At 33.3% G+C, this 138,223-nt stretch overlaps 9 protein-coding genes across 36 annotated transcripts; 3 read left to right on the top strand and 6 right to left on the bottom strand.

The window, feature by feature from the left end:
• Positions 1-4,631: 4,631 nt before the first annotated feature.
• Positions 4,632-6,718, bottom strand: LOC137822035 (aldehyde oxidase GLOX). The gene has a single exon (XM_068626920.2). It carries the CDS (start codon positions 6,433-6,435, stop codon positions 4,789-4,791), a length of 1,647 nt encoding a protein of 548 aa, XP_068483021.2. The 5' UTR covers positions 6,436-6,718; the 3' UTR covers positions 4,632-4,788.
• A 21,816-nt stretch (positions 6,719-28,534) lies between these two features.
• On the bottom strand, positions 28,535-33,967 carry LOC137820634 (uncharacterized). Its single transcript, XM_068624807.2, has one exon. The coding sequence runs from the start codon at positions 33,965-33,967 to the stop codon at positions 28,535-28,537; it is 5,433 nt and encodes a 1,810-aa protein (XP_068480908.2).
• A 6,688-nt stretch (positions 33,968-40,655) lies between these two features.
• On the bottom strand, positions 40,656-57,045 carry EMB2757 (Transducin/WD40 repeat-like superfamily protein). Of its 18 annotated transcripts, none has more exons than XR_016515496.1 (17): positions 56,927-57,045; positions 56,645-56,722; positions 55,577-55,642; positions 54,761-54,877; positions 54,559-54,691; positions 54,201-54,263; positions 54,031-54,102; positions 53,883-53,939; positions 53,541-53,743; positions 52,694-52,752; positions 52,501-52,588; positions 52,239-52,319; positions 50,823-50,905; positions 50,657-50,748; positions 42,622-42,728; positions 41,153-41,216; positions 40,656-41,064 (listed from the first exon to the last, which is right to left on the bottom strand). XR_016515496.1 is itself a non-coding variant. In XM_090295136.1 (17 exons), the coding sequence occupies exons 5-17, from the start codon at positions 54,660-54,662 to the stop codon at positions 40,966-40,968; spliced, it is 1,158 nt and encodes a 385-aa protein (XP_090151262.1). In that variant the 5' UTR covers positions 54,663-54,720; positions 55,577-55,642; positions 56,379-56,525; positions 56,645-56,722; positions 56,927-57,045; the 3' UTR covers positions 40,656-40,965. The 18 variants fall into 18 exon arrangements, 10 of the variants coding, with proteins under 10 accessions (XP_090151262.1, XP_068481193.1, XP_068481192.1 ...); XM_090295136.1 differs by lacking the exon at positions 54,761-54,877 and adding an exon at positions 56,379-56,525 and having other exon boundaries at positions 52,239-52,305; positions 54,559-54,720; XM_068625092.2 differs by having other exon boundaries at positions 52,239-52,305; positions 54,761-54,883.
• A 10,007-nt stretch (positions 57,046-67,052) lies between these two features.
• On the top strand, positions 67,053-72,343 carry LOC137821636 (putative 1-acylglycerol-3-phosphate O-acyltransferase). Of its 2 annotated transcripts, XM_068626319.2 has the most exons (10): positions 67,053-67,181; positions 67,343-67,503; positions 67,651-67,887; positions 68,204-68,250; positions 68,387-68,505; positions 68,593-68,753; positions 69,511-69,620; positions 69,697-69,796; positions 71,591-71,714; positions 72,055-72,343. In XM_068626319.2, the coding sequence occupies exons 2-10, from the start codon at positions 67,367-67,369 to the stop codon at positions 72,178-72,180; spliced, it is 1,161 nt and encodes a 386-aa protein (XP_068482420.1). In that variant the 5' UTR covers positions 67,053-67,181; positions 67,343-67,366; the 3' UTR covers positions 72,181-72,343. The 2 variants fall into 2 exon arrangements, with proteins under 2 accessions (XP_068482420.1, XP_068482419.1); XM_068626318.2 differs by lacking the exon at positions 67,053-67,181 and having other exon boundaries at positions 67,206-67,503.
• A 1,758-nt stretch (positions 72,344-74,101) lies between these two features.
• On the bottom strand, positions 74,102-77,809 carry LOC137822355 (uncharacterized). The gene has a single exon (XM_068627239.2). It carries the CDS (start codon positions 77,582-77,584, stop codon positions 74,198-74,200), a length of 3,387 nt encoding a protein of 1,128 aa, XP_068483340.1. The 5' UTR covers positions 77,585-77,809; the 3' UTR covers positions 74,102-74,197.
• Positions 77,810-88,233: 10,424 nt separating this feature from the next.
• On the bottom strand, positions 88,234-95,439 carry LOC137820960 (kinesin-like protein KIN-7F). Its single transcript, XM_068625317.2, has 12 exons — positions 95,074-95,439; positions 94,798-94,887; positions 94,580-94,680; positions 94,367-94,480; positions 94,196-94,277; positions 94,032-94,099; positions 93,878-93,943; positions 93,657-93,781; positions 91,054-91,372; positions 89,795-90,646; positions 89,407-89,702; positions 88,234-88,953 (listed from the first exon to the last, which is right to left on the bottom strand). Exons 1-12 carry the CDS (start codon positions 95,312-95,314, stop codon positions 88,674-88,676), a joined length of 2,634 nt encoding a protein of 877 aa, XP_068481418.1. The 5' UTR covers positions 95,315-95,439; the 3' UTR covers positions 88,234-88,673.
• Positions 95,440-99,311: 3,872 nt separating this feature from the next.
• Positions 99,312-106,723, top strand: LOC137821573 (transmembrane and coiled-coil domain-containing protein STS1). Of its 10 annotated transcripts, none has more exons than XM_090295494.1 (16): positions 99,312-99,434; positions 99,518-99,779; positions 100,207-100,291; positions 100,427-100,887; positions 101,076-101,244; positions 101,325-101,477; positions 101,636-101,730; positions 101,945-102,036; positions 102,518-102,588; positions 102,684-102,819; positions 104,329-104,388; positions 104,478-104,563; positions 104,657-104,733; positions 104,819-104,889; positions 106,243-106,300; positions 106,396-106,723. In XM_090295494.1, the coding sequence occupies exons 4-16, from the start codon at positions 100,885-100,887 to the stop codon at positions 106,516-106,518; spliced, it is 1,194 nt and encodes a 397-aa protein (XP_090151620.1). In that variant the 5' UTR covers positions 99,312-99,434; positions 99,518-99,779; positions 100,207-100,291; positions 100,427-100,884; the 3' UTR covers positions 106,519-106,723. The 10 variants fall into 10 exon arrangements, 7 of the variants coding, with proteins under 7 accessions (XP_090151620.1, XP_068482331.1, XP_090151621.1 ...); XR_011082842.2 differs by having other exon boundaries at positions 99,314-99,434; positions 100,427-100,843; positions 104,495-104,563; XM_068626230.2 differs by having other exon boundaries at positions 99,314-99,434; positions 99,556-99,779; positions 100,427-100,843.
• Positions 106,724-110,190: 3,467 nt separating this feature from the next.
• LOC137820635 (uncharacterized) lies at positions 110,191-111,102 on the top strand. The gene has a single exon (XM_068624809.2). The coding sequence runs from the start codon at positions 110,285-110,287 to the stop codon at positions 110,873-110,875; it is 591 nt and encodes a 196-aa protein (XP_068480910.1). The 5' UTR covers positions 110,191-110,284; the 3' UTR covers positions 110,876-111,102.
• A 9,527-nt stretch (positions 111,103-120,629) lies between these two features.
• LOC137821994 (B-box zinc finger protein 21) lies at positions 120,630-122,164 on the bottom strand. Its single transcript, XM_068626833.2, has 3 exons — positions 121,755-122,164; positions 121,266-121,661; positions 120,630-121,087 (listed from the first exon to the last, which is right to left on the bottom strand). Exons 1-3 carry the CDS (start codon positions 121,938-121,940, stop codon positions 120,845-120,847), a joined length of 825 nt encoding a protein of 274 aa, XP_068482934.2. The 5' UTR covers positions 121,941-122,164; the 3' UTR covers positions 120,630-120,844.
• Positions 122,165-138,223: the final 16,059 nt, after the last annotated feature.

Below are 138,223 nucleotides of genomic sequence, written 5' to 3'. Positions count from 1 at the left end.
CAACAATACTTAACATATTTGAGTGCTAGGAATAGACTTGAAATGTTAATTGCTATTAAACGTCTGAGCTTCGTTCTAAGTTGTTCTTATAAGTATGCGAGGGATCGATAGTTAGGGAACATTCTTAAGGATTTTATATGCGAGGAATCGATATAAATGATTTTTATACGGGCATCAATTTCAATTAAAGAACTTAATATTAACATGCTAATCAAAATACATGAGAGTGAGAGAGATGAAACTTAATCCCAATTTTTCCAATTGAAGCAACTAATTCTTTGTTTGTTTTCTTATTGATCAGTGCCAACATAATCACTTCAAACTCTTTTTTATTGTTCTGTTGTTATATTTAGCGAATATTGTACTCGATAATTCACTGTTCTTTGTGGGATCGATATCCGTCCTTAGGGACAATTATTACTTCTGACAAACGCGGTGCACTTGCCGTAAAAAGTCATCAGTTCACTCTTACACTAAGACCTACATCCAGTCCCCAGAAACCATTGGGTATTCCACTATGCAATCAAAACTAGATTACAAACACCACACACCAAAGTAGTGACCTTGAACCCCTCAAGAAACACACTACCTTTGGCAAACCACACCAAGAGTGTTGATCTTGAACCCCTCAAGAACACACAACACTCCTTGGCAACACAACTACAGAAATACGGTAATTAAGGAAGAAGGGAATAGAATACACCTAGGTATTACAAAGCTTAAAGTTCAGAATTACAATCCAATCCTATTTCACACACTTAAGAATGATCCAAAGCTTTTTCAAATCTTGGAAAAACTGTTTTGATAAACTCTTTCTCTTACTCCAAGATTAGGAGCGTAAAACCACCGTTATATAGACCCACCAAGTGATCAAAAGCATTTAATAAAGGAGCCAAGTTAGTTAGGATCATTTAAAACATTAAAACCACTTAACAGAATTCTGTTAAGGTTTTCAGGAAAACAATCGATTATTTTGTCGAAACAATCGGTTGAATTGCCTTGACAACAAAGTCAAGCTTTTCAAAAACTGTTAAGGTAAAACAACCTGTTGAAATTTTAACAACATTTTAGAAAACTCATCTTTTCAAAAGGTTAAAGATTCAAATGAACTTGGATAAACTTAAGGAGTGAATTAACAAGTTTCAAACAATTAGACAACACACACACACCCAATAACAAGGTCTTCAAACTTTCCTCTTGGATTTGGAGACATCAAAGGATCTTCTTCAACAGATCCGATACTTGTTAGTAAATGCCAACACCTAATACAAGATACTATTGGGTTAGTCGTCCATAAACCGCCTCAAGGCAATAGTCTCCACCCCTCACTTAGCCATGAAATTTTCATCCGCAATTGGAGACATTGTCACAGTCCACGTGGATCAAAAGGTCGTGCACGAATGCTATGTCGGAAGCCTAAAAGTCGAACCTACCAGACGGTATACAAAACTTCACCGCAGTGCCTATCTCTAGAACGGGGGAGGCCAGGCGCCCGAGAACCTACAAGAAGAGAGACGATGGATCACATGGTGGCGCTGGTAGATCTGAATCCTCGACTTGACGATGCACATATGGAAGAGGGCGAAGATCTCCAACCTCTTCCCCTCGGTGATGACAAACGTAAAACATATATTGGGTCATCCTTGAAACCAGATGATCGACGGTCAATTAGCAAAATGTTGATGAATAATGCTGATCTCTTTGCCTGGATGACTGCCGACATCCCAGGGTGAGTCCCAATGTCATCATACACCGCCTTTTCATTTACAAAGAGGCTAGACCAATCACTCAAAAGAAAAGAAAGCTCGGCGAAGAAAGGCATGAGGCCGCTCGAAAAGAAGTCGAAAAATTGTTAAAGGTCGGGTTCATCCAGAAAGCACACTACACATAGAAATAGTCACAACCGTCTGGCTCCACAAAATTTTTAAAATTATTTTCTTTAAATTTTTTGTACGACGTGGTGAAGGCTGCGAACCGAACATTCCCTGGTCGACTTGATAAGGACAACCAACTCACAGAAATATTGGGATGAGTGTTATAATAAAATAGAAAAGATTGGGGTGTAGGGATAAGTTGGAAAAGGTCGCAAAGGACTCAGAACACCGAAAGGATCGTCCACGAGTTAGGTTGTAATTGAATAAGAGCTATATTAAGGATCCGAAGGACCCCCATGGTAAAATCGTCAAAGGGTAAGGTTATATGCAGGTTGGAGAAGAAAGTGTTATTTACAAAGAAAAAAAATCTTGTGGTGCATTTTCCCGATCGTGATACACCCGGTCGGTATGACCACAAATATCTGCCATTATCGCATTGGTCGGATAGTCGGGTTGATGAAAGAAGTGGTAGTTAAAAACTGATCTAAAAAATTAGAATCCCTAAACTTGGTTGGAATTTTCAAGACAGACGGATTGACCCAATCATAGCTTGGACCGTCCGTAGACTGACTCGCATCATCCCCTTTTTCTCACCATTAGACACATTACGTGTAACAGAGGACTCAACATGAATTATACTATCATAAGAGTTGGAGGAAGACGAATACATTACTAACCTTGGTCGGATACAAGATAGAGAAGACAAAATAGCTAGGTCGGCCAGGTACCAAGTTAGGTTGGCACTCGGAAAACTCAATGAAACTTTTCAACTTGCAACCCCTAACAGTCCAAGAAGCTCCTATTTATAGCGATCTTCACGCGAGTCTGCACCGTCAAATTCCACATCATCCAATGGTTCACGCTACTCGGCATACGAAATGACATGAGATCGCCACCGTCGATCTCATATGATGAAACAATGCATACCAGGATGACAATTTTTTCTCAAAAGCAAGTGTCACTTCTCTGCTTGGCATTAAATGCTTTCAAACGGTCACATCTCACCTCGGGATTCCTGCCAATTGTTTGACTCTTCAGAAAACATTCTCTTCGAGTCTGGGGCAAGTGTACGGTCAGTACCAGACGATCCTGACATCGACCATATGAAACAAGTAATGACATAAAGAGCATCATAAGTAACAGGTGTTAGCAACAGTTACCATTAGCATTGAATAAATAATGAGCATCATTAATAGCCATCATGAGCATTAAATAAATAACGAACATCATTAATAGTGATCATTAACATTGAATAAGCAGGGATGCAATATCTCCAAGGTGTAACGGATGGAGATTGGGAACAAACTCATATAAAGGGGGTTGGAAAAATGAGAGAGGTACGTTTTTCAGATCCCACCATAACACACATCCCTAAACTAAGCATTGACTTGAGCGTCAGAGTGCAATCGCAGGTACCCCGGTCGACCAATTACCAGCGTTGGGAGAAGGAGACTTGTGGACATTGGAGCATCGCCTGCACACCAACCATTCTATGCCAAGCTACAGTCTGGGCCCTTTATTGTCCATACAGTATACTCTCTCTCTTCCTGTTGTTGTCTTAAAATAAGAAATTAAGAAAAGAATGAAAAAGTTAGTTTGCAACATTAATATTAATTTAAAAAATTAAACAATAATTTAATTTTTAAGTAATTCATATGAAATGGTAAAATACTCTATTATACTAATAAAATGAAATATATTAAATAAGTGTAGAACCAGAAAATATTTGTGTAAAAAAAATAATTATAATAAAAAATCTTATTTATATATAAGTATAGATTATATTAAACATTATATCCAAATTAAACTGATTTCCGGTATAAACTTTTTTAGCGTAATGTTTCAAAATTAAATTTGCGTGATTTTTTATTTGTATTGTGAATGAAATAAAGAAGAAGAAATAAATAAAAAGATAGGAAGGGGAAGATGTGAAATAGATAAGAAAATGTATTATTTTAATGGATAAAAGAAAAGAAACTTCAAGTTTCTTTCCACCTTCTTAAAAGAAGGGATGCCATATTAAACTTTAGTAAATATAAATTTAATCCTTTACTCATTATTTTCTAAAATAAATTTTTTTATTAAAAAAAGTACTTCGTTAAAGAGATTTTTGTTCTCGTGAGCCATTAAAAATAAATTCTATCATTTTGTTCACTCTCAGATAAAAAAACATTGACATTTCTAATTTATCATTCTCCTTTTCATTTTCTTTCTCCATATTTTCCTGTAAACAACTTTAAAATATATAGCACATCATTTTCACAAGAGACTGAAAGTTTTGAATAGCTTTCCAAGAGAAATGAAGGATAGTTTACATTAGAAATGTGTAAAAATTGAAAAGAAAAAAGAGTACTCATACTTTGATTAACATAAAGATAAACTGATTTAATAATCTAAGAATCTGACTGAATAAATAATCTATGAATCTGACTGAAGAAGGTAATAGAAAGACAACATAAATAATTTCGTTTGAAGTATCGTTAGGAGATGAGCTTTTTATAATATTTATTTTACTGTTTAATATTAACGAAGTTGATAAAATACTTTTTAATGTAAAAGGATTAAGACACTCTAAAATGTCTTAATTATTTAATTTATTCATTGAAAAAAAAACAGCATATAGTTCAATATATTATTATTTTAATTATATTTCTTTTATATTTTAAATCTAAATTATTAATACATTATTATATGGATGTAAAGTGAGAATATTTGTTCTTGTATGACGTCAAACTATCACTTTTTTAAAGAAAAATCTATAAACAATATAAATAATTTTATTTGAATTTTATTTGCTCATATCTTACAGCTAGTAAATGCCCACCAACAAATCTGCTCTTTCCCTGCCATTCACAGAAACAAATAACTCAAATAAAAGAAGAAAACACAAATACTAAGAATGAAGGACGAAAATTCACACCATTCGAACCCAAATGCCATGGCTTGGAATTTCTCGATGGACCACAAATAGCAGATAGAAACCCGGTGGTGCAAGAACACTGGAACCCGGCGCCGTAACTTCAACCTCGTACGTCGATTCCCCAACCTTGCTCAAATTTTGCGGCTCCAGAACCAACAGCCTCTGATTCATGGAGAACGAGTGCGTGGCAAAAGGCGGCGCCAACATCGTAACCGACACTGAGTCGTTATTCAAACTCGCGATCACCTCAAATCCAACCTTCAATGTCTCACCGTACTTCACTTTTGTTTGGGATGAAGGGGACACTATTGTGGGACGCACGTTAGAGAATCCGGGCTCAAGATAAGCAGGAGAAAACGCTTCCAACCGTAATTCCGTTGGGAACATTACGTTGGTGAAATTGTAATACGTGTGAGGATTGCTCCCAGCCACAAGAACGCGACCGTCGCGAAGCAAAACGGCACTGGAGTGGTACATTCGCGGAATACTGGACGGGTTTTGGAGCTCAAATCTCGATCCGATCCGATTACTCGGTTTATAGAGAAACGGATTCAATACCGGGTTGCGCCCCAATTCCCAGCCCGCAGTCCCTACTGAAGCTCCATTGACGATTAAAACGTCGCCGTTTGGGAGTAACACCATGTCACTCATGACTCTCCCACCGGGCATGGTTTCCATCACCCAACTCGGCTTCGGGTCGGTTATTTTAATCCTAGCGCACGTTTTTAAAGCGCCGGTAAACCGACCTGAGAGGGAATCCGTAAAAGCCCCTCTCGGGGCTCCGCCGCAAATTAAAACCTCAGCTTCCACTTTCGATTCTCGAAGATTCTTCAACGGAAGCAAAACCGCGGAACCGGTACTGGGATAGCACCGTGGATCTCCACCGGGTATTTGAGGGTAGGTTGTGACGACACTGTTCTTATTGTAATCGAATAAGATAGCGCGGTTGTTTGCGAAGATGAAAAGGTTGCCATCGACGTTTAAGAAAACAAAGGGGTAGAGATTATTTTCCGCGGAGGCGTCGTTTGTTTGAACGAGAAAAGGTAAACTGTAAGTGTTCTTAGCCGTGGATTGTGTCTTGGGGTAAAACTCGTAGTTGAATTGCCTTCTTCCGCCGATTATTATTTGTCGTCCATCTGGCAGGATGTGATTGGTGGCGTACCATCTTCGTGCTGAGAGTCCGTTGTCAACTTCGCGCCAGTCGCACGTCCGGCACGGAGTGAGGGCTCTGACTGCGCGGTCTCCGTCGTTGAATCCACCGGTTTGGACTAATGTTCCGTCGGGAGAAACCGACCCGGAGGAGCACCAGACGTTGGTTTTGACGAAGAGGGAGCGGAATTTGTTGACTGCGACGTCGTATTCGATGGAGTGTGCGGTGCAGTCAGTTTTGACGACCATCTCATTTGGGTTGTTGCGGCATCTTCCGTTGGGGAGGCTTAGGTTGGAGAATCCAAAGTCAGTGCGGTCTAGTATGACGACGCGGTCGTTGTGGAGGAGCTGCATGTGCATGCCGACAATGCCGATGCTTTCTTGAAGGAGGTGCCACTGTCCATTGCCGGCTTCCGCCGGCGAAGGCGGTGCTAGGAGGAGGATGTGAAAAATGAGGAGAGGAATAATATGGAGGGAAAGTGAAGGGGTCATTGGTGTGGGTTTGGTGGCTTGGAGAATAGTGAAGAGTGATAAAGTGGTGGGGGGGAGGGAGATGAGGTGCAGTGCAGTATGGTGTGGCTGCTATGGGCTTTAAATACCTCTGCTACCAAGACTTGAAGATGAATGATAGAGAATCTGGGAAATACTTCTCCCACACGCAAGGCAACGCGTGGGATACTGTTATCTTCTTTCTCCTTTCTAGATAAGTTTTTTTTCACCTCAAAATCAGTTACATTTTTACGGCTAGAACTTGTTTTCTTTCTTTGTTTTGGTACAGGATTCTTCTTTTTTACTTTTGAAGAAGAGGTTAGTGAAAAGACCGGTAGCTGCAGCTTGCAGTGGCTTATTTGGTTGGGCTTTTATTTCCACTTTTGAAACTTGTTTTTGGACAAGTTGTGGAAGGAAAGTGAAACTCAAGAAGCCAAGATTTGAGTTGTCGAATCATTGCCAAACATATCTGTAGTCTGAAATGAATTCCAAGAAGTTTTGTCCATTAGTTAAAATGGGAAACTAATACTTTTTGCGCCCTTAAAAACTTTACAATCCCTAGCGGAAATTAGGTGATACGTCTCGGTATTAGATTTTTTATTTTATTATTTATATATAATTAGGTTTAATATTAAAAATTAAATAAAAAAGTTATATGTATCAATTATATATTTAATAAGATTTATGTGATTAATAATGTTAGATATCAACAAATATAAATATATCATTGCATCATCTGCAATAGTTATCTCTTTCTTTCGTATAAAAGAGTCAATGAGAATAAATAAACACTTTTGTTTCTATCTTCATCTTTATACCTTCTTTACTTCTATGGATAACTTCCAACTTTTAATAAGATTGAGAACGAAAAGAAACATGCAAATAAATTTAATAAAACATTTATTTCCTTTTTAGTTTTAAGGGCTTAAAAAATTGTTTTTTTAGACAAAAAAATTAGTAGTGAATGGTTAATGTTTATAAAACAATAATTTTAGTGCTCTTGATAAGAAAAAAAAGAACATTTGAGTCTTTAATAAAAAGAAAAAGGATTTAGGAGAAAAATAATGAAGAAATAAACAACACACGCCATGTGGATAACGCATAAAACAAAATGTGGGTAGGTTTACAGTTGTAGTGTCTTATGAATTTTTTTTGAGAAAGTTACTCATTTGAGAGTGGAGGAAACAAAGTGAGTGAGGGGAAGTAGAGAAAAGAGTCACTAGTGTAGAAAAGGGATTTTACAACGTTTTTAGGAGACATTTTACACCGGTCTTACCATCAGTGTAGATGTGGGTGTTGGACGAAGAGGCGCTTGATGACGACAACTGTAAACTAAACAAAAACTGTATACAAAGTCTTATATACAAAAACGCACTGCATGTAAAGAAGATGAAAAAATTGAGACAAAATAAAAAAAAATAGATAAAAAAAAATGATGACGAGATTAGGTTTATACAAAAAAGGAAAAAAAAGTGAGAATGCGTGGTTTGTCTTCAAGAGTAAAGGATGTGAGAGAAGAGAGTGAGGTTTCAGATACATTAATATTATAAATGTAATTGATCAGTTTAAGAACAATTGAGAGAGAAAAAAGTGAGAAATTTTTATAGAGAGCAAAGTGAGAAGTTTTTTTGTTATAGGAAGAGAAGTGAAAAATTGGTAGGAAACTTACATTTGATTTTTAGATTATAAAATTGAAAAAAAAGAGTGAATACCAAAAAAAGAAAATGATAGGAATGTTCAAGATAACAATAAATAATAAAAAATATCTTATTATATATTTTTAAAATAATAAAATTAAATATTGATATAAAGTTAAAATAAAAAATAAATAAATGTAACGGTTACTAGGAGAATTCTATTTATATATAGATATAAATAATAATGAATATTAAAATTTTGAATTAAAAAATAATGTAAATACTATTTTAATGTATAATCTAAAATGAATTTTGAGATAAAATGTATTTTTATTCTTGCATAAAATGCATGAACCAGACATGCCGTTTCAGAAACAACAATCTAAATATACACGGGCAGTTCCTTTAATACACATCATAATGTCGATAAGCCTTTTTTTTTTTAACTCAAAACAATTATAATTTTTTAAATAAAAAGTTAAAAAATATTCTATTTATGATTATATACATACAAAAGAGCAAAATTAACATGATTTTTTTTTCACATTTAATATTAGAATGTCATGATCAGTTATATTTTTATTAAAGGAATTTGCAAGAAGGACTTATTTCAATATTATATTTAAGGCGCTTTTACTATTAGATGATGTTTTTTAAAATACAGTGACATTTTTTAAATTAATTTTTTCTAAGAGAGCAGTTATTTGGTAAAACCATTTTCTTACAATAAAATGTTGTGTAAGAAGTCGGTTTTACCAAATAGCCACCCTTTTAGACTCTTTTTATTATCTTAGCTCAGAGCATGCTAATTACGCTTTCATACTTCCTTTATCTTTGGCATTTCGTTTTCTCTTATGCTATGTTCTTCTTCTTCGTTTTCCTCGAGTCATTGTCTTCTTCATGCCATTGGGTAAGTTGCTTTCGAGCTCTTTACTTCTTCTTCACCATTGCTTTTAGTTTTTCTTATTTGTATCCTTTCTGCCATTGTTGTGAAGGTCACTATTTCTATTGTTTCATTACCTTTAACGTTAGTCTTTGGATTTTCGTTGTGCCCCATTTGCTTTATCGCCACTGCCGCTGCTGCCGTTGTCGTCGCTCTTCACCACCACCATTGCCTTCACGCACAAGGTTGGTGGATTTTAGTTATTTTTAATATTTCTTTTAATGTTACTAATTTGTTTATTTTTTATTTATTATAATTTGTATTTTTATAAATTTAAATTTAAATTATTTTTGTTTTTAGGTTAGAATAGAATTATTAAATTATTAGATGGTAGATAGATTTATATTATTTAATATTTATAATTAATTTAATGATTTTTAATTTGTATATTTAGTATTTATTATAATTTTTTATTTATTATTAATTTATATTATGTTAGTTTTTAGGTTAGAATAAAATTATCGTGTTGGAATTCAGTACGAGGGTGTTCGACCCTCGACAATTGATACGTAACGTGTTGGTATTGATGATGACCCTCGACAATTGATACATTTTGGTATTGAGTTCGAGGGTGTTCGACCCTCAGCAAACGTGAGATTTCACACTCATTAGTATACACCTGAATGACTATTATAAAATATAATGGATCAAAATTGGATTAATTATGTTCGCATAAGTGATGAGTACGAAAGAGGAGTAGAAGAATTTATACAATTTGCACAACATAACGCGAATAATAGTGGTCATGATGGAGCAAAAATTAGGTGTCCATGCGTTAACTGTTAGAACGGAAAGAGACTGGATGTTAAGAAAATCAGGAAACACCTCTCATGTGATGGGTTTCTACGATCTTATACAACTTGGACATGACATGGTGAAACATTAAATTTACCACATGTTTTTGTAACTAAAGAATATGTGGGGTCTACAATGGATGATGCAGTACATGGTCAAGTACATGATGATCGATTGGAGGACATGATTCGTGATGTGGGAGCTGAGTCTTTTGCAGAAGCGCATGGATATGGAAGTAAGTCAAGCGATGCAAAGACTCCATTGTATCCTGGATCAACTAACTTCACACGATTGTCAACGATGTTAAAATTGATGAATTTGAAGTCAATAAATGGATGAACTGATAAAAGCTTCACGGAATTGCTTGAGTTTTTGAAGGATATGCTTCCAAAGGGACATACTCTACCTAATCGTAATTATGAGGCCAAAAAGATTCTTTGTCCAATGGGTATGGAGTATAAAAAGATACATGCAAGTCCTAATGATTGTATATTATACAGAAAAGATTTTGATTTGTTGAAAAGTTGTCCGAGGTGTAGGTTATCACGTTATAAGTTAAACAAAAAGATGATAATATTATTGAAGAGATAGAAAAGCATGGACCACAAATGAAGGTTATGTGGTATCTTTCCATCATTCCAAGGATGAAGTGTTTGTTTGCAAACCCAAATGATGCTAAGAATCTTAGATGACATGCAGATGAGAGGAAATGTGATGGCATGTATCGACATCCAGCTAATTCTATTCAATGGAAGACATTTGATGACGAGTTTCCAGAGTTTGGTAAAGAATCAAGAAATATCCAACTTGGTTTAGCTACAGACGGAATGAATTTGTTTGGTAATATGAGTATGAATCATAGTTCATGGCCTATTTTACTAGTTATTTACAACTTACCTTTTGGATTGTGCATGAAGCGAAAATACATGATGTTGTCTATGATGATATTTGGTCCAAAACATCCAAGAAATGACATAGATGTTTATCTAAGTCCCCTAATTGAAGATTTGAAGTGAATGTGGGATCAAGGTGTTGAAGTATTTAACGGATTTGCTGATGAAACTTTCAAGATGCATGCCATGTTATTTTCTACCATCAATGACTTTCCGGCATATGGTAACTTATCAGGGTATAGTGTTAAGGGTCATAAAGCATGTCCAATATGCAAAGAAGACACCGCTTCTTAACAATTGAAACATGGAAGAAAGACAATATATCTTTGGCATCAGAGGTTTCTTAGAAGTCATCATCCTTACCGGAGGTTGAAAAAACTTTTAATGGACATCAAGAGACTAATAGTCCACCAACTCTATTAACTGGTGTTGAGGTTTATGAAAAGGTAAATAACATAGACCACACCTTCGGTAAGTCAAAAAAGAAGTCATCTATGACAATCATATGGAAGAAAAAATCAATCTTCTTTGATCTTTCATATTGGTTGAGGTTAGAAGTCAGACATTGTATAGATGTAATGAATGTTGAGAAGAATGTGTGTGATAGCTTAATTGGTACACTTCTTAACATTAACGGGAAGATGAATGATGGTCTAAATTCTCGTTTAGCTTTGATTGAGATGAACATACGAGGCGAGTTGACACCGATAGAAATGTGTAAGGGTACATATTTGCCCTCAGCCTGTTACATCATGTCAAAAGATGAAAAAAAATAAGTTTTTGTCAATGTCTAAAGCGTGTGAAAGTGCCACAAGGACATTCCTTAAATGTGAAGAGCCTAGTGTCAATGCAAGATTTGAAGTTAATTGGGTTGAAGTCTCATGATTGTCACATCTTGGTGCAACAGTTGCTACCGGTAGCTATTCGTGGGATCTTACCAAAAAATGTTAGACATATCATAACCCGTTTGTGCTCATTCTTCTCTTCCATTTGTTGTAAAGTCTTCAATCCATTAAAATTATATGAAATTGTTGTTATCTTGTGTGAATTGGAGATGTTTTTTCCTCCATCTTTTTTTGACATCATGGTTCATCTAATTGTGCATCTGGTAAGCGAGGTAAGACTGTGTGGACCAGTCTACAAGTAAATGTTTACGTGGTGTACATGTGGTAAGCAAATCTCGTTCATAAGTCTTCCAAGCACATTTGTATATATTGAATAACACAGATGAAATTATATCTTACATAGATGCTCATAAAGTCATTGTGAAGGCAGATAACCTAATTCAACTAGATAAATGGGTCTTGATGGAACATAATATAAATTTCATGCCTTGGTTTAAAGATGAGGTGTTAAAGGATTCAAAGGCATCAAAGACCTTGACATGGTTGGTTACTGAATTGAAGTTTGATGTCATTTCTTGTACAAGTTACAAAGTAAACAATTGTATATTTTACACAAAGTCTATGGATGAAAAGAGTACAGTTCAAAATTTTTGTGTTCATGAAGCCGAGTCAATGCAGTTTTTCACTTCGAAAGATACAAATCTTGTACTTGGATCAATGACATACTATGGGTTTATAGAAGAGATATGTGAGGTTGACTATACTAAGTTTTCTATTCCAGTTTTCAAGTGTAAATGGGTTGACAATAAAAATGGGATTAAAATTGATGAATCAGGATTCACACTAGTGGACTTTCGAAATATAGGGTATCGAGATGAGCCATTTATAATGGTTCAACAAGCATCTTAGGTTTTCTACGTCAAAGATCCTACGTCAGAACATTGGTATGTCGTTTTAAATGGGAAAAAACAAGGGGAGACCATAAATGATATTGAAAATTGTGACTCCCGTTCATTCACACCAATGATAATGAATAAAGATGACAATGTAGTTGATGATGTACAGGCAACCTGTAAAGAACACAATGAAGGAATTTACATATGAACATTCAACCCACTATGGTAATAAATATAGAAATATTTTTTATAATACGAATTTAGAATTTTATGTATTTGTTATATATGATTTTCTTTCGATGCAATTTAACTAATGTTTGTTACTTTTTTTTTAACACATATATGGCTGACGATCAGATCCCAATTCAGACGAGCCAACAAAGGACCTACTAGATTGAACATCTCTCCTTGAGACGTGCTGCTGGTGAGAAGATGCCGGTTGACATTGACATAACACTGGAGTGGCTTCTGGTCCTAATGCTAAGACTTTTAGCAACTATCTTGGTGTTGTTTCTCGTGAGAGGCTCTCCATTTTGATTAATTCATTGGATGTGTCAAAGGCTCTCCATTTGTTTCTCGTGGGAGGATGTTCTGGTAAGCTTTACATTATTATCGTTACCATATAATGTTTTTTAATATTCATTGGTCAATTTTAATTTGATGATATTATTTTGCAAACAAATTTTGAAATCCCTAATGTTGACCGCTTCGATCAAAAGATCATATCCATATCGGAATTAAATTCCGTTAGTTTAAGTCAACACTGACGAAGAAATATATTTTTGGCAAGTATAAAGGCAAAAATTCTTGTTTAAAGTACAAACATATTGATAAAGAGACATGGCATCTTTTTGTTCAAAGTCGTAAATGTAAAGCTGTGGATGGTAAGTGAAGTTACTGAACTATTTTTATTTATATAACATTAATAACTTAATATTATTTAATTTATTTTGTTTATTTTATTTATGACAGGATCGTCAGAAGAAAACTCAAGACATAACATTAAAGAATGTTACCCCGCACGTACTATCTCGTTCGGGATTTCGAAAGCTTGAGCAATTACTGATGATGAAAAATGAGCAATCCAAACAGGGGACTGGGTTTGAGATTGATACAGGGGTCACTTTTCCTCCATCACTTCCTCCCCCGCCTCAGAGACCAAAGTATAATTGACGAGTAAGATACGTCAAGAATTAATGGAAGAGATGATAAAGGAGACTGAACGGGTGTGACTAGAGTTAAAACAAGAGTTTCTATCGCAACAAGTTTGTGTTGAGCTGCCTGAGACGAGGGTTAGTTTCGCTCCCAAGAGCACAAAGGGGAGTTGTGCAGCTCCTACAACACCAGCGGAAGATATCATTGGTCAAACAAGCCAATGTGAGCTATTGGTTGAGGGCGACATGCTTCCTCAGGTGGTGGTCATTGAAAAAGTCTATCAAGAGGCCACCACCTTACATAACATTTCTCTCTCCCCTGATGTGCCGTAGGTAATGGTGGAAAGAGTACAAATAGTTAATGCTCGTGTGCCACTACCTTTAGATGAGGTAACAACTGTGGTCGATGCATTTCAGACATTCGTAGCCTGACCCAGATACCTCATTCGAATTATACCAGAACCTTCAATAATAATTTCATTTCATTATATTAATTTATATTTCTATATTACATCTAATTTAATACAAATTTTCTTTATTTTTTAGAAACCTAGTCGGAAACCAAGTCCAAAAAAGAAGCACGAGGTTCCGATTAATGATCCTATAGCTTCCTTAGTTGCAACTGCTAGAGAGATTGGTCATAACCCTATGGACATTCCATGGGATGATACATTTTTTGAAATAAACATTGACATTCCATTGTACATATACATGTCAGATTTGTTATAATTTACAGTTGGGGATCAGGTGCTCAATATAAATATCATTCAATTTTTTATGATGTAAGTATCTTTACCTATATTTCAATTTACTTTATGTTAAATTATTATTGATTATGCTTTAACTAATAACTTGTAGGTATTTGCATGGAGTTTCTATCAATGATGGGAATGAAGATGTCTATAGATTCTTAGATCCCTCATATACTAATCACACTGGAACAAAGAAATGTGAAAACCTAATCATACATCACTAACACCCTGAAAAAAAAGGGAAAACAAATTTATTTATGTCGTTATATTAATGAGTAATTTTAATTATAAGTCGTCAATTATTACTATTTCATGTTTTAAATATTTATTAACTTTTTTCTTGGATGACATAGGGGCCAATGGTAGCTACTTGTTTTATCCAAGTTGATAAACTACTATGTGGTTTTGTTCCCTACACAAGAAGCCATCCACACTTCTGAAGTTTATGATTGATAAGTAAGTACACTATAAACTTAACTTCGTATGTTACTAATTAAGCATCTACTAACGCGGTTTTTTGTACTAATCAGTTCATGATGTTTATATAACATCCTAAAAGGTCGATCCAATTCAAATTATTAAAATCTGAAGTGGATGACACTAAAAGTTTGTAATTTTGTATCTTTCTCTTTTCATTGTTTATCAATATTAACTTTTACTCTCTATTGAATTATAGTGTAATAGACAATTAGGAAGCTTTGAGTGTGGCTATTACGTTATGCAATGGATGGTTACCATTGTAAGACTAGACCTTAAAAGTGATTGGAAGCAGATAACATGATGGTAAATTATTTTTATAATTCTTTAACATACATGTATCTTAACACTAATTTATGTGAACTTTATTTTGTAATGCAGTTCTTTATGGATGACCAAGCAATGCCTTCGACCACCATAGAATATGTGAGACATCCTCGGGCCACATATTTCCTGAATTTTGATAACTTTAGGATAACTAATCAATAGTGTAGGAATTAGATAGATTGATAAGAATATAGGTAAAGATATATGTTATTAGTGTTTGTAATACATTTTTATTAATATATATAATTTGATTAACTGAATTAATGTATTTGTCTGACTTAGTTATAATTGAATAAGTCAATTTAGATAGTATTAAATAGAATGTACTAAAAAAATTATCATCTACAAGGACGACTATTTACCATAGCAGTTTTCTTAGACGTTGTGCAAAGGTTTATAAGGGCAGTTATAATAAATAACCGCCTTGCTTTAGAATGGTTTATAAGGGTGATTATGGTAAAAGTTTAGAATGCATACATCTTATAAGGACGACTTTTATATAACCATTCTTTTTGTCTGAATTTAAGAAGACGACTAAATAGTTGTCTTATTTACTTTGAAACATAAGACTACACGTTGATTAAAGATAATTAAAAAATCGTTGTTTTACAATTAAAATAGTCACTATTTTTAAGCTCATCGGAACATGGTATATGTTTAAAAAATTGAGCTAATTAAAACATAAATTACTTGTGAAAACGCGAGCTTTGAAATTTAAGGAAGTAAATTTTTAAAGAAACTGCATAATTGTCGTACTTCCACAGTCACACAAAAATTATTGTGGTGAGGAAGGAATTTGTAGATTTGGACTGCATGTCTCTCCCTTAACAAAAACAAACACATCCACACTTTTGATGTGTAATTTCAGGATAAGAATAAAATATGGATTTTAGAACATATTTTTTTGTTATATAAAAATTTAAGATTTTTGTGAGAAAAAATCACTTTAAATTATCAACAACAACAACAAAAACCTTAATTAAAATATAGATATTATAAAAGGGTGATTTAAAAATAATAATAGCTTAATAACTCACCTTATTACTATAATAATAGATTTTATTTAATAAAGAGAGTTGTTAAGCTATTATTTTTATAAGAAAATATTAAAATTTATTTTTCTCTCATAAAATTTTTTATTAAAATCACGTGATACATAAAAATCTATAAAAAAAGGGAATATTAAAATGAAGATAACCTTAACATAAATTTATTGATGCAAGTAAAATTAAAAATTTAGTTGAATAGTCATTGAATGGATAACTTTGACTTTTATTTTTACATTAAAGTCATTAATATGATAATGACTTCTATTTCTTCGAAGATAGTTACTCTAATTATTTATTATTATTTTTTGTATTTTTATTAATTATATTAGTATAAGCTAGTTATAAATATACAAAATAAAATTATTTATGCTATTAAGTATAATTTTATAATTTATATTTTATTTATAATAGTATTATATTTAAAAATATTATTTAATTATTTTTAATATATACTCACTATTGTTTAGATGATAATTTTATTTATTTATTTTTTACTTAAGTTGATTATATAAGTGTGGTAATTATCTATATAAGCAATGAGCCTCATATATATATACATTTTAAAATACTATATACACTTTATCATTATTTTGAAAAATAAAATATAATTTAAAGCATATACTATAAGTGATTTCAATTTTGATTTTACAAAAGCAAAACTCGATATAATGAAATAACCAATCTAAATCCAAATAACAGAAATTATCCAAAATTTATATTCTAAAAAATAATTGAGTACATTTTAAAAACAATTAAATATCTAAAAATTATTAAAAAAGTAATACTATTTTATTTTAGAAAGTATAAACAGTAAATTTTTAACGAATAATATAAATGTTTTTATTTATTTATGACTAGTTTATACGAATATAAATAATAAAAAATACAATTAAAAGAAAATTGTTATTAAAATATCCACTTATTGAACACTCATTGTTGAAGTGATAACTTTTTTTTTTTTATAAAATGTTTTGATGTTAGATATGCTACTTGACTTCTCAGTTATGCTGAAATCTTAAATAACAACAATTATTTGTCATTACATGAAAAAAGTATTATTAAAAAAATACAAAAATATGGAAGATTATACTAAAATTCATATGCTAACAAAAATGATACTGTACCGGACGACCGAATGGTTTACGTTAAATGACTTAATGACTTAACTAAATAAAGAACGTGGTTACACGTGGAGCGAACAGTTATAACCTCCGTTGAATAAGTCAAGCACGTTCTCTGGAACACTCCCTGGATTTCAGGAAACCACTAGGCACGACCCAGAGACCACTAAGCATGTCTCTAGCCATCAGTTGTTTGGCCCACATGGCCAAGGCCCAAGTCAACCTACTAAAGGGACTTCTGAAAGGGGGAGCACCATCGCTGACTCGAGCGTCGGAGTGCAATTGCAGGTACCCTCGCCGACCAGCCGGAGCACGCGAAGAGGAAGAGAAACTTGAAGAATAGGACAGCTAAGGACAAGGTAATTATTGTGTATCGACGTGGGTCAACATTGCTCAGCCCCCAATATCCATACAGGTACAATATGTGAATCACACTTGGAGAAAATGATGAAACAACAGGTCGCCCGATACATACTCATTGATCAGGATCTCTATCGGAGAGGATACTCTCGTCCTCTCCTAAAGTGTATTAGCCCAGAACAAGTCACTTATGTGATGAGCGAGCTGCACGAAGGGATATGCGGAACCCATTCCGGAGCACGAACCATGTCCGCCAAAATATTGCGAGCCGGATACTACTGGCCGACCGTGCAAGGGGACTGCACCGAATATGTCCAAAAGTGTGTAAAGTGTTAGGAGTTCGGCACCCTGTCACACCAAAAACCAGAAAATCTACACTACATTATATCTCACTGGCCCTTCGTGAAGTGGGGAATGGATATTATCGGACCCTTTGCACCTGGTAAAGGGCAATGCAAGTTCGTGTTGGTCTGCGTCGATTACTTTACCAAGTGGATTGAGGCCGAACCATTGATGGCTATTACTGCCCGCAACGTCCAGAATTTTGTTTGGAAAAACATTGTTTGCAGGTTCGGCCTACCTCAGGTTATTATCACCGATAACGGTCGACAATTCACCGACCGAGGGCTAGCTGAATTCTACGATAAACTCCACATCAAGCATGTCACGAGTTCGGAGCACCCACAAACCAACGGAAAAGGCCAAAGCCGCCAACAAAGTCATCCTCAATGAGTTGAAGAAAAGACTTGGGTCCAGCCAAAGGAAATTGGACCGAAGAACCGTTAGAAGTTTTCTGGGCCTACCGCTGTACTCCCCAATCGACGACTCAGGAGACACCTTACAGTTTGATGTACGACACCGAGGCCATGATTCCGGTCGAAATAAGTGAACCTTCGTTATGCCGGCAAACGTTAGACTTGGACTTGAACAAAGAAAATCTAATGGTCGGCCTCGACCTCATCAATGAATTAAGGGACAAATGCAGGATAAGAGAATAAGCATGCAAGATATAGGCGCCAAGGAGATATAACTCGAAGGTAAAGCCACAAAGTTATCAAAAAGGAGATTTGATTTGGCGCATGCGTAACGACACTCGGAAGGACGGCGAAAAATTTTCAAGCAACTGGGAAGGACCGTTCCGCATTGCCGACCCAACTACTGGCGGAGCATATTACTTAGAGTATTTATTAGGAAAATCTATACCGAGAACGTGGAATGCCACACATCTCAAATTCTATTACAGCTGATAAATAAATTCAGTGTACTCTTTCCTCGCTCGGTCGTTTTATCCCTAAGGAGGGTTTTCGACCAAGAAGGTTTTAACGAGGCACTTTAAAAAACTCAGTCTCATGAAATCATTACCAGCTTGGCCAGAAATTAATAATTCCATTATTAATTAATTAACCGCGCGGTCGGTCCAAATTATAACTCAAACGTTATCAGAACTACCAGTTTGGTCAGAAATTAATAATTTTCATTATTAGTTTAATTAACCGCGCGGTCGGTCCGAATTATAACTTCAACGTTATCTGAATCATAACTTAAACGTTATTTACCAAGTTTTGGTCAGAAATTAATATATCAATTATTAATTAACTGGTCATTCGGTCGGAATTATAACTTCAACGTTATCCGAATCATAACTTAAACGTTATTTACCAAGTTTTGGTTAAGAATTAATATATCAATTATTAATTAACTGATCAATCGGGCATAACTATAACTTATATTAAAACGTTGTTTATCATTTTTTATCAGTCATAAAACGTTGTTTATCATTTTTTATAAGAAATTACTGATATTAATTATTAGTTCAGTTAAACCGTTCATTCGGTCAGAGTCATCGCTTATTGATCGAGTTGCAACACGATTATTGGTATAAGTCAATCACACAATTCGATCAGTCGGCAAGAGTACTTAACAGAAATGCATAATCACATTAACAGCGGAAAAGAAAAGATAATTGTTCAAGGCAGTTAAAATATAAAGCAATAAATTGTTTTAGGCCCACACCCCGGGTCCAGCTTAAGGTAATTTAAGATGATATCGATGGTTTCGTCCGGCTGTGCAGATTCATCCGATTGTATAGTATCGTCCGCTTGTGGTGTCTCCGCAGTTGGATTCTCCATGATTTGGTCAGTGTCTTTGGCCTCCTCACCTCCAAGCGGCATCAATTGGCCACCTATCACGTCCATATTGGAGTCATACCGCTCGTCATCCACCGGCACATCGTGATAGAAGGCCACCTGTCGGACACCCTGGTTGAACGACTCCTCATTAATACTTAGCATGAAGCCCTGGAGTTGTTCAACTTGGGAGCTAAGTGATTCCTTATCGGCAATCAGCTCTTCCTTTGCCTTCACCATATCGTCTCGTTCGGTCATCACTTTGTTTAGCGTGGCCTTGAGAGCCTCTTGCTCCTCCTTGGCCAACTTTGACTCCTTCTGAGCATCTTTAACGGCCTTCAGAGCCTCCTTCAAAGAGACGGCCGAGTCACTCAATTGCTTCTTCAACTTTGGAATGGACACTGTCTTGGTTCTCTTCAGCTCATCACCAATTGCTCTGCTCACGAAGGCCGCCCGACACTGCACCTCCACCATTTCTTCTATCAAATCCAAACAGGGAACAGTCGATAGGACACCCTCATCCTCAGGGCGTAGATCGAATTGCATAGTAGGGGCCACCCTTACGGATAGCCCCAACATGCTCACCGGACTCCCAGACGACGTCCGGGTCTCAGAACGAGGTGCCTTAGCGGGGCGCCCTCTCTTCTTACCTTGGACTAGAGCGGCAACGGGCTCGATCGGCATGATTTCCCGCTCGGTCGGCTGAGGCGCGATCCCAGCAACAACGGATATCTTTCAGCCCTTGGCCTACCTCTTAAGGCTATGCATGAATTTCCTTATATTAGGATCCATTTTCAGAACAATATCTGCAAAACAAAACGATTTATAATTAAGAAACGTCAAGTTGTTAACGAAACGACCGAAGGGGAAAGGTGCTCACCATTCAGATTTGTCCATTACTTGGACGACCCATAAAGAGCCACCAGTTCCCAGGTAGGAAGCCTACACGGTAGCTGGTTTACGATCAACAAAATCTCCTTATCGAAAGGAGATAAAGAATCCCAAAACCGATTCTCAAGAGAGGTTGGCTTTTTAGTCCAATGGAACGAAAATTTGGTAGTCCCATCGGCATTATAAAACAAATCTCGGTCGTCCAGTTCAACAAAAACCTTGAAGTAATACTCCTTAAAGTTCTTATAAGAAGTGGTGAATGCTGCAAAATGCACATTCCCCGGACGGCTGGACAGAGACAACCACCCTACGGGAGTACTAGGATGAGTGTTATAGTAATACAAAAAAGACTCAGGCGTGGGCGTAAGGCCAAAAATCTGACAAATGATTCAGAAGGCTTGCAAAATTGCCCACGAATTTGGATGTAACTGGGTCGGCGCAACATTTAGAATACAGAGGACTCTCATGGTGAAATCATCAAAGGGAAAAGTTATATGCAAATGAGAAAAGAAAGTACTATATACAAAGAAAAAATCATGAGGGGCGTTCTCCCGACCGTGGCACACACGGTCGGTCACACCACATATATCAACAGCCAGTGCCTCGGTCGGGCAGTCTGGTGCTAGAAAATCTTTATGTGCAAAAAAGAAATTCATCTAAGTCATCAGAAGTCTTAATTTTGCTAGGAATTTGGAGGATAGACGGATCAACCCAATCTACGATATTAGAGGACTCTACAGAGGAAGGCATAACTAACCTCAACGACGGAACTAACACTGGCAACAAACTCAGCACTCGGCACTCAGAGCAAACGGCACAAGATTCAGAGAGCAGAAGAAGTTGGAAAACCTTCAAACAATCAAATGAGGCGTTATTTATAGGCTGGGAAGTGAGAGAAGAAAACCCCAGCGTTCGTCCAACACCATTAGATCAAACTCAATCCAACGGTTAAGCGCATCCGGCATACGAAACGACACAAAATCCTCAACGTTGAACCCATCAAGATGGGATAGCGCCTCCAAACGGCAGCTCTGCCATGCGTCACATCTCTGCCACGCATTTAATGATGCCAGCTACCAAGCACTACCTCGAAAATCCCACGCGTCTTATACGACTCTTCGGTCATCCACATCCTCGAGCCTGGGGGGCAAGTATATCGGTCGACACCGGACGACTGAAGGGTTTACGTTAAATGACTTAATGACTTAATTAAATAAAGAACGTGGTTACACGTGGAGCGAGCAGTTATAACCTCCGTTGAATAAGTCAAGCACGTTCTCTGGAACATTCCCTGGATTTCATGAAACCACCAAGCACGATCCAAAGACCAGTAAGCATGTCTCTAGCCATCAGTTGCTTGGCCCACATGGCCAAGGCCCAAGTTAACCTACTAAAGGGACTTCTGAAAGGGGGAAAAGGTACGTTTTGGATGATATCAGAGAATTCTCATTGAGCACCATTGCTGACTTGAGCGTCGGAGTGCAATCGCAGGTACCCCACCGACCGGCCGGAGCATGCGAAGAGGAAGAGAAACTTGAAGAATAGGACAGCTAAGAATAAGGTAATTATTATGTATCGACGTGGGTCAACATTGCTCAACTCCCAATTTCCATACATGTAAAGATACGGTACAGATACATAGGTGTTAACAAAAGTTGGTAACCTGTTAATAAAATTGAAGTGATAACTTTATTATAAAAGATAATGCTAAAATCAACAATTGAATGATGATCTATTTAGACCGAAATTGTCAAATAATGACGATTTAAATATATAGTTTTTCTCAAATCAATAAATTCATGATGAAATTACACCATTTTAACCCAAAAAGCCCAATCAATGATGGGACGATGATTACATCAGAGGCAATATTTTTCTTTTCTTTGTGTTGAAAGGTAGAAGAAAACTATGGTCCAGAACAGTTCTGGTATTAATTTTGTACCCTTCGTTTATTTAGTATACAAACAAGAAACATTTATTAGGGTACAGTTTTTTCTTTCCTTTTTTCATCAATCATTTTGTAAATCATATAAACAAAAATCATAGGTTTATACTCTCTTCCTCTCTCCCTGTTTTCACTTCCATGCATTGCTTCATCCTCTCATTTCTTTCTGTCACAACTCTTCTTGTTTTTACCACATTTAGATTCTCTAGTTACTGGTGTAAAACTAAATTAATATATTTAAACTTTTTCCTATACATCAAAATTAAAAGTTAAAATAAAATTAGTTAGAGATTTCACTTTCATTGAAAATTTGTTAAATTATAATATCTAAATATAATACAAATCACATGTTATAAATCAATGATGACATGATATTAAATTAAACATAAACTTACTTGATATTAAATTAAACATAAACTTACTCGTTAAAATATGATCAGAATAATATAATTTTATTTTATCTCACATCACTAAGAGACATGACAACATTATATTAGACAAAAAATTATTAATATCTCTAAGATTTAAAAAAGAGAGTTTAATTACATAGCTACGAATAAAAATATTGTATGTTTTAAAAGTAGAAAAATACATGATCAAATATCTAAACTAATATCATTAATGTACTTAATTTTCTTTCAGCACGCTTAATTTATAATTTAAATATATTTTTTATCGTTATTTTTTTCATCCCATTATGTTAGAGACTAAAGGATAAAAAAAAATTAAATCCTTCCAGGTGGGAACATTATAATTAAATAAAGTTTTTTTATTAATAAAAATAAATTTAATAAATATGTTCTAACCTTATTATAAAAAAATATACAATATACCACAATCCAAAAATAATAGTTTTTAAATAAAATAAAGTAAAATTTGAGACTAATTCTTCCTATAATATTATTTACACTTTTATTTCTTACCTAGCACTCTTTTTATTTTTATTTCTCTATCTAGCACCTTTTATTTTTATTTCTCTATCTAGCATTATTTTAAAAATAAATTAAAAATTAAAAAATTAAAAAAATTAATCTTAATAATTAAAAAAATAATCAGTGAGAACACACTGTAAGCAATTGAAAATTATTTTTGAGAACATCTCATCAACTTTTTTATTTGGTTTGAAAAGTAAACCAAAGTACAAAGCAAAGTCATAGATCCCTTCTGTCCAATGGTGAGACAACCATGGCATGTTAGGCAAGAAGGAGAAGATTCTAAAGCCTCCTTTGTTTAATTTATCTTTTAAAAGTGATTATAAAAATGCATACAAAAGTGATTATCTTTAAGATTTTACAAAAAAAAAAAGAGTTAAAAGTCTATTTTGCTTGGTTAAAATGAGAAAAATACTATTTTATTTTAAAAATTAGTTAATATTTCAAAATTTTGTCACGACTCACTTTTTTTTATAAATAACCAATATATATATATATATGTGTGTGTGTCAGTATTTTTTTTTAAAAAAACTTAAATAAATATACTGAAAATTTTAAAGGAATTCTAACCATTTATTATGTTTTTATTTAATACATATGGTTAAAATAAAAGATAACTAATACACTATTTCACGTATTTATGTTTTTCATTAAAGTTTGATTTTTATTGGAACAACTAAATTATAAACATAATAAACAATCAGAATTTATTAAACAGAATCTCCATTTTATTTTAGACTGACTAAAATCTAAATGAATATTTTAATAAATAAGGTTTATTTATAATTAAAGATTTGATAAGACTGTTATAGGAGGTATTAAAGGGTAAACAGAGTTGGGAGATGAAGGAATTATGAAGCATGAAAAGTGGAATAAGTCCCACGCGCCCAATGGTGCACGTAGGGAAGAACCACATATTATGTTTTTTACACGTGCAGGACAGACAGAAACTTAATCGTTTTCTTTCTCTCTCACTAAGTCACTAATGACAGAGACAATGGACGTTGTTCAAATCATACACACTTTTTTCTTTTGTTTTTTTGTCTTTCCTTTTCTACTTCAAATGTTATGTTTCGTCGGTGACTGGTCTTCGCTTTGTTTTCTTCTGAAAAAATAAAACTCAGAATATTAGACATGGACGATCGAAATTAATGTTTGCAGGTGTGAGAATAAATGGTTTGGTAGAAGATTTTACTTTTTCTTTCCTTCTTCATCTGCATGTACCACTAAATCATTTATTCCTCCTTTTCACATTGCAAATCAATATCTCTTATTTCTTCTTCGATTAAACCTTTATCATATACTTACACTCAACTAATTATAAAAAAAAACAAGATTTAACGTGGTTCAGTTGTCAATGCAATTTACATGGACAACTAATTAAGTTTTCATTCGGTTTGTTATAATTTTATTATAAATATAAAAATCTTTTAAATAAATATTATAAAGGGACACAATAAATAAACAAACTTACTAAAATATGGTGTCTATACGACCCAATTGATTTGGTTTCACACTCAACAATTATTCCAATTGGCTCTTTCTTCTCTCCACCCCTTCTAAACACAGCAAAACGATCGGTTAAACACATCAAAACGATCATTTATATTGTGTTTCGAAATTCTGTTACCTTTCAAATGATTAACTATGTTACAAATCTCTCGATACAATTATTATTTGCAAGTTAAACAATAGCATCATCTTAAATTTTTTATTGTAAGCAATTCAAGATATGTATTATTAGTAATACATTTTCAAGTTCTTGTGAAATTTACTCAAACATTTACGAGAAACATGTGTTCGTCTAGAACTCAGGAAGATTGAGCTTCTCTTTGAGTTTTAAGTATGGGGTTTTAGCTCGTATTTATCTAAATATGAAACATACTTTATATTAAAAACATTTTATAAGTATTTAGATGAAATATCAAAGTTGTGATATGATTTGAAATATATTGGCTAAAAGAATTCACTCAAATGTAAACTATTCATACTCTACTAAGTATAATAATTTGAGTAATCGCTCTAATCAATTCAGTTTCATGATATTCAAAGGTACAAAAGATACCAACTCAATCAAATAGTGACAAACAAAAGAAAAAATGTTTTTCAGCGTCCCAAAGTAGTAGAACAAGAAGCTAGAATGCACTGTGCTGAAGCACAGAAGGGAGAGCTAAATATCTAGAAAACCCCTGACAAACATGAATGAAAGGAAGGGTGTGATGAAAAAAACCACACGCGGAAGCAACACACAATCACGAATCAACTACAAAAAATAAATAACACAAGATTTAACGTAATTCGGTTGCCAATCTGCAACTTACATCCACAGGAAACTAATTAAGTTTTCATTCTGTTTGTTACAATTTTATTACAAACACACAAATCTCTTAAATAGAGATTATAGAAGAGACACAATAATTAAATCCACTTACTAAAACATGGTATCTAGTCAGTCCAGTCCAATTGGTCTTAGTTTCACATTCAACCGGGTGCATACACATCAAGATATGGTCATTAGAGTTTTGGGTTGGAAGACTAAGGATCCTACAAAGAATCACAAACTGGATTCTTTCCAATCTCATGAGCAGACGAGGGGCAAAGCAGAAAAACAAGAAAAAGAAATATGGAGTCGGGCTATAAGTGTACACATAGGTGAGAATAATCTTATATGTAGGTGTTGGTGTGGGATGCACACATGCACATCAAAGAACCAAATGTAGATGCAGATAAATCTAAGAATTTGTTAGGCAACTTATCCTACCATGACTGTACCTGTATGGATATTGGGGACTGAGTAATGTTGATCCACGTCGATACAAGGTGTCTTCTTCCCTCTGGGTTGTCCTATTCTTCAAGTCTTGTTTCTCTTCGCGTGCTTCGGTCGGTCGGCGGGGGTACCTGCGATTGCACTCCGACGCTCAAGTCAGCAATGGTGCTCAAGTGAGAATTCTCTGATAGTATGGAAAACGTACCTTTTCCCCCTTTTCAGAAGTCCCTTTAGTAGATTGACCTGGGCCTTGGCCATGTGGGCCAATCAGTTGATGGTTAGAGACATGCTTAGTGGTCTTTGGGTCGTGCCTGGTGGTTTCCTGAAAACCAGGGGAGTGGTCTAGAGAACGTGTTTTTACTTCGTCAATGGTTGTTATAACTGCTCTTTTCTACACGTGTAACCACGTTCTGGATTAAATTAGATTTATTCGACATAAACCATTCGGTGGTCCAGGCTCGAGGTCATGGAAGGACGAAGAGTCGTATAAGACGCAGGGGTTTTTGTAATAATTTTACCATGAGAATGCTGCGGTCGTCCGGTGCCGACCGGTACACTTGCCCCCCAGGCTCGAGGTCATGGAAGGACGAAGAGTCGTATAAGGCTCAGGGGGTTATTGAAACAATGCGTGATAGCTGGCATCATTAATATGTGGCAGAGATGTGATGCATGGATGGTCGTGAAGTAACTACCATGTAGGCTCCCTACGCGGGAACTGATAGCCCTTTACGGGTCGTCCAAGCAGTGGGTGGATCTAAATGGTGACCACCTTCTTCTTGCGGTCGTTCGGCTGATAGCATATTTGTATCTTACCTTCGTGTTTGTGGTGCAGAAATTGTTGAGTGCTCAAGTTGAACAGCTGCGAGGGTTCATGTTGCGCATCAACGAAGAGTCATTCAGGCAGGGAGTTCGGCAGGTCGCCTTTTTCCATGGGGTGCCGGACGACGATGAGCGATACGACTCGAACATGGATGTTGTGGGCGGCCGTCTGATGCCTCTGGGGGACGAGGAGGCCGAAGAGATGCCACGTGCAGATGATACCGTACCGCCGGAGGAGTCGATGCAACCGGATGACACCCTTGATATTGTTTAATATTTTCATTACCTGGGCCCGGGGTGTGGGCTAAAGACAATTTTATTGCTTTGTGGCGTGTTTTGAACTATTTTACTTTTTGCTATCGAATTTATTTTCATGTTGCTACTACCACGCAATTTAATACCGGACGACGGTGCTTTGATGAAGAATTTGATGTCGCGCGTAACTTGGACATTTATATATAATTTAATTGAATTTCTGACTAAGGTAATTTAATTGAATTTCTGACCGAGTGAACGGTTAGTTAATTTAATTGAATTTCTGACCAAGATTGGTGAATAACGTTTAAGTTACAATTCGGATAACTTTCGTTATATCTTCCGGCCGAATGAACGGTGAATTAATTGAATTTCTGACCAAGATTGGTGAATAACGTTTAAGTTATGATTCGGATAACTTTCGTTATGTATTCCGACCGAATGAACGGTGAATTAATTGAATTTCTGACCAAGATTGGTGAATAACGTTTAAGTTATGATTCGGATAACTTTCGTTATGTATTCCGACCGAATGAACGGTGAATTAATTGAATTTCTGACCAAGATTGGTGAATAACGTTTAAGTTATGATTCGGATAACTTTCGTTATGTATTCCGACCGAATGAACGGTGAATTAATTGAATTTCTGACCAAGATTGGTGAATAACGTTTAAGTTATGATTCGGATAACTTTCGTTATGTATTCCGACCGAATGAACGGTGAATTAATTGAATTTCTGACCAAGATTGGTGAATAACGTTTAAGTTATGATTCGGATAACTTTCGTTATGTATTCCGACCGAATGAACGGTGAATTAATTGAATTTCTGACCAAGATTGGTGAATAACGTTTAAGTTATGATTCGGATAACTTTCGTTATGTATTCCGACCGAATGAACGGTGAATTAATTGAATTTCTGACCAAGATTGGTGAATAACGTTTAAGTTATGATTCGGATAACTTTCGTTATGTATTCCGACCGAATGAACGGTGAATTAATTGAATTTCTGACCAAGATTGGTGATTTAAAGTGCCTCGTTAAAACCTTCTCGGTAGAAAACCCTGCTTAGGGATAAAACTACCGAGCGAGGAAAGAGTGCACTAAGTTTATTCATCAACTGTAATAGAATTTGAGATGCGTGGCATTCCACGTTCTCGGTACAGATTTTCCTGACAAATATTCTAAGTAATAAGCTCCTCCTGTTGCTGTGTCGGAGATGCGGAACGGACCTTCCCAATTGCTTGAAAACTTTCCTCCATCCTTCCGGGCGTCGCTGCGCATGCGCCAAACTAGATCTCCTTTCTGATAGCTTCGTGGCTTCACTTTGGAGTTGTACCTTCGTGCTGCTCGTATCTTGCATGCTTCTTCCCTTATCTTGCATTTGCCCCTTAATTCATTGATGAGGTCGAGGCCGACTAGTAGACTTTCCTTGTTTAAGTCTAGGTCTAACGTCTGTCGGCGTAGTGAAGGCTCGCCGATTTCGACCGGAATCATGGCTTCTGTGCCGTACGTCAGGCTATAAGGTGTTTCTTGAGTTGTTGACTGGGGAGTACAACGATAAGCCCACAGAACCTCTAACAATTCTTCAGTCCAATTTCCCTTGGACGGGCCAAGTCTCTTCTTTAACTCATTGAGAATAACTTTGTTGGCGGCTTCCGCCTGACCGTTGGTTTGAGGGTGTTCGACCGAACTCGTTATATGTTTGATGTGAAGTTTCTCATAGAATTCAACTAGCCCACGGTCGGTGAACTGTCGACCGTTGTCTGTGATAATGATCTGAGGTAGGCCGAACCTGCAGACAATGTTTTTCCACACAAAGCTTTGTACGTTCCGGGCGGTGATGGCTGTTAGTGGTTCAGCCTCAATCCATTTGGTAAAGTAATCTATACCCACCAGTAGGAACTTGCATTGCCCTTTTCCGGGTGTGAAAGGTCCGATAATATCCATTCCCCATTTCACGAACGGCCAAGGGGATAGGATGTAGTGCAAGTGTTCTGGTTTTTGGTGCAATAAGGTGCCGAACTCTTGACATTTCACGCACTTTTGAACGTATTCAGTGCAGTCTCCCTGTAAGGTCGGCCAGTAGTATCCTGCTCTTAGAATTTTGGCGGACATAGTCCGCGCTCCTGAATGGGTTCCGCATATCCCTTCGTGTAACTCGGTCATTACATAAGTGACTTGTTCTGGACCAAGGCATTTTAGGAGGGGACGGGAATACCCTCTCCTGTAAAGATCTTCGCCAATCAGTATGTATCGGGCGGCTTGTAACTTCATCGTTTTCTCCAAATGTGGATCGCATACACCATCGGTAAGATATTGTTTTATGGGAGTCATCCAGTTAGGTTGGGTGTCAGTCGCCATGCATTCTTCGGTACCAACACTTGGTTTAGCCAGGGTCACGTGTATGGCCGACCGGTGGACGCCTTTCTTTTTTAGGGTAGCCAATCTCGATAGAGCGTCCGCCCTAGTATTATTTTCCCTCCGTACGTGTTGGAAGGAGATTTCTTTGAACCTGTTTAGAAGATTTTTTACGAAATGAAAATACTGTTGGAGTAATGTTTCTCTTACCTCATACTCCCCTGTAAGTTGTCCGACGACTAGACGGGAGTCGCTTTTACAAGTTATATTTGTTATCTCCAATTCAATCGCCAGATGCAAACCTGCGATTATAGCTTCGTATTCGGCTTGATTATTGGAAGTTTTAAATTCAAATTTCATGGCTTGTTCGACAACAATCTCCCCTGGTCCTTCAAGTACAACTCCTGCTCCGGACGAACGACTGTTAGATGACCCATCTACGTATAGTGTCCATCGGGGAGTCCGTTCGGTCGGATAGGGAGTGAGTTCTGCTGTGAAGTCGGCGAGGGCTTGGGACTTGATGGCTCCCCTGGGTTGGTATTCGATGTGGAATTCTGACAGTTCGACTGCCCAACCTATCATTCGTCCGGCGAGGTCAGGTTTGGTGAGAATCTTCATAATGGGATAGTTAGTCCTAACAATGACCTTGTGATTTTGGAAATACATCCGCATCCGTCGTGCGGTAATGACCAAAGCGAAGGCAACTTTTTCGACCATTTGGTACCGGGTTTCTGCGTCATGTAAGACTCGACTTACAAAATATACTGGTCGTTCTTCCGCTTCAATTTCTTGTACCAGAGCGGAACTCACCGCTTCATTGGAGACGGCGAGGTAGACCACAATGGGTTCCCGTGCGTTCGGTTTCTGGATGACCGGTGGAGATGCCAGAAATGCTTTTAACTGTTGGAAATTTTGTTCACATTCATCTGTCCATTCAAATTTACTTGTCTTCTTCAGAAGTTTTATGATGGGTCTCGTTCGTTCGGCAAGCTTGGGTACGAATCGAGACAACGAAGTGAGACGGCCGACTAGTCTCTGGATCTCTTTGAGTCCGTTGGGACTTCGCATTTCGGTGATTGCCTTGCATTTTTCTGGATTAGCCTCTATACCCCGATGTGTGAGCATGAAGCCTAAGAACTTCCCCCCTTCTACGCCGAACGCGCACTTCTCCGGGTTTAAACGCATGCGGTATTGACGCAAGGCTTGAAAAACCTCTTTTAAGTCAGAAACATGTTGTTCGCAAGAGTCTGATTTGACGACGATGTCGTCAACGTATACTTCTACATTCCGACCGATCATGTCGTGGAATACGTGATCCATGAGTCGCTGGTATGTGGCTCCTGCATTCTTGAGGCCGAACGGCATGACTTCATAGAAGAAATTATCAGAATCTGTTCTAAACGCGGTTTTTTCTCGATCACGGTGGTACATTTGTATTTGATTGTAACCTGAATAAGCATCAAGGAAACTTAAGATTTGATGACCGGCTGCACCGTCGACCAGCCGGTCGATAGTAGGTAGAGGATACGAGTCCTTTGGGCACGCCTTGTTAAGGTCTGTGTAGTCTACGCACATTCTCCATTTTCCATTCGTCTTTTTTACCATCACTACATTGGCTAGCCATGTCGTATAGTGGGCCTTTTGAATAAAACCAGCTTGGATTAGCTTGTCGGTTTCTTCTCGTGCGGCTTTGCGCCGTTCTTCACCTAGTTTCCTTTTCTTTTGAGCGATCGGCCTGGCCTCTGTATAAATAGACAATCGATGGGTAATCACATCTGATTTTACCCCTGGCATGTCTGCGGCCGTCCAGGCGAAAAGATCAGCGTTCTTTGTTAATGTTTTACCGATCGTCTCTCGGTCGTCTGGTTTGAGGGATGTTCCCATGTATGTTTTCCGGTCTTTGTCCCGAAGGAATATGGGTTGAAGATCTTCTCCTGCTTCCATTCGGGGATCATCCAGTCGAGGATCTAGATCGACTAAAGCGACCAAGTGTCTTCTAGATTCTCTTCCTCTGGAGCGTCTTTCTGTTGACCGACCTCTTCGCTCTGTGGTCCGTTCGGCTGACGTGGTATAAAGCCTTCGGGTCGGCTCCACCTTCAGGCTAGCTACATAACACTCTCGTGCTGTCTTCTGGTCTACATGCACGGTTGCTATATCTCCATTGACCGAGGGGAACTTCATAGCTAAATGAGGAGTTGAGACAATGGCTTTCAATCTGTTGATAGATGGTCGACCGAGCAAAATATTGTACGATGTATTGGCATTAACGAGTAGATATCGTATGTTGATGGTCTTGCTGAGGTAATCATCCCCGAACGTGGTGTATAGATCGATAAATCCTTTCGTATCCACTCTTTCCCCTGAGAAACCAACTATCTGCTCGTTGTAGGGTTGTATCTCTGCTTCTGGAATCTTCATCTTCTTAAACGTTTCCCAATATAGGATGTCGACCGAGCTACCCTGATCTACCAAAACTTTTGCAATTGCAAATTTATCTATCTCCACAGTTATTACCATGGGGTCATCTTGAGATGGATCGATTGCTGTGAAGTCTTCGTCAGTGAAAGTGATTGGTGGTATATGCGGTCGGCGTTGTGTGGGAGTCGAATGAACGGATTGAATTGCTCTCAAATGTTTTTTCCTGGCTGAATTAGAGCATCCTCCACCCGCAAAGCCACCTGCAATGTAATTAATTTCTTGAGGGGGCTGACCGAGCGACACCGGTCCAGCGATTGTATTGATGACTGTGCGAACTTTTTGTTTAGTTCGACTTCTACGTTCAGGGCTTTCGCTTTTAGGCCTCGTTCGTCTGATCGGACTTTCGCTTCTTTTTCTTCTGCTTGAACGATAGTGGTTGTCACGGGTTCGGTCGTCTCTTCGTCCCGAACGTTCGCGGGGATCATGATCACGCTGGGGTGACCTGGGTGCCGTGATGGTGGTTTTCACGAACTTGCGCAGATGGCCGGCCTGGACGAGCTCTTCAATTTTATCTTTCAGTGCTTGCCATCCTTCGGTCGTGTGGCCATAGTTACGATGGTATTGGCAACGTTTACTGGTGTCGGCATTGGGAGGGTTTTGTGATGGCCTCAACGTCGGAATCAATTCAATCTGCAGTGCTTCGTCGAGAACCTTACCCCTTGGTACAATCAAGGGAGTGTAGTTATGGAAACGGGGTCCCCTATTGGGGCGATGTCGTTCTCGGTCGGTCGGTATTGTGGGGGGACGAATTTCTTTGCTCTTGTCCGTGTTCTCAGCATAAGTTTTTCGATGATAGTCAATATGTTCTTCTATCTGCATGAACTTTGTTGCTCTTGTTCTTAATTCATCCATATTGCACGGAGGTCGTTTGATAAGGCTTTCAGTGAACCTTCCTGGTAGTATGGCCGAGACCAAATGGTGCATGGCTATTTCTGGATTAAGATTACGAATGTTCATACACACTTTGCTAAATCTGTTCATGAATGTTCTCAATGATTCTCCCCTTTCTTGTTTGACATGTAGAAGAGACATGGAGGATGTCCGATGAGGTCTACTTGTGGCGTATTGCGTGGTGAACTTCAATTCCAAAGCGTCGAAGCTTGCAATGGAATTGGGTGGAAGGTCCGAAAACCATCCAAGGGGGCCTTCCCTGAGAGAGGTGGGGAAGATTTTACACCATACCGTTCGGTCGGTCGTGTAAAGGGTCATTTGAGTTCTAAATATATTCAGATGTTCGTCTGGGTCTGTGGAACCGTCGTAAAGGTTTATCGTTAGGCCCCTCCACTTGTCAGGGAGAGGAGTGGCTATGATGTCATCAGTGAACGGATGGCCTTTTGGGTTTGCTACCTCATTTGGGGTTACTGGCTTCACACTCTGACGGGTGTGTTGAACGAGTGACGTGTGAGGTGTAGCCTGGGCTATTGTTCTTGTTCCTGATTGGAACGGTGATGGAGAAGGTGCACGTGAATGCCCTTCGCGTTCAGATTGCTCAAGTCTATCCAACAATCTCTTGTTCTGTTCTTTCAATTGTGCTATCTCCTCTGCGTGTTGTTGACGCTCTTCTTCTCGTCTTTTCCTTTCTTCATCCTGGCGAAGTTGATCGATGACTCCTTTTTGAAGTAACTCCTGCATCTGAATCTGGAGGGTTTGTAGTATGGTCCTATGCTCTTCAGAGATATCATTGTTGTTGTTGTTTGCCGTTGAGCCCATCTTCAAGCGTTGGGATCTTTGGGTCTGGAAATAATGATTACTCGGCCCCACGGTGGGCGCCAATTGTACCTGTATGGATATTGGGGACTGAGTAATGTTGATCCACGTCGATACAAGGTGTCTTCTTCCCTCTGGGTTGTCCTATTCTTCAAGTCTTGTTTCTCTTCGCGTGCTTCGGTCGGTCGGCGGGGGTACCTGCGATTGCACTCCGACGCTCAAGTCAGCAATGGTGCTCAAGTGAGAATTCTCTGATAGTATGGAAAACGTACCTTTTCCCCCTTTTCAGAAGTCCCTTTAGTAGATTGACCTGGGCCTTGGCCATGTGGGCCAATCAGTTGATGGTTAGAGACATGCTTAGTGGTCTTTGGGTCGTGCCTGGTGGTTTCCTGAAAACCAGGGGAGTGGTCTAGAGAACGTGTTTTTACTTCGTCAATGGTTGTTATAACTGCTCTTTTCTACACGTGTAACCACGTTCTGGATTAAATTAGATTTATTCGACATAAACCATTCGGTGGTCCAGGCTCGAGGTCATGGAAGGACGAAGAGTCGTATAAGACGCAGGGGTTTTTGTAATAATTTTACCATGAGAATGCTGCGGTCGTCCGGTGCCGACCGGTACAATGACAATTTTAGAATTTTCACAAAGACAACGTAAGGAATAGCTATCACTCATCTCATAGGGTGCTGATGTCCAACAATTGTATCATAATGGTATTGGAAGGTACTATTAAGAATGGAACATATAACAATATAAATGGGGATCTTAGTTTGGGTGAATTGTTATGTCATTTCAACTAAAAAAATTTGAAGTGCAAAATGGAGGTTATTAAGTATGTGGGAAAATTTATATTAATGGTACAATTGGTTTTTGTTATTAGGGATATGGGTAATTTCTTTTTTTATTACGTATATTGGTAAATTGTGGGTATAGAAAACGATTTTATTTAATGAATTATTTTGAATCAGTATGACTTCATGTATACGAAAAAGAAATAGTTAAAGAAAAGAATGATTTGATTATTATTATTATAAATTTTTTGAGTTTGATAAGTTTAGAAATTAATTAATTGAAGTCGTGGATCTACTAAACAATTTCAAGTTTCGAAAAAAATTTGGATTTTGAAAAAAATCTGTTTCTCCTACATCACTAAAGTTGATTTGAAAATTCAACTTATGTAGGAGTCGTGCAGGTGATGAATAAGTATGATGTTTGTAATGTATTTGGTTTATTTTTTAATTGAATCGTGGTGCATTTGATTATTTGAGTTATGATACAATAATAGTTTCATAATTGATAGTTTCCTAGTTTAAGGACGAGCCCTTGCTCTAATGATTGAAATTTAGCAAAAAAAGTTAATTGGTTTAATGGATTTCACAAAATCACTTCCACATGAAAATAATTATAAAAAAATAAAAAATAAAAAATCAACAAAAAAATGACAATTTTTTTAATTAGTAAAAAGAATGAAAATATTGTTTATTAATATATTTTGCATTTTTTTTAATTTATTACTGTTATAAATTTTTGAAATGTAGGTAATCGTATGAAATTTATTTATTGTGAGTAAGAAAAAAATATTACGTTAAATCATGTAATAAAATAGAGATAAAAATTAAATAGTTTTTTTTATTGACAATAAAAAAAAATAGGAACAATTTTAGGGGTGATCCAACCCTTATACATAAATACATGACAATAAACTCCTATTAGATCACCTACCTACCAACTTAGCAAACCCAACCTTAACGAATCAACCTCATACAAGTCATAGGATTTAATACCCAACTAGAATACAGGAAATATGCAGAACGAGACTTTGCATGAATCCAAGACCATACCTTAACTTGCACCGAAGCGAACACTTCAGACACATCTGCCACTCTGCTATTAAAGATGACCGAGTTCCTAAGATTCCAGATTTCGCCAACCCAAATTGTACCCCAAACGTCGTCAATCGAAACAGAAGCCTGACTCCTCCTTAATTGTGCAAAGTTTGACTTAGAGTCCTTGTGAAATACAAACGACACACCAAGTCACTCAAAGCATAGACACCAAATACGCCAAGCAAACTTGCAAACAAAGAATAAGTGACACGACGACTCCTCCTCCTTCATAAAAATTAAATAGTAAGTTAAGTCTTGTAAGTAGAAATAAAATCTATAACTACTAAATAGTCAAACTTATTTATTATATTATTATTTATGATATAATTATTGTCATTATTATTACCACTATTATTTAAAAAAAATTATATAAAGTATTGTTTTTTCATTGTTATAATTGAGAAGATATTATATTTTTATTATTTTAAACAATACTTATTTTAATATAATTTTTAAGACAAAAAATTGTGACTTAAATATCAATAATTTATAATTGTTATAAGTCACAATTATTGGTGGTGGGTGTATATGTCACACTTACGTACCTATTGAGATGTTTGATGTTGTCTAAGATAAAAAAAAATGTTACAATTTTAAGAATGTAGATTAAAATAGTCTATATTAAAAATAACTTTAATTAAATATAATTTAAGAAACGTACAATTAAATGTCATATTTTAAATATTTTTTAGCACATTTTTTAATGTGTTTTTTTTTTAAATCACATCACAGAAGTGTATAATAATATTAAAATCATATATATTATAAAAAGACGCTAACATAAAAAAAAAAACTAAAACATAAAAATTATAATGATGCAATTTATGATGTTTATGAAAGGAAGTTTTTCACTAATAGATGTACGAAGAGAGATGTTGACACTTTAACGTAAATGTTGTACGAAAGAGAATCAAAACTTCAATTCATTTGTAAATTCTCTCCTTTTGTAGTTAAACTTAGAACAAAGAATATTTATTTGTATATTATCTCTAAGTTTTTTTTTAAACCAACCATCAATGATTAATTAATAAATATTAGAAAAATGAATGATTTAAAATAAATTAAAGATGTAGGGTTCCTTTTATCATAACCAAAGTACAAAATTTCCCTAATTTTTGAAAGGAAAAAGCATGTATCTGTGCTTCGAATTTTTATGCTTTGATTGTTCAGGAGATAACTTATATCGCAAATGTGGAGTAATATAAAAAAGAAAAAAAAAAACGAAAGATGTAAAAGTACTTTATAAATCCATAATAAGATGGCAAAATATTCTTTTATGCTTCGTAAGTTACTCTGGAAGGATATCACATTTTATAATCTTGGAATCTTTAATTTTAATTTTATTTAAAGAAAAAGTATTTATTTTTATTCATATGATTCATCTTTTCCTCAAACATTTTGAAGAATAAAATAGTGTAAAATTAGTTGGGCATTATAAGCACAGAAAAGAAAAAAAACCTATGTTACAATACAGAAACGAAGATACGTATAATCTTTAAAATATAGGACATAGGAACACAGATTTATATATATTATATAATTATGAATTATATAAATTGACAATAAATATTTATGTGCACAACTATGTTCCAGGTTATTTTTTGGAGTAGAAAAATATTTTTCATGACTGGTTCAAAAGAATTTATTTCTTATTTTTATAATCATAATAAAAATTTATAGAATAAATTTGAGTTTTTAAAAAATTAATTTATTTTTCTTTTTTAAAATTATGTTAGAACCGTACTAGAATTTTCAGAAATCCAACAATTACTTTTTGAATTGGAAATACGTGTCCTACAAGTGTCATGCGAGTGTTGATGTTCGATACAAGTATCCGACACCGATACACCATTTAAGAGAAGTTTCTAAGCTTCATAAAAAAAACAATAGGAAGATCTGAGTTTGAAATTTGGGCGTGCACATAAACAGAAAAGATAGAAAAGACTTGAGCACATAAATTAGAAGACGATAAAATGTGGGATCAAGCAATTGGTGTGCAGTCTTACTCTTAATCTTAATGATTTGAGTGATAAAAGTCTCAATCCTTAATCCTTGGGTGCCTTAGCCACAAAAATCATACTGTAAAGAGTGACAGTTCCCACAACTTTCTTCCCCATTTGGTGAAGGCATCTCAGTTTTGGAATTTATGTGAAAACACTGACCTCACAAATGTCTCTCTTAACTCAACAAAGTAAGTAGTTGCTGGAGCATTCCTTTCTTTACAACTTTCTTCCACATGTTTATGGAATCTGTCCCACTCATTTAGTTAATTAGTATAGTGTAAAATATAGGTTGAAAGTATTCTATGCGCTCTCCCTCATTCTCTTTGTATTTGGTCTTGTTTTGAACTATATTTTTAAATTAATTACAATCTTCCATATATCGTTAATATTTATAATTAACGTCATCCCCGGTTTATGAGAAATAAATGAGATCCTTTCCATTAACTCCAGAAATCAGCATAAAGACAATTTCATCATATAATCGGACTCAACTCATGACCTCACAACTTATAAGCTAATTTAATTAAGCAAGATAATACATAATTTTTTTTTATAAATTATTTCAATTAACTTGTGAAAATAGATTAACTTATGAGTGTCTATTTTTGTATGTGTTTATTCTCACTAATTTATTTAAAATTCTCTTTTATCAAAAAAGTTAAAGAATTATACTTATACTTTTACGTTAGTTTATAAATTCTTAACTAATCAATAACTTAGTTCTACTAACTAGCACAAAACACATAATTGATTTGGTGACATTAATTTCTGTAAAACGAGTTTGAACATAAAATTAAATATGCACTCTCTTTGAGAACAGACAACATTGTGGGTAACAAAATCAATGATGGTTTAATTATAGTGTTACCTATTGCACCCAAATTCATTGGCCAATTTGAAGGTGTGTAGGGATCTACAGAATGTTGACTTACAGAGTGAAAAAAAAAAACAGAAAGCTTATTTCTTGAAGTCAATATAGTTTCCATTTTAACATGTGTTATACATGTTTAACACCTAATCTGTCACGTCAATGCAAAAAAATGGCATTTAGGCAATTTTCATATCCTTTTTAGATTATGAAAAATATAGGTTGATAACTCTTGTAGTTGTATACAATCTTGATGTGATAGATTTAGAAATAAGTTTATATAATAAAGGATAAATTTGTAATTAAATAATATAAAAAAGTATTAAAATAATAATATTGTGAATTGTAATGTAATTGTATACAAATTTAAAGTTGTCCATATATATCATTGTCCTTAGATTATTTGGTTCTACCCAGCTGATTCCACTAGCATGTTTACCTATTTCAGGTGAAATGCTGCAGGAACAGTTTCAACTAAATCTCAGAATAATTAATGTGGTGACTGCAATTACGGCCTCTAATTTTTTAAACCTTTTCCTTCAATGTAAAATCCTTCTAGACTCCACTTTGCTACAAATATATAAAAATTACCATTTTAAAATAATATTATAATAACGTGTTACGAATTAGAAAAAAGCAAATTCTTAAAAACACTTTAAAGTTGTATATTTAAATGTGAGCATGATAATAATAATTTTCATTTGTCAAAATTAAAAACATGATAATTGTCCAATTATTTTTCTCTATTTTTAACATATTATTAGTTCCTCATAAAGTATATCCTTTACCACTTAATCTTGATAAAATTGAGTGACCCAGTTGATTCTCTAAAACATTTTTTGACTTTAGAAACTAAAGTATTTGTTACGTTCTTTTTGCTTGGTTAAATGTGGATGATACCAACAATGAGGAGTTTTATTCCCTGGTGTCAAATATTGGGATTTGATTTAGGTGCAGTCACAATACACACTCCTTCACGTAATTAATAATTCCAGAACTGTTAGATAAAGATTGGATGAGTCGCATTTTAATTTCAAGTCGAGATCAAATGGAATTCATCCAACGAGGATAATTGGATTAACGTATGAATTTGTTACATGCCAATTGCATCTCAAATTGTCAAATGTAAAAACATAGCTTTTTTTTTTGAGTTTGAGAAGAGTGATCAGTATGATAAAATCATCAAATAGAAACCAATTTTTAAAGATCAAAGTGTTACTAAGATTTTAACTACCAATTATTTAAATTCTAAATTTGGTAGCAAAAACCTTAGTTGCTAATTAGATACAAATTTAGAAACCATTTAACAATAAAAACTAATTTAATTTCTAATTTAGTCATTATATCAACTAATTTTTTTTTTCTCTAAAATTGATTTCTATTTCATGAGTGTATATTATTTTTTACTGAATTTATTTATTTGTGATTAATGCTTGGGAACCAACATGCAAAATATGTCAGACATTTCTCACACCAAAGAAAAAAACTTGGATTTGTTACCACAAGGACAAGTAAAATGATAAAAAAAACAGCAAAATGAGTCTCCCAAATAGAAGTTAAGTAATTGATATTTTGAAACGTGAGTTTATTTTTGAATTGTGGTTTGGTAATTTAAAACGGTGAATTAAAACTGTTTTGATTTCAAAGTCACGAATATTTTGAAAGGTTTCAGATATTGAGTTATAAGATTTTTCTTAAAAAACTTTTATAATAACTTGTAACTTAAATTTTAATGGAATTGTATCTTAAAAATATATCAGATTTAAAAATACTATACTTATAAGATTTGAAAGCATCCGAAATTTCTAATAAACACTCAAAGTTACAAGAGCCGAAAGAAAGAACATGATAAAATTTAGAAAAAAAAATAAAACTAATACAATTTTTCAATCTAGTAATAACAAATTTTATCGAATAAAAAAATAAAAAATAGTGATCCACAATATGTAATTTCATTAAAAGATATATCATAAGGCATGTTTCTACAATAAAACTAATTCATAAGACACCTGTAAAGTAGAAGGCTCCCCGATTGAGGAGAAATGAAAAAATGATAAAATTCTCTACCAATATTTGTACAAAATACACAGAAAATATACATACCAAAACAAGAAAACTTTAATTCTGGATAATTCTTCTTCAGAAAAAAAAACACACTTCTATTTTAAGGGTTACCAAGTGCAACCTAGAAGGAAATGTTTCTAGTACAAAATTACTATTTCCTATATTGAGTAAATTCACTATCATATTCGAGGAGGATACAATTCCCATACCCCCACTGTTGTGTCTTCCGATGCAGAGGCCATAAGTTTACAATCAGAGGAATAAGTTACAGCGTTGCACTGCCATGTCAGGCAAAAAAAAAAGTCAATGAAATTATGAAAATGTCGTTTTTCATGTCTGCCCCAGATATAGTAAACAGTGACTTACTGTGCCGTGGTGATACTTCAAAATAGCTAAAGCATTTCCCTTGCGGTAATTATAAATCCTCACCCTGCCATAAAGATAACAGAGATATCAAACAGCAGCACTTGCACCATCAATGAAGAGTTGCATTTGAACACGTTCTCATGATCAAACTTGGTGTATATAGACTGGTTCTAAAACGATTACTTTCCAGGAAATATACCAGTGGTGCAGAGCAAAAGAAATGCGCTACCCTAAAATCATAATCAATCTATATATATATATATATATATATATATATATATATATATATTAAATCTGAATCTTCGCTGTTGAGAGTTACCCACGTAATTTACTCTCTTGATGTGTTAGAAGACTTCTTTGTGAAACGTCTTACATTATGTTCTTTACATTTCTTCTAAAAATAAATTGAATCCTAATTTAAATTTTACATTTTTACACACTATATTGAATTAGAAAATACAGACTACACGAGTTGATTAACATAACTTACATGATATTCTCTTCAATTTCAAAAGTGTAATATTAATTTCTGCATTAACACCGATGAAAATACAGCACCACTACTGCATCTGTGTATCTGCATTTTGATCATGTTATATAAAATAAAAATTAAGGGTTTATATTAATTTAATTTATATTATTAATAGACATGCACAGATGATTGATTTGTTTGTGTAGCCATTGAAATGAATAGACATACACAACAAGTGGGAGAGTGATTTCTTTATGGTTAGCTCTTGAAATATTGAATTTTTGCTTTTAACTAAAAGTTTAACAGAGACAGTTGTGTGGGTCAAGAAAGGTTAAGAAATAAAATTTGATTGGAGAAAAATTTGTAGGTAGTGAAGCCTTCATATGAAAAGAAGAAAGTAGTTATATCTTAAGAGTAATTTTAAAAAAATATGTGTACATGAACTGGAATTTGTCTTTATTAATTTTGTTAGGAGCCATTTATACTACGTGTACAACATAGTCAAATTGCAACTTAGATAAAATTTTATAGAATAGAATGCAAATTCAATCAATCTAATAGTTGAAATTTGTTATATTATTTTAAAGATGTATGTCTTTCAAATTTCACTTAATTGAATTTTTTATAGATATGTTCTAATAATGAAAATTTACATATTTTTTAAATATCATATTATTCATTAAAATTAAAAGATGTGATGAGCTTTTAAATAATTTTAAATTGTTTACAACTTTTTTGAGTACATATCTAATTAATAAAAGTATGGAATTTAACGGTTGAATACAATAAATTTGCATTCCATAAAAAGTTATTGCAAGTGTTATTTAACTAAGTATTACACCTCGTGCACACGGATCCTAACTCATTTAGATAGGATAATACCCTAGAATATGAATAACTTCTTTGTCATGAATTATGAGCAGTGAGTTACTAAAAATCAAGAAAACAGTAATATGCATGTTTGGAGTGGGGGGTTGGGATTGATGCATTTAAAAACCTGTGATCCCAGCCAGCAGTTGCAGCAATTTTTCCATCAGGTCGAATAGAGATGCCTGATATGCCTGGTCGCTCCAAACTGATTTCTTTCTTCACTATACATGTACCCTACAGTCAAAATGATATATATAAGACAAAATACAAAGAAGCTGAAAATGGGCGTAATAGGACATGGGGTTATTTATTCTGTCAAAACAAAAATTGGATACTGTTAACGACATGGGGACCTGGAAAGAAGGAACCTGGAGTTGGAAGTTCAAATGGAGAAAAGAGCTATTTGAGTGGGAGAAGGATTGTTTAGGTGTTGGGTATGAAGTCAGATCAATTGGGTTGGGCTGACTAGACACTGTGTTTAGTGAGTGGGTTTAATCATTGTGTACCCTTTATAAATTTTATTTAAAGAGATCATTGTACTTGTAAGGACATAATGAAAACCTAATAGTTGCCCATGTGGATGTAGGTTGCAGTTGACAACCGAACACGTTAAATCTTGTGTCGTTTATTTTTCTGCAGTTGATTCGTGATTGTGTGTATTGCTTCCGCGTGCGTTTTCCCATCAAGTGGTATCAGAGCTTGTTTCGTTTACACACTAAAGATTCGATCAGTAGAAATTAATCGACTCGAGATGTGAAAATTGTGGCTGCAGCGGCATCCCAAAACTAGGATTTCGCAGGGGCGGCAGTAGCATCCCAAAGCTAGGGTTTAGCAATGGTTGCAGTAGGATCCTAAAGCTAGGGTTTCGCAGAGGCGGCAACAATGTCCCAAAGCTAGGGTTTCGCAGGGGTTGCAATAGCATCCCAAAGCTAGAGTTTCGCAGAGGAGGCAACAGCATCCCAAAGTTAGGGTTTCGCAAGGGCTGCAGCAACGTCCCAAAGTTAGGGTTTCATGATGGTCCAGGATTTGCACAACCCAGACCTGCGAAGCAGTAGGCGATGCGACGTGCAGTGGTGTGTGCCGCAACAGGAGTGGTGGCGGCTCGCAACGTTGTGTAGGTGGCTTGCTCGTAGTAGGATCGTGTCCAGGCAGTGCGGCGGAGTGCGCCAGTGCGGCGGCGGATCGCGTTTTGCAACAAACATGTGCAGGTGCTTGCGGTGAGCGAGACGGCACGGAGGTACAGTGCGACGGAAGATGCAGGGTGGCGCGTGCATTTTTCCGCTGGTGCAGTAGTGATGGTGTGGTGCTAGGCGCGGGGTGTGGCTGTTTTTCGCTGCGGCACGAAGTTATGATAGTTCAGTTACTGAGCACATCAATATTTGATCTTAGCCAGACTTACGTCAGTCGGCATTAAGTTCGATAATGAAGTTCAAGTTTTACTATTGCTATTGTCAATGCCTGACTGTTGGTCCAGAACGGTTACAGCAGTTACCAGTTCAGCGGGATCCGATAGATTCACTTTTGAGAAAATTCATGATCACATTCTTGGCGAGGATGTCCGAAGAAGGAGTTATAGAGAATTATCTAGTGAATCGCTAAATGTCATCAGAGATAAGAAATATCAAAGGTAATGGGAGCAAGATCAGAAGGAGTCTTTCAAAGAAAGGGAAATCTTGTCATGGCCCGCAGAAGAAAGAGAGGTTCCTAGATGACAGTGGGTTAGGAGAACCAGTATTCCAGCTGGTAAAAATCTCTAGAAAATTTCTTGTTGAGTATGGAGTATGTTTGTTCTCAGGCTATTCCAAATCCGACAGTTCCGATAAGTGGGAGCCGGTAGGAACAGAGAACGGGTCAGTGACTGACGTGTTGAAACTCAGGGGAGTTTCATAGAAGTCTTCAAGATGATTAAGAAGACTGGTGGCAACTAGAGGTGGAACAGTGAGTTTCGTCAACAGATTCTAGAAGTACATGTACACAGTTGAAACGCAGGTGAACATTGTTCCGTGCATTTCAGGTGGGAGATTGTTGGGTATGAAGTCAGGATCAATTGGGTTGGGCTGACTGACACCATGTTTAGTGAGTGAGCTTAATCATTGTGTATCCTTTATAATTTATATTTAAAGAGATCATTGTACTTGTAATTGGTGTGCAACAGGACAAAATGAAAACTTAATAGTCGTCCATGTGGATGTAGGATGCAGTTGGCGACTGAACCACGTTAAATCTTGTATCGTTTATTTTTCTGCAGTTGATTCACGATTGTGTGTATTGCTTTCGCGTGCGTTTTTCCCATCACTAGGGTGGAAATTAAAACAAAAGTTCAAGACGAGCGGAAGTGGAAGGCTAACATGAGTGGGGAGTATACGTGAAATCTGCTTACTTAGTTCTACAAGGGCAACAAGTAATAACTCAATAAGACATAGTTTACAAAGAACTATGGGAGGCTAAGATACCACCAAAAGTAAGAGTGGAAAGAAATAGATGAAATATATTTCTGAGATCTCTTACAAATGTGATTACAGTCTCTATTTATAGACTGTTTTACAACCTAATTAAGGAAAGAAATAATAGGTAATGAAAGCAAGAAATAAAGGGTAGTTTAAAGCTGTACAAATCAAATCACTAACAAATCTGTCCTAATAAATATAAAATGGAATATGCACTTAATTATAACATAATTCTCCTGATTATGCAACACTCCCCCTCAAGTTGGTGAATGTATATCTATCATTCCCAACTTGCAAGTAAGATCTTCGAATTGTTTTGTGGGAAGTCCCTTAGTAAACATATCTGCCAATTGGAGTCTTGAAGGGATGTACTCAGTGACTATAAGACCATCATCCAATTTCTCTTTAATAAAGTGTCGGTCTATCTCTACGTGCTTTGTTCGATCATGTTGAACCGGATTGTGTGCAATACTAATAGCGGACTTATTATCACACGCCAAACTCATAAGAGCTTCATATTTTATTTTTAGGTCATCAAGTATGATCTTCATCCATAAGAGTTCACACACCCCTTGAGCCATGGCTCTAAATTCTGCCTCTGCACTTGATCTTGCAACTACATTTTGCTTCTTGCTTCTCCATGTCACCAGATTTCCACCCAAGAACATGCAGTAGCCTGTGGTGGATCTCCTATCAACAATCGATTTTGCATAGTCAGCATCAGTATATACTTTCATGGATAAGTTTTCCCCCTTTTTGAATAGCAATCCTTTTCCTGGAGAGGCTTTTAAGTACTGAATAATTTTATCTACTGCCTGCAAGTGTCTTTCTCTTGGATCATGCATAAATTGACTAACCACACTAACTGCATAGGCTATATCTGGCCTAGTGTGTGAAAGATAAATGAGTTTTCCCACAAGTCTTTGATATTGTGTCTTCTCCACTTTTGGGTTTTCCTCATCATTCCCAATCCTATGATTTTGCTCTATTGGCACTCCAGTGGGCTTACAACCCAACTTACCAATCTCTTTGAGAAGATCAAGGATGTATTTCCTTTGAGAAATAAAGATGCCCTGTCTCGAGTAAGCAACCTCTATCCCAAGGAAGTACTTCAGCTTCCCAAGATCCTTCATTTCAAATTGAGGAGCTAGTCTCTCCCTCAAATTTTGTTTTTCAATCTCATCATCACCTGTAATAATCATATCATCTACATAGACCAAAAGTGGAGTGAGTTTACCATTCTGAGAATGTTTTATAAACAGAGTATGGTCACCTTGGCTTTGTCGGTACCCCAAAGATACCATAGCTTGAGTAAACCTTCCAAACCAAGCACTAGGTGATTGTTTAAGACCATATAGGGCCTTCTTAAGTCTGCACGCCTTATTCCCTTCATTAACAATACCATAACTAGGTGGAATCTCCATGTATACTTCTTCCTCCAAGCTTCCATGCAAGAAGGCATTTTTAACATCAAATTGATGCATTGTCCAACCAAAGTGTGCTGCCAGGGAGAGAATAATCCTGACGGTATTCATTTTTGCCACTGGAGCAAAAGTCTCCTCATAATCGATCCCATAGGTTTGAGTGTACCCTTTTGCAACCAACCTTGCTTTATACCGATCCAGTGTGCCATCAGACTTATACTTAACTGTGTATATCCACCTACAACCCACTGCTTTCTTATCTTTTGGTTTCTCTACAATCTCCCAAGTCTCATTCCTTTCTAACGCGCTCATTTCTTCATTCATGGTTCGAATATAGTTCTCATCTTTTAAGGCTTCTTGTACCGATGTAGGGATTTTGATAGAATCAATAGTTGAAAGAAAACTCTGGTGCTGCATAGAAAGTTTTTCTGTAGACACAAATTGGGATATAGGATATTTGGCACAAGATCTTTTTTCTTTTCTCAAGGCAATAGGTAAATCATTTAGGTTAGGTTCAAAAGCAGTATTTAAGGTGTCCTAGAGTCTCACTGGTATGAGTTCTTACCTCCGGTTCAGACAATTGAAGTTGTTGTTCGACCAGGACGAGTTCTTGTTGCCTTCGCTGATATTGTTTTCCAAAATATTTTTCTTCATTATTCTTCTCTGGTAATGATGTTGGTGCAGGGTCTTTGTCATCCTCCCTAAGAATGAAATCCTGCAACAAAGGAAAAGGTGGCAACTCAAGGTCCTCAGCTTCTTGAATACTCTCCCCCTGAAGCTGAGAACTAGGAAAGAAAGACTCTGTTTCATGGAAGGTGACATCTTTGGAAATATAAACTTTACGACTTTGAGGATGATAACATTTGTACCCCTTTTTGTTGGGGGCATAACCGATGAAGACACATTTGATGGCGCGAGGATCTAACTTACCTCGATAAGGACTATGAACATGGACAAAAGCAGGACAACCAAAGACACGATTCTGAAGACTATTCAACATGGGAATAGAAGGATAGAATGTGGTCATAACCTGAATAGGAGTAACACCCTCTAGAATCCGAGATAAGTGGCAGTCAGGACTGCTTCCCCCCAGTAAGATCTAGGAACAGATGTTTGGAAAAGTAAAGCTCGAGTAACCTCAAGGAGATGACGATTTTTCCTTTCAGCAACCCCATTTTGTTGAGGAGTGTCCACACAGGTTAATTCATGAACAACTCCATTTTCCTCAAGGAACTTGGAAAGGTTTTGGTTCACATATTCTCTTCCATTATCAGAACGCAATCTCTTAATTGGACTTTCAAATTGTGTTTGAATCATTCTGTAAAACTTTACAAACAAGTGAAAAACTTCAGACTTATCTTTCATGAGGAATATCCAAGTAACCCGAGTACAATCATCAATAAATGAAACAAACCATTTTGCACCCGAGATATTAGGAATAGGTGAAGGTCCCCATACATCTGAATGAATAAGATCAAAAGGTTTAGAACTTTTATTACCATTGGGAGAAAAAGTTGTCCGATGGTGTTTAGCAAACTGACAAACATCACAATGAAATGACTCAGCAGACACTTTTGTAAATAAAACAGGAAATAAGGACTTTAGGGTACTAAATGGAGGATGACCAAGACGTCTGTGTTGAAGCCATATCTGAGAGGATGACCAAGATTCACGACCTTGCTGAAGATTAGAAGTGTGTGCCAGTAGTCTAGCACACTTTTTACTTTCTTCATGCTGTAAATAATATAACCCGCCCTGCTCTTTAGCAATTCCAATAGTCTTCCCAGTGGCAAGATCCTGAAAAACACAATGGGAAGGGAAAAATACCACTGCACAATTTAAATCTTGGGTAATCTTTTGAATAGACAAGAGGTTATTGGATAGTTTGGGAACATGAAGCACATTTTTTAAAGGAAATGAAGGTTGAAGGTGAATGTTACCACGACCATTAATGGGGGTAGTGGAACCATTAGCAACAGTAATATATGGCTTACCGAATAAAGTAGTGTAGGATGAAAAAGAAGAGAAATGAGGTGTCATATGATCAGTAGCACCAGAGTCTATAATCCAGATATTTTCAGTACTAGAAGCATTAAAGGATAAAAAACTAGAACTCTTACCACTCATAGTAAAGGAACAATAGCTAGATGGCTTACTAAGGGAGTCCTTGAGAGTTCAAAACCAACTGAGTTTTTCAGATTGGCAAAATTTGATCCTGTTCACACAAAAAAAAATCCGCCGGAAAAATTTTCCGGCGGCGGTTTCCGGCAAGCAGTGGCAGTTCCGGCGAGAGACGGCGGTGGTGGTCGGCGGTGGTCAATGGCGGTGGCAGTAACGGTCAATGGTGCAAGGTGGTGGCGGTGGTCAATGGAGAAAGGATAAGGAAAATAGAAAGTTGCAGCAATGAAGGCTGTCAAAAAAAAAAAAAATTGCAGCAATGAAGGCTGCCAAGGAAAATGATTACAGCAATGAAGGCTAAAAAAAAATTGCGGAAGTAGAGTCTCCTAGATCAGGAGCTCTGATACCAAGTGGAAAGAAATAGATGAAATATATTTCTGAGATCTCTTACAAATGTGATTACAGTCTCTATTTATAGACTGTTTTACAACCTAATTAAGGAAAGAAATAATAGGTAATGAAAGCAAGAAATAATGGGTGTTTAAAGCTGTACAAATCAAATCACTAACAAATCTGTCCTAATAAATATAAAATGGAATATGCACTTAATTATAACATAATTCTCCTGATTTATGGAGGATGATCATAAACAAGTTACCAACTAAGAATAAGTTGTTTAGGAGAAATATTCTTCACGAGGATTCTGACCGGAACTGTCCAATGTGTTAGTCTAAACCAGAATCATTAGTACACGGTTTGATCACATGCTGATTGGGTTTGGAAAACTAGTTATGGCTGGGTGGAGGTAAGCACTATCTTTTCAGAGTCACTGGAAGCACACTTTGGCAGCATAAACAAGGGGAAAGTTTGTTTAATAAAGAGATATGGGTTTACTGTGGTTTGGGCAATTACTTGGCGTATACAGAAAGAGATGAATAGGTGCGCATTGGAGGGAAAAGTGTTTTGAGGTCAGGAAGTGATTCAGCACATAAGTATTCATGGGAGTGGTATAAGATGGTAGATAAAGATAAATGTCCTTTACTCATACAGTGGTCTGCCAGCCCTGGAGTGTGCATAAGAAACTAAACATGCTGAAATACAAAGGAGACGTGAGAGGAATGATTAGCGGATAAGGTGATCAAAGGAAAAGCAAAAGAGGTATTGGGTTGGGTGTGAAACCTGTCACGGAACTAGAAGTATTGGCAAGGGATTGAGGATCTATTGTGATGATGTTGTTATGTGCATAAGAAATATGCAGAGTGGGAGGGGGACCTGGTATAGATTACGTATTTGTAGGAAAGAAAATATTTTCTGTGGTGGACAGTATTATATGTTACAATATTCTTTGTTGCAGAAGAATATTCGTAAGGGTGAAAACATGGACAGGGTTGTACTCAACAGAAGAGGAATTTTTGTGGAAGGTATATGGCAGATATCGAGTAAGGGAACATTTTTGTCTGCTGTAATAGTATATATAACTTTGTTATTTGTGTTTCTGTAAAAGGGATGGTATCCCTTGTACCAAATGTATATTATTTGATCATTGCTGAAAAAAAAGAAGTTGCAGACAGAAAAGGCATCATAAAAAAGGTAGAAAATAATCATAAAATACAATTAAGCAAACTGTCATTTCTTATTCCCACACCCGGCTTTATAGCTACTCTGTTAGTCATACCAATCGAGTGCAACAGTAAATCCATATTTATATATCATTGAACAAGTGTTAATACTAACTAGGTGGTTTACTTACTGAATATATCTTACTCCCTGCTTATGCATACAAATACAGCATATTTGAATGTGGAAAACAACCTCTAACAAATGAATTTTAAAATCCAAGTTGAAGCCAGTAGTCTTAAGAATGAATCAGTTATGGTGTTGTTTTACCATGGTGCAAGGGAAAGACAGAAGAAAACACAGTTGTTTTGGTATTGTTTTACCATGGATACAAGGAAGCCAGAGAGACAGAAAATCAAAAAAACAAAATAAACTGATAATTGAAACATAACACTAACTTAAGCAGTATCTACAGCTTATATTAATTACAACATAACAGATTCATTCTTAAGATTTTCCTTCTTATCAACATGAAGATTGGAATGATAACAATTAACGAACAACTTTTTGGAGCAAGAAGTTACAGTAGAAGAAAATAAAAGTAAAAGGATGTTACCGAAGAATGATCCAAGCTGTACATTACAATTTTGTCATCAGCAGCTCCTGAGATACCCCCTTTGCAAGACCCGTCAATACAGATGCTCAGAACTAAAAAATTAATCAGTTATTAACTAAGTTGTATGAAAAGATAAAATGAAATCTTAGGAAGCTAATTTCTGTACCTGGCTCAGAATGAAATTTTACAGAAGTTACTGGAACTCTAGGATTCCGTATATCCCACCAAAGCATGGAACCATCCTCGTATCTACATTGGAGTATAGGATATGATGTAGTCAATACCTTAGAACCCCAGACTCTTATTTATATTACTAATTGGGCTATGTACCCCTATTACATGTACAAGGTCAAGGCCACTAACAAGTTAAATAAATTAAAAATAAAAAATCTAAAACAATCCTTATATATGATATTGATAATATTCTATAACACTCCTTCAAGCTAAAGCTTTGTTAGAAGTAGAAAACACGCAATGCAAGAGAAAGAAAGGACACTAGCCCAACTAGCCAAAGAACTTGCCAACTAGCATGTTCCCGAATCACCAAGCCTTCAATTTTGTACGAATCACAAAGCCAATTCAGTACAGAACTTAGCTACCTTTACTAGAAACTACACAAAATCCAGACAGCTAGAAAGAATAGAAGCAAAAAATGGAAGTGAAAGGGTTATCTCTGAAGATATAAAAAAGCTCTCTTAACTTGGGAAGAGAGTGGAAGAACTTGGTGATTTTGCTAGTTATGCTTAAATGGGTTATCCACTCAAGAGAGGCAGTTTTGGCCAGGTGGGAGAGACAGAAGTGTAGTGTGGTTCTTCGCTAGTCTTTCAGGTATAAGCTTGGGAAGTGGAGCCAAATGATTGGGGTATTAACTGAGTTCTAGAGGGTTTATGATTGAGTATTCTTTCTCTTTGCATCTGACATTTAATTTCTTGTGTCATTTGCTTCCAGTACCAAGCCACAAAAAAAGAACCCTTCCAACATTGATTTGGTAATCTCAACCTTGTACCATGGTGAAGTGTCCAGCAACAATACGACTAATAACTTAAATCAAGAAATATTGGATAATCGAAAACACATTTCTAATATTCAAAAACACATATGAACTACACCGATTATGGATTTTTTAATTAACAGTTAGAGGAGAAAATCCTGATCATTGAATAAACATGAACAGTCAAGAGAACATTAAGTTTATAGTAATTATGTGACACCTGAATAACTTGTAATACTGGTCATCCATATGATATTTAATGGTCAACATTGGTTCATTTTGCTTTTCATAATAACTAGTCTCACTTGATATACCCTCTAAGAGATCAAAAGGAGGATCACTTGATATATCTCTTAAAGGAACAAATATTGACCATTGAATCTCAGGAGGATGGCCAATATCAGAACTTGGGTAACATGACCACTGAAAAGGAAAGTCACAGACTATTTTGTTCTAACCCTATACCATACATACTTGATCATTGAATAAACATGAACAGTCAAGAGACACCCTTTCACTTGATATGCTTAACATAATCTACTTAAAGGTCTGAGAGAAGGAGGGTGGGAGAAAAGAGGATTGAGACTATACCCAGCCAAGACATTTAAAAGTCCTTGTGATTCGGATGATAAAAACAATTGAAGTGACATGCACATCCCTGACAAGAAGCAGCTGTACAGATTCAATGAAGGTATTTTTATAAATTATAAGCAACAAAATGTTAAAAAAAAGGGTGTAGGTATGGAAAAAAAAGTTAAGCATCATGAGAGCACCATGTATCCTGAGAAATGAGAATTTTAAAAAATTGATGGTAGTAGTTGAATCTCAATATAGACCCGAACCAAATTTCTACCTTTGTTGCAAGCACTTGAAGAGTCACTAGGATTGCTTGATGGGAGTTGTACAATTTTTTGAGCTGACTTGAGATCCCAAATTTCAACCTTTAAAAATGATTAAATAGACAAGCATAGGGGTTCGTTCATAATTTGACAAATAATATATATAAAAGGAATAAATTAAGTTTTACATGAGAAAGGTTTGCCTACCTCTGAAGAGTTCTCCCCTGACAAAGCCACATATTGTAGCCCTTCATTATTTGTATTTACTGTGAATACAATGAGATTTCATCAATCTCACTTGTATAATATCAAAGTATCTTTCATTAATATAGAGTATAGGCATCTTAGAAACACAAAAGCAAACAACAATATAGAACTGTAAGATGAGGAATTCAGTCCATCACGGCAGCATCTCCAAAAGTGCAATAGCATTTGCAGCCTCTAAAAATAAGGTCAAAGGACTCAAAGAAGACCCTATAAAAGAAATTAGACTGTGGAATTATTAAATTTCAAATATCTATCATCCACACAAGCAAAAGTGTACTAAGTGCATGGTCGAGACTACTTTGGAAAAATTATTGTTTTCTTCAAGCCTAAAAAATAAGCAACTATTTCGAAAAAATAAGTTAACCAAACACAGTATAGGTCTGAAAATTTTAGGATGATGTCAAACCATATTATTTGACGTGTAAGAAAAAAATAACAGCAGCAGTAATAGATATCTTCACATTGCTTCTTGTGAGCAAAAATACAGTTTTTTCATCAATTTTGCAGATGTACAAGTCATTCGCAATAAATTTTACAGAAATAGCCAGGATATGCATGCTGATGCTAAGGATTGCAAAAGATAAAAACAACCGTACAAAATTCTATCATTCCAAAACTATCATGCCAACACAAGATTGCCTACTCCATTATTTTTAAGTTAGTATTGAAATCACCACAGTTCATCGATGCCTTGTTATTTTAATATTGTAAAAAAAGAGGGAATTCTGAATTCAAAATGGAAAAGCTGTCAGAAGTTTCAAAACTTCATAAACGTTAGCCTCCAAACCTCCAGAGCTTTTAGAACAACTTTGATTGGTGTTAGCCTTGTCTCGTTTAGCCTCCAGAATTTCTCCATCAGACATTCCTCCTGGCTCTGTTCTGTAGCAATCTTCTGGCTCTTTCCCTTCTGTTGACCAAACAGGATCATTCTTCAACATGGAAAATTTGCAAAAGTGGTAACTGTTTGTCTTGATTGTAAGTGATGGGATCCTAAGTTTGGAGGTGCAGCAAAACAGAAGGTAAGATGATAACAGTAACATTTCCGTAGCTTGTATCACAAAAACACAAGCTATCCTTTCAAAACTAAAAAAAGGATGAGACATCCGTAGAAGTTGAAGAAGTACAACACCTTGACAAACCAGCATCATCAAATTCCCAAATTTTTACAGTTCCATCCCTACCCTGGCTGCATGTATACAAAATAATCAATATTGATAAATCAAAATATACTTAGATACTAAAATAGAATGAGGGGAGATCAAGTAGAAAGGATGCACCTGGCAAATTTATTGGTTCCTAGGGAAGAACCACAGTCAACAGCAACAATACCATGTGCAACACTATGTAACCTGCAGTATAAAATTAATTTGTATCATGGGTCATAATTTCTGAAAATCAATGATATTCTTTACAAATATGAATGGACAAAAATCATAGAACTAAGCACCATGCAGATGACACAGTTCGATGCTGAAGGGTATCCCAAATTCGCACTTCACCATCAGCAGAACTGCAAGCAAGAAGATGATAATGCAACTAATTATTAAGTGAAACTAATTGTATATGCAACCGACTAAATCTGGGAGATTTTATGGTACACTTATGGGTATGGCATCCAAGGTAAGTCATCTAAACATTTATTGAACACAGATTTTACTGTTAGTGTTAAAAACTACTATAAAAATAACTAGCAGCCAAACAAATGCTTGATGGATATTGGATACCAATCTACCATACCCAGGGAAAAAATGTGTACCAGAGTAATGCCCATAAAACAAAAACCGACAAACATTTGCAATGAATACCCGGAGAATAATATCGGCTTAAAGGGATGAAAAGAAATGTCTGTGACCGAAGCTCGATGGCCTCGTAGCACTGCCACGGGATCAGGAGGTGGTCTTCTACTCATTCTTTGTTCTTCTTTGTGGTCCACTTGAACTGAACTGACAGTTAGCTTTCCAGCTCACCTATATCGACTTGTCAAGTAAAAAATTTGAATTTCCTTACCTATCACTAAACTATTGGTTTTAGAATGTTCTAAATTCGGACTTGATAGAATTCATATACTCTCCTCTTCATTCATTCTTTGCTCTTTCATTGTGGCAGCTCATGAAGATCTCTCTCCTAGAACTCATTGAATCATAACCAATGTTTTAAACTCGGTACTTTCACATAAATTCAAAAGATTTCACTTTCAAAGTTCTATTTTTCATGTACAAGTTAAAAGTAGCCGACACATTCACAAGGAAAAAATACACATTATCAACTCTCTATGCTTCTGTTGGTTTTTAAGCAGAAGATTGCATTTAACTCTTTGAGCTTTTCATACCACAGGGAAATTCTTTGACCAAACATAAACCAAAACAAGACAAGAATAAGATGGCGATTAGCATATTATCTAATAACTCTAAATTCTAAAATCAATTAATCTTTCCTAGTCTTAGAGCTGAAATGAATAAAAAAATTGACATCAAAACAACTTGGAACAAGAATAATAAAGCATCATCATGACAGCATTTTTTTTGTATATTAATCCTTCAATAACCATAACAAACAGAGAACAGAAATTATCACCCGATGCCAACCCACAAGATTGCAAAAAAAAAAAGGTTTGCAACAAGTGAATTTGCATTTGTAAATAACTTCAATTGAAGTATCACACAAAATAAGCAACTATTACATTTACCAACCAATATTTAACCTAATAATAACATCAAGGACAAGGACAATCGTAAGCGGGAAACCATTTCAAGTAAGGAGCGTATATATTTTTTTAAACCGGACAAAATATACTCAACAAAATACATATAAGATCGAAGTTACCACTTGAAGGTTCCTCCACATATAACTCTAATTTCCAGAAAACCGGGATGCCTAGAAAATTCGAATCTGCAACACAAGACAACTGTAAGGGTTGGGAAAGTTTCTCAAATTAGAATCCCCTGCACAGTCGAGATTGTGAAACTTCCGAAAAGTGAAAGGGGGAGTTTGGGAAGAGAAGTAGAGTATATAACGCAAAAGAGTGAGGTTAGGATGAGGAACATCTATATACACAAAGATGTGTACATCTTTGTGTTTCCATTAAATTTGTAATTAATGTAAACTCAAAGCAATAAATTATTAAATTGCTCAAATGAAAAAGCTCAAGTTCTCAAGTAATCTCAATTTTAGTGTTTTCCACATATGCAAGTTCTTCACTGATAAAATGCAGTCAAGGTTTTATATTCTCAGACTCTAGTCAAATTATAGACTTCAACAAGCAAAAACGATAACATTATTTGGACCTCTATGTGATTTGGGTTATAATGTACTTCTTCAAATAACCCCATATCACTGCCATAAGCCGCAACTGTCTCACTCTTAGCTTGTTTTAACTTGTAAATAAAACAAATTGAAAAAAAAAACACCAAACATGCAAATGCCTACTCCCATCAATGGGATCATGTCTACCCGACTACAACTATTTATAATCAAAATAAAATCATGTGCCTTCAATCAAAATGCATTAGGATGGACAAAATAAAACCATAACAGTTACTGCAACAGAGTTGACTCTAAAAAGCCTAAATAAGACTATTAGAGTAGCGAAAAAAGAAAAAACTTAGCGGAGAACTTGGACTTTTACCATAACAATAACAGCGAATAAAATGGTGATGGTAGAGTTCGCAAACTGAATACAAAATCTTGGTCCGTCTTCCGTTTAAGCTTGCACCCGAATACAAAAAGTCCGCGGGTACAGCCCGTATCTTAAACGAAACTTAATTTTTATAGACTGCAGCCACTCCGCAAAAGCCAAAAAAATTGTTTAAAAAACCAATGAAATCTAATTCCTATACACGTTTCAAATGTTCAATAAATCTAGTGTTTAGCCAAAAGAGAAAGAAAACTTACCAAGAAGAGGATCAAAAAATTTCAAACGGGATGACAGCGAAGGGGAAGCTATAATGAAGACAGAGGAAACGATAACCACTGGAGCAAGAACGGTGAAACCAACGCCAACACAAGAGCACCGTCGAATGGAATAGGGGAGGAGAAGAAGCAACAACACGAACGGGAATGCGAAATCAAGAGAAGAGTCACGGGCGTCAAAGAACATCAAGAGAATAGCAACAGAAGCAAGAATACACAAAAAAAGAAGAGAAGAGAAGAGAAGAAGAGGAACACAACACCAACCGGGAAGAGGGAAAACGCAGGTGAGCGAGAAGAGGAACACGACGGCAACAGAAAGACTAAAAACGCAGGTGAGCGTGAATGAAATATTTATCCTCAAATTTTGATTTTTTACTCCAATTGCCACGTCATCTGCCTGTGTCACGTCAGTCTGCCTTGCCACGTTTTAGTTTGTCAAATGTGAGTTGGTTGAGAGACGGTCATCATAATACATTTGTCATTAACACACATTAGACACGTGGTAGAAGTAACAATGACGTGACAAAGTGACTTTAAAATAGGGTAAAAAAAAATATATTATATCGATTTTTAGTAGCAATCGGTGTAATGTTTATTTTTTTACTCAAAATGACTCATATTACACTAGTTAAGTCATCTAACCGGTGTAATATATAGCTCATAAAAAAATTTATTTTTTTTTATAAAGAATGGGTGAGTCATAAACGTCACGTAAGTAACTACTTACAGACACACGAGTAATCAGTTTTGCGTGTGCCAGTATATGTGGAGGAGCGTGTGGCTGGGTAACCAGTTCTAGTAGGGTTATTACACCGGTTAAGTCATCTAATCAATGTAATATATGGTTCTTATTAAAAAAATTGGTTCTTTTTCATGAAGAGTGGGTGACCATAAACGTCACATAAGTAACCACTTACAGACACACGGGTAACCAATTTTGCGTGTGTCAGTATATGTGGAGGAACCTGTGGCTGGGTAACCAATTCTGGTAGAGTTATTACACCGGTTAAGTCATCTAACCGATGTAATATATGGTTATTATTAAAAAAAATTGATTTTTTTTTCATGAAGAGTGGGTGGTCATAAACGTCACATAAGTAATCACTTACACACACTACTAACCAGTTTTATATGCGTCACATAAGTAACCACTTACAGACACACGAGTAACTAGTTTTGCGTGTGTTATGGGTCATATATTATAATATAGAGTCAGTGTCACATCCTCACCAAATGTCAAGTCTGTGTTAGTGGCATAGGGTGTTAATAAAACATATTTATGATATATTGAGACCCTCTTATAACACACATTTGACGCTGCAAACGTGGCAATGATGTAGCGGAGTGAGATTGTGTGAAGATAAGCAGCGCGAGCTATATTACATCGGTTCTTAGTAACAACCGATGTAATATATTTTTTCACTCAAAATAACACATATTACATCGGTTAAACCATATAACCGGTGTAATATATGACCCATATTCAGAAGACGTGGAAGATTGTTCCGATTGATGGTGGTGTTGGATCGGAGTGTTTTGCCTTCGATCCTCGCAGCGAAGAGCCTTACACCGGCCTTTTCGACAGCGTTCTGAGAGTTGTGTGAATCTGTTTCGACGTCGACCAGTTCCGCGCCATCGTCCATGACTGCGACCGCACGCGATCCTTGCTGTTAGCGCCAGAGTTGTTCCTGTTGCGCCATCACATCGAGCGCGGCAACGACGATCTCGGTGAGGTGCTGGAGGTTCTTGACGGCGTCGAGGTCGAGAACGACGGTGTTGGCGATCTGAAAAATAAATTGTAACAATATTACTGAGGAATGAAAAGTTAGTTACATTAGATAGCTGAGTCGTTTATAGTGGGCACAAGAGAGAGATGGGTCAGACACAACTACCGCCCAATAACTGCCGGGAGAACATAAAAGCTACAGCCTAATAAAAAAAAAATATACATTGAAGCAAAAGTGTTTTTTATTACTTATACAAATACCACCTCAAATCCAGATTGGGTTATAAATAGATTAATCAAATGAGAAGTAGAAAGAGATTTTGTAGGAATGTCAGCTTGTTGATCTACTGCAGGAACGTCATCTAGTTATTGTGGTGGTAGATATGATATTTAACAGAAATTTATAATAGAATTTCATAGAACAATTACTTTTGATATATGAGAAACAAGACTTCGTTGCACACCACATCATTTTAAGCATACACTCCAATATTAAATGGCTGTTTAAGAATATGGTTGCTCTACCAGTAAATAAAACATAAGGCAGTAAATATTAAATGCACCCAAGCAAAATTGATGGCATTGAGCTCTTCTCTTTACGGTTTTTGGGTGGTTTGCGGAAGCTTTAATGGGTTGTAGGTGGATCAAGGCTCTCCTAGGAGTTGTGGTAGCCTTAGAGGTGCATGAAGAGTAGGGAAATGAGAGAGGTTCGGCCAACTCTCTTTGGTTGGTGAAAGGGTTGAAGATTAAAGCCCTAAATCTATAGAGATTTAGGCAAGGGAGTATGAATGGCACAAATTTGGCAGCATTTCAATACTCAAAATAATCTTGTGAGAACATGAGGTAGGCTCCTCCTTAAATAGCATTTGGAGGACCGGAAATGTAAATGCAAATGAAAAGGAAATGCTAGCCAAATTACATGCACATGTGAGCACATGGGAGCACATGGGAACGTTAGCACATGGGTGTGCCTAGGCTTCACATGGCCGGATTTGCTAAGAGAAAAGGAGGGAAAATGCAAAGTGATGGCACATGTGAGAAGTGGCACCTAAATGGAGGTAAGTTCTAGAATCCTTCCTTGTGTGGTTGGTCTTGAATTTATGCCCATTAGGTCTAGCTAATTGGGTCGGTCCTAAGTTTACTTAGAAATGGATATTTCTAATTAAACTTAGGTTTAGCCTTTTAAGTACCACTTTGCATGTTTCATCACATTTACAAAATGACTTAAACTATGCTACTTTGACTAGAAAAGTAAGAAGAACTATCACACACTAGAGTCTATGACATGTAAAAATGTGTCCTCTTGACCCCTCTTTGACCATGACTCTGGTGGTTGCCTCAATATAGCATTTTAGTGGCCTCTCAAAGGATTGGTGTTGGGGCCTCTTCCATCAAAAGTAAAGTTCACCAAAATACTTTGTAATTACACACATTTGAGAGTGTGTGTTTATTCTTTTTTTATCATAAGTAAAGTGGGTTAGGAACAATTTACCTTTGATATATGAGAACCAAGACTTCGGTGCACACCACAACATTTTAAGCTTACAAAAACTCCAATATTCGTTGATCTGAAGAAGCAATTAGAAAAAAGTGATTCACAATTAGGAGGTAATATGCCTACTACATTTTTCGGTTGTAGCAAAAATGATGTAGTTAGTTTTCCTATAACTTAATCACAATGATCTTAATAAATGCTTCCCGAAAATGGTCAACACTCATCCAATTTTGAGTATTATAATCACTGATTATGACCATAAACCAATACAAGAAAAAAAAATGCATAGGTGAATGCACTTATGCCCAAGTAGGATCTGAAACATTACAATCAGCACAAAAACAATTATCTTTTTGAAACAATAAATCCTTCATTCTTCTTTTACCTATAAGAGACATGCCAATCATTCAACTTCTCAAGAAAATAAAGAGAAAGTAACTTTACTTTCACAATTACATATGAAAATAAGCAGCATCAGATTGAGGGACGGTCTCAACATATCATGATCCATTTGATTTAGGAGCAGTCACAATACACATTCCTTCACGTAATTAATAATGGCAAATTCTTCCTGCACCATATCAATTTTAACCTCCACCATATCAATTTTTTAAATTTCTAAAACTACCCTTATTTCAAATTAAAAAATCCAGAATAATAATTATAATTGAGAAATAAAAAAATACATGCTGGAAAAAAAATTCTGAACACAAAACTAAATTTACATTCTGGATAAAAAATTTCAGAATTCAAAAATATGTTCCAAAAATTGAAATCCAAAATATTTCAGATAAAAGTTTCAAAACTAATTTTTCCCATTTTTGTGTAAGGTTATTTTCGTCATTTAAAGGGGTATTTTTGTCATTTTCTAGAGTTGATTGGGTGCATATTAAATTGATATGGTGGAGGGAGAAATTGCCTTAATAATTCTTACGGGTCTTTGTAGCGGAGACTAAATGGAGAAGAGGCTACAACAACAGAGGTTAGCAGAAGTAGGTTGCAGCAGTAGACGCTGAAAGGGGGAGAAGGAGGAGAAGTAAGAAGAAGGTTATTGTTATTGCACCGGGGTTGATTCTCCCTGCACCATATCAATTTAGATTTACACCCAACACACTCACTAACGCAAAATGTCCATTTTGTCCTTAATGATTTAAAAAAATTTCCTTCCATATATTCATATCCGTAAGTCAAATTACAAAGTTTCGGATATACAAATTTGGAACTAATATGTCACTTCTGGATTTCACCATTCGGAAGCTTATCTGGATAACATAAATGATATTCCGGATTCAAGATCCGTAAGCAAACATAAATGAGTTTCAAATCTTTATCCTCAACACCATTTATAGCACACCATTCTAGATATGAAAATTCATAACTCATAACTCACATCTGGATACGACTATCCGAAAGCTTAAATGAAAGTTGAAAATGACCTTCCAGATTTCAAAATCCAGAATGTATAAAAATCACTTCTGGATATTGACATCCGTAAGCAAATGTGTGAAAATGGCATAATAAAATTTTAAAATTTTCGTTGGAAGCAAGTCAAAATTGATTGGATGACGGAAGCAATTGTCTTTAAAGGAAACTTTTAACATTAAGGAGTAATTTCATTTATTAATTAATTAAAATTTTAAAAAATTAACCAAATCTATATAAGTTGTGTCGACTTCATTACCAAGAAATCGCTAGTGAATTTTATTATAATTAGATTTTATTTTATTAATTTTTTAAAATCATACCATTTTAATAATTACATTATGAAGTTGTATACAATTTTTATTTAAAGACTATTTATTTTCACAAATTAAATTGATTTGATTTTGAAAGAATATTTTATGTTTTATTCAATTTGTCTTTCATCTATAGCAATGATACATATATATAACCATAGCATTAGAACCGTACAGAACCGTACAGATTCTTTTTCTAACATAACATCTGTAATTAAGACTAATTATAGACCCATTAATAGTGATTATATTCCTATAATTAAGTCTAATTATAGACTCATTAATAGTGATTATATTCCTGTAATTAAGTCTAATTAAGTCTAATAATGATTTTGTCCGGTAATACCTCCCCTCAAGTTGGAGCAACTTGACCAAGATGGCTCCAAACTTTTTAGCACCGAGAGCTTTGGTGAAAAGATCAGCTAGTTGTGTATGTGTGGGCGGGCACATAGGATGGAAGAAGGCGCTTGTGAATGATTTCATCTCGAACAAGGTGGCAGTCAACTTCAATGTGTTTGGTGCGTTCGTGGAAGACCGGGTTTTTAGCAATGTGAAGTGCTGCTTGACTATCACAATAAAGACGAATTGGGTCAGGATGAGGAACATGTAGAGAAGCGAGAATGTCTTTAATCCACTTTAATTCTCGGGTGGTCTTAGCCATTGATCGATATTCAGCCTCAGCAGAGGAGGCAGAAACCGTTTGTTGTTTCTGGGTTTTCCAAGAGATTGGGGAAGTGCCGAGTTGAATAAACCATCCGATGAGAGATTTCCGTGTCAGTGGACAACTTGCCCAATCAGAATCACACCACCCAAAGAGTTGTAAGTTGTTCTCTCGAAGTAGGAGTATTCCTTGTCCAGGATGCCCCTTTAAATATCGAACAACACGAAGAGCAGCTTGCCAATGCTCGGAGCGTGGATTTTGCATAAATTGAGATAAAGCTTGGACACTGTAGGCAAGGTCAGGTCGAGTGAAACACAGATAAATTAACCTCCCAACAAGTCTACGATAAGTAGCCGGGTCAGAAAGAAAAGAACCAGTAGCGGAGCTCAATTTGTGATTTTCTTCACATGGTGTAGTGGCGGGTTTCGCACCCAACAATCCGACTTCAGTAATGATATCTAAGGCATATTTCCTCTGACAAAGGAAGATTCCGTTGGGGGAGCGAGCAACTTCAACCCCCAGGAAGTACTTGAGGCGGCCTAAATCTTTCATATGAAAGCATTGATTTAAGTAGCCTTTAAAACATTGGATGGCAGTACCATTATTCCCTGCAATCACAAGATCATCAACGTAGACTAACACAACCAACTGTATGTCATTATTATTGAGAGTAAACAAGGAATGATCCTTCGGGGATTGTTGGAAGCCGTAACGAGTGAGAGAAGAAGATAGTTTAGCAAACCAACACCTGGGGGCTGTCGGAGGCCATATAGAGACTTTTGAAGCTTGCACACTGCCCCTGGTTGAGATTCTTGGAAGCCAGGAGGGAGTTTCATATAAACCTCATCATCAAGATCACCATGGAGAAACGCATTGTGAACGTCCATCTGATGAAGCTCCCAATCTTTTGCGGCTGCTACTGCTAGAGTTGTGCGAATGGTTACCATCTTTACGACAGGAGAAAACGTCTCGTTGTAATCCAAACCCTCCACTTGATGATTGCCAAGAATTACCAATCGAGCCTTGAATCTTTCAATTGTTCCATCCGAGTTGTATTTGATTTTGTAGATCCATTTACACCCAAGTGCCTTCTTTCCAGGAGGGAGAGCGATGAGTTTCCAGGTGTCATTGAGTTCGAGAGCATGAATCTCCTGTGCCATAGCATCACGCCACCGGGGTTCTCGGACCCCTTGAGAAAAGAACAGGGGTTCCTGCTCGGTGTGTAAAGAGGCAAGAAAACTTTGATGATGTTTAGAAAAGGAATCACAATTCACAAAATCATGTATAGGATACGAAACACCTGAGGATTCTGTTGAAGGAGGTGACGGAACAGAGGGGCTTGACGGTATCGTGGTGGCTGCGACAAAATCGCGTAACCGTACGGAAGGCAGCTTCGCACGATGCCCTCGCCCAAGGGGAACCGCGGCCGTCAGCGGTGGTGAAGAAACCGACGGCGCCGTCTCCGTCGGACGCGGCGGTGGATCCGCGGGTAGCGTCGAGGCTTCTATGCACGGATCAGAGTCGTTGATAGTGTGGTCGAAGTCATCTGTGAGGGTAGCATCCTCCTTGGCTGGGATGGGAGATGCAATGGGTTGGTTGACGATGCATTCATCTAGGTTTGAGGAGGCAACTTCATGAAGAAAATGTGGGTCCGTTCCAGTTTCTAAAGAGTTGGCAATAATTGGGTTTTGCAATGGTGGTGCAGTGTCCATCTTTTTGGCTTCAAAATATGGAAATTTATTTTCGAAAAAATGTACATCACGAGAGACAAAGAAAGTTTCTGTTTCCAAATCAAATAATTTCCATCCTTTTTGGCCATATGGATACCCGACAAACACACATTTTCGGCTACGACTATCAAATTTATCCCGCTGTCTATTTTGATTATGAGCATAACATAATGAACCAAATACTCGTAAGTGCGCGTAACTGGGTACACATCCATGGATCACTTCATAAGGGGTTTTTCCTTCTAGAATGGAGGATGGTGTGAGATTGATTAAGTAGCCTGCAGTCAAAACGCATTCCCCCCAAAATTTAATGGGAAGATTGCCTTGAAACCGTAATGACCGAGCAACATTCAGAATATGCCGATGCTTGCGTTCGACGCGTCCATTTTGTTGCGGGGTCCCGACACAGGAAGTTTGGTGAAGGATACCTTGTTGAATGAAATATTGTTTTAGACACATGAATTCAGTTCCATTGTCAGAGCGAACCATTTTAACACATTTGTTGTATTGCCTCTCAACGAGTGTGAAATTTTTTTTCAAAGTCACTGATACCTTTGTTTTTTCTTTTAACAAATAGATCCAAACTGCCCGTGAACAATCATCCACAATTGTCAAAAAATATGAAGCACCACAGGATGAAGGAGTTTTATAAGGACCCCATAAGTCACAATGAATTAAATCAAAAATATTCAAAACTTGATGCGCACTTAAGAAAAACTTATCTCTCGTTTGTTTCGATTTTTCACAAACTTCACAAACTTTATTCAACTCATCACGAGTACATTTCCCACTTATATCAGGAAGCATTTGCACAATCTTAAATGACGGATGTCCTAATCTTTGGTGCCAAAGTGCTAGTTGATTTTCCATCTTGACATGACATGCTTGAGTCTTCCGTACCCCACGATACCAATAAAGCCCATCTTTTCGTTCACCTGCTCCAATCAGCGTCCTCGAAGTGCGGTCTTGTATAATACACAATTTATCAGTGAATGTTACAACACAATTTTCTTCATCCGTCAATTGAGGTACTGAAAGTAAATTGCATTTTAATTTGGGAACATAAAGGACATTTTTCAATTCAAGTCCTTCTTCAAGAGTCACTGTTCCCTATTCGCAAGCTAGAATACGTTCACCATCGGGTAACCCCACGGGGCACCCTTGTATAGTTTCCTTTTCACTCAAATTTTCCAGTGACCCGGTCATATGGTTTGATGCCCCACTGTCAATAATCCACAAATCCCAAATGCTCTTACCAGTCATTTTCTCTGATTCATTTGATTTTTGTTTGCTGATCATATCAACCAGTACCTTCAATTGTTCATTGGTCAGACCTGCCATCTCAAGTTTCTTGTCGTCATTGTTGGCTTGACTGTTGCTTCCACTAGCGTGTGCCACATTTGCACGTGTCGGGTTACCTTTGTTTCGCATCCCTTGGCGTCCCCTGCCGTTCCATTTGCCTTCACTTTTTGGTTTGTCACCCCACCATTCGGGATATCCGATCAATTGGAAGCATCCCTTTATGTCGTGACCATTTTTACCGCAATGACTGCACGTCATTAATTTTTCTACCTTATCTCCACGCCCTTTTTCTTTGTAGTTGGCCTGCATCGCGAGACCCACGACCAACCCCCTTTCTTCCGTTGATTTGGCCATCATTCTCACTCTTTCTTCTTGTACCAACATAGCATATACGCGGTTCAGAGACGGCAATGGGTCTGAGGCCAGAATGTTTGATCTTACTGTCCCGTAGCTTGCGTCATCCAACCCATAAGGAGTTGATGAACCTTCTCCTCCTCCCTTCGTTTTTCCAACTGAGCACCAATCCCACACTTGCATCCACCACACGTACAAGATGGAATTTTGTCACTGTTAGCAAGCTCATCCCAAAGACCTCCAATTTTCCAAAGTAAGTTCCCACCACCATTCCCTCCTGCTTGCATCTTGACAAGTCCGACTTAGTTGTTGAATTCTAGGTCCATTCACGACCGAGAATCTTTCTTTAATGTCTTCCCACAAGTTATGTGCAGTCTCAGCATATGCTACTGTGGATCGTAAGCTTGGTTCAATGGTTTTTAGAATCCAAGAGACAATCATGGACTGCACGGTCCACCAATCTTCAAGGTCGGGTGCCTCATCCTCTGGTTGGATATGTGTTCCATCAATGAAGCCCCATTTTCTCCGGGCACGAAGCGAGATCTTTACTGCTCTTGCCCATTCGTCGTAATTTTCTCCGCGCAATTGGATTATGTTTCCGGATTGTCACTCGCGTTGAGATCATATGGCGAGTAGGTCTTCTTAGCACCTCCTCCTTCGTGCTCTGTTTTGTTGGCATTATTCTTTTCTGGTGCAGCTGCCATGGTTGTGCACCGTTGCCTTTGCTTTGTGTTTGTCAGGTATCAGAGTTTTGTGCTCTGATACCATGAAAGAATATTTTATGTTTTATTCAATCTGTCTTTCATCTATAGCAATGATATATATATATATATATATATAACCATAGCATTAGAACCGTACAGATTCTTTTTCTAACATAACATTATAGACCCATTAATAGTGATTATATTCCTATAATTAAGTCTAATTATAGACTCATTAATAGTGATTATATTTTTGTAATTAAGTCTAATAATGATTTTGTCCGGTAATACATTTGTTGAAAAAGGAAGCTTGACAAATGGGATCTCGGGTTTGGTTTGTTTATCTACCCTTAATTTTGGGTGACTTTTAGTTATATTTATCAAATAATTTCTCACAGATTTTGATTTTCTTAGACTCTTGTTCATGTATAGTAATACTAATACTTAAGTATATTTTTATAAAGAAGTTTTTTCAAGTGAAATTTTAATTGGATGGTTAAACAAATATTTTTTATTATTAATTTATGGTTAATTAAAAAAAAGAAAGACTATAAAACCTATTGTTAAAACTTAAAAGCACTACGGAAAATATGCTAGATGGCTAATACGAAAAAACACGAAATTAGAATAAATTTATTATTAAAAAAATTTAGAAAAGTTATATTAAGTATCATGATTTTTTAGTTTTGAATAAAATTTTGACGGAGGACTCTTTGGTCTATTGAATTGTAGTCAAAATGATATCGCGTTGTTCAACAGCATGCAGCATGATCATGGATGCGCGTCACTGCTCGCATAAGCAGTTCCTCCGGTATATTTCTTTAATGCTTATAAATAATTGTTTCATTCCGTTGCATTCTCACTTCGCATTCAAATACTTCGATTGATTACAATTCCGAATCTAAATCACTGTTGTTGCGTGCTGCGCAATCTGCCACCGTTCGTGAATTTTTCATCCAATCAATTTTGAAGGAATACCGCTGGAGATTCAGAATAATGTCCGAAACGATAAGAGAAAACGATGCCAGATTAACGTCCCAAACGTCGACAAGCTCCAGGTTCTGGCCTCGTTGGATTCCCACTTCCATTGATCATATCATCGCTGCCGAGAAGCGTCTTCTCTCCGTCGTCAAGTAACTAATTCTAAACCCTAGATTTCAAATAAATTTTCGGGGATTCTGTGTTAAAATTGAAAATTCTTTATTTATACACTGAGGTTTTGATGTGAGTTTGGCTATTGATTAATTTATGATGGTAATTAATTGTTTGGGTTTTGGCAGAACCGGTTATGTTCAAGAGCATGTTAACATAGGTTCTGGTCCTCCTGGTTCCAAAGTGAGATGGTTCCGTTCAGCTAGTAACGAGCCGCGGTTTATTCACACCGTCACGTTTGACAGTAAACCTGGTTCTCCTACGCTTGTGATGATTCATGGTTATGCTGCTTCCCAGGGGTTCTTCTTTCGCAATTTTGATGTGCTTGCCTCTCGATTTAGAGTCATTGTTATTGATCAACTTGGGTGAGTGAGTTGTGCTTTTCTTCATCATAATTTTGCCGCATTTTATTGTTGTCTCAAACTGCTTTTCTGGTCGGTCTTGTGCTCCATTTTATTCTGGAAAAGGATAAGTGGATTGGATATATAATAAAAAGATGGGTGCTCAGTCATCAATCTTGTTTGATCCCTTTAATAGGTCTGTTGCACTTCTCGAGATGGGCTACTTTTGTTTATTATGGTAACTGAGGGGAGAAGCAGTGTCAAACTTTGGCTTTCTAATTTGCCTTGTGCATATGATTGTGTCTTTCTTTCACTCCTAATTTTAAAACTTATTTTGCAGATGGGGTGGATCAAGCAGACCTGATTTTACATGCAAAAGCACTGAAGGTTAGTTAAGAGTTATGTTAAGAATGCAATGATACAGTTGGTTTGAGATTTGAATGAAGTTTTACAATGTTGTTCAACTTGGAAGTCGCTACTGTGACAACTTCTTAGAAATCATAATTGGTTGTTGATCATGCAGAAACTGAGGCATGGTTCATTGATTCTTTTGAGGAATGGAGAAAAGCCAAAAACTTGACCAATTTTATACTACTTGGACATTCTTTTGGTGGTTATGTTGCTTCTAAATATTCGCTCAAGGTGAATTTCTTCCCACATTGTACTGCACAACTTTTTTATTTTCTTTTGTTGATTGTTCTGATGCCTATTGCAATCATTTTAATATAGCACCCTGAACATGTACAACACTTGATTCTGGTTGGATCTGCTGGATTTTCATCAGACTCAGATGCAAAGTCTGAGCGGATTACAAGGTTTCGAGCAACATGGAAGGGAGCACTTTTGAATCATCTATGGGAATCTAATTTTACACCTCAAAAACTTGTCAGGTAAAACTACTATGTCTCTGTTATCTTATCTGTTAGTGCTTTGGGTGAAACAAGCTTGTGGTTGCAAGGGGTTGAATCTACTTGAAAGAAGAAATTTGATTTCTCTTTATGCCACATCTAACATTCAATCGGGTTAACTTTAATGCACTAGTTTTGTTTGTCACTTGGTTTATTTATAAAATTGGTACAAAAAATGACATATATACAGAATAGGAATCTAATTGAAATAGAAGGAATTTGGTTAAAGTGATCATTGGCTATATACAATTTGTTCGTTTTTAAATGGAATAACTTTCCGAGCAATTCAATTCTCTGGTACATGGATTAAATGCAGGATTGGATATCCAAATTATATAAATACACTTACTAGAAAAGAGGATAAACTCTTATACAATATAATGTTTAAATTCATTTTTTTTAATAAATTTAATAGAAAAGAATGTTACCAGAAAATAGAGAATATATTATTTTGTACAAAAATGATTGATTATATGTACATGTTTTGGATAAAATACTTCTTTCATTTTTTCATGACTTTTTCTTAATAAAACTTTGGATCACAATTGCATTCCAACAGCATTGTTATATATAATATATACATATACACACATATGTATAATCATTATTCTTTAATTTTTTTTGTCAACAAACATGAGAACGCATATTTCATACAATAAAGCATTAGTTTTCCCCAAGTTGAACATTTGATTTTATTAAGTTGTCTTTGTTTAATATCTTTCTTATATATATTTGGCAGAGGTTTAGGTCCTTGGGGTCCCAACATAGTTCGCAAGTATACAAGGGCTAGGTTTGGCACACATTCTACTGGGGAAATACTGACAGAAGAGGAATCAACATTGTTGACAGGTATTGCAAGATAATTCATTGAAACATGGAATAGATGTAAGAGTACATTCTAATTTTAGTCTTCTGTGCTTTGAAGATTATGTTTACCACACATTGGCGGCCAAAGCTAGTGGGGAGCTGTGCTTAAAATATATTTTTTCATTTGGAGCATTTGCCAGGATGCCCCTTCTTCTCAGGTTTGGTGATTATTCTCTTCCTATTGTTAAATTACAATCTGTCTTCAACTGATTCGTTTTTACTTTGTTATTGTACAACAATGTATTCAGATTTCTGATGTAGTCTTCTGTAAACTGGAGTTCAACAATCACATGTCATAATTAGAATAATTTTTTATTTATAATACAAAATCACATATACATCACTGTTTTTCTGAAACAAGTTTTTGGTTGAAAAACACTGCTTGAGACATCTTTAAGTCAGTTTCGTCCAAGGATGGGTGGACTCCTGACAGACATTTGAAAAAGTGTACTCACTCTTTTAAACTTAATTTTCTTTATGCAAATAGACACATTCATTTTAGTTCTGTTTTAATTAATCCTCCAACTTTACTCTCTCTGCAAATAAATTCCCTAGATTTTCATTTTGTCCTAATTAATCCTTTAGCTTTATTTGTTTTTATGCATAAACATCAATTTTAATTTCATCTCAATTCTTTTTTGAAGCTAAATGAATTATATTAAAAAGACAAGAAAAAGCTAAGCACAAGGTGTAACTAAGCCCCTGTAAAACAGAAATACAACCAAATTAGGAGATGCAAAAAACTCCCTGTCACCGATACAGCAAAAAATTATCTTAGCAAAGAGACCAGTGTGTACACCTCTACAATATATATTCCACCAGTTAATCAATCAAGAAAAATTAATACATGTATTCTACTGGATATCGGTGCCCTACAGTCAATGTCGTGTAATATATGGATGTGATTTCGAGTGCTTCCTTGAACTCTTGTGTGTTACATTCCAAAATCCTAAATTTAGAACCACCACTGCAGTTCAAATCTGCATGTTTTAAATATATCACCGACCACCATCCACATATCACCAAGAGCAATTTAAATAAATATTAACTAATATTGAGGTCTTGCAGAACACTCAATTACAACTTCCACTCCTATTCAACTATCATATCCACCATAGAGAGTTTATGAATAAACTACTTTAGATACTCAACTATTACTTAAAATACTCATCTCAATTAATCCTTAAACCTTACCCTTTCATGAGTAGTCTCTTGTACTAATTATTAAATTAGAGTTAAACTACTAACAAAGAATAAATCCTAACAATTTATTTATTTTAAGCCTCAATCATTTATTAGTTTTATTTTATAAATCATTTACCTAACATTAAAATATAATAAAAAATAGAATTAAAAATCAAATGGACTTTTTATTGTTTCTATTATTATTATGTTTTTCTAAATTTATATTTTATTATTTTTAATACATGAAAAAAAATGGATTGTAACAAAAAAGAAGATAATGATTAATGAATGATTGACATTCAACATAAATAATTTAACTCTAATTTGATATAGAGAACTGTTTGTGAAAAAAGATTAATTATAAAGATGAATTGGAATGAAAATAAATTTCAAGGTGTCTGTTTACTAAAACATACAAAAATTTGTTCAGAGAGACCATGAGGCAAACTTAAACTTTCTTTTGCAGATTTGGTGAATATACTAAATTTTAATGTCAATGCCATACGTGGCTTTAGTCTAATTCTTGTTAAGGCTACCTGATTTACTCGTTTACTTGAGGCACCACTTTTCTTGACTTCGTGTGCAATGTTTTATCGTTTTAATTTTATTTGTTTTTTCCTTTGATCACGTTAATTTTTTGGGTCACCTCTCACGTTCCTGAATGTAAAATATACATTCACGAATGAATGGAAGGTGGATCAGGAAATTAGTGAAGTGGAATAAATTAAAGTCTGTGTTTATCCTCCTCCATCGCTTTGGTCTTGTAGTGCCTCCAAGTGGAAGGTGCCCACCACTTTCATATATGGTTTCGAAGACTGGATGAATTATCAAGGTGCCCAAGAAGCTCGTAAGCTTATGAAGGTTCCATGCGAAATCATCAGGGTTCCTCAGGTATATCTTTTTTCCCATTTCTCCATATGCAGAGTTATTTTTTTATGAGATTAAATATGGTTTTAATCCTTTCAAATAATGGAATGTTCACTTGTAATCCTTCAAAAAATGATCATATTATTTTATGAAAATGTCATGTATGATAACAAAGCGACTAAAATAAGAGGTGAGACAAATTTTCGTGAAGAATAATCTGACGCATTTTATGAATGAGATATTATAATGAGAGGATTTTTTTTAGAGAGATTAAAAAGAATATCACCCTATTTGCAAATGGAATAAAAATATATTTAACCTTGTTTATATTATTCTGATTAAAAATAATAATTACTTGTTGCAGGGCGGACACTTTGTGTTCATTGACAACCCAACTGCCTTCCATTCAGCTGTTTTTTATGCTTGTCGAAGATTTTTTACACTTGATCCGGACAATGAACCTCTTCCTGAAGGTTTAACCTTGGCATAGTTTAGGTCTTATTGACAATCATTCCTATATGTGTATGTATTGTTTCACTGAAGTAGAATTTACAGAGACTAATTTATAATTGTAATTTCAACGGAAAAAAAAATAACTAGTTGTATTTTATTCTTTACTGAAATTTGTTCTATCAAAAGCTTCTTACCCATTATTTGATTGATCTATCATGTGAAGGCAAATTTAGGTTGTACTGTAATATGAGCAAATATTTTTCACTATAGAAAAAAAATATGTTCTGATGTATTGGATGATCCCCTCACACTCACTATTCTGAGTAGTTGCTGCCTGGTTAATAAGTTACAATTTTTTACCCTTTTTCGGTTTTTCTCCAACTCTGGTTGTAGTGAAGAGATGTCCCAATCAAGAAAGGATTGGTACTGCAGCACTGCTTACAGGTTCGAGAACAACTATTCAAGTTTAAGCAGCCTCTGAGGCACTTGTTTAACCGATGATGGATGGATGTATTTTAAACTCTCACTGAGATGATAATTGAGTTCGTTCAAATTAAAAAGACAATGTGAAAAACAATGACAGTCACATGCTTTCCCTGTACTATTCACCCGCATCTCTCCCGTGGACTGTCATAGAAGGGAAAATTGAAAAGGACCCATCGTTTGCTGCACTAAATACGCCGAGTGACTCTGAGTCTGGCAAGTGCAGAAGTGCATGAGCTTTTAAATTCCGGGTTTTTGGTTGTGGGCCATCCTTCTTTCTTACATATTCAAATGAATTCAACATTGACTGATGTTTTTGTTTTCCTTTCAGCCATGCACTGCAATGCAATGCAGACCTACACCATCCTATTTATTGTATCACACAAACAAACAACGTAACATCTTACCGTCTTTTCCAATTCAACTCTGTGCTTGGGAATTGGATTCCTTAACTGGGGTCCATCACACACATCATATTTTTCGTGCCAATATATAATTGCTTCACAAAATTAGTGAGGTTGCGACAATGCACTAGGAGGGTCCACGTTCTGCTCATAACTCCTCTCAAAATCATCGAATGTAGTATTTAGTCTTCTTTTCACCAAGATATAATAAGATGATGGTGACGTTATAATTATTACCATGGACCCCACTTGGCAGTTATTGTCATCATCAAATCTTAGTCGTTTCTATCTGGATTTTTCCTCTACACATATATTCTTCAAAACAACAAATAAAACTATAACTCCTTTCCCCGGTTAACAAAGTACTAATACATACACATGTAATGAACGATATAATTATGTTCAAAAGTACATGCTACAATAACATAATATACGAAAAAATTCAATAGAATCGATTCATTATAACATATATATATATATATATGATACTATTGTACTTGTGATTTGGAAGGCAGTGGAATCGCCATTGCGAGAGAAGCTCGAAAATGAACTTCACAAAGTGTTAGTGATACTGCTCCATTAAAATGTTGAGCCAAACGGTTGTATGTGCTGTTCTGACCCCTAATTCCTTATTCCATTTGACTCAAATAAAAACTTTGCACTTGAGTTTTTTTATGAAGTTTTTTCGTTCGCCAACCTTTATTATTATTATTTAAAGTTAAAAAAATATTATTAAAAACAAATGTAGAATGAAAGGAAATATCTGAAATCCGACATATTGAAACGTCTTATTCCCCTTTTTCGATGCGTCTGTCTGATCCATTCCAAGCTCCTCCATGTCATCATAACGGTAACTTTCCTGGATGCTCCTGACTCGACACGTGGGCACATGGCTTTGTGCGACGGCCATCATGGAGCTCCTCCTTTTGGCGGGAATCATTTGGTCCTTCTCTCGCACAAGCAATTTCGTAGTGAGCGTTATTTGACCACATGAAAACGGCGCCGTTCGTCAAAGCCGCACGGATTCTTCTTTTGGCGCAGCCAACAGTAGTAATAATAACAGCACTCCATAGAAGCCCCCTCCAAAATTTGGTTAATTTAATTGAATTCAGCAAAATAACAATACAAATTGTATACAAATTTAAAGCGAAGATGAACAATAAAAAATCAAGCAGGAGAAGGTAGTGTTGTGGGATCAGCTGATGATGGGATTTCCGGTCCGACCCGGCAACCTTGGAGCATGAAAGCAACGTCAGACATAGACGGTCGATCAAGAGGATCCGTTGCCGTGCATAGGAGACCCACTTTCACACCCAACAAAAACTCTTCCCATTCCGATGACTCTGGGTCCAGCTCAAGCAACCCTGGCTCCAACAACTCCGATATTTGGCCCCTCTGTAACTGCTTCTTCACCCACTTCACTATGTCCTCATCCTCCGTGAACATCACCGGTTTCTTCCCCGTTAGTATCTCCAACAACACTATCCCAAAGCTATAAACATCACCCTCCTTTGTAGCCACCCCACTCGATACAGCTTCTGCTGAAACATACCCTAAGGACCCCACTGGAGTCGACGACGACGATGCTTCTGCGGCTGCTGCTACTGTCAACCGCTCCAATCCAAATTCAGACAAATGGGCTTCAAAATCCGCATCAAAAAGAACATTTTGAGGCTTCACATCACCATGAACTATTGGCACCGAGTGCAAGAAAGCTAGCCCTCGAGCAATTCCCAGTGCAATGAGATGACGCATTGGCCAATTCAGCACATGACCATCTTGCTGAGACGCCTCTTGAAGCAGTGTGCCAAGGTTTCCATTGGGCATGTAGTCATACACAAGAAGTCTCACATCGGGTGGGCCTGCATAGTAACCACGCAGGACTGTTAAGTTTCGATGTTTCACTTTGCCCAGTGATTCTGCTTCCTTGCGGAAGTTAACCTCGTCTAAGAACCCATCAACGAAGCGACGAATTGAGAGAACCATTCCATCTTGGAAGGAGGCTTTAAACACCAGGCCATATCTTCCCCTGCTTAACACGTTCTCTTCATCGAAGTTTCTCGTCGCTTCCAATGTCTCCGCGTACGTGATCTTGTTGTTGAACATCACCAGCTTTGGTCCTCCGTTTTCCCCACTCCCTCTGCTACCTGCACTTGTTGAGGGGCTCCTTTTCTTCTCACCCGTCACCCCTTCTCGAAGCTTCTTCCGCCATCTCAACAGGCTGTAAACATACCCACAACAACACAACGCCAAAAGGCATAAACCACCCACTCCCACGCCTATCAACATTATTAGCCTTCTCTTCCTTCTCCTTCTCACCTTTGCACATTCTCTCTGCAACGGCTTCCCGCATAAACCTTGGTTCATTGAAAACACGGAAGGGTTATTGAATCTAACACCAAGCGTGTATGGAATCTCACCCTCAAGATTATTACTAGACACATTTAAATACTCCAACCCAGAAATGCTTGACAGTTCAACCGGAATTTTCCCTTTCAAAAGATTTGAAGAAAGATTCAACACGGTCAAATTAGACAGTTTTGACAAGGAACCTGGAATGTGACCCGTGAAGTGATTACCATCCAATAAGAGGGAACTCATGGCAGCACACTCTGATATCTCATTTGGGATATCACCTTTCAACCTATTGTGCCCCAAATTAAGCTCCTTTAAATGAGAGAGCCGAGAGATGTCACCCGGAATATTACCCTCTAAAAAATTTGATTGCAGCTGCAACACTTCAAGTTCCGAACAACCACCAATCTCGGGAGGTATTTCACCAGAAACACCATTGTGAGACAGTGAGAGAATCGTTAAAGAACTAAGGAACCCGTAAGTTATTGGAATGTCACCAACATATTCATTAGAGCTGAGATTAAGATACCGCAGACTAACTATGCTGCTGAACCCCTCGGGAACTTTACCCCTCAAACGATTCTCTTGAAATGCCACCACTTGCAGACTAGGCAACCCAAAAACCTCAAGGGGCAACTCACCCGAGAGATTCTGCTTGCTCAAATCCAGCACTGTTAGTCTCATTAAATTCCCCAACGAAGCAGGAACCCTTCCCGAAAACCCACACTGACTCAAATTAAGAACTTGCAAACCGGTCATGTCTCCAATATTAGACCAAACTTCACCCGAAAACTTGTTATTGCTTAGATTCAATTCACTCACGTTCCCCAGTTTCATGATCTCCTCAGGAACCACACCAGTCAACTCATTATCACTCAAATTAAGCGTTTCGAGCGCAGAAAGCATTCCAAAACTAGAAGGAACCGAACCAGTAAAAAAGTTACCGGCAAGAGAAAAGTACTTAAGGTTCCTCATTTCCCCGAGAAACTCAGGAATTAACCCGGAGAAGCGATTCCCCGCAAGATCAAAAACCTTTAACAACCTGCATTTCACAATGGTAGCCGGAACTCCACCGGATAACAAATTATTCACGACTTTAAACTCCTCCAACGCTACAAAGTTCCCAATATCAACTGGGAGAGGACCGGTAAAGAAGTTTCCAGAAAGGTCAAGAGCCTTCAACGACGTCGTCGCGCGGGTCAACCACGAGGGAAACTGCGCGTGAACAATGCGATTCTCTTTAACATCCAAAACCTCCAACACGCTGTCGCATTCCCCACTTTGCGGCGCAGAAAACCCCGTGAAGGAATTGAACCCGAGCTTCACGCTTCGCAGGTGCGCGTTGCAGAACACGGAGGTGGGGACCGAACCGGAAAACTGGTTCCGCGAAAGAGAAAGCACCTGAAGCTTCGGCATGGTTCCCAGGGTGGTAGGAAGAAGCCCGATGAGAGCGTTATCCTCTGCGGTGAGGTGCACCAGAGAGGAACAGTTCGCAATAGCTGAAGGTAGGGTTCCGTGAATGCTGTTGGAGTCCAACCAGAGATACTGAAGATTCTGCAGCGTTCCCATGGAGCCAGGTATTCCTCCAGTGAACCTGTTGTATGAGAGGTTGATGAGCTGGAGCTGAGATTTGGATGAGAAGTTGGCCGGAATGTCGCCGGCGAACGCGTTGTCGGAGAGGTCTAGGAAACGTAGGGAGGCGGAGAGGTGGTCGGGGATTTTTCCGGTGAAGAGATTGCGGGCGAGGTTGAGGATTTGGAGGTTGGTGAGGTTGAGAAGCGGCGGAGGAATGTGGCCGGAGAGGCGGTTGTTGTGGAGGTAAATGGCACGCAGGAAGAGGCATTGGGAGAGGGAGGGAGGGATGGAGGAGTTGAGATTGTTGGAGTGGAGGCTGAGTTTGCGGAGTTGGAGGAGATTAGAAAGGGAAGAAGCTATTTCACCGGCGAGCTGGAGACGGGGAAGACGGAGGTGGTGAACTCGGTTGTTGTGGCAGACAATGCCGCGCCAGTCGCAGGGTGCGGAGGGCGTGGAAGGGTCCCAACCGTCGAGGGAACCCAGAGGGTCATGGAGGTTGCGCTTGAATGCGGTTAAGGCTTGAATCTCTAACACAGTGGTGTTTTGCGCAGTGGTTGAGGTTATGGTAAAGATGGCGAAGAAAGCGACTAGTTTGAGGGTGAAAAATATAACCGTTGTTGCCATTTGGGTGTGAATGTGGTGTTGTTGATGGTATTGTGGCGGTGGTGAGGGTGGTGATGGTGAGAGGTTAAAGTGGGTTTTTAGCTTTAGGGGCTGACAGCATTTGTTTGATTGTGTACAGTTGAGAGTTTGAGAATGGAGAGAGGAGCGTTCCGAAGATGACAAGCGTTTATGTTATGCCTTTGCTCGCTGTTGCTATTTTTATTCCTTAAATGCTTTGTTTTTAAGGCTTTTGGGGGAAAGTGTGTGCTGCTTTTCGAATCATGGCCTCTCATGTGGTCCTTCCTCACACTCTTACCTTTCCATCTTACCCTTTACTTACATTTCTCTTCTTATTATTTAATATTTTTATTCTTGGAAACAAATCAACATCTATATTCTAAAGGTATAGATTATTTGACGTGGTAACATAGTGAGATTTTCTGCGCGAATTTTAAAATAGGATAAAAAATATATATTACGTCGATTCTTACTAACAATCGGTGTAATATATTTTTTTTACTCAAAATGACTTATTACTTCCGTTAAGTCATCTAACCGATATAATATATGATCTATATTTAAAAAAAATGATTTTTTAATGAAGAGTGGGTGGTCATAAATGTCACATAAGTAACTACTTACATACACATGGATAACCAGTTTTGTGTGCGTCACATAAGTAACCACTTACAGACATACAAATAACCAGTTTTGCGAGGAACTTGTTGCTGGGTAAAAAGTTATGATAGGGTTATTACACCGGTTAAGTCATCTAATCGATGTAATATATCGTTCTTATTAAAAAAAATTGATTTTTTTTTCATGAAGGGTGGGTAACCATAAACGTCACATAAGTAACCACTTACAGACACACAAGTAACCAGTTTTGGTGTTGTGGAAGAACCTGTGACTAGGTAACCAGTCCTCGTGATGAAAGGTCTTACACCAACGTTCTAATAACGTTCACACCGTTTTCAAACCCTACGTTCTCCCATTTTTTCTCTCCCAAAGCCACATCACCATCATGACATTTACAACAATGTCCTTACCACATCATCCATTAATTCCACGTTTGCAGCGTTAAAAGTCCGTAACTTGACAAAGGTGTTAACAAAACGTTTTCCAATAACTTATTCTCCTTTTCTCTTTTTATATTAATCATAAGAGAAATTAATGATACAAATATTTTTTTTCACTTTTTGTAATTAATTTTTGTAATTAATTTGAAAATAAAACAACTTATGCATTGATAGTATATCTTGTGCTAATACTATTATTCAAACACGTATAATCAAATATGATAAGTTTGTTAGTCTTTTCTAATAGTAGCACCTTGAAAATTATAACAGTCATAAAAATTAAGTCGTTGGCAGCATAAAATTGTATTAAATTATCGATATGTTGCCCTTAATTTTTAATTGAAAATATACTATTAAGAGGAAACTAATGTATGCTTTATCAAAAGTTGTAAATTTTAATAATTTTTTAAAATTTATGGGAAATGTTATCCAACGTTACTCTATATTTATTACATACATCGATGTAAGCTATAGTATTTCTTTTATTAATTAATAAAGAATGTATTTTGTTTACAAATACTAGTTAAAAAAGTTAAAGAATATAATTTCGATCATTTGAAATAGATATCGTGTAATTATCGCTTTTAACTAAAAACTTGTATAGATTATTGTATTTTTTTTTATATATAATCTACAAAGTATTTTAAAGCTAGCAACTAATGATTAGTGTATGCTGAGGGAACGTGACTTATACCATCTTAACATTATTTTAACAATGAATTAAAATAATTATTTAAAAGCTAATTACAGAGCTACAATAGAGAGATCTTCTCTAGAATGCCTTTATATGTTTAAATAATGTTAACGATAAATTATATATTAAAAATTGTGAGTTCTGATAAAGATAATTCATAAACTTCAATACTAATTTATAATAAAAAACGAAAAACATTATTTTTATAATTTAACTAATTACATTACAATCTAATTACATAATATTTTATATGGTATAGGTTAAGTAAATGTGCTCCTTTATTGGATATATGAATAATTTTTGGCATGTTTTTTTAAATAACTAATGTAGTTTCTTTTAAGGTGTCGGGTCATATATATAAATGGTTAAAAGTGCATTAAATATTATCGTTGTCTTTAATTAGAATTATTTTCATCAATAAAAAAATTATTAATTTTGAATAATGTGCATTCAAACTAAATAAATTAAAATATATTATTTTTTTCATTTTCATTCACTAATATAAAAAATTAATAGTCTTGAAACAGGTGAATTATGTGCATATAAGTTGTTGTGATGTTTTGTGAATGACATTTAATATTATGAATGGTAATGGAGAGTACAGGAATAGAAATGGTTTCGTGAAGATATGAACTAACATTCAATATTAAAAATTAATGACTTACTTACTACAGGTATAGAATTTTACTAGCTTCCATGCAACACAGTTTTCTGTGAATTTTTTAAATTAAATTATCATTATTTTAATAATTATATTATTAATATGAAGAATCTAATTTGTTGTTTACTAGTATTATTTGGAAAAAACTTGATTAAGAAGAAAGCTAATAAAATATGAGTTTAACGAGTATACACTGTTAATGGTAAAAAAATGCATTTTCACCAATAAAGAATCATTGGTATGATTTTTTAAATATTAAAGTGAAATACAATGTGAGTCTATTTTCTGTTTAATGGATCTTATATAAATCAGTGTAAAAATTAATGGGTTGAATCAATGTTAATTTTATAAGGTAAGTATGGTATATTCAAAGATAATTTACATAAAATTTAAGCTAATTCTTATTATTACTTTTTTATTTTATTATTTTATTTTGTAAATATTTTTAATTTTATATTTTTAAAATAAAAAAAATCAAGTTAATGTAATTTTTTTTTCAAATTGATGTTGATCATATAATATACATTGTGACATGTATTACTTGTTATTTTTCAATTTAAAATGATTAGGTGTGATTTGTTCCACGTCTTGTATCAATTTAAAAAAAAAACATTATATTAACTCAAATTTAATAGAAAAAAGGTCGAAAATGTTCAGAACTCATCTAGCCAACTCGAGCTGTCGGCATTTGGATAAGCTTCTAGTGGTCTCTCTTCAAGAATCTTTTGGAAATGAGGGACTCCTCCAGTGATGATACTCTGGCGCTCAAGTCAGTAAAAACATAAAATTATAATAAGTATAAGATAAAATATGAGTCAAAAGTACTCCCTCTACTGTGTATTAGATGATTTGAGATGATCCTTTATGTAGACCGAATTGTAACTTAGCCCTAGAACCTCTCCAAGTAGCCTAGGATAAGCGTGTAAAAGATAGATCCTCTTGTTGTTGTTCCCTCTTATATATATTGATCATATCCTACGTAACGTAATCTGATTATGTCTTTATTGAGTCATTAAGGATGATTAAATCTAATAAATAAATAAAGACGTACATTTCCTGTTAAGGATAAGATTTCGATTCTTATATTATGCGTCGGGGCTCAGACCCATCACTCTACAATAACACTAAAATAAAATTGAAAAAAAAGTATAAAAATAAACTATTAAACTTAAAATTTATCTATTAAAAAATGTACACTAAGAAAATTTCTATGTTCTTCCTCCATTAAATAATTATGTTTTGTTGCGTATAATCATGTTGAGTGCAATGGCCTTTTGTTGCTCAAAATATGAAATTCATGAAAATAGAGAAAGAAGCGCGTAATCCGTAATGTGCAGCATTAACAAACTTTGTTGTAATGATTAATTTGGGCAGAAAAGGAGGCAGAGAAAGAGAAAGAGAGAAAGCTATCATCTCCTCGTAAAGAACATTATCCACTCTTCATTGATTTCAGGAGAAATTATCAACCTTCACTTTATCAAGGGAACTATCAAAGTTATTTTCATTATTTTGGGTAATTAAATTAAAAAGTACAATATCACACTCACTTTAAAAATCAACACCAACTGATTAATTTTAAATAAGGTTAATTTTTTTTTTTCATGTACTCTCATATATAAAATTATTGGTAGGTTTTAGTTCAAACTTTAAATATAATGTGTATTTATAAAAAATATTAAAATAAATATTTGTGAAATTTTTGTTACCAACAAATTTAATAGAATATTAAGATATTTTACATTAATTCATCATGAATGTTATAATCGATATCATGCAATACCAATTTAATACAAATAAATTTTAGAGACAAAAAATAATTAATTGATATAATGACTAAATTAAAGACCATTTTAAAAATTAAATAAATTTTTGTTTCTAAATTAGTTTATATTATTGTTAAGTGGTTTCTAGATTGATATATAAGTAGCAACCAAGATTTTTGTTACCAAATTGAAAATCTAAATAATTGGTAGTTAAAATCTTAGTAACTAATTAGACACCAATTTAGAAACTATTTAATGATAATAAAAATTAGAAACTATTTTTTTTAGTCTCTAATTTAGTTACTATTGCAACTAATTATTTTGGTCTTTAAAAATTGATTTTAATTTGATGATTTTCTTGTAGTGATGTTAAATTAAAAAATATTAATAAAAAATTATTTTAATAATTTAATAATTTATTTATTATAAGTATTTAAGAGGTATAAAATTTAGAAAAGAGATGTAATGAGTATAGATAAATAAACACATCTGACCTTTCAAATACTAACTAACATTTGTTATTTTAATTATTATTATTTATTGTATAAATCTGTTTTCTAAGCTATCACAGTTTGTACAGGTCAAATTTCAATTATAAATAATTTGGACTTTTTTTTAAGAAAAAAAACAAGTATGGTTTTGTGATAAGTTGGTGAATTGACTTTATTATTGTCTCCTCCAAAGATGAGTGAAATCACACAGACAAATAAAACAACATTTATAGTGTAGTCCTTTCAATTCCACTAGCAGATATATGTTTGCCTTCAACATGTTTGGACCACACCTCTTTTATAAGCAACACTTTTTCACTATTAAATTGTAATTAATCTTGTTTTTTTAATGATAATTTTCTAAAATGTTATAATTTTAATTAATATATGACATTTGATTAGACTATTTAAAAAATTAAAGAATTAGTAAAATTGAATATAACTGATCGATTCCCTAATACAATATTGTGAGTAAAATAATCTTACCTATATCTAAAATATATTTCTAATATAGCTAAGTTTGGGGAGGGATGAGAGACAATTTTTTTATTTACACTGTTTATATCTATGTGAAATGTTAAATTATTTGATACGCAAGTGATTTTACCTTATTTTTTCAATTTTAATAAATTTTGATATGAATAATGATAATAAAATAATAGTAAATCACAATTTAACAGATCAATATATAAAATTTAATTCTTAAATAAAATTATTCTCAGTGTAATATTTACTTAAAAAACGATATCAATAATAACAACCTATTATTTAATTTTATAATCTAACACTACAAGAAAATCATTAAATAAAAATCAATTTTTTTAGAGATCAAAATAATTAGTTGTAATAGTGACTAAATTAGAGACCATTTTAAAAATTAAAAAAATTGGTTTTTAAATTAATTTTTATTATTGTTAAATAGTTTATAAATTGGTATCTACTTAGCTACCAAAGGTTTTAACTACCAATTATTTAAATTATAAATTTGGTAGCAAAAACCTTGGTTGCTAATTAGATACAAATTTAGAAACCATTTAACAATAATATAAACTAATTTAGAAACCAAAAAATTATTTAATCTCTAAAATAGTGTCTAATTACTATAACAACTAATTAGTTTTTTAATCTAAAATTGATTTATGTTTTTTGATTTTCTTATAGTGTAATAATACATAATATATTCAAATTAATAAAATTTGTTAATAAAATGGATTAAAATAATTTGATTATGCATATTATCTAACCTCAATACCATATTTACAAATTACAAAATTTTCTGTTAAAATAGTGGAATAAATAAAAAAATAGATAATTAATTCATCTAAAAAATATCTCATGATTAAAAACTCCTTAAATCAGTCACAATCACAATACTATAAATCATAAATAATAGTAGTCTTTGGTTAAGAACAAAAAATTATTAAAATACAGTAATTATAAAGGAGGGGACTTCATGGTTTACCCACCCTAGAGAGGAGTTGGTTCTATGAGAATTGCATCATAAATGGGTGTGGAGGGTACCCAACATTGTAATCAATTCATGGATCAATCAACCCATTTTAATTGTGAACACAATAAGTATAGTTGTTAGATCAGTGGGTCATATAATTACTGGGTTTTCTGACTTCACCCACATCACCAGTAGAGTGGATTATACATAAATAGCCTATTAATTGTCTTTTTATACATGTTTAAATGAAAAAATGTGATTTCCAAATTATAACCATAATTTATCTTTTGTACTTCATGCTAAATTTTAATTAATGTTAACTTTAATATTATTCTCTTTAATGATTTAGTGTCCCATTATCAAGATATACATTGTTGGTGAGAGTAATTCAAATGAGTTGTTAGACAGTTAGAAAATGTATTAACTGTTTGTTATTACAATATGAAAGACACACACCTTATGTTTGTACAAAATAGTTTTAGCTTATACAACTTTAAATTAATAATATAAAGATTATTTTTTACAATTTTCTTCTTTTGCTTTTTTTTTTTTCATGTGTCTGGTTTCTTTTATAATAAGTTAGTATCAAGAGTTTAAATGAAATGTTATCTTGTAATGTATCAACAAGTGTGTGCTTTAATTATACGTTGGAAAATGTATCTTTCCATGTGTGTTGTATAATCTTGAAGAAAAGAGAAATTATGAGTTTAGATAATGTTATTTCTAGCTATTTACCAATGTTTGATTGTAAAAACTGATATTTAGAATCTCAAGATAACTATTATATTCAATTTTCAAAATGTTGAAGAAGTAGTGAAGGTGAAATTTCAAGAATCAGGAAACAATCTCATTGAAGGATGGAAGACAACTCTTTAATTTCTTATGGTTTCTGTTTAGCTGAAATAAAAACCAGCTTGCTCTTAGTTTAGGATAATTATTGGAGTTTACAAAATCCAATAAGAGAGTAAAAGCAAACTTGGGATGATTTGCTAATAAGAGAGTAAAAGCAAACTTGGAATGATTTGCTAATGTGTATGTGATCATATTCACTTAAAATTAGTTTATTCTCATTTAATTGATATTGTTTTTATTTATATATATGTCTTTTTATTTAATGTAGTATTTGATATTCGATTCATTAGGTATTGAAAAATATATTTTATAATTTATAATCATCTCAAAATATCTAATAGAGCTTGAATCAAAATAACTAAGCTTTAGAAGTGTTATGAGCAAAATATTCTGTTACATTAAAAGCGTGAAAAAATACTATAAACAATAATTTTTCTTAATGGATTAGGACATAGTCAAAATGATTATATGATATATTGTGATAGTCAAAATATCACAATGGCTAGATATGAAACTAGAGAAGATACTAAACTTTAAAAAAAAAATTAAGAGTGTTATTAAAGAATATTTAGAACTTAAAATATTTTCTAATGAATTAAAATATGTACAACTTTTTTTTAATCAGGACTAGGGATATTTCAACCATGTAAAAAGAATCTCAATCTAAAAGATATGAGAGTGAAAAAAAAATTTGTCAACTCATATATTCTACAATTAAGACGTGCATAATCCACAATCAAAACAATTTTGTCCATATAAAGCATAAAATATATAAAACTTATATTTCTTATTAATAATTTTTTTCAAGCTAAGTCTTCAATATATAACTAAATTCAAAATAATTTGTTTTATCTTAAATATATGAACATTTAATGAATGATTTCATTTCGGGCTACAAAATATGTTTTTTTTTTCTATTTCAAAGGAAATAGAAATTATTATTACCACTTACAATTATATTTAAAATAGACTTCAAACATTTCCTCTTTTTTTTCTCTTTGTATGATTTATAAATTTTCTAATTAATAAGTTGACTTAAAAAAAATGTGATTATATCACTAACATAAAACAAAGCTATACATGATTTAAGATAAATGTTTCATCAATTTAAATATCTAAAATAGACTTCAAAGAATTTCATTTTATTTTCTCTTTGTATGATTTATAAATTTCCTAATTAATAAGTAGACTTCAAATATGATTATATCACTAACATAAAACAAAGCTATACATGATTAAAGATAAATATTTCATCAATTTAAAGAGAAATTTCATCAATTATCCCCTTATATGTCTTAAAGAGAAATTTCAATAATTATGTTTGCATAAATAGATATGTTGTGACTAGATTTAAATCCAATCATATAGGTTATGTGTAAAGGTCTAGAAAATAACCTTAGAGTAAAAGTGGTATATTTTAAATGATACCTAAATATTTTATTATTAAAATGAAAATGACATATAAATAGAAAATTCAGTTATTCAGGTTTCATTTTAAAAGAACCACCATCTCTCTAAAAGTTTCCCTTTTCCTTTCTCTCCATTCTCTCTAAGATTCTGATCTCCTCGCTTATCAGTTGTAAGTTCAATTTTGTTCCTCTTTTTCCTTTTCTATCCCTTCTCTCTAAGATTCTGATCTCCTTGCTTATCAGTTTGGCGATCGGAGTCTGCCATTGGACTCCTGACAGTGAATCCTATAAGATTGCCCGATCAGAATCTCTCATAGAGTAAGTTCAATTTTTACCTTTCTCTGAGTCAAAATTTGAACTTGTAGGTCTATCTCAAGCTAAGTGTATGCATGTGCCTCTTTTAGTTTTAGGATTAGTCTTTAGTAGATCAAAGTCTTAGAGATATAGTTAGATTTTTTATCAGGACTCTATGGTGCAGGTTAAGCTACTTTTGAAGATTTTGGTAGGTTTGGAGCTCTTCGTGAGCATATGCTCAAGTAAAGGTAAGGGAAGCTAGTTTAAAATCTTCAATAGAACCCTAGGTTAGAAGATTTGAATGTGAGTGTGACGGGGTCACCAATTCCAGATTTTGTTGCAAGATTTCTTGTTCTGAGTAGATTGTAGTTTGATTGAAATTGAAAGTGTTGTGATTGAGAATTGGTTGTTTGATTTAAATGGTTTTGGAATTAGAAATCATATATATGTATAAATGGACATAATAACTCAATGATTCAATGAGAGTGATTGTATCATGCTGAACAGGAACTGTCAATGTAATGTGTAGATTTATAATTTATGAATTGAATGAGATATTGATTTATAATCTAATAGGTATACTAAGTTATGCAGAATTTTTCTGCATATTTCGCTCAAGCTAAAAATTCTGGGTGCTCTCTGGAGGATTTTAGTCCAAGCTAGCGAATTTTAGCCCAAGCTAAAAATTCTCCGGAGGATTTTAGCTCAAGCTAGCGAATTTTAGCCCAAGTTAAAAATTACGGGTGTTCTCCGGAGGATTTTAGCTCAAGCTAGCGAATTTTAGCTCAAGCTAAAATTCTGGGTGCTCTCTGGTGGATTTTAGCTCAAACTAAAGTAAAATAAAAAAAATAAAATAAAATATTAAACTAATTTTTATTTGCTTTTAAAAGATTGATTTATTTATTTCTATATAGTTTTTCTTATAAAGTATGTAAACTTATATTTCATGTATAGTTAATCGAAAATCTCTTTAATTAGACATTTATATGATTAGTCAATGAATTGTTGTGTATTTTGGAAATTCTAAACATTGGTATGATTTGATTGTTTGATGGTGGATATTATGAGGTTCAAAATATGAATTCTAATCGAGAGACATAGTATTTTCAGGAAAGAAAATACCGTGTTAAGATTGTTTAAGATGTGCATTGATTAGGGATTCGTCTAGAAGGAGATATCCTGACTCTCCTGAGATAATGAAATCATATAGATGAAGTTATTCAGGTGGTGAGAGTCGAAGGAGGTTCATATGAATGGGTAAGTTGTTTGAAAGATAATTAACTTGACCTGTTATATGAATTAACCCTGTCATACTAGGAGAGAGATGACATTGAGTGGATTTCACAGTGATGTAGTATGACAGGTGCAGATCTCTGAGTCTAAGTCAACGCACGAGTCTTCCGGAAGTAGACAACCCTGTTATTTGTTTGTGTTTGTTTCTTTATCTGTGATGATCGTGTTTTACACGGGAGCAGATGAGATTGCATGTAATAGAGCTCCTCAGTGAACAATTGGAGTATTGGATAAATTTACCTTTGAATGCTTTGTTTCTTTTGTTGTTTTTTTTTACTTTTAATGTATATATTAACTCCCTATGAAGAGGGATATCGTTTTGAGATACAAATATGATAATCTAATATATATTTACATGTTAATTAGATATTGCATGCATAACATATTAACAAATATGAGAAAAAAATAGGGATGTTACTCATGCGGTATGCCAGTTTAAAAAGTTGATTATGGATTTAGGATTTGGGTAAATTTTCAAATTTTATTAATATTTCCAATCAGGGAACAAAAATAGGATTTGTTAAGAAGATATATTGAGAGAGACAATTAAAAAAAAATGTATCTCTCAATCCATCTATTCTCGTTTATTTACGTCAAATACAGTTATTCTCAACTTGGAAATGCTAAATTGCTTGATGCAACAAATTATATTTAAATCTAACTAATATTTGTTAAGGGAGTATTAAATAAAAAGACAAATTACATTATGCTTTAAAATTTTTAAAAGTATTCCGAACTTCTTTTTTCTCCTAAATGAGATTAATAGAAATATTTTATAATTTTTGTAGAATTATTCAAAATTTATACATTTTATGTAACTTATGTAACTACAAAAAATATAAATTTTGTACAACAATATTTTTCACCTCTTTCCATCGTATCAATGGTCCCATTTTTCAATTTTGTTTTTTGTTTTATAAATATTATTGGTATCGTCTCAATTTCTCCTGCTGAAGGAGGTATGATCCAGATTTCTTACACATTGTCTTTCTTTTGTATTCATGAAACATGGGTTTCTCAGATGTCAATGGGAAGAGGGAAAAAAAGAAAAAAGGTTGCACAAAGAATTGAGGATGATAAGAATTAGGCTATGGAGGCTTTCAAAACAATAGTAGATGGGATTTCTAGGCCTTCCGACGGGATAAGAAGCCAAGTCCAAATGTTTTCTTTGGGGCCTCACCTGAGTTTATAAAACCAACCAGCTTGGCAACAAGTGCTGCACTTTCCCTTACATGGTTCAAGTCTTTAGTATTCGTCCATAAGCACCATGCCAACTGTACACTTCTGTGCTTAGATTTTAAATCCACATCCCACTTCATGTAAAGTTCGTTCTTTTCCTTCCATGAAAACTTCTTATGCACTTGCTTGCTTAGCATTTTCCTCTCACGATTCAGTGACATCAAACTGGTCAGTGAAAATGAGAAAAAAGAGTGAAAATACTAGACATGACAGAAGGTTTTTTACAGTACTATTGATCTACAGTTTTTCATGAGATGATCAACTACTTCATATTTTCAGTATCTTTTTACTCTAGCACTTACATGAGCATGTCAATAATATCCAATTTTACTATATAGTCCGCAATATGATCTATTTGGTTCGAATTAATTTCTCAACATATATGATCTAACTAGTCCTTTAAACATTCCACTAAGAAGAAGTAAACAATTACAAAATTTCATCTCCAAAAATGTGAAAACTACATAACACAAATGTCTTGCATCAACAAAAATAAGACACATGCAGTGGACTGCCCTGTCACAATGAGAATCAATCAACGTGATTGGTCATATTTGCAAATGTAGATAGATGCGAATGACATGTTTAAAGTCTATTCATGAAACAAAAAGATTTTACCTTGAATTAGGTGTGACATCCGAGCCATGTCCTGTACTGTTTGTTGCGCTAAAAAACGTGTCCCTTAGGAAAGACAAACGTCTGAGCTCTACATCGAAGTACACAGAATCCGAAAGTTCGCCTTTGATGAGAAGAAAAAAATAGGATCTATGTACCAACGGTATATTACATGCATCCCAAAGTTGAATTGTATCTCTTAGCTGCCTCTCAAAATTACAAGGCTCCGGAGTTCCAATTAAACTGACACCTTTGACTCTGTTCACACGTTTATTGATTCCAGATGCCCTTGCACGTACCTGATAAATAAGTAAAATTATGAATGAGTACTGTTGCAAAATGGATAGACAGCATTAGAGTAAGTGTTAGTAGGTGGGAGTCTGTTGCTTACCATAATATCATCCATGTCCTCGTCCAATGGCTTTTGCTTAGCCCTTTCGTTCATTCCTACAACAAAATTGAGAACGCTGGCAGTATCCTCCGCATCAGAATCCCAAAGGGATTCTACGTCTTCAACTGAAGCATTCCTCTCGTGAATTGAAGATTTTTTTCCGGAAGACTTTCTTTCTGTGGTTTGTAACTTTGATTCGGGTAGGTTGTCCTCATAGCAAACCGAACTAGCAGAGTTTTTCCTTTCGACCTCAGTGGGTAATGTGTAGGATACCTTTTGCGGCTCCTTCAGTTGAGGTGTGGCAGGTTCCTGCTCCAAATTGTTTATGTCTGGATGTTTTGAAGATTCCTGATCCACCTTATCTATTTGAGAAGATCCATTGGATTTCTTTAAGAGGTACACAATAAGGTCGTTGGTATTATCTACGGCAACAGGATTTAACTCACTATGGTCATTCCCTGAGGATGATTTAACATTTATTTTGTGGTCTGTTTCCACTTCTTTTATTTCAATACATGGAACTTCCTTGCAGTCATCTTCAGGTTCAACTCTGCTAGCCATCTCCTCCCAACCATGACATGGATCAGGCCCAGCAAACGTGGGAGAATTGCCATCCAGAAGAAAGTCGTCGTCAGAATTCCCATTGTGCTGTAAACTGGATGTTGTTATTTTAAGATTCTCAGATGCGCTGTCTGTCCTGCGAAGGAGCTTATTAGCAACACCTGACAATTCTGAGGCTGAATATTTGTCATCTCTCAAAAGCTGATCTTTCCCAGCAGACTGGTGTCTATTTTCAGCACAAGATTGAAAGAGATCACGTTCCCGAGTCAATTCCTTGATCACTTTGTCCATCTGCATGCTTTCGAATTATATGCGAAAAAAAAGGATAAACTGAATAAAAATTATCAAAAATAGAATGCTCTACACCAAAATTTTCCTTTCTATATCTTTTTGTAAGTAGATTGTTAAATTTCTTTTGCCAAAAGAAATCACTGAAAGATAATTATCCGATTCAACGCTCGAACCACTTTTTATGGGCTATCCTTCATTCATTTACACTGATTACAAACTCAAACCCTTGCAATTATAAAATGGTAGCGATCACACTTCACAAAATCTAGTACTATTAATTTGAAGATTTAAAAAAATATTTTAAATTAAAAAAAAAACTAAAAATATATTTAACATAATATAAGCGACCCGCAACCAAACTAACAGATTAAAACAATAAGAACTCAACTTATTGAATCTGCTCTCACCTTTTGAATCTGGAGTTCTCTCTCCCTGAGTAAGATGGTATTTGGGGTGGAGTTCCTTAATTCAATCTCCAATCTAGCCAGTTCCTTTTGCAGTTGTTTTACCAAAACCTTGTCTGACATCACTTGATTGACCCGAGCATTAGTAGTCACCTGTTTTGCGCAACCAGCAAAAAGCAGAGTATTTCTTGATTGCTCACTCTGGCTCCTTGCAGGACTAATGGTGCAAATGATCGCTGTTCTGGCATTGCCACCTAACGAGTTCTGTAGAATGCGAGTAAGCTTAGAGTCTCTGTAGGGTACGTGTTCATTTCTTCCCTTGCTGCATACAATAATTATCGTTTAGCATTTAGGGTTTTATACTAAACATTGTAATTGATGAAGTAACAAGGTGAAGGAAAAAATAGAAGGAACTGTAAAATAAGAGAATTTTCATTGATGAGAACGTTGGCCAGGAATATCCAAGTCAAAAGATGAATCAAAACAAATATTTTGAGAAGCAGATGCAGGAAAACACACACGTGCTCCAGCGCTAATCAAAGAAGTCTTGTTTCTCTAAAACGATTAGTAAAAATCCGGCTAATATGGACCATGCTTGGATTAAATTTCCCAAAAGTGTCTCTTTATAATTCCTAGTTCTAGTTTTTTATATTTATGCAAATTTAAATTTAAATAGGATTTGCATGGCTAGCAAACGAACTGGCAACCAGGATCTTCAAATGGAGCATTAGTGTCATCAAACCATTATCGACCACACTTAAACTTTATGGGAGCTTAAGTCAAGTGATGCGTTGATCAAGTTTAGCTTCTCCCAACATATTTTAGTCCTCAACCAATATTTTGATTAAGCTAATATTTTCTTTCATACTTGAAATAAGTTTGTAATGCCCCAACTAATAGATTATATACACAAATTGAATTAAGTTTGTAATGTTCGAAACCAGGTTAGCTTTTGTTTTCAACAAAATATACAAATTTTAAAATTATATACATGTCAATCATAAAATTTTGAAATAAATACCGAGGACGCTTTGTTTTTTGTATAAAAACTATTTTTTTTAGTTCTTCGTGGGTATAAGATACTTTAATTTTTCGTTTATTTGAATAAGCATTTTCCACAACTAATTTGAGCCATTGATGATTCTGTAAAATACTTTGCACACCATTTTCTGGCTCTTCTGATTTACCAAAACTACCACATCCACTCACTAGCAGAACATTCAGCAGTTTCAATGAACTATATCAAGATCCTGTCATTGCATGGCGAACAAACTTAAAGAGAGTAGGAAGCAACTAAATATAAATTTAGAGTAACTATTTTATATTATTATTTTTATCTGTTTTTCTACTATCAGACCGTATCACTAATCATATAAACTCTTTTCGCTTTTTTCTTTGGAAGTGTCTATTAGCACGGTGTCCATGTAGCAAACAGATGGGAGAGTGACCCAAGTACAACAATTGCCCTATGAGATGCCGTACTGGGTTCACGCTTATTCTTCCTGCACCTCCATACGCTCTTGTATCACTCCACAAGTTTTTTATTTCAAAAATGTTTTTTAAATGTAATTTATATTCTGGATTGTATAATTTGAAAGTTTTTTTCTAGATTTGTGAATTAGATTTCGAATTATATAGTCCAGAATTTTTTTTTTCAGATTTGTGATTAGCTTCCGAATTACATAATTCGAAACTCTTTTCTAAATATGAGATTAACTTTAGTTTATATAATCCAAAGTATGTCTAAATTACATAAGAAATAAGCTACTCTCAAATTTAGAAAATTATATAATTTAGAATATTATTTTTTTTAAAATATATTTCGAATTACATACTGAAAGCTATTTCTAGATTCTATATATCATATATATATATATATTAGATTTCTTTCTAATTCTATAAAACTGGATAACACTTTCAAATCCAGAAATATATTCTAAATTATGTATCTGAAATGTTTTTAAATAATGAAAAAACTAAAGACACTCAAACTAATGCAAGAAAAGAGTGAAGATCCTTGAGAGTGCCAAGTGAGATAAAATGGAGGAAGAAAGAAATGAAAAAGGTGCATGAATTTTAAAGGTTAATTTAATGGGTGTCACAATACAGGTGCATGACGAAGTATACCTGGCTTCATGTTTTTTTTATACATTGAAAACTTACATTTTTTACCACTACAATATAACTTTCAATACTATTATTTTAATATTTTATTATATCATTTAATTTTAAACTTATTTTTTATTATATATATTTATTTTTAAATTCATGTATACAATTCTAAAGGATGTGAAAGTATATTTTTCTTTTCTTTTCCCCATAAAGGTGATCCATTAAAACATTCTCCACACCACAGGTCGGACTTAATGGATGGGATCCATATATATAATTATAATCCAATGATCACATTCAAAGATATAAGAATCGGTCTATCATGCCCTCAGTTTAATCTAATGGATCCCTTTGTGCATACTTTGTGGTCATTTTGCGGACTTATCATATCAATCTATATCACCTTTTTCATATAAATCACCTAATTTATTAAAGTAAGTAATCAGGCATATAATTACCCAAATTTTAACTATGTATGCGGGAGTAAATTCTACCTTAGTTTCCGAATTACAGTTCCAAGGCTCAGTAAACTGCGATTTATGTGGCTACCTTCTCTCAATCTTGTGCCTGCTGACAATGTTTGAGAAGCACGTTCACTTCCTGCTAGATCAACAAAATTCTGTAGAAAGAAACCAAATCTTGTTGATTTCATTTACGAGTCCATTAACAAACAGAGACACTCCTACTAATATACGGGATACGACAAAGATCATACCACACTGGCGAATAGAACTCCAGATCTTGCGGCGTCAACATAATCACAAGGATTACTTTCAACCGTCTGCAGGAATCATCATTTTGAGAAAATTTAGGAATAAAATGAGAAGAATTATCTCAATCACTAAGCAATTTAATGATAAAAGAAATACCAATCGAAGAATTTGGTGAGATCTGGAGCTAGCTTCGTTCATCGCTGTTTCTTCCGTTGTCCTTTCAGCTGCAGGAAAACACGCATATATGGCTTGAAGTAGAGCACCCTAAAGCCTATAAAGCTGTAAATCGTAAAACAATATGGTAATTGAGCACCCAATACCTGCACATATCGAAAGGAGTTGGTGTAACTGTGTCCTTTCTCTCAGTGTCTCTTCTGTGAGTTTCTCCACAACAGTCCCTTTCTGTTTGAGGTGCATATATTCTCAACCATTCAAAAGAACTAAACAAGGAACTCTTTAACAGAGCAAGGAAATTGCACCACTAAACTTACCTCTGGATCATCTAGAATTCTCAGTGAAGTGGCACCTGCATTTAGAAGATCTCTAACAGCTTCATTATAGATCTCCATGGCAGAGAACTTGACAACAAATTCTCTTTCTTTATGCTGAAACGCAACAAGAAATGTCAACCTTTCGGAAACTATCGAAGAACATCATTATCCATTTCATTGAAAGATGAGACCAGGATACGAATCGTTCTATACCTTCTCTATGTATTCATATATGTCCCTTACTGCATATTCAGTAATGCCAGTCATTGTGTGCGTCTTTCCACTACTTGTTTGCCCGTATGCGAAAATGCTAGCTGAGATTACGTTTCACCAATGAGAAACCCCTTAAAAGAAAAAAGAAACCACATGCCAACACAGAAATAAACATATTACAGAATCAGGAATAATCAAACAAGAAGAAGATTACTCACAGTTGACTCCCCTAACTACAGAAAGGGCAACGTCCTTAATCCCCTGTTCATACACCTGCTTTGTATTGCACTTTTCCCCAAAAACCCTGTCTGTTTCCAACACACCATAAAATTAAATAATAATATTGTGATATAAATTACAAATACCTGGAAAACTGAGAAATCAAATTGTGAAAAAAAAATCAAAAATCCATAAAATATAACAATTCACATGAACCCTAATGATATTAGTATAGACTACAGACATGCCAAAAGTAGCATCTTCATGTTTCTCACCATAGGTGTAGGTATCCATTGACAGTGGTCGCTGTTCTGCATGGCCGTTGTTCTTGAATTTGATGGTGTTGGCAGAAATGCATTCCCAATCAGACACATCGTGCCTCGCTCTTTCTCTCTCGTTCAAAGGTCTTACTCTGATCGAAACGAAGATTCTCTCTTCCTCGGCATTTGAAAGAGGAAAGTTCCCCTGCTCCTCTTTGGTGTCCTCCATGGACGCCGTGTCTCTGATCTTCACCATCCACGCGAAACGCACTTAGCTATCCGAAACGATGACACTCAGTGAATTATTCGCCGTACGCGCACGATTGCAATGGTCGCAACAAGACGTTCCGTTTTTATGGGCAACATTGTTCCTGTAACGCGCTAAACGCAGCGTCCCAACCCCTACAGATAGAAAGATGGAAATGCGCAAGAATGAAATGTCTGGGAAGCAAATCAATGATTGATTGTATTAATGCGAAAATGTGAATGAGCAAATAAGTATAATTACCGTTCTCTGCATCTCTGTCACCGGCGAGTGACCGGAGAAAGAGAGAACGGAGAGGAGGAAGAGATGCAGCAGAATAGGTTTGGTAATGGGGTGGCAAAACCGTTGTGTTCCTTTCCGCACCCACCGGCCAGACATAAAACAGTTACGTTAACCGTTGTGTTCCTTTCAAGTTCATTCACTATTTTGACCCTCGATCAAAATCTCACTCATCTTCACGCTTTCAATGTCAACCCTCTGTGACACGTGCCACTATTTTTCACCTTTTTTTTTATTTCTCGTTATTATATTAAGGATAATGTATCACGGTTCATATTTTTTATACGATCAATATTATTATTTTAATATTTTTTATTATTATTTAATTTTAAATTTATCTTTTATTATATATATTTATTTTTAAACTTATCAAACTTATACAATTTCATAGATCGTGAAACTCAAAAGTCAAAGTATATATGATTTTAATTATTACGTCATATCTTCTTCTGAAAAATTAAATATTTGTTTATTTTATTCCTTTCAGATTCTACTAATGCGTCTGCTTTAGCAAGTGAGATGTGGAAAGTGATTTGGATTGCAGTGGTAAGTGAGTTGTGGAAGCATGTAATTTTTATTGAGAGAGTTGTCGATGGTTTAGAAGTGGTTGCCTTGGTTCAAGTGAAGACTTGATCTTGGATTACGTCCAAGTCTCTCTCTAGTTTATTCTCCTTTTCTGAGTGGTGTCTCGAACCTTTGGTCTGTATGACGATGGTTCCCTGAATTATTTTTTAGCTCAGAGTGTATGGGTTGAGTTAGGATTGTTTAGTAATTCTAGGTGTCTGGCGGTGTGAGTGTTGAGATGGAGTGTCTTAGGCATTTTATGTTTGTATAAGGGTTGAATCACCCCTGAAATGATTCACATTTATTTATTTTATTGCCGATAAAAAAAACTATTTCTTAATTTTAATTTTATTTAATTTTTAATTCTTTATAAATTATATTAGATGAATATAATTTACTTTTTAAGATAAATTGAAAATTTAAGACTTCCAAATTCCATCAACCTTATTTTATATCATTTTTTTACAAAATTGTCAAGCTACACCCATAAAGACAGCAACCTAATTTTAATTTTATCTTTATTTAATATAACTAATACTTATAAATCAATAATTTTGTAATATTCCCTTTGTTTTATTTTTATTTATACAATTTATTTAAATTTTAAATTATTGGCATTAATACACAACATATAGTTTTGTTTTTATTTCACCCTTCTCACCATTCAAATAAGAATTTGTAGTTTGAGTACAATTATGCTATTTTTAAATTGGAGTATTGGTGTTTATGCTTTAAGTGGTTTAGAGTATTGTTTGTGTCTCACATTGTTCCTAAGTCAAACTTTGATCAATTTAGGATGAGTCTGTCTTCAGATTCGGTTAATTTTGTGTGGAGTACAATTTTGGTTGGGGTGAGAGAAATCTGGAATCACAGGAATTTTATTATTTTCAAAAGGGGTGTGGCTGACGTGTTTGCATCGGTGCAAGTAAAGGTTTAGTCTTGGATTTCTGTAAAAATTCGTTATGTTTCGTTTTCCTATTCTAATTAGTGTTTGAAACCTTTTAGTACGAATATGTTTTTTTTTTAGTTAGTTTGGTGGTATTTGTTTGAAGTTGGTTTTTGTGTACTATGCAGAAGGGTTGAACTACCCCTGAAGTGATTCCCATTTATTTATTTTTTATTGTTGATAATTTTTTTTTTTTTTGAGTATATATAAATATTTAACAATTTTATCCCTCAAAATAATTCATGAAGTTTCCTCACTGAATCAGAAAACGTATTAGTTATTGCATTTACACCCTAACATCCCACATTATAAAATACTAAATGTGTACACAAGTAGCACCTAGATGATTACTACCAAGAACATGCAATGATCATGATATATCATTCATTGAGTGTGAGCAAAAGAGTTTTGTTAAGGGGACATGTTTTAAAAAACTTAAGTATATTTTTAGCCTTTATATTTGTTGTTTTTATTTTAATCTAAGTATATTTCAAATTTTCTCACTCTTAAATAAATTGAAGTTATTGTTATTAATTTATAACATTTATTTTAAGGTAAGCAAATAATATTTGTCTTAGGATCCTGTAATTTCTTTTATATATGTTACATGTTAACATGATACATAATCCATATATGTTAGTATTGGATTCAGACTCTTTCTATTAAGGCTTTAGAGTATTGTAAACAAAAAAAATTGTAGTTAAAAGAAGAGAGACTCAATTAAATATCAGCGGTTAGATTTTTAAGAGACTAATCACTGTAAAGTTAGTGAATACTCTGCAACATTATTAAAAATAATAATAATAATTCATATACTAGTAAAAAGCTTTAAAACAATTATATCATAAGTTTAACATATAAAAACCAAGAGTGTATTTTGTAAAGACTAAAATAAATAAAAGTATATTTTTTTCTTAAATAAATATAAATAAAAACGTAAATCCGAACTGTATACTACGTCTTATTTAAATGTTTAATTTAAAAACTAAATATATTTTTAGGCAAGAACATTATTATTTACTAATTTTTAGTTTTAAGTATATGCATTTATTTATTTCTATGAATAGAAAAAAAATATGAAAATAGATTAGAAAAATGGAAAAGAAAGTCAATCAGATGTGCATTTGAGCAAAGACAAATACACAAAGCAGAAAAATGACAGAAAAAACTACAAAAAAGGGTAAAAAAATACGGGAAAAAACATGGTGTTATCTCTCAATTGCAATATGCATAAACGAAAATAAAATACATATGTAAATAATAATAATTTTTATTAATTTAATTTTTAACATTTTGGAGAAGAATAGTATACCATAATTTTATGGTATTGTAACTTAGTTTTGTGTCATCATATTATAATGTAAATAGCTACTTTACTATACATAACATTATAGTACCTATAATATATATGATATATAGTTTTAAGAAAAAAATAGAAGAAAAATCATGAATATAATTAGGGTAGATAGAAATAATAGCATTATAATGGAGTGACAGAATAGTGATTGAAACCAAAATGATGAGCTCAAAAAAAATGTTGAAGTTAAGTAAGATAGTAGTAGTTGTGACGATAGGAATGTATGCAATAATATCCACATCCTCAACAACACTGATATCATCATCCTCAACACCAGAACAGCTGAATGATGTGAATGAAGGTGACGAATTTTTTGATGCAGAAGATTATGGTATCTGGAACCCTTCTCCTGGTAATTGGGGAAGAGCCAAGGGTGCTCCCGTTCCTCATCAACCACAGAAAGAGAAACCAAAATGCTGTATATAGACATCGCTATCTTCATAATCTCTTTGTTTTCTCAAAATGTTACTGCTAAAAAAAAATTATTATTTATTTTTATTATTTATTTATGTATGTGGAAAGTATAATGTAGTGTTTTCTGTGTTTTGGAAATTTTACATTAAGAACATTTCATTATTATATATAAGTAGTGAAAACATCTTCCTAATGTGTTAGGTTTAAAGTTCATTAATATGGTATTATAGCCGTCTTGAACAGTGTTGGTTAGACTTATCAGGCCACCCGCTATCGAGTCGTTATTGGACCATTCATAATATGTTATCTCACGCATGATCAATTTTATGAAAAAATAATATCTGATTTTTTTTTTTTTAAATTTAGAACTTCTAATTTAAGAGCTAATTATAACAAATATAAAAGAAAATAAATTGTAATTTCTTTCCCTGGAATAAGATGAATGTCATTTTATTACGGCGAGCAACGTGGTTTCTCGCTAGTGCGAGAGGAAATAGCACTTTCTTATCATTCATTCGTCAAAGCCAGAAGCGATCTTGAAGTTTGAAAAGGTAAAGGAAATCGCAACTGTGAGCTCTACATTCTGATCTATAAAATAACTGCATGTTTGTTTTTCTTGTGTTTGAACTAGTAGGAAGATGATAGATTGCGATTATTGCTTCCACATTTCAGTTCAATCAACGCCTTAGTTTCCATCGGCTTCAAATCAAGTAACTGATGGAAGAAAGGAACTCAATCTTGTTGCCTGCTCATAGACGCACTGCAGCTTCTCTGTTCGCTCTCGCACTTCACCACTCTCAGATTCGTCGAACAGAGACTTCTTCTCCCGTCTCTCAAATTAACGACTCGGACCTCTGGTTTCACCAGAACATTCATTTGCTCTGCTCAGTTTTTAGGTATTCATATATATAAACACAACAAAATTAATGCTGTAATGTACGGTTCTGGATTCTGTGTTAAGATGATAATTGAATGTATAATTTATTCCATTTGATTCTTCTTAGAAGTTAAACTTATTAAATTGGTCTTTATATATATAATCTTTAATTCTGTTTTGTTCTGTTACGAGTTTCTTTCTATCCTTGTTGGAATTAAATTAAGAACCCACGTATAAGAATTAAACTTAGTTAGGATTGAGGGAGAGTGTAAAAAAGTTATATTCTTATTAAATAATAGATTATTCACATTTATGTGTATTATAATTAACATGATTGATTTTTGTAATAATTACTAAAGATGGTATTGGAGACTACTAATTAGGTAATAGTGTAAGTGATATCAAGATTAAACTCGTAATAACAATATGATGATAAAAATTGACAGGTTCCTTGGAGTGGATGAAGACTCCTGGCAGGGCATAAAGGAAACTGCCTGTTCCTCTTCTCATTTCAGAGATAACGTTCGATCTGTGTGTTCTTCATTCCCTTCATTTTCATTTTCTATACTGTAGATTAAAAATGTTTCATGGCTTACAAATAGCTTCTTTTCTTTCTTGTTAAAAAAATTAAAATATAATGATAAAATGATGGTTGCTTCTTTCCAGTTTTTGACATCGCTGTCAGAGGAAGGTGGTGCAACATCTTCTGAAGAATCAAAGAAAGAAGCCGAGTTGACCGAAGCTGTCCATGAGTCGGCGTTGACCTTGAATGATACTTCTCCTACTGCCAATTCTCTAACTAGGCAGAAAACTGGGAGCCAAGATGATATGTGTGACAGTATGGAGAGCTCAGCTTTGCTGCCTATAAAGAAACAAGCTTCTAATACACTAGAAATTGAGACGTTTGAACAATCTTTTGAGGAGGCAACCCTTGTTGGTTACCAGAGGAAAGTGACGGTTCTATACACACTAGTTGCGGCTTGTGTAGCAGACACTGACAAGTCAAAGCAGGGCTATGATGCTCGTCACCGTGTGGCTCTGCGGTTGCTTTCTGTATGGCTTGATGTCAACTGGAATGAAATGGTCTGTGTGCTTGGAACATTAGCCTGCATTTCAAACACCATATGGTATTATAATTTATATGTTACGTTTGTGACGTGTGAATCTTGTTTGTTATGATTGTGATGTCTGAATTTCATACAAAAAAGTTCTCTCCTTAATGATGTGATGTAGATGGTCGTATGTCTCAATGCTTTACTGGTTTTTCAGAAGCCTTGTATCGCTGAAAGTTTACCCTCTTCGTGATATTATGCAGGAAGCAATGGAGTCTATGGTTGCTTTTGCTATAATAAATGAAGCGAATAAAGAAGATGCTAAGGAAGAAGAATCTGCAGGTTCAGAAACTACGCTTGATAAATGGAAGCGTGGAGGTATCATAGGAGCAGCTGCTGTAACTGGAGGAGCCATAATGGCTGTAACTGGGGGCATGTATCCGATACTGAATATCTAACTTAAAGTCGGGTCAGATAATAGGAGTATCTTAAGTATTGAAATGCTTTGACAGGCTTGGCTGCCCCGGCAATTGCTCATGGATTGGGTGCTTTGGCTCCTGCGCTAGGCAGTGTTGTTCCTGCCATCGGAGCTGGTGGATTTGCCGCTGCAGCAACTGCTACAGGATCTGCTGCTGGATCTGTGGCCGTTATGGCATCATTTGGAGGTGTGGAAAATTAAATTTGGTTTGCATACGTTGAGAAAGCATTCACCATCAATTGAACTACTGAAAATACACACAACCTATACTATTTGAGGCAAAAATTTCCCCTTTTCAAATGTATATGGATTAATGCCAAGTGACTTGCTTCTTTTGTAATCCAGCTGCTGGAGCTGGCCTTTCTGGGTGTAAGATGGCAACAAGAATTGGAAATCTAGAGGAATTTGAGTTAAAAAGTGTTGGAGGCGCTAATCAAGGCGTAAGTTCCAAAATGTCATTACACGATACTGATTACTTTGAACTATTAGCTGTTTCAGGGGTTTGGCTGGATCAAGAACACTTGGTAGGCTCACTAGGAGGCACTTGTATTGTGCTTGACTTGATGAACCCAGGAGGATCTTATTATAGTTAATTGTGAAATACCCTAATATGATTATTGAAATTTAAAGGAAACCTCTATTTTCAATTTTCAGCACCTAGCAATTAGAATCTCCATTTCTGGGCATGCATTTGCGGAGAAAGATTTCGTAGAACCTTGGGAAGGTCTCAATGATAACATGGAGAGGTATGAAGAAAAATATCCTCTACAACTAGAATTTTGTTACTGTAACGTATAGAATAAATGTGCTCTACTGTGGTCAAAAGCAGTTTTATCTTTGGATTGCGGCTTTGTTTTTCTTGAGATACACCTTTAATACAGTTTTTTTGTGGGCTGGACCAAACAGAAGTCAATTACTTCAAAATTTCTTACACATTATTTGATAATTTAGTCAAGTTGGTTTTTCATCAGTTTCTATTTTATTTCCAAAACTTTATTCCCATCTTTAATTGGTTATTTTCATAAAAGCGCATACGCTAATAGGGAAGGTTATGTAAAATACTCACAAGTTTTGAAACTTATGTGCCGCTCTTCAGTAAATAACTTCTTCTAATGAATTATTAATTTTACTAAATGTTATATGATATCTGACGGAATCAAACCTACTCTTCTTGAATTCACTTTCTTAATATTTCTAATATTTTATACTAACAACCTGTGTGTATAGGTACGTGCTCCAATATGAGTCTAAAAATTTGATTGCACTGAGCACAGCCGTCCGGGACTGGCTTACTTCACGTAGTTTCTTTGAATCCCCTGTATATATATGTTCTAGTAATGATAAAATATATTTGACATCAAACTTAAGGTTTTGGTGATTAATAATGTTGTAGAAATTGCGATTCGGTTGATGAAAGATGGTGCCATGATGACAATATTAGGCTCACTAGTGACAGCGCTAGCATGGCCAACAACTTTACTTGCCACATTTGATATTATTGACAGCAAATGGGCAATTGCAGTGGACAGGTAAGTGCCTTTCTTGGTTGTAGTATCCATTTAATAAAGCTATGATGGTTATTAAAGTAGCAAACACTTTTGACACTAACATTTTTTTTTTATCACCAAAGAATAAATTATAATAAAAGAGATAATTCAGAGTACCTCAATCCGTATACAAATCCAAGAAACCCAAACCAACTAAAGGTATTGTTTTCTTGAAAAGAAAATATCCCTTCTACCAGCCCAAAAAACCTACACAAAGATCTAAAGATACCATTGCCTAAGAGCTCCCAAAGTACCACAAACCAGCACCCATTATACCACATTCTGCAGAACCATGTGGAGTAATCATGATTGTGGCTGCAGCAAAAACTTTTGCACCTCTAAACTTTACAAACTTAAAAGGGAGATAGGCCTGGAGTGCGCTAAAACGTGCCTCCACATTAGAAAATTCAGCATAGAAGCATCTTGCAATAAGCAATATTCCAGTGTGGGAAAAAAGTCCACAAGCTTTTACTTTGTAGCCCTTAGCAGCTGGAAAGGTAGCAGGAATTCCACCAGCTTTGATTCATATTGAAAAGCTTCTACCCTTCCTTCTTCTCCACCATACGGCTCCCAATTTCCAAGCTTCTATCTCAAGACTGACTTAGAACCTCCATTCCACATGCTAGCTTAATGATATACAATGCCCTGGCATTCTTTTTCCATGAACCAGAAACGGTTTTTAGGCATCCAGTATACCATTTGACAGTATACCAGTCCCTACTTCATCTACCTACCCAGAATTAAACTCCCTGCATCCTTACTAGCATTCCTACTACCATACCATCAAGCTATTTCCTTCCATTCTGCTTCCCTTAACCTACTGCCAATAAATCTTTCAAGACCCCTTCTTCAAGCATAACCCAAATGGAGACCAATTACTCTTACTAGGTCCACGTACTCACCAAATGCACGCCAAAAGTGCTCCTTGGCTTTTTCTGGCTCCAAGTACTTCGTAAACCTCCATCCAGCCCTCCAACCCCAAAGAGAATTTACAAATTGAAATCTTCACTTACCTTAAAAGATAACACCTTTGGTCCACCTCATAAACACAGATGATGGGTTGCTTTTAATTTCAGGTTATAGGCTTCCAGAGTACTCTTGATCTTAAGAATATATTATTAATATTGTTATGGACGTTGTAATAAATGAGTCTGCATCTGCTGATTCTGATCCATTTAACCTCCTTTGATTTAACCAACACGATCAATTAATTTAAATTAAATAGAAACTATATGCTAGCAAAGATTGCATATCTATATCTACACGTTGATACGTATGAATTCGAATTCAAATTTGTTGATTGGGATGCGGACATCAATGTTTAAGTTACCATTATGTAAAATTTGTCTTCGTCGTGGCAAGTATAAACAATTTTAAGTTATGGTTTCTCTTGAACAGAAGGTGTTACTTAGTATCTTGTTGCAAGTCATCTATTATGACCATTTAATTTTCTTACATTATATTTAGCTCGCTTTCTCTTTATTGGAGCAGATCAGACAAGGCTGGTAAGGTGCTTTCTGAAGTACTGTTGACAGGCTTGCAAGGAAACAGGTGACACCATCTAAATTGCTAAAGGTTGATGATAATGTTGTCTCATTGTATAATCCAATATATTTGGTAGCTTTCTATTTATGATCCAGGCCTGTGACACTAGTAGGTTTTTCATTGGGAGCCCGTGTTATTTTCAAATGTCTCCAATGTTTGGCTGACTCCAAAGGAGACAATGGTAATCTAGAATCCCCCACGTATTGGTTTTCATGTGTTTGGAATTTTATACTGTTTGCTTTATAATTTCTTCATACTGTGCTGTCTTATGCAGCTGGAATAGTGGAAAGGGTTGTTTTGCTTGGAGCACCCATCTCAATTGCAGACGAAAACTGGGCGACAGCTAGAAAGGTACCTGGAATTTCTCTACAATTTTTCTTATTATTCCATCCATGAACTTTATCATTTAGAATTTAATGATAGTGCCACCATGCAGATTGTGGCTGGAAGGTTTGTGAATGCTTACTCTTCCAATGACTGGACGTTAGGTATAACTTTCCGTGCCAGGTATGTGCTATCCATATAGGAGACATGTTAAGTTCCACTAGCAAGTGTAACTCTTGAGTCCGCACTACACAATTTTTCATAACAGTTCTAGCATAGAAAAGAGAATAATAGTTAAGACAAGTAATGTGATAGATAGGCAAGGGAAAAAATGAGTTGTAAACATTATTTTACATGAAATTAGAACAAGAATAATAATGTTTTTTTTTTATCAGCAAAGAATAAGTATAAATTAAAAAGAAACACTTTAGGGGTGTCTCAACCCTTATACAAGTTACATAAGCAAGAACAACACTAAGAAAAGCTATACCATAGAATAAAAGACAGTTTTGCTATAAGGATTCTGCATAACTATAGTATAGCTGCAAAGAACACACTGTATTTGTCACCAAAGCTGGTTATGGTATAACTCGGTAGCACTTGATGCCTTCACAGTACCAGTACTAGTAATTCTGTGCCAAACCTGTGGTCCGTTTACTAGTAGCTTATACAGCACACGATTGATGCTTGCTGGTGCAATGTAACCCTCCAGAGGACACATCCAGCAAAGCAAACTATTAAGGTTCTTGCTAAGCTTTACTCATGAAGAGAAACCTCTACACTCCCGAGATCACAGCTGGGCCTTCCTCACTTTACCGCTCACCGCATATCCTAGCCCCTTAAACCGGCTCAACCCCAGCTATAGCAGATGAGTCACATAACACCCCTCAGCAGCATTATAAGGTTCTCTGAACATGATAACACCAGCACATCTAAACCTTCTAATTCTTCTAATCTGCTTTCCTTTACCTGCACCCACTCTACATTCAGAATTCTAGCAACCCCTTCATCACATCCCTTCATCACACCCTGATTATTTTACATGAAATTAGAACAAGAATAATAATGTATTTCACTGAAGGGGTAATATACTCTTATAATATTAATATGGGACAGAAACTAATAAGATGCTCGGTCAGAATTTATCTAACATCGTACTCTGCTATTCTAATTTCACCACAGAATATTTAGGTATAGACAATTTTTTTTATCATTGTTAGAAACCTAAAATTGATAAAATCCTTTATTTTTGTGTAATATTTCATCATGTACCGGAGAATCTCAAATATTGCTGCCAATTGCTCCACGTCCTTAGTTCACTGTCTTGACCTGAAATGAAAACTACTTTACCCTTGTTTGTTATATCAAAATTGGGAAAATAATGTATAACTCACTCTTACTCTACACACCTTATCTGAGAGCATGAAACCGGAAGGAAATACCTGATTTCCGTCAATTTTTGACGTGCTACAAATCATACTCGTCAAAGACAACACAAGGTCGTAAATTTTTTTTTCTATATTTTTTTTAATGCAGTTTATTCTCTCAAGGATTGGCTGGAATTCAATCTGTTGATATTCATGGCATTGAGAATGTAAGTTATTTTCCATTATATGCTCGATGCAACTATTTACTTTGCAACGATTTATTTGCCTGAAGGTGACATTTTTTCTTTTTGTTGCTTTGCAGGTTGATGTGACACATCTTATTGAAGGCCACTCTTCCTACATTCGGATGACACAGAAAATACTGGACCAGCTTCAATTGGACAATTGTTGTTCTATTTCAGCATCGGAGAAGAGAATAAATTAATTCAAGCGTATAAATTCAAGCGTCATAGTGTTTTTGTAAATGCCTCTCAATCATCAGTGAATAAAAAGAGTTCTCCAGTTTTTTCCCTTTTTCTTTTTCTCCATTCTATGAACTGTGTTAATGAGTGCTGTATGGGAGTTTTAACAACCAAGAGTACTCCAACACCTTAAACTACCTTCATTTTAATTATTTCCTTTTCTCTTTATTCTTCCACTTTTATTTTCAACAGCTTTTTTTGAGAAATTTTTTTTATCAACAAATAATTAAATAAATAAATAGAGAAGGTATCCCAAAACTTTTACAAATAAAAAAATGTCCATTTTAAACCAGAAAACTGGCTAACAACTTCAAACAGCACCTACAAAAAGCCGTTGGCCTAATAAGTTCAAGGTATAAATAAATCTGTTAGTACATGTAAATCACCAACACAAAACCAGTTCATTAACCTTTTTTCCGAGAGATTAGTATCTAGATATTTTTTCTTCCAGGCTTATGCCTGATCTGTAGTTATAGATACATATATGCAATATACGCTTACTTATTTTGTTAGTAGTTTTTGGAAACAGACTAACTTCTAAGGAAGGCCACACCTGAACAATCAATTACCAAAAGGTGGCTAGGACCTGGAAGAGTGTATAGTGCAGCTTTATATACAAGTTACAGAAGAACTATTAATTGTAACTACAACCTGTTTCTTTAGCTGTCTACTAAATTGTGTATGTACACATAAACTACGAATGATCTTTGTATAAAAAAACTATGAATGATCAATAGGAGTTTTTGACTTTTACTTTTTATATTTTATCCCAAGTCTCGAGATTTTAGAATTTTATATTACTCAATAAATTTTAACACAAAATAGTTTCTAAATTTATAAAATTGTTAAATAACTTTAAGTTTAAGGCTTAAATTTTAAAAAAACTGATCAAACGCTAAAAAGGATGATTTTAGATGTACCGTTGGATGAGAAAGTATGTGCTTTTTGTATGGTGCAGTGAAAAGGAAGATGGATAATATGCTTCCGTGTCTATATTTGACATGAAAATTACATGGAGAATAAGACATAAATAGCTTAGTTTAAATGATTGGTGGTAACTATTTGCCCACCAATTGACAAAAAAAATGTGTAAATGGGCGCAGATGGAGAGCACTGTATGGCAGTGCATTATTGCCCATCACCTTTTTCGGCTTCAATACTAAAACCCAAAAAGCAAAACAGTCAACAAAAGCTTAACATTATAGGTTTGATTGAAACACTGTCCAAGCTAATCTATTGTGACAGCAGGAATGGTGTTGGAATTATGCCGGAAAACAGCATGAGTTTAAAAGAAACAAACACTATATTGTTAATCAAGACATCATTGCTTCTATCTTAATCTAAAATATCGTTGCTTAGGTAGTGGAAGACTGTCATGGTCTTTAATTAATTACTAAGCTTCATGTAACATGGAGACCTTTTAATATGTTAGGTAGAAGTTATACACGAAGATTTTGGAAAAAAAATTAGTTTTCCCTAACGTGATGTAGCTAAGCCAAATTAGAGATACGTTGGTGCTTGAGACTTGAAATGGTATGGTCAAGATTTTTGTGCCATAACATTTCGAGTCTCGATGATCCTCAGTTTTCTTATTTAAAACAAAGTAAGAGGAACAAATATTTATGATGTTGTGCTTTTCAATCTTATATTTACCATCATTTCATTGGTTTATGAATACTATAAGGTGCTTATTATACTATCGGTATTTTTTTTTTAGTTAATATTGGGTTTCACGTGGATGGTGGGAGGAGTGTATTTTGAATTACATATCTGGTGTGGATGGTATGCACAGCAACCCAACTTTCCCATTTTTTTTTACCTAAAAGCAAGTTCCTCTAGATCTTGCTTTCTTCTTATATAAGTGTGTCACCCCAATTTATTCTCACAAGACTACACAAATATTTTTTTTGTTAATTGTTTGTGAAGTTGTCACTTATTCACTCAATGTGTATCATCATTCCAATAACAATATATCTGTAAAGACCGTCAAAATACCTCCCAATGCAATGTCATAGAAAATGAAAAAGAAATCTAGCCATCTAACTTAATGTACAGTAGGTACTAGAACCAAAAAGAAAGAGGATGAAAGCAAAATGCAATTGTAAGTTTTGTTTTTACCAAGAATAATATTTTAATTTAGATCAATCTTTAGACCAAAAGTAAAAACAACTTATGATTCAACCTTAAAACCTCTTTGAATAATATAGTTGATGATAGCTGTTATTGCCGACTCGAAGTCGGTCGGAGTATGGATGAGCTCTCTTTGGACTCCCTTCTGGTGGTCGGTCGCCAACTGGATGAGGTGGTTAGTAATAGTCTCTTGGCTTTTAGCAAACTGATCTTATGGAGATGAGGGGCTCCATCTGCAATTATACTCCAACGCTAAAGTCAGTAAGAGCACAAAATAGAGTATATATGGTAAAAATATATTGCAAAGATGCAAGTTGAGATGATACTCCCTGTGGGTGGGTGTCTATTTATAAGCGTCCATGGACTTGGATTTCTGACCCAGGAATTAATGTGTCATTTCAGAGTAACTCTCTATAAAATCTGGATATAAAGTATATAAATCGGAATAGTTAAACAGCGTAATCAGGGATAATAAGGATAATATTTATTAAGTTATTGGGGATATACATTTATATTTATTACGCTATCGGGATATGAAATTTATATTTATTACGCTATCGGAAATATGTGTTGTGCAGGAAAAACGTTATACTTTCCTTTAGTGGAATTCGTTCCTTGCTAACGTTGCGTGATACTGGGCCAAGGCCAAAACAGGTCGTGTTTTTGGACGTGTTAGGTCGGTTCACGGCTCATGGTAAGCTCTCACGCGATCACTTTCCCTTATAGATCCTTAGTGAGCTCGGTCAAAATGCCTACCTGATTCGAAATGGTACAATAGGAAACCAGATAAACAAACTGAATCTAAGAAGTAGACATCCAAATTTAAGAATGAATTGTCACTCACAATAATATAATTGTTTTTAATCCAACAAGTTGGCACATGCTAGAGACGGAACGTGAATTTTGTATTAAATAGATCATTCATATAACATAAGACCACTATGTAACCACTATCCTAACCCCTAACCCGATGTTGTTAGGTGAAATTTGTCTTTGATTTTCATATTCCAATCAATGCTAGCTATGAGAGGGGAGTATAGGTTTTGTTATATGAATTATACATTCATTTTTCCTCAATCTCATTTCCAAAAAAAAGCCACTGTTTTTAATTTTTCATCAAAATAATTAACTGTCACAGTTAATTAACTTCAATCTTTGCTATCTTTCTCCTCACACATCCAGTTTTTTCGGCTACTTTAGCATTTGCTTTGTGGCATGTAGCATAAATTGTTAAGTGGTATTATACAAATTGATTGCATTTATTTGGAAAGAATTAAAGTTGAGGTTATCCTAAATAGAATATTATGGTGGGAGTCCATTATTGGGAAGCAAGGTGGCAAAGGGGGGTAAAGTGTGCAGTGTTAGTGGGAGAGGTTAGGGGACAAAGTGGGGACAAAGTAAGGACAAAGGCATCACCTTAACTGCTATGCAATCTTATACTACATTTCACTTGGTGGGGTCCGACACTGTTCAGTTCTTCATCCAACATCCTAATAAAATTCTCACAACCATATGCTACTGTGTGTGTATATATATAAAAGTTATATTGTGCTTTATATGTATTGTACAAAATTTTGTTTGTAGTGTGTGAAGTTGAAGATGGAGAGCTTCAGAACAAGTTTTGGGGTCCTCTGTCTAATCCTTGCCCTATCGACGACAATTGTTGGGCTTAGATGTGACGATCTGAAAAATGGCGACGCTTCTTCTAGTCCTACTCCTAGTGAAGGGATAAAAGAAGAAGTAAAAGGAAAACACAACACCTCCTACAACAATAATAAGAAAGTCCACGTCAAGAGTAGTGTGTATTATGGAGGGGGTGGAGGAGGAGGAGGTGGTGGATGGGGATGGGGTGGGGGTGGGGGTGGAGGAGGAGGGGGAGGAGGTGGTGGATGGGGAGGTGGAGGTGGTGGAGGAGGAGGAGGAGGTGGTGGCGGCGGTGGGGGTGGAGGAGGAGGAGGTGGTGGTGGTGGGTGGAGGAGATGTGGAGGGCATGGAAGAAGGAAGAGGCATGATTACAAAGCAAAGAAGAAAGGGGTGTATGAGGAGGAAGAGTATAGGTTAGGAGAATATGCAGAATGCAAGAGAAGAACACCATGCTGGGGCATGAGGTTGGAATGCCCTTCTGAGTGTGGAGGACATTGTTACTACGATTGTCACCATATGTGTAAGGCTCATTGCCGCCAACCCTGAAATCAATGTACCCTTTCTATAAGGAATCATTTCATCACATATATCACTTTATTGTGTTATAGTAGATAAAACATTTAATTAATTGTATATAAATAATACAAATCTAATTAGTTTTATTGAATTGAGATAGATCTAAAGTTGAGTTCGTAATACCTACGAGAGTGTAATTAAACACGGTAACTTCACATTCCTATCATATTATATAATTATCAGATATACATTTTTTCTCTCTTCATATTATGAATATTTTTTCATTAACTGAATCTTCTTTCATTATGCCCATAATATATATATATATATATAAAAGGATTTTATCCATCATACTATTGTTATATTTTATAATATCTCTTTATTTATCAGAGTAATCAGTTTTTTCTATCTTTTCAGTTATATTATTCTTATTTATATATAAGTATCTTTTTGAACATGTGTTTTCTTTTCCAAAATTAAGGTTCACATCTTTGATTTCAATCTATCACTTATTTGGGCTTGAGTAACTATGAAGATTTATTATATTATGTTTCATATTTTATTTTAAATTATGTATATATTTATTTCAACTTGATTGTGATAAAATTATTTTATATTTATATATTATGAATGTCTTTTAATTTATTTATGTTTTATTATATTCATATTTATTATTCTTAATTAGTTTTGAGCGATCGAATTTGTTTTAAAAAAAGTGCAGAGTCCTACATATCTTTAGATATTATAATCTCTAAATTGTTTTATTTTTTTTAAAATAAAAAAAAAAGTATGCACAACACAATTTCTAAAGTTCTTTAATTGTTGCTTTCCTCTTCCTAATAGCAATTGATGCTGTTCTTATCTTTCTTTGTTTCTTCGTGGATTTTTAGTTAATCTCACTTACCATGAAAAACCTATTAAAACTCTTTGTCATTCAAGTGAAACAAAAAAAAGTCTCATGTCATAATAAGTTATGTCATAATAAAATGATTTTAGTTCAAAATTAAAAAAAAAATTGTGTTAAATACACATAATTTTAATTAAAATTTAATTAATTTTATATATAGATGGTACGATTTCAATGTTAAATAAAAATAATTGAAGTTTGCATAGTTATAACGACTTGAAGTTATGTAACTTATGTTTAACTTCTTTAATAATTAATAAATAAATAATGATTTAGAAAATGAAATATAAATTAAAAAATATTAATAATTTGTTGAATAAAATATTTATTATATATAGTCCAAAAAACAAGTTAAGGGTAGAGTAAAGAATCATGTGCGTATTTTATATACTTTTTAAATTGGTTGTGTTTCGTTTTGTTTCATTCTTTTACAAATACTGAGGGCTATTTATTAGTAAGGAATTTTCTGAAGTTTGTAGTGAGTGACCTAGAGTAGAACGTAGGTTTTTTAATTCAAAAAGTTTAGGAAGAGTACTTATAATAAAAGTATATATTTATACATATTAAATATATTAAAGTGAATGCTTTCAACATTGTTAGGTGAAGAATATCATTGTTAAACAATACTCATGGCTCTGACCTGGCCATCAACTATCCACAATTAATTAAGACAAAGCAAACTCAGCAACCATTTGTTTTAAATGCTGAATCTTTACCTTTTGAGGGGGGGAAATAGTAATTAGCTTTTTAAAAAAAAGATACATTTATTTAATAAAGCCAATTAACAAATACAGAACAATATTATTTTGAATTGAAGAGGGAGTAAACAAGAAAGAGAGAAAAAATGTAAAATGGAATTGTTTGAATTAAGAAAAACAAATAAATGAAAAATATAAATTAGAGTTAAAATAAATAAAAAGGATAAAATTAATAAGTAAAAAGTATTTTTCAAAATAATAATACATAATAAACTACTCACTAGTACAACAATTTTCACTAGTACAACAGTTTAAAACAACGACTCACATTTTTTAAATTAACTTGATTTAAGAATGCGGTTATTACAAATAGTCGCATTTTTAAAACTTTTTTTACCCTAACTCAGAAGTGCGCCACTTACGTTTTCATATTTTCATTTTCCTCGCGCTTCGTTTCTCTTCTATGTTTCCTCTTTTATTTGCACTGTCTTCGTGTCTTTTGTAAACATTGTCTTTCTCTCTTCTTCTTCACCATTATCACCTTGCTCCATCGTGTATTTGCATTTCATTGAGAAATTTTTATTTGCATTTTCTGGACTTTTATTTATGTTCTTGGTTATCAGGCCTTCCAAGTTCCAATATCAATCCATTATTTGTATTATTTTTTTTATTCAGAACATGTCAGATTCATATTGGGATGAAATGCTAAGAATGTGAAGAGGTATGATATGGATGCACCAAAAGATAAAAAAAAAATGCTAAAATAATGACATGTTCTTCGAAAAATATCAAAGTTAAGAACTTTGATTAGAAACACAAACAACAACGAAAAAAGAGAAGAAATCCTAAATGTCATACATAAATGCGATTTATAAATGCGGTTATAGTAAATATCTGCATTTATAAATCGAATTTACAAATACGACTAAATAACCATCTTCTTATCTCTTCGATTTAAAACTACGTATATATTAAATACGACTATATAGTTGTCATTTTAAATTAAAAATAACCGTCGTTGAGTGTCTTTCCAATTTTTAGAAATGAATGGGCTAAGTGATTTGTGTGAAGTAACTAAGTAGTATTAATTAAAGTGCTACATTGGTCCTATTTGTTGTTTGTTATGTTACTCTTTGTGGACCCACTTTGCAAACAAAAAATACAATAAATTTATAAAAATGTATATTTTTCTCTCATATCTATGAAAAAAGTTGAAGAATATATTATATAATAATCATAACGTAACATGATCAATTATATTATATATATAATCGTAGTATAATTAATTATATAATATAATATAATAATAAAAATAATAAATCTTATTAGTAATAATAAATTTAATAGAATTATAATAATGATTATTATAAATTAATAATAGTAACACTAACAATAATAAAATTAGAATCAAAAGTAGTGATAAATTTATATAAGAATAATAAAAAGTAAATATATAAAATAATAATACAAAAATTATAATTTGATATGTAACTAAAATTAATACATAATAACAAATGTTGATTTGATCATTTTATAAATATATCATTTTATATTTTTTAAACATATTATATAAATCAAATTACTTAGAAAATTTACAAACTTTTCATTTATTTCTCATCACTTTCACTTTTTTATTCAATTTAAACAATTTTCTTTTTTTCCCTCTTTAGTTCAAACACAACAATAAAAAAGTTTAACCTTTATTTTTTTTTCTCTAAAAAAAATAGGAGTATATTTGCGCATATTCACTAAAAAATGTGAATAAGTTAAGCCCAAATCCATTAAATAAAAATAATTGTAGAGATAAAAATGTAATATATCTTAATATTATTTTTTAAGAAAAAAAAATATTTATAAATTAAACCTTTATTCAAACCCCACACAATTAATGTCAAAAGAGAGAAAATTGTACATTAAGTTTTTTTTGGAATATTATTCATATATTTCTTCTCCTTTGCCAACAACATACTTCAATTTTACTTCCTAGAATACTTTTCTCTCTCTTCCTTTTTCAATCCCTCTCGTCAATTCATGTGTAAGGATATTTCTGAAACTTTCATAAATATAAATCTGATCATTATTTAAAAATAGATTTAATCCTTTCATAAGTTTTGATTTTAATCTTTCAATTATAAATTTATTTATAAGTGTAAAGATCAATTTTATAACTTTACAGAGAAAGTCTAAATTAAATAAAAAGTAAATATTTATTATATAAAAGTCATATATAATATCAAATCAATTTATTTTTATTCATCTCTCAAAATTACATAATCTCTTATTTTTGTTTAGATTTAAGGTGTTTATGTTTTTTTTTTCGACTAGAGCATACAAATTAGAATATAACACAGTATAGTTTGATCTGATTTTGGTTTTCTTTAAACTTTGATCTTTAGTTTTATGTTTATCTTATTATATGCATGTGTAACATGAGCATTGAGTTGAACAAATGAAGCCCTATTAATTTAGGTTTATAATTATATATTTGATTTGTGAATTAGGTTTCTAAGGAGCAAATTATGGCTTCCTTAAATTTTCTAAGTATTTGGAAGAATTTTTTAAAGAGCATAAAAATTAAGAGAAGCTAATTTCATTTACTATTTTACAAATGAGAATTGATATTATAATACATGTAATTGATGAATCTTTAATACTTCATTTACTATATTTTGGAAATAAGAATTGATACTACACCTATGTGTAACTGATGAATCTTTTATGCTTCCTTGAGAGTTACCTTAAGTTTTGTGAGAGTTTTCAGAAGTTACTATTGGAATGAGGGATCTAGGATCTAGGCAGTCAACACATATTGGAATGAGGGGTCAATCTTGATTTATCTGTCATTTTTTTAAAGTTGTTTATTTATTTTAATATATATATATATTAAAAATACACTCAATTATCTAAATATTTTGTAAGTATTTATTTAAAATTATTTAATATTTTTAATTATTAGGATCAAAATGAGGTGAATGTTGATCATCATTGTTACATTCGTCATCATTATTATCACCTTAATTATCAAGCTCTTCTGAAGAAATAGAGGATCGATCATCAACTTTCACGAAGACCTAAAAAACAAATAAGAAAATCACCTTATGACACTTCGTCTCCAATACATCTTACTTCATTTAATCAATGGTGTAAAAAAGGTTAAAAACGACAGTTATTTTAACTGTAAAATGACGACTGCCGTCTTTGATCAACGTGTAGTCTTATGTCCCAAAGCAAAGAAGACGGCTATAGCCGTCTTCTTATATTCAAACAAAGAGGGTGACTATGGTAGAAGTATCCCTTTTACACCTCCCTTATAAGATGTATATATAATATATGCATGAGGTGTAAAAGGGCGATTTTTACCATAACCGCTTTTATAAACCATTGTGAAACATCTAAGAAAGCGGCTATTTGCCTTAACCGCCCTTATAAACCATTGTGGAGCATCTAAGAAGACGATTATGGTAAATAGCTATCCTTGTAGATGGTAATTTTTGTAGTACATTCTGTTTAATGTTAATTCCCATCTAAATTGACCTGTTCAATTATAACTTAGCCAGACAAATACATAAATTCAGAGAATCAAATTATATATATTGATAAAAATGTATTACAAACACTAATAACATATATTTTTACCTATATTCCTATCTATTGATTAGTATCCTAGAGTTTTAAAAATTTAGGAAATATGTGACCCAAGCATGTCTCACATATTCTATGGTGGCCAAAGGCAGTGCTTGCTCATCCATAAAGAAATGCATTACAAATTCAGGTTCACATAAATTAGTGTTAAGATACACATATGTTAAAGAACTATAAAAATAATTTACCATCATGTTACCTACTCCCAATCACTTTTAAGGCCTAGTCTTACAATGGTAACCATCCATTGCATAACGTAATAGCCACATTCATAGCTTCCTAGTTGTCTATTACACTATAATTCAATAGAAAGTAAAAGTTAATATTGATAAACCATGAATTAGACACATTAAAGTGAGTGAACAAATATACTTTAAATACCTTAAGGTGCATTAAAGTGAGTTTTTTTTTTTTTTGCATTTGCACTTCCCCTCCCAATGAACAAACACTGAAATAATAAGATTTTTATGTTAGAACACATTACATTATGTAATGTATGATTAATAAATTTGTGAATGTAATATAATCATAATGGTTTGATAAATCTCTAATTTGCAGTAGGAAACATGATGCAAAATTTCAGAATTTTCTGACAATTGAAAGCATGGGAACTAAAACCTTAAAATACTTGAAAAATACCTAAATAATAATTAAAAAAAATAGTAAACGATGGATTTTTGGAATTTTGGTGGACCCCAATCCCCTTTGGGTATTCGCCACGTGATTCTTTACCTCGTTTCGAACAACTTTTATTTTTTTACGTGTCTCCATCTGACTTTTTGTCAAAAGTTATGATCGTTTGAATTTTTTCATGCTAATTTTTGTTTATTCCAAATTTATCACTCTTCTCATTAATGTCAGGACTCCTCCATCAAATATCCACTAAATCAAGTTCCCACAAATCCTAAACTATTAACTAATCAACACATATATTCAAATATTTATTTAAAATTTTAAAATCCTAAACCCTAAAAATACTAATCTTCTATAGTGGAGTTGCAGGTGCAACCAAGTCCACGGTGACAACATGTGGTGGAGGTGTTGGTAGTGTGCGGAAGGTGTTGTCGGCGTGCGGAGGTGAAGGAGTTGGCGTACGGAGGCGGAGACAGTTGTTTGCTTACTTGGAAAATAAGATCACTACAAGAAAATCATCAAATAGAAACAAATTTTAGAGACAAAAAATAATTAGTTGCTATAGTGACTAAATTAGAGACCATTTTAGGGACTAAATAATTTTTTTGGTTTTTAGATTAGTTTCTCTTATTGTTAAATGGTTTCTAAATTGATATCTAATTAGCAACTAAGGTTTAAACAAAAAAAAGCAATGACAAAGAAGAAGTAGAGAGCTCGAAAGCAACTTACCCAATCACACGAAGAAGACAATGGCTTAAGGAAAACGAAGAAGAAGCACATAGAAAAAGAGAAAAACGTAACTGGCGCGTTAAGAACTAGGATAATAAAAAAAACTCTAAAAGAGCGGCTATGAGGTAAAGCCACATTCTTAAAGTAATTTAATTTAAAAAATATCACCACATTTTGAAAGACAACGTATAACTATACAAATTAAAAAATATTACTTTTTGCATTAATAAATGTAACAATATTCATGTTATATTTTAATTGTAATTTTCCCCCTCTTATTTATTTTTTGCTCAAATTTATACGTTCAATTTATATACGCGTTAAATGTGTTTTACTAAATATACCAATAACTTTTAATTAAATAATACATTAATAATATTTTTCTAAGTAAAGTCGTGTGATATTCACACAATTTCAATTAAAAAAAAAACTTTAATAACATTATACAAAGTCATGTTAACGTGATTGTTTTCCATAACTTTTATACTATGAAATTGAGTAAATTGAAGTCAGGACTTACCCATATAAATTATTTAAAAAGGATACGTACATTTCAGTAATAAAATTAACATCTCTGTTGAAAAAAATTCCAAAAAGGAAAGGTCAAGATGATAAGTTTCCATTACTAACGTTTATTTGGAGATCCAATGGTGATGTGCACTTTTCGATAACTCAACCCCTTCGTTAAGCATACAAAATATAGTAACGTCAAAATTTGAGAGCATGTATGCATCAAATTGTGAAAGCAAAAAGGTGAAGGAATCTTCCATTTGTTCCAAGAGTTGTCACAAGATTCCAGGAGTACTTATCTCAAAACAATATTTTTCTTTTGAATGTGATAGTTGTCACTCACTCTGTTCACTTTAAATAACATTTTTCAATAAAAAAATTGTTTTAAATTAATTTCTTTCTGTAAAACCAATAATACATTAAATATTTAAAAATTACAATAATAATTACTTACATCTTTTACTTTCTAGTGTATTTTGGTGAATGGTGATACTTTCAAATATTACGATTTTTATTTTTATATTTTATTCAGATTTCACATTTTAATTTATGATGAATTCTTTAAATGGTCAGTTACATAAATACACTTATTAAATACTTTTTACATTATCTATAGAATAAATTTTTAATTTAATTTGATATTATAAAAATTCTATGTATTAAAGATTTTAATATCATAAAAATATTTAGAAATCCAATAATATATATAAGAATATTTCATTGTATATAAATGAATACAAATCTCACCCATAAATCGATTTAATGAGATTGAGTTAGAATTGAAGTTCACTTTGTAATATGTTATCAGAACTATTTAAAGTTTATTCTACGGGTATTTGTCGGGTCTATACCATTCTGTTCACACGTGTTTATTTTGTAATATACTATGTGAAAAGAACATGGAAGTTTTTAATAATATTTTTTTTTGTAAAATTAAATTATAAAGGTTCGGTTTAGTTTTAAAATTTATATTTAGAAATTAAAAACTAAAAATTCCGTAACATCCAGAACAAGAATTATATAGTCCTGTGAAGGACTAGAAGAGCACTGATAGAAAGAACAGCTCAACTTACATGAGCTGTTTGTAAGCTTTCGACACAATTGATTATTCAAAATTGGAGAAGCCATCACTGTTACCCCTTCTTTAATATCTTTCCCTAACGTGTATTGGATTAGCACAAATGTCTTAGGATTTGCCTTTAACTCCTGTCTTTTTATTGCATTTTCCTAATGTCACTTTCTTGGTCAAATAAACAACAATTTGTAAGCAGATATTTCTTTTGGATATGACTGAGATGATTTGTAACTGTACCTGTGTAGGACTTGAGATGGGAACACTAACAGTTGTTAATATGTGAGGTTAGAGATTTTTTTTTTAATATATTATCAAAATTATTTAAAATATATTTTAACAAAAATTTATTAAATCACTTATTATCATATTATTATCGAATATATTTGTTCTGATATATCAATATAGTTCCACATTTCTCAGGAATCGAGATCAATATAATCGCACATTTTTCGGGAGTCGAGGTCAAAGACAGTTTATATACTCTTTTATCTCTCAATTCATTTTGATACAACTTTTAAGAACAAAATCGTAACATAGGACCAACCTTCAAAACAGTCGGATGTTCAAAACAGTCAAATGGAGTCATTCTTCCTAATGATCTTATCTCTCGAATTTATACAATATTTTTTATTAAATTAAACTCAAAATTTATTTATTAATATTTGAGATTATTTTGTAATAATTTAGCTGTTTAAATTTTCTTTTATCGATGACAGTACCTTTGTAGAGAAGGAGATTTTGACAGGATTTGAAACCTTTTTGAGGCAATGAAACATGAACAATAATTGTTGACAGCGTGATGATAAATAATAGGTGAGTGGTGATGATTTAACAAATCCTGTATTTTCATCTGGAACCCTGTCTCACTAACTGTTCTACCTGCTCCTGTCGTTTATTGTCCTGCTCATGTCTCTGCCACACCTCATTGCTATCACACCAATATTCTTCTTCTCCATACTCACTTAACTCTCCACTATTCATTCATGTTCTTCGCTCTTAAAAAGAAAGAAAAAAGTTTTATTAGGTGTATTATCACTTGTATAGAAAATATATATATTACAATTTAATTAGGTAAAATATTGCCTACAATAATTATATATAACTTTATAATTATTATTTATTTTCTTAATACTTCTCTTAATTCTCAACAACTTCATTACCTTAAATCCTAAACATTGTTGATGTCTGTCGTCCTTTCATTTATGCCATGTGATTAAGCGGAAATTTGAAAAGTGAGTCATACAATATCTTATTATCTTTAAGCAATTCAGATTTGAAAAAAATATTAAACAACTCTAAATAATTGATTAAGATAATATTTTTTATTTTGTAAGTTAGAGTTACTTGTATTTTAACAATTTTTATTACCATATTAATATATTCTACGATAAAGTTGTTAAACCACTTTAAATATTTTAGAAAAATCTCTTAATCTCTAATAAGAGATGCTCTTTAATTTAGAGAGCATCAAGGAAAGAAGGTCTTAACACTTCATCTTAATGTATTTAACACTTTTTTTCTCCAGATCTGATCAGCATTTAATTTTAAAAGCTTATTTGTTTTGTAACATGCAGCAGAAACAATTCCAAGTTTGATCCCAGAGAAGTCTCTGGAAACGTTTGTATTTACAATTTGGAAGAGATAGAGTAATATGTAGAAAACCCAAGAGAGGAGGAGGTAGCAGAGTGTACTTGAGGAAGAAGATGGACAATAAAGAAACAAACAAAACTAACTCAACAGTATAAAGCAAGGGGAGAGTGAAATTCAAGTGACACAGTAGCTAGCTGTAACTAGCTGTATCTGTTCTACCAAAGAACCTTGGATCTCTTGGAAACGTTGCTGGGAGGACTCATCTGAGGAACCACGAAGTTATCATCCCCCAAACTTGATCTAATGCTACCTTCCCTTCTCTCCTTGTATCCATTCTGCTCACTCGTCTGTTCCCAATATGCAGCAGAAGAAGGTGGCGCTTGAGGAACCCAGATCCCACCAGGGGAGAACGAAACCATGTTTTCCTCACCAAACAGCGAACACATCTCATCACCGTTCTGCAATTCATCATCAACGTGTTAATCTCAGATCCAATTAAACGAAGCATCAGTTGCCACAACAAAAATTAAAATCACCACCCAAAAATTCTTGAAATTTTGTAAGAAAAAAAACATTTTTGTTACTAAATTTGGTCGCTAATGAATTGATGGAAGGTTTGAAGTGGAATAAACTAACCTTAGAGCAAGCAAAGGTTGAATGGGAATCGAGGAAGTCTTCGAACTTCATGCCCGGGATAGTGTTTATCAAGTACTCTGATATGCTGCTACCTGTGAAACCAGGTTCTTGATTTGTTTGCAAGTTTCCCCCAGGTTTAGGCGGTGAGGGTGTTGAAGGAGGATTGGAAAGTGGGTGTGAAGAATCGAGAACAGGGTTTTTCTTGGGTGATGATGATGATGATAGTGAAGAAGAAGAAGAAGAAGAATAAGGCAGGAGAGAAGCAGAGAACTTGATCCCGGTGAGGAGAAACCTGCTATGGTTCTTGGTGAGTTCGTTGGCCGAATGAATGGAGCCGTCACACTCTTTGCACAGAATCGCTCTATCTTGCTGACAAAACACAAAAGCTCTTCTCTCCTACAACACAACAACTTAAATTAAACTATGTAATGATAAGAACAATAATGTAATCATTAGTGATTAAGATTTAACTGTTATTTGTTGATGTACCTGGCAAACATCACAGAGAGGAAAATGCTTAGCAGAGGGGTGGGTGAGAGAGAAGCGTTGGTGTTTGGAGGCGAGCTTGTTGGCGTGGTGGACACGGTGGTCGCAGGCGTCGCAGAGGGCGGCCTCATCAGCGGTGCAGAATAAAGAAGCCTGGTGTTTGTTACACACGTCGCACTGGATCTTCATATTATTATTATTATTTAGGTTTTTTGTTGTCTGACCTTAGATTAATAGAAATGAGGTTTTGATTTTGAATTGAATTGAAGGGAGATGAATGACTGATTCGTCTACGGTTAAGTTAAATACAGTGGAGACGAGTCAAATCAGCGAGCAAGCAACGCGAGTTAGGGTGTCATGTTTCACGTTCTTACTTATTCAGTCGGTTAATGCGAGACTTCAAGGGATTAAATAATTCTCTTTCACCCCAAACACTTCTTCTATACCATCAGTTACTACCATTAATTATTAATTTCTACCATTTTTTTAATTTCGATAAATCATAAATGCGATCACTTACTATATGTAGCACAGATATGATACGGATATGACACGGACACATATACGACACGGACATAAATACGGAGATATGAAAAATCTTTAAAATGTAGGACACGGGGACACATATCTATATATTATATAATTATGAATTATATAAATTGACAATAAAGATTTATGTGTACAAGTATGTTTCAGATTATTTTTTTGAGCGGAAAGATGTTTTGCATGACTGGTTCACAATGATTTGTTTTTTATTTTTATAATCATAATAACAATTTATACAATAAAATTTGAATTTTGAGAAAATTAATGTATTTTTCCTTTTTAAAATTGTGTTAGAACCGTACCAGAATTGTCAGAAATCTAACAAATACTTTTTGAATTGGACATTTTACGGATACGTGTCCTACAGGTGTCATACGAGTGTTGGTGTTCGACACGAGTATCGGACACCGACACGCCATTTAAGAAGAGTGTCCGAGTTTTACTACTACTACTGTACTAACATATAAATATTTAAAAACCAACTATATTATTTATTTATCATTTATGAACTTTATTTTATGTGGTCAGATTAAGTGGTTCTATTAGACTACTAAATAAATTATATAAAATATAAATGAACAAATATCAGTATTAATTAATTAAATTAACACACAAGAAAACTCATTAAAATGTAGTATTTCCCGGTGTCTCATTTAAATAAAACTTGAAGTTGCGTTGAGAAAAAACCATGAAGTCACCTATTTGGTTTGTTTATTTATCAATTGTCACATTATTAGTGTTTAGATTGGGAATTGATAATGAACCCATGTATTTATTTTATTCTTAATAACAGAAAATAAGGTAGAACATAAATAGTTATATGTTTACTATTATCTATCCAATAATATATAAGAGTAAAACATTTAAACAATGATCACATAACATGATATAACATACATCATATGCATAAGTTATATTACATTTTTACACTATAATACAAAAGAATAACTTTTATGAAATTGCATCTCTCATATCTCACTTTACATCACCTTTGTTAATATATGTGATTTAAACTATCAATAAAATTAAAATATTCCTTTTTTATATGTTTAATAGTATAATTTTTGGGACCACAATGTTATTTCGTGTATCTCTCATCATACACTTATTAAAGGACCACAATCATATAAATATTCACACACAACCACATCACGATGTCATATGTGTGTGTTCACATACTACAGTATATAGTGTATCAGACATGTATAGAGTTTCTTAAAATTTTCAAGATCCACAATTTTTTTCATGTGTCCCAACTTAAGAAACATGTGAGAGATGCATTAGTTTCAACTGATCAACCTTATCAAATGGAAGGAAGGTTGAATGAAAGGTAATAAGAGACTATTATAGATAGGATGACGGTAAAGCGCAATGAAAGTACCATCACCAAAGTTTTGGTAAAATGGAAATACAACTCCCACTAAATGTTACATGGGAGTTCTACTACGATTTAAAGAAGGAAAACACATTTCATTCAATCGTTGAGGTCAAGAATATTCTCATGGAAGGGGTATTGTTGAGCAGACAAATCAGTTTGCTATATAAGAAAAAATAATTATTGTATAGACAAATGTTTGTAATTGCATACCTGTAGGTTTTCTCTCAATATCAATCCAAAAATCCTCTTCATTCTAGGTTTTTCCTCGTTACACTTGTGTTATTTGATTTCCTTTGTAACACTTTAATTGTTTCTTTCATATGAATTCACATTACACACGCATAGTTGCATGTCTAACATGTTTCATAAACTTTATGCGCTACCATCACACCATAACGTTTAAGTAGTCTCTTGTCACTTGAATGTCACTTATTCTAAATGAGAGAAAAGCATCTCGACATTATTCAAGCCTCAAAGCATAGCTTAAGTAATATGCTTTGTTGTTTGAACGTTAATGGTGACATTAAATGGTATATGATGATGACTCATCACTTAAGTCATACTAACCCAAAAACACATACTTTTATATTTCAATAAGTCTGTACTTATTACGAAGTGGACTTTAAACCTAACTCAATCCCATAAAACCGGCTCATAGGGTTGAAGTTTGCACCCACTTATATACAATAAAATATCCTAATCTCTAGTCGATATGAGATCTCCAACACACCCCCCTCACACTGAGAGTGACATCTCGTGTGTGGGACAACATATTATGGATGGTCCGATAACAACCCGATAGTGGGTGACTTGATAAGGCCAACAAACACTCGCTAAGATAGGCTTTAAATGACTCTGATATCATATTACGAAGTGGACTTTAAGCCTAACTCAACCCCATAAAACCGGCTCATTGGGTTGAGGTTTGCACCCACTTATATACAATGAAATATCTTAATCTCTAGTCGAGTGGGATCTCAAAAAAAAATACTTCTATTAAGTATACATTATCTTATTCAAAGTGTTATTGCATTTTAATTCAACCAAAATTACATTTGATATATCTTGTTTACAACTAAATGATTTTATACAATTTTGTAATTCTCTTTATCTAATGGAGGTAGCATCCTACTAATCACTACAAGAAAATCATTAAATATCAACTAAATTTAGAGACAAAAAATAATTAGTCAATATATTGACTAAATTTGATATTGTTTTAGAGACTAACAAATTATTCGTATTTAAAGTGGTTTCTATTATTAATATAAATTAATAAAATGTTTCTAAATTGATATCTAAATTAACTACTAAAATAGTAAGTAACTGAAATCTTGGTAGTTAATGGTTAGATATAATTTAAAAATTATTCTATAAATTTTTATTAATAATATAAATTATTTTAAATACCAATAATTTTTTAATTTATAAAATAATCTCTAATTTAATTAAATAATAATTACTTATTTTAATTTCTAAAATTAATTTTTATTTAATCATTTTCTCATAACAAATATCTAACTCTTCTAATCAATAGTTTTCTTGTAAATAATAAGTTATATATTATCCATAAAACCAACATTACTTTCATATTTTCAATTTCTCATTTAAATGAACCAATTAATGAATTGATATCTTAATTTTTAAATATCACAGTGAGGAAGTGTATAGGGTAAACATTTGAAAGAAAAAGCTATGCATATGTAGTTCAACTATTAGATGTTTTTTAACAGGGTTTTAAATTTTTGTTTTTAATTGATTTTTGCAGCAGTTAGAAAAATAATAATTGAAAGATAATCACAATTTTAAAAATTAATTAAATTATAATTTATAAAGATTATAGAGAGACACTAATTTAATACAAGTATATTAATAAAATAACTTGGGTTTGAGTAGGCCAATATGTTGCTGTAAATATTTTATAACTCCTTTGGCTCTCTGGCGATTACACATGTATTTTAATAATATCAACAAGTCATGTCAAATAGCCATTTAGAATAATTCTTAGTATGGATTGGATCGTACGACCCAAAAAGTAAATCTACTCAAAACTCACATGTTTTTAAGTTTTTTAACAATCACAGTGACGACATCTCTTACGTAAGCATTTGCTATTGATTCAAAAATAAACAAGATTTCTTTTAAAATAATTTATATATAAAATTTATAAAGAAGAAAAATGCAGAACTATGTACATACTATTAACACGTTAATTTCATTTTAAAAAGTAATTTATGAGCAAATAAAATATAGAACAAATGATGTGATAATTAAATTGAAAATTTATAAAGAACTAATATATAATTAGTAGTAGTAATATTATTATTAGTAGTAATTAGTAGGAAGTTGTGGAGAAAGGTTCTCTATAGAATGAAGAGTGGATGTGTCATAATTTAAGGGAATATATGTGTGAAGATTTGATGAAATGTATAGAATGAAGAGTGGATGTGTCATAATTTAAGGGAATATATGTGTGAAGATTTGATGAAATGTGAATAAAGTGATTGTGTTTGAATTCATGTATTTTATAGTGAATGTCTGAGAAAAATGGTTGAAGTTTGTCAGTGATGAAGTCCTGAAAATTTTTTAAAAATTTAAAATATAAGATTATAAATTTATTCTTATTTTTAGAAATATTTTGAATAATTAAATATGACATATTTTTGTGTTGATTTGAGTTAATTGAAATTTTATAAATTATTTTTGATAGTATTAAATAATTATTTTTGGATAAAATACGACTTACTTGACAGAAAATTATCAATATATGTAAAAATAGAAAATTGTTATATATAAAAAAAATATTCATAAATTTAAAAATAAATAATAAAAATAATAATTTTGTATTAAATGTAAATAGTAAATATATTTATAATAATAATTATATAAATAACTATATATGTTTGTGTTATATTAAAGTTTTATTTTATTGTTATTTTTATTAATTATTATTATTCTGTTTTATTAACAATATTATTACATATTTGTGTTAGTTAATGTATCATTCTTTATTTTAATTTGTATAATAAAACAATGAAAAAAAAAATAATGTGTCACTTTTATGTAAAAAAAACACTAAAATAGAAAAAATACACCCCTTTAAATGGCTTTCCACGAGGTTTTATATATCTCAATAAAGATTTCAAAAACAAACATTGTTCACCTTACACTACAAGAAAATCATGAAATAGAAATCAATTTTTTAGAGATCAAAATAATTAGTTGTAATAGTAACTAAATTAGAGACCATTTTAAAAACTAAATAAAAAATTGGTTTCTAAATTAGTTTCCATTATTGTTAAATAGTTTCTAAATTGGTATCTAATTAGCAACTAAGGTTTTAACTACCAATTATTTAGTTTCTAAATTTGGTCTCTAAAACATTGATTGCTAATTAGATACCAATTTAGAAACTATTTAACAATAATAAAAACTAATTTAGAAACCAATTTTTTATTTAGTTTCTAAAATGGTCTCTAATTTAGTTACTATTGTAACTAATTATTTTGGTCTCTAAAAATTAGTTTCTATTTCATGATTTTCTTGTAGTGTTAATTCCTCCCTTCCTCTTCCATACACATAAGTGTATCTAAAGAAAAATATAGATGTTCGTCATATAAATAGATTTTTCTTTTAAAGCTAACATAGCATTAAAAGAAAAAATGGGTGATAAATCCATTGAAACAATAAGATAAATATTTTTTTTAAAGTATAACCATTTTCCTTGCTCTTTGAAATAAATTGTCTTCTTTTGAGGAAAAACAAACATATAAGAGACTTTTTATGTGAGTTTGTATGTTAATTTTATGTTCATAACCTGAAGTTCTAGTGGACCAAGAATATTTGGTTCAGAGAAACATACAACTAATCCTTCACCCAATTCCTTACGCTTGTTTTTGAGTTGAGATATTTATTAACTTTACTTATCAAATATTTGTGTTCTTTGTCATGAAGTTTGGTTGTTGTTGCATAAAGGGAAGAAATTTGATACATGTTTATGAGACACATTCTCAAATTTTCTTTTTAACACAAAACTCAATTTATCATATATTTAACCATGTTATAGGTATTGATACCTTCATCCTCTTATATCACACTTCTCTTCAACTAATAACTCATTTGGTTATAGGTACCGGTAGCATCACAGGGTGTGTTAGAGCTCCCTGTGATGGCGACACGCTTGTGGAAAACAAATATCATTTGGTTGAAAAAGTATGCAACGGAAAGAGACCAAAGACGATGCATGAGACAATAGAAGGACTATGGGATCTGCAACTTAGAATGGAAGCAACAAGGCAAAAGTAGAGTAAAGTTTTTCTTGGCAAGTGTAGAATGAGATATACCTTTTGCAGCAAAATAGTTGATGCTAGTGCAAGTGAAAGCAATGCATATTGTCTTAGCAACTTTGAAGGAATATTTGACCATCACTAGAGGTCTTTATGGGAATGGTTTTGGGAGTGTATATGTGAGGAAATTGGTTTAAAGTATATTGTGCTAGAAATATGCAGATTTGCTGCCTAATATGTTTTATTTTATATTTTCTATAGTGCTGGAAAATACAGAGTTGATGCTCTGAAAAACATTGATTCTTATAAGTTTTTTAGTTTGTTGAGATGCTTTTGGATGTTTTCTCGTGGTTTGTTTTAGTACATGTATAAGGGTTAAGACACCCCTAAGATGTTCCCTTTAATTAATTTAATATTTGCAGGAAAAAAAATTAATTCTTCATTTTTTTATTTACTTTTAATCTCTAGTAAAAGGTTGGTAACCAAATCAACCATCTTGAACATAATTCCAAACTCAAATTCATAATTCATTATATTTTATTTATGAATTAAACTTAAAATATTCAGTTCGTTAGATAAAAGAAAATTCTGATGAACACAATTTTATTTCATTTATTTATGTACGTACACAATAAGTATATTTTATATTAATAATTTTATATAAATAATTTTATATTAACTCTATTTTTGTATAAAAATATGAAAGAATTATAATTTTAAATGAATCCGTTGAGGTATTAGTGAATTTAAATTATGTGATATTTGGTGTTTCTTATAGTAGAGATGATTTTAAAGATAATAACAATTAAAAATTTAAATCATATTAAATTTATAAAATAAAATTTTAATTAGTTGGTCATTTTTTAAATTAAGTCTCATCCTTTTATCGATCAAATAATAGTGTAGGAATGCAAATCAATTACGATCAATTATAATTTCTTTTAGAGTTCTCTTTTTTTCTTTAAAAATTATTTATTTAGTCTTTTCTAAATTTATATTTTTTTTATTTTCAAATACTTATGAGCTAAGAAGGTGATTTTCATTAATATCAACTTTTAATTTTTTATGTTGTGAATGTTTTTTTTTTCATATAAAACAAACTCCATTCAACATTAGTTACAAAGAAGTTTTAAAAGATAAAATTGTTTGTGGTTTAGTGTATGGAGAACGAAGTAATGTAATAATATGGTTGACAACCTTGATAATTATTAAATGGATTTTATGTCTAACTCAATTTTATAAAATCAGTTTGTATCAAGACACCTTTCATGCTGAGACCTTCCAACTTGTAGACTTTAAGTGTAACTCAACCTTATAAAATAACTTATAAGGTGAGATTTGCACCCACTTATATACTTTAAAATGTCTTTATATCTAGTATATGTGGGACCTCCAACAATAATATTATTTTAAAAAAAAATTGAGTATTGAATATGTACATACTCATTTGATGTGGTTGATCTATTTAATGAAAGTTGTATAAGAGTATAGGATTTGTAAGGATTGGTAGTTTATGTTTGAAAGTCAATTTTGGGTAAATTCATAGAAATATGATTAATGAGAACACTACAAGAAAAACGCGAAACGGATTAAAATCCGTATGTAAAATCAACATTACATACATATTTTATCTTTAACCACTACACCAAGCAAATGTTTTAGTATTATTATGATTTTTATTATACTTATTATTATTAACAATATTAATAATATAAATATAATTTATTTTTTTATTATTAATAATAATTATATTAATATGTATAAATTATGTTAATAATAATAAGTATAATAAAAATAATAATATGACTAAAGAACTTGTCTGGTCTAGTGGTTAACGCTTTCCTGGTCACTGGAAGAACAAAGGGTGATTCACTCAATAGATGAGATTTTGCCAAATGAATCTCAACCTAAGAGGAACTTTAAAATTTTAATCAATTAAATTCACTTAGAAAAAAATTATTAGTTCAACTATTTTCATGAATTTTCTTATGGATGAGATTTTACCTACGAATCTCAATCCAATAGAAAATTAGAAATTTAATCATATAAATTGCATAGAAGGCTCTAATTCATTAAATGAATTTTTTCAAAATATTAAATATTAAATGATTCGTGGCTTGAGTGAATATAATACTTTATTGTTGATTTAATTATGTGAATTGAATTAAGAAGATGTTATGATGATAAATGATAATGTGATTGATTAGTTGGTATGTTGAGAATGATGTTTTTAGTAATTATGATAGTGGTATTATTCTAATAATGATTTGTACGAGTACATAGTTGTCCAAATAGATATTATTGAGATATTATATAAGTATTAATGTGTGTTTTGTAAATTAAGTTGAGAGTGAAAGCTTAAAAAATATAATGTGATGAAGAGTTAATGTAGGTTTTGTAAATTAAGTTGAGAGTGGAAGTCACTTATACTCAAGTGGAAGTATAAAAGTCATCTTGATATGAAAGATTATTTGATAGACTATATATATATATATAAATAGTTAGATTGTTAAGCATACTAAATTGATGTTAGTCACAAAATTTAAACTTAATAACAATCTTTTGGTTTTTTTTTCTCAGCAAAATAACAATCTTTTCTAAGTAGTAAGTTATTACATTTATAATGTGAATGCTTTATGTGATATTTAATAAATATTATATGAAATTATTCATACACTTTTTACACGGTGTGTTTAATTAAATCTCAGTTTACTATTTAAATTATGTTAATACTTTTAATTTTATTATTACCATATTTTAATATGGAAGGAATTAGTTATGAAAGTGACCGAACTTGAAAAAGTCAATAGCTTAAGTTATATATATAATTTTTCCTTTTATATATATGTGTGTGAAATTTTTTAAAGTTTTATAACATTTAAATATATTTAGAGACTCCACATATAAGAAATGTGTTTTGGGATCTCACATGTTAAGTAGAGATGGACTAAAACAAATCATATTAAAAATTTGAATCAAAATTTAAAGTGAATAAATTGAATTGATTTATACTTAAACTATTTTTTTTATTCGACATAAACAATTTCTAGTTCTACTCGCCAATAGCATTTCAATAAAAATGTTAAGAACAAGAACTAATGTATTACTTAAAATAAGAACTTTTAATAATAACATTTGCATATTCGCTCTTCCGTAGCTTGAAACAAAGTAGCTGTAACGCTATTTATTATTTTTTATCTTTGTATTCTCCTCAATTTAATATATCTATCGATATATATATATACATATTATTTTTATTTTTATGTTATTTTTTTGATTGGTCAAACCTCGTTACTACCATTTTAAAAAGAAGAGTCTGAATGGTGTGGCGAGTGGATTCCGATTCCGTATTTAGCGGGAAACAAAAGTGGGGACGAAAAGTCTAAGGAACCAATATTTTATTTTTAAAGGCACTTTCCTATTTATAATGATGCCATGTTATGTTACACGTCAGACACGTATTTAAGTGTCTCATGCGTGAGAAACATTGCAACTATCGGCTATTTATTTTCTAATATAATTAATTTATTCAATTCCTTACCTAACACCATTTACATCTTTATTTTCCTATCTAGCATTCTTTTGTTTTTATTTCCCTATCTAGTACCTTTTTGCTTTTATTTCCCTATCTAGCACTCTTTTATTTTTTATTTCCCTATATAGCACCATTTTAAAAATAAATAAATAAATAATAAATTTTAATTTTTTTTATAATTTTAATTTTGAATGCATTAAAAAATAAATATTTTTAATATTTAAAATAATTGGAAATATAATTAATGAATAAATAAATGAGTTTTTACAAAATAAAAATAAAAAAGTAATAAATTAAAAATGTTTAGTTTAAAATTATTATTTTTTTAAAATGAAGAAAATAAAAAATTAAACTATACAACAACATAAAGTTGAATCTATAAACATAAATTAACATTTATTTTTATTATTATTGATGATATAATCATGTTAATTTCAAGTAAAAAATACAGGACATAATTATAAAAAAACCAAAGTCAATTAGTATTAATTAATAGTGAACACATAAATAATATTGAAGTGTCTACCCTAAATGCAAAATTCTAAAAAAAAGCTAATGCAAATGCTACACTTAATGCTTAAAAATGAGACTAAAAAAATACAAAACTAAATAAGTATAGAAGATAAAAACAGCAACAATAAAATAAAAACAAAAAATAAATATAAATAAAGAATGACAGAAAAAAAATAACAACTAAAAATATAAAAGATATAAAATAAAGGCAAAACAAAATAAGATAAAAATAAAAGATATAAAAAAAATTCAAACAAATAAAGATAAGAGATATAAGGCGATATTAAATAAGTATATGTTGATCATAAAAAGGAAAATAAATAAAAGATGATCATTCATTTGATATTTTCTTCAGTGGTACATTAAATAGTTTGTGCAAAATGAAACATAATTAATGACGAGAATTGCACAATCCAGTAATTTTTTTTATAATTTTAATTTTGAATGCATTAAAAAAAATATTTTTAGTATTTAAAATAGTTAGAAATATAATTAATGAATAAAAACATAAATAGAAATAAATAAAGAATGGCAGAAAAAATAATAATATTGTCAAACACCAGGACACACAAAAAGAACGTGTTCCAACATTACTAGACCGTCTACTTTTCGTCATTAATTATGTTTCATTTCGCACAAAGTATTTAATGTACCATTGAAGAACATATTAAATGAATGATCATCTCTCATTTATTTTCCTTTTTATGATCAACATATACTTATTTAGTATCGCCTTATATCTCTTATATTTATCTTGTTTTGATTTATTTGATTTTTTTTTATATTTTTTATCTTTATCTTATTTTGTTTTTCCTTTATTTTATACCTTTTATGTTTTTAGTTGTTATTATTTTTTCTGTCAATCTTTATTTATTTATGGTTTTTGTTTTTATTTTATTGTTGTTGTTTTTATTTTCTAGACTTATTTATTTTTGCATTTTTTTTCTTCTCATTTTTAAGCATTAAGTGTAACTTTTGTATTAGTTTTTTTTTTTGAATTTTGCATTTAGGTAAACACTTCAATATTATTTATGTGTCCACTATTAATTAATACTAATTGACTTTGGTTTTTTTTATAAATATGTCCTGTATTTTTTACTTGAAATTAACATGATTACATATTCAATAATAATAAAAATAAATACTAATTTATGTTTATAGATTCAACTTTTATGTTGTTGTAGAGTTTAATTTTTTATTTTCTTCATTTTTAAAAAAAATAATTTTAAACTAAACATTTTTAATTTATTACTTTTTTATTTTTATTTTGTAAAAACTCATTTATTTATTCATTAATTATATTTCTAATTATTTTAAACATTCAAAATATTTATTTTTTAATGCATTCAAAATTAAAATTATAAAAAAATAATAATTTATTATTTATTTATTTATTTTTAAAATGATGCTAGATAGGGAAATAAAAAATAAAAGAGTGCTAGATAGGGAAATAAAAACAAAAGGGTGCTAGATAGGGAAATAAAAACAAAAGGGTGCTAGATAGGAAAATAAAGATGTAAATGGTGCTAGATAGGGAATTGAGCCTCGAATCGTATGTCTTCGACTAAATTTCCTATCTAGCACCATTTACACTTTTATTTTCTCATCTAGCATTGTTTTATTTTTATTTCCCTATCTAGCACCCTTTTGTTTTTATTTCCCTATATAGCACCCTTTTACTTTTTATTTTCCTATCTAGCACCATTTCAAAAATAAATAAATAAATAATAAATTATTTTTTTTTTTATAATTTTAATTTTGAATACATTAAAAAATAAGTATTTTTAATGTTTAAAATAGTTAGAAATATAATTAATGAATAAAGAAATGAGTGTTTACAAAATAAAATAAAAAGTAATAAATTAAAAATGTTTAGTTTAAAATTATTTTTTTAAGTAAGAAATTAAACCCTACAACAACATAAAAGTTGAATCTATAAACATAAATTAGTATTTATTTTTATTATTATTGATGATGTAATCATGTTAATTTCAAGTAAAAAATACATGACATAATTATAAAAAAACCAAAGTCAATTAGTATTAATTAATAGTGGACACACAAATAATATTGAAGTGTCTAACCTAAATGCAAAATCCTAAAAAAAAAAACTAATGCAAATGCTACACTTAATGCTTAAAAATGAGAAGAAAAAAATGCAAAAATAAATAAGTTTAGAAAATAAATACAACAATAATAAAATAAAAACAAAAAACAAAAATAAATAAACAATGACAGAAAAAAAGAATAACTAAAGACATATAAGATATAAAATAAAGGCAAAACAAAATAAGATAAAGATACAAGATATAAAATTAAATAAAAATCCAAACAAGATGATCATAAAAAGAAAAATAAATGAAAGATGATCATTCATTTAATATTTTCTTTAATGGTACATTAAATAGTTTGTGCAAAATAAAACATAATTCATGACGAGAAGTGCACAATCCAGTAATGTTGGGACATGTTCTTTGTGTGTCCTGATGTTTGACAATATGAACATTTTTTTATTCGATCATGTTGTTCTCTTATGTCCATATCAGTCTTTATTCGACTTGAATTAGGCCTCCACTTTGATGTTATTTTCATGTCGGGACTTGGGCATAGTATTTGACCAGTGTATGCAGGCCAATACTCTTTATTTCTGAGTTCCATCAAATAGTATTCCGTGAAAGATCTGTTGCAATGTTGTTGTTTTTATTTTCTATATTTATTTATTTTTACATTTTTCTTCTTCTCATTTTTAAGCATTAAGTGTAGCAATTGCATTAGTTTTTTTTATGATTTTACATTTAAGGTAGACACTTCAATATTATTTGTATGTTCAATATTAATTAATACTAATTGACTTTAATTTTTTTATAATTATGTCCTGTATTTTTTTACTTGAAATTAACATGATTACATCATCAATAATAATAAAAATAAATACTAATTTATGTTTATAGATTCAACTTTTATGTTGTTATAGAGTTTAATTTTTTATTTTCTTCATTCTTAAAAAAAATTTAAACTAAAATTTTTTAATTTTTAATTTTTATTTTGTAAAAACTCATTTCTTTATTCATTAATTATATTTCTAACTATTTTAAACATTAAAAATATTTATTTTTTAATCCATTCAAAATTAAAATTATCAATTTCTTTTTAATTTATTATTTTATTTATTTATTTTTGAAATGGTGCTAGATAGGGAAATAAAAAACAAAAGGGTGTTAAATAGGGAAATAAAAACAAAAGGGTGTTAAATAGGGAAATAAAAACAAAAGGGTGCTAGATAGGGAAATAAAAGTGTAAATGATGCTAGACAGGGAATTGAGACAATGTCGTCAGTATTTTTTATTTTTTATTATTAAAATTTTTAAAATCATAATATTACTACAACAATAAAAAAATTATTATTTTATATTTATTAATTAATAATTTTCAATTTAATGGAGTAAATAAATAAATAAAATGAAATAATGATCAATTTGATGAAGCGAACATGTTAAGAAGAGAGTATGAACACCACCCTCAAACAATGACTTGAAAGATTTGGTTGCGAAAGGCGGGACAAACAATATGCTATAATTGCAAATCCAAGTTACGAAGATCCAATCTACCTCGCGTGAGAAAGATCGCGTCAAAAATCATAGATTAAAAAATTCTAGTGACGAATTTGGAGAAACTTCGATGCCACATTTGTGATGAGAATAATAGGTTATCCGTGAAGAAGGATATTGGAGTTTTTTTTATCAGCAAGCAAGGATGCAATTGGAGTGGAGAAGATTAAGTTGTTTTATTCTTCGTTCACATCTTCGTCCATCCAGTTTTCTCAAGCGAGGCATTCAAATATGGTCGTCTGCCAAATACTACCGTTACAAATTGAGTCATCGGTGAAGAAACCATTGTTGTCATTCATTCATATTTTTTTTTGCAAAGAAATAATAAGAAACCAAATGATAAGATGAAATAACAACTATGGTTTTTAAGAGAGATGAAGATATGGGAAAAAAACTAAACGTTTAATAAACTGCTTTACATTCAAAAATTTAAAATTGGTAATTGCTTTTTACAAAATGATAGAATATTAGTTTTAAAAATAAAAAACAAAAAAAGTTTCCAATTAATTATAAATAATGAAAAGACTGAAATGTCAAAGATAAAAATATTAATATAAAGGTAAAATTGATAAACACCAAAAGAACAGTTAAAGAGGGGAATCTCTTTTATATATATATAGGTATAGATAAAAAAGAAAATAATTTCCAATTAATTATAAGAATAATTAGTTATTTATTAAATGCTTAAAAAATAATGAAATGATTGAAATGTCCAAGATAAAATAATAAGGGTAAATTTGATAAACATCAAAATAACCGTTAAAGAGGGAAATCCCCTTTATATATAGGTATAAATAACATTACTTGTTATTTTTAATAATATTACTTTTAGTATGTATTGTTCTCTTAGTGCTAACTTCCTCCTCCGTTGTTAAATCTGCTTCTACCTCAACGTCTTCCTTCTCTCCTTTCATTATCTTCCTCTTCTCCGTAAACTCCAAGTCCAGATGGTATTTACAAGAGACACTTTAACGCTCAAGTGAGATCTCGATATTCGGTGTCCGGTGCAATTAATGCATGATGATAACGTATATTTTTCTCTAAATTTATAACTATTTATGTGATTATCATGGACTATTTGTTATTAGGTTGGATTAGAGTTTTGAATTATAAAGAATAGTGTATTACCTAATGCTTAATCATTGTTTGGTCACTTTAACATCTTCTGTTAGACTTAACGAATTTGTTCATGTTGATCGGCACTAACTGAATGTTGAGGTATCATCCTTCGTCCAGGATCGACCGGTATAATATTTTTTACAAATTTTTGATTGAGGGTGGTATTTTTTGTTTATTTTGCTAGAAGCCATTTTTCTAATTTATACTTTAAATTAAAATTGTGTCTTTCTTTACAAGCCAGTAAAAATATTAATTATTAATATGTTAGCATGTTATTCATACGTCTTTTTATTTGACTTTTTTTGTCGATAAGTATTTTTTTTAATAATGTGAGCAGCTACCTCAATCAACGTTGCAGTACTAACTTCCAACTTTACGGGAGCCTAACCTCTTCACATATCGATTCAGAAGAAAAAAAATCCACTTTCCTTAAGAATTCTACAAAAATTGACTCCAAATCAATATTTTATTAATCAATATCCACGTTAATCAAAATAATAATAAAAATAAAAGGAGATCAACCTCGGTTTTGATCTCAAATGAAATGAAACAAAAGCGAAGAAACAGATTTTTTTTTTTAAAAGAATAAAAGAAATCCACTTAAAATGAAAGCAAAGTGCCTGAAAATTTTCAGTAATTTATTAATGATCAAAACAAATTTAAAATCAGTTATTATAATTATAACCAATGATTAAATTATACCCTTTTTCAGTCCTATTTCATTGTAATTTATAACCCATGATTATAATTACAATTAACTTCTATTAACTATCTTCAATAACTTCCGCTAAGCTTACACTTACCATCATGGTTAATAGCTTTAGGAGTTTTATTACTACGGTCTTCATTAATTTTGTCTGTAATTTTTTTTTAATTATAATTGTGTTAAAATGAAATTGTTTTACACTTACTTAAAAATAAATATTATAAAAGTCAACAGAGTTATTATATTAATTTTAAATCGTGTGTCTGTGTTATGTAAATGTATTTTGTGTTAAAATAAAATGGTGAATTAATAAAAATTCTGATGAAAGGTATTAAGAGATCCATGAAACTTGGAACTTAAAAAATTTAATTTATAACCATTAGAATATTGATGTAAAAATGGGATGATTTATTTGGAGTTGGAATATGAACCCGATCCAACATCTTCGCCCATAACCCCTTATTTGGTGGATCTCTATCCCGAACCAGGAATATAGTTAACTCCACACCCTACACTACATATTCTAATATTTCACCTCTCTTATTCACTCCTATTTGTTGGGAAGAACATGGGAATTGGAAATCTTATGGGATTGTTTTTCAATTAATACAATTAAAAAAAATAAGAAAAATCAAAGTTCTACTATAGCTCATGTACGTCTTTATCCGTACTCTGTATATTGGATCAATTTGTTTAAGATTAAAAAAAAAATAAGTGAATTTAGTGTAAAATATTTAGTATTTATTTTTTAGAGATTTCAAAAACAAAAGTTAAAACTTAT

Source organism: Phaseolus vulgaris, chromosome 9 (assembly GCF_051622355.1).
Source record: "Phaseolus vulgaris cultivar YP4 chromosome 9, ASM5162235v1, whole genome shotgun sequence".
Taxonomy (NCBI): domain Eukaryota; kingdom Viridiplantae; phylum Streptophyta; class Magnoliopsida; order Fabales; family Fabaceae; genus Phaseolus; species Phaseolus vulgaris.
This window is presented reverse-complemented; position numbering and strand designations above follow the sequence as displayed.

Excerpts from the sequence above, each read along its gene's own strand:
- LOC137822035 (XM_068626920.2), bottom strand. The coding sequence starts at position 6,435 with ATGACCCCTTCACTTTCCCTCCATATTATTCCTCTCCTCATTTTTCAC.
- LOC137820634 (XM_068624807.2), bottom strand. The coding sequence starts at position 33,967 with ATGGGCTCAACGGCAAACAACAACAACAATGATATCTCTGAAGAGCAT.
- EMB2757 (XM_090295136.1), bottom strand. The coding sequence starts at position 54,662 with ATGAGTAGAAGACCACCTCCTGATCCCGTGGCAGTGCTACGAGGCCAT. Across the intron at positions 52,589-52,693 it reads CAGGGGAGAACTCTTCAGAG|GTTGAAATTTGGGATCTCAA; the intron begins GTAGGCAAACCT and ends TCATTTTTAAAG. Across the intron at positions 50,906-52,238 it reads CTTTTAAATGTCTTGGCTGG|ATACGAGGATGGTTCCATGC; the intron begins GTATAGTCTCAA and ends ACTCCAATGTAG.
- LOC137821636 (XM_068626319.2), top strand. The coding sequence starts at position 67,367 with ATGTCCGAAACGATAAGAGAAAACGATGCCAGATTAACGTCCCAAACG. Across the intron at positions 68,754-69,510 it reads ACACCTCAAAAACTTGTCAG|AGGTTTAGGTCCTTGGGGTC; the intron begins GTAAAACTACTA and ends TATATTTGGCAG. Across the intron at positions 69,797-71,590 it reads AGGATGCCCCTTCTTCTCAG|TGCCTCCAAGTGGAAGGTGC; the intron begins GTTTGGTGATTA and ends TTGGTCTTGTAG.
- LOC137822355 (XM_068627239.2), bottom strand. The coding sequence starts at position 77,584 with ATGGCAACAACGGTTATATTTTTCACCCTCAAACTAGTCGCTTTCTTC.
- LOC137820960 (XM_068625317.2), bottom strand. The coding sequence starts at position 95,314 with ATGGTGAAGATCAGAGACACGGCGTCCATGGAGGACACCAAAGAGGAG. Across the intron at positions 94,278-94,366 it reads GAATTCTAGATGATCCAGAG|AAAGGGACTGTTGTGGAGAA; the intron begins GTAAGTTTAGTG and ends CACCTCAAACAG. Across the intron at positions 93,944-94,031 it reads CTCACCAAATTCTTCGATTG|ACGGTTGAAAGTAATCCTTG; the intron begins GTATTTCTTTTA and ends TGATTCCTGCAG.
- LOC137821573 (XM_068626230.2), top strand. The coding sequence starts at position 99,601 with ATGGAAGAAAGGAACTCAATCTTGTTGCCTGCTCATAGACGCACTGCA. Across the intron at positions 102,589-102,683 it reads CCGGGACTGGCTTACTTCAC|AAATTGCGATTCGGTTGATG; the intron begins GTAGTTTCTTTG and ends ATAATGTTGTAG. Across the intron at positions 102,820-104,328 it reads TGGGCAATTGCAGTGGACAG|ATCAGACAAGGCTGGTAAGG; the intron begins GTAAGTGCCTTT and ends TTATTGGAGCAG.
- LOC137820635 (XM_068624809.2), top strand. The coding sequence starts at position 110,285 with ATGGAGAGCTTCAGAACAAGTTTTGGGGTCCTCTGTCTAATCCTTGCC.
- LOC137821994 (XM_068626833.2), bottom strand. The coding sequence starts at position 121,940 with ATGAAGATCCAGTGCGACGTGTGTAACAAACACCAGGCTTCTTTATTC. Across the intron at positions 121,662-121,754 it reads CTCTCTGTGATGTTTGCCAG|GAGAGAAGAGCTTTTGTGTT; the intron begins GTACATCAACAA and ends GTTGTGTTGTAG. Across the intron at positions 121,088-121,265 it reads CAACCTTTGCTTGCTCTAAG|AACGGTGATGAGATGTGTTC; the intron begins GTTAGTTTATTC and ends GATGAATTGCAG.